This window comes from Anolis carolinensis, chromosome 5 (genome assembly GCF_035594765.1).
Source record: "Anolis carolinensis isolate JA03-04 chromosome 5, rAnoCar3.1.pri, whole genome shotgun sequence".
Taxonomy (NCBI): Eukaryota; Metazoa; Chordata; class Lepidosauria; order Squamata; family Dactyloidae; genus Anolis; species Anolis carolinensis.
In genome coordinates, this window is record NC_085845.1 from 104,457,182 (window position 1) to 104,569,371 (window position 112,190).

Consider the following 112,190-nt stretch of genomic DNA (forward strand, 5'->3'; position numbering starts at 1 on the left):
CAGTGTTCGGCCCCTTCCACACAGCTGAATAAAATCCCACATTATCTGCTTTGAACTGGAATATATGGCAGTATGAACTTAGTGCCCTTCCACATAGCCAAATAACCCAGAATATCAAGGCAGAAAATCTCACAATATCTGCTTTAAACTCCACACTGCTTTTAACTCCACACTGCCATATATCCCAGTTCAAAGCAGAAAATGTGGGGTTTTATTCAGCTGTGTGGAAAGGGCCTCAGATAACCCAGTTCAAAACAGATATCGTGGATTATCTGCCTTGATATTTTTGGAAAGGCATGACCTTTTTAAATACCATAACCTTTTCGGAAAACCAGAATCTCCATAGCCATTTGGAAACATGACCCTTTTTAAAAAGATCAATTAGCATTCATACTATTTGGAACAATCATAACCTTTTTGTAAAGTATGATCTTCCTGAGAAGAGTTAAAAACTTGCTTGAGTGATTCTTCTCCTTAGTGGTAAATATCCACTAGTAGTCAAGCAAGGCAATTTAGGTTTCTCGGTTGTTAGACTGATATCCCTGGTTTTCTCTTTGAATTGTTAGGAACAATGATATGCCAATGCAATAAAATATACAGCAGATCTTCAGAAGTGTTATTTCAGTTGCCCAAAAGAACATCTACTCTCCCATAAAATATATTGCTTTTAAATCATGCTCTCAAGAGACCAAAAAATAAGTAGTCTTCGTTAAAAGTTAACATAGTTGATTTACTTACAAAGCTTCATGTATTCAGCATACAGGTACATTGTTTGTTGGTTCAAAGTTTAAACAGCCTGTCCTTTAAGCATTCTGTTTCAGCCTTCTCTCTGTTGCTTATAGACTAAAACTCTCTTCTGATGCATACTGTACTCAACTACATCCTGTACTGACTGACGCATACTAACTACTGTACTATACACAACTGTACTTCTAATACATACTGACTTCTAAAAATGGAGTCTCAATCTAAATAGTCCCACATTGGTCACATGGTCTGTAGTCCCTCCCACAACCACTAAAAACATAGAGTTAAGGGAAAACTGCATACCAATATCTATATATATAAAATGATAAAGTTGCGGGCGCAGTGACTATAACAGCAAAACTAAACACCCCAGAAATACGAAACTTGGCAACACAATGCAAAAGGCTTGCCTCCAGGTTACAACAACACAACCACACCACAAAACCACAATCCGGACCCACAAAACTCACAACAACACATCATGACTATAACAACACAACTAAACGCCCTAGAAATACAAAACTTGGCAACACAACGCAAAAGCCTTGCCTCCCGGTTGTAACAACACAATCACAACACAAAACCACACTGGACCCACAAAACTCACAACAACGCATCGTGACTATAACAACACAACTAAACACCCCAGAAATATGAAACTTGGCGATACAACGCAAAAGCCTTCCCTCCCGGTTGTAACAACACAACCACACCACAAAACCACAATCCGGACCCATAAAACTCACAACAATGCATTGTGACTATAACAACACAACTAAACGCCCCAGAAATACGAAATTTGGCACACAACTAAACGCCCCAGAAATACAAAACTTGACAACACAATGCAAAAGCCTTGCCTCCTGGTTGTAACAACAGAACCACACCATAAAACCACAATCCGGATGCACAAAACTCACAACAAAGCATTGTGACTATAACAACACAACTAAACGCCCCAGAAATACAAAGCTTGGCACACAACTAAATGCCCCAGAAATACAAAACTTGACAACACAACGCAAAAGGCTTTCCTCCCGGTTGTAACAACACAACCACACCACAAAACCACAATCCGGACCCACAAAACTCACAACAATGAATCGTGACTATAACAACACAACTAAACACCCCAGAAATACGAAACTTGGCGATACAACGCAAAAGCCTTCCCTCCCGGTTGTAACAACACAACTACACCACAAAACCACAATCCGGACCCATAAAACTCACAACAATGCATCGTGACTACAACAACACAACTAAACGCCCCAGAAATACAAGGCCATTCAGTGCTCATCCACCTCCCCAATCCCTACATTCATACTTGGCCTCCAAAAAAACAATTACAATAATAACAATGACAACAACAACAATAAGAATCTACACCATCACAGGCAAAACAAAAAAAAACTATTGTACCACAATAAAAATATAAACCGCACTTAGCAGAATCAGACATTACAATTAACAACAAACCAAAGACAACAGGGATCTCAAGCAATTATCAATCAACACAAAAATTGAAGAAGGTAACAGACTTCAAATTACTAATGTGAGTATAAAGAAGGGTGGAGGTCACAGCATCAATACAACCTAATGTAGACTGACCAACACCACCAGACTCAGCCACAGCAACGCGTGGCCGGGCACAGCTAGTATATATATACAATGTAGTAAGCAATCTCAATTATATACATAACAAATAACTAGTATAGGAGGCTTGTAGAAGGTTGCTATTTCCAGCAGATATTCTGAGTTATATGGCTATGTGAAAGGGCCCTGAGTCCGAACTTCCATATAATCCAGTTCAATGTGGATTTTATACAGCTGTGTGGAAGAGGCCAGTGTCATTGAAAAACCATAACAAAATGGGGTGCAGGATGTCCTACAGTAACAAAGTTTTAGCAGTTTAATAAACTGTTGGAGTGGTCCAGCGTTTCTGTGTTCTCAAATAATATGCTGTGTCCAGGTTGGTTCATCATGTGCTCTGCTATGGCTGACTTCTCTGCTTGAGTTAGTCTGCAATGCCTTTCTGTGTCCTTATAATAGAATGAATTAGGAAATGACTATGAAAATGGCATTGCAGGAAAGTAGGGGCCTTGGGTTAGAATTATGCCACGCTTCAAACACATCAGATGCTGTGGGAAAGAAGTCCAAAACTGTGTTGTCAAAGACTTTCATGGCCGGAATTACTGGGTTGCTGTGTTTCGCGTTCTCTCCTGATGTTTCACCCACATCTATGGCAGGCATCCTTAGAGGTTGTGAGGTCTGTTGGAAACTAGGCAAGCAAAGTTCCTATATCTGTGAAATGTCTAGGGTGGGAGAAAGAACTTGTCTAAAGCAAGTGTGAACGTTGCAATTGGCCACCTTGACCAACATTGACTAGCCTTGCAGCTTCAAAGCCTGGCTGCTTCCTGTTTGGGAATCCTTTGTTGGGAGATGTTAGCTGGCCCTGATTGTTTCCTGCCTGGAATTTCCCTGTTCTTTCTCCCACCCTGGACATTCAACTGATATATAAATTCCACTTGCCTAGTTTCCAACAGACTTCACAACCTCTGAGGATGCCTGCCATAGATGTGGGCGAAACGTCAGGAGAGAATGCTTCTGGAACATGACCACACAGTGCGGAAAATTCACAGCAACCCAAGTCCAAAACTCTTTGGGGGGGATTGCTCCTTTACAGGAAGTCCCTACAGGAAGTGAGCGGTTGCCTAGGAAACGCCCTACCTTTATGAAGCATTTCTATTTCAAAGGGGGACAGTGTGTCAGCAAGAGGCCCCTTCCACACAGCTGTATAAAATCCCACGTTATCTGCTTTAAACTAGGTTACATAGCAATGTGGACTCAGATAACCCAGTTCAAAGCAGATATTGTGGGTGAATTGCCTTGATATTCTGGGTTATATGGCTGTGTGGAAGGGCCCTTAGTGGAGGCGGAACCTTCGGGTGCGGCCCAGTTGCGAGGAGGAAGACTTTTGCGGAAGGACGGGAGCCCAGGAAAGACCCGCCCACCTGCCCGCCTCAGCCCAGCCATGGCCGTGGACATCACGCTGCTGTTCAAAGCCAGCGTGAAGACGGTGAAGACCCGGAACAAGGCGCTCGGGGTCCCTCTGGGCGGTGGAGGAGGCAGCGACTCCTCCCGGGACGATGCCCTCCTCCTCCTCAAGCGTTCTCGGCCGAGGAGCGACTTTTCTAGCCGGGCCCGGGAAGTGGTGAGTCCTCAGGGAGGAAAGAATCAGGGCTGCGACGTGGCTCTGGGCACCTTCCGCTTCCCCGGCCGCAGAGGAGATTATAGGAGAGAGAACATAAAAAGGAGTCTCAATCCTATTGAAAGGAATGTGATTTGGGGATCAGTCGTTGAAGCCAGTGGGATTTCCTTTTTAGAAAGTAAGTTTAAACTCGGCTTAGGTTTTTCGGTTTAGAGCAGGGCTTTTCAAACATTTCATACTTCTTAGACCTGCATCATTTTGCCACACCGTAATTTAATTAACCAGCAAACCAGAGGTTAAATCAGGCATGGCAAACTTCGACCCTCCAGGTGTTTTGGACTCCAACTCCCCAATTCCTAACAGCCTACCAGGTGTTTTAGACTCCAGCTCCCACAATTTCTAACAGCCTACCAGCTGTTTTGTCATACTACACAGAGAAGCCATTGAAATCGTCAAGCATGTGGACAATTTCAACAGAAAGGAGGAAACCATGAAAATGATGAAAACCTGGCTACCAGTATGAAAAAACTGTAAAATCAGAACAGTAAATAAAGAACAGCACTCTGAAAACAGAGAATTCTGAATTCCAGACATGAATCAATCAGGGTCCTCTAACAATTCCCAACAAAGGATTCCCCCAGGCAGGAAGAACCAGGCCTTGAAGCTGGCAAGGCCATTAATGCTAATCAAGGTGATTAATTACAACATTCACACTGGCCTCCAACAGACGAGAATTTTTCGCCCACCCTGACCTTCCAAAGATATATAAACCTCCCTTGCTTAGTTTCCCAATATACCTCACAACCTCTGAGGATGGTCTGTCATAGATGTGTGCGAAACATCGGGAGAAAATGCTTCTGTAACATGGCAACACAGTCTGGAAAATTAACAACAACCCAGCCTACCAGCTGTTAAGAATTGTGGGAGTTGGGAGTCCAGGACACCTGGAGGGCCAAAGTGTGCCCATGCATGGCTTAAACCAGGGGTCCTCAAACTTTTGAAGCAGAGGGCCGTTCCACTATCCTTCAGACTGTTGAGGGGCCGAATTATCATTTGAAAAAAAATACAAATTCCTATGCATACTGCACATGTCTTATTTGTAGTGTAACAACAACAACAATGAAAGAACAATACAATATTTAAAAATGAAAACAATTTTAACCAACATAAACCTATCAGGATTTGAATGAAAGTGTGGGCCTGCTTCTGGCCAGTGATATAGTCAAGTTAATTAAGGTTGTTGTTATGTGCTTTCAAATCATTTGAGACTTTGGGCGAGCCTGAGTCTAAAATTAATTATTTATTTACTGCATTTATTTACTACATTTATATCACACCCTTCTCACCCCGAAGGAGACTCAGAGCAGCTGTATGTACATACAATATATTATATTATTAGCATAGCACAATATTAGCATATATATTACTATATTGAACTATATCACTATAGTATTATATACAGTAGAGTCTCACTTATCCAAGCTTCTGGATAATCCAAGCCATTTTTGCAGTAAATGTTTTCAATATATTGTGATATTTTGGTGCTAAATTCGTAAATATAGTAATTGCAACATAACATTACTGCGTATTGAACTACTTTTTCTGTCAAATTTATTTTATAACATGTTTTGGTGCTTAAAATCATAACCTAATTTGATGTTTAATAGGCTTTTCCTTAATCCCTCTTATTATCCAAGATATTTGCTTATCCAAGCTTCTGCCGGCCCGTTTAGCTTGGATAAGTGAGACTCTACTGTAATATGTAATATATAACATATAATTAATTTTATTATATGGTATTATTATTAGTATTATATTGTATAACATAATATTATTATCAATAGTAGATGTATTACAATATATTATATTATTAAAACTGATATAAAAATATTATATTACAAAACTGAGGGCGGGGGCCAGGTAAATGACGTTGGAGGCCGCATCTGGCCCCCGGGCCTTAGTTTGGGGACCCCTGGCTTAAACCATCCCCTTATAAGGCATCTCCCTCCCCCATATAAACCCCTTTGACCTAAAAACATTGGAACTAAAAAACTTAGCACAGCACTACCATATGTGGTTCTAACTTTAATTAAAGACCTTCTTAAATAGGAAGGTCTTTACCCAACAGAATGTATGGAGACACAATGTATCATGGAGACCTCTTGTTTCTATTTATTTATTTTAAAAAAATCATTTATTGCTTATTTCAGGTAGACTCAGGCTTCACCTACACTGCCAGATAAAATTCAGATGATCTGCTTTGAACCAGATTAAATGGCAGTGTAGACTAAGGTAATCAGTTCAAATCAAATTATGTGGACTATTTGCTTTGATAATCTGGATTATATGGCAGTGTATAAGGAGAATCCAGACTCTTCCAGACAGGCCCTATAATCCAGGTTCTGATCCCAGATTTTATTTATCCCAGATTATCTGGCAGTGTAGGCTCATATAATCCAGTCAAATCAGATAATATGGATTATCTGTTTTGATAATCTGGATTATATGGCAGTGTAGAAGGGACCTCATATAATCCAGTTTCAAAGCAGGTAATGTGGATTATCTGCTTTGATAATCTGGATTATATGGCAGTGCAGAAAAGGCCAGAGACTTGGTGATGGGTCCATAGGTAACTGTAGAGACCTATTCTGGATCCACATGTTCTTTTGCAGTGAGGACATCAATTCCAGATGGAAGACGGTACTGACAAGGGTTGGTTTGATGCGCCTTTCTCTTAACACATTTTTTTCTTTTTCCTCCATTCATGGCCTCCAGCTACAACGCTGGAGAGCCAGTGTTTATGCCATATTTGTTGTATTTATGCCACATTTGTTGGTTTAGCCATCTTTAAACCTCTTTTGTTATCTACAAACATTCCATTTTTCATTCTTCAGTTGAGAATAAAGTAACTGCTTTGAGAGATAGTGATTGGACATTTGGACAATGTGGCCAGTCCACCTACACACTGCAGCCAGCACACTAATGTGTTGGGAAGCTCTGGTCTAGAATCTTAGCTGCACACATTTTGGAATAAACAGATGCAGTTTCAGTCCTATTTCCTCAGGAACAAATAATATGAAATCTGTGATACTTCCTGGCAACTCCAGATACACAGGAACAGAGAGCTGTGGTCTTTATGTCTGTTTGTATGATGGAAAGAATCTGTTATACTACAGTTAGAAAAAGAATTCAGGGGTAAGGAGAAATTTGATATAATAGTGTGAGGCTTTTGTGACTTATAGGGTGAAGATATGTTTGTGATAAGGCTGCGAAACTATGATCCTCAATTGGATATGCTTGGAAGTAAGGCCTGTTGCTGAGCTGCTGACTGAAAGGTTGGTAGTTCAAATCTGGGTGAGCTCCCGCTGTTAGACCCAGTTTCTGCCAACCTACCAGTTGGAAAACATGCAAATGTGAGTAGATCAATAGGTACTGCGAGCAGGTAATGGCATTCCCTATAGTCATGCCAGCCACATGACCTTGGAGGTGTCTACGGACAACGCCGACACTTTCGCTTAGAAATGGAGATGAGCACCAACCCACAGAGTTGGAAACGACTAGACATAATGTCAGGAGAAAACCTTTACCTTTGCCTTAAGTCTGTTGAAAGCCATCCATGTGATTACTGAAGAACTAAGTTTAGAATTAGGATGTCTCTCTAACTTTCAGAATGTTCTGATCCATCAAAGTGGTATTTCAAAATCCCACAATTATAAGCCTGTAGTCAACTTACAATGCAAAGATAATAAAGAGATTGGAGTTCAGTGATTATAGGGCTATTCTTGTGTTTCCAACTGCCATGTGGACTTCTGTTAGGATGCCATGCTCTCTGCATTGAAAAGCCTTTCCCCTTTTCTCAGATGTGCCACTGAATTTGAATTCTCAGTAGTGAAGAAAAAGTGCATGTATGTGTTTGAAATGTAGGTCTGTCATTTATATGTTAACAAAAGAGGAGTTGAAGCTTATTGGGGAAGATGGACCATAGTTCATATATGCATTTCCATATCATATTTCTCTTGGTGTTTTCCACTTCTTCTGTAGCTCTTAGGTCATTTTGAAATTGGCATAGAAGGAAGCAGTGCTGTGAAATGTGGTTTACACTAGATTGTGCTGATGTGCATTAAGGACTTTATTCTAGACTTTCCTCTGATTGTAGTTATCTTGATTTAAAACCTTTAAAGTGCACTGCAGTATGCTTTTGAAGTGTGTGTAGCCTGACCACCACACGCTGAAAAATGGTCAGTATTGATGTGCCCTTAGCCTCATTTGCTATTTGTGTGTGTGTGTGTGGGTGGGTGGGTGGTGGGGATGTCTTTATACCTGGTACTGATAAAGAAAGCATCAGTACAGTTTGAGCAACCCTTACACAAAATGCTTAGAACCAGAAGTATTTTGGATTCTCTCCCCCCCCCCCCCACCAGATTTTGGAATACTTATATTCGCATATCTATATATAATAGCCTATTTTGGAAATAGGACTCAAGTCTAAACATTCAATTTATCCATGTTTCATATACACCTTATATACATATCCTAAAGGTAATTTTGTACACAATATTTTTTATAATTTTGTGTATGGAACCAATTGTGCGTACACTGAATCATCAGAAAGCAACGGTGTCACTATTCCAGCCTCCCATATGGACAATTTTGCATTTTATAATTATAGATAAGGGATTCTCCATCTGTGATAGTTTCCTTCTCTTGCCACAGCTTTGGATAGCATAGGGAAGGGTTAATAGTCTTGTCGTCTGTGCCCCTGTTCAGAAGATTTACCTCACATTCTGTCCCTGTGATAATTGGATTTTGAAAAAAAATTGGCTTGTTGTGGAAACAAGGATCGATAAGAAAGGTTCAGGGGATACCCCTTTTCCCCATCATAACTCTTCCAGGAGTGAATTTTCCTTCCTAGGGGCAGATTTTTCTCACTTCCTGTTGTCTCACCCTGTTCTTAACTGTGAGTCGTTTGTAAGTTAGATGTTTGTAATCTGGGGACTGCCTATATATAGTCAACTCCTTGGTTGCTGGAATAATGTCTTTATGATTAACAAACTGTTGGATTCATGCTTATTCTTGCTTTTTATATTTTAATTTTGTATTGTTTGAAATATGATGCTAGTTATATTGAGTCCCATTATCAGGAAGTGGTATATAAATGAATAAAATTGTCTTCATCATCAGACATTTACAATAAAATGCTTTTTAAAAATAGTGCTATGTTTACATATTTTTGTTTTTATTGAAAGGAATTGCCCCAAAAACAATTTGAAAAGTTACATCTACTATTTGAAACTAATCCAGAAATAAATCAGAAGACTCGTTTAATAGCAGATAAAATTGCAGACTATTTAATAGTCTCTCTAGGCACACTTCTGAAGTCAGCCAAAATAACTGTGACTTGTGAAGGACAAGCTGAGTGGGTTTTGTAACTTTTTTTGTTTTTGTTTAAACACAATCTGGATATAGTAAAGGTGAGATTTGCATAAGCAATGTTGTTATATCCATGACCCATCTCTCTGAAGTAATGTAAAAATAAATTTTCTCATGTTTGTAAGTTGTAATGTCAAATACTGATACGAATATTCTGCATTTTGCCTTTCTAAAACACATGCTGTGTAAGTAGAATTTTCTTGGCTTACTTTATTGTACCCTAAGCTATTGTTTTGTCTGCTACATGTACTATTTTAACTATGTTCACAAGAAACACCATTGATCAATGTATAGGGCTGCCTCCATTAACTCATAGGACCTAAGAGCTACTTTAACAGCTGTTTATCTTGTAAAGTTTGAATGTCACAGTTTTCATGGCACAAATATGAAATACTGTAGTAGAGAACAGTTTATTAACAGTTACTATGTGTGCCATTAGAGATTAGCCAGGTGGCTATAGGAAAGAAGGATTTATTCACCATGTTCCTGTACTATTTCATTCAAAGCTATTTTTCCTATGTGCTACGATGGTGACATAGCAGACTGTCATTTTTATTTTTATGTAGTATTTTAATTTGTTTTTTTTACTGAGCTATGTTCTCTTGGCTTCATGTTTCATTTGCTGTATTAGTTGTTGTATTTTTATATTTTTACAATAATAATGTGTTCTGCACAATATTATGCAGAATAAAAATATTACAAACAAAAATAAACCATCTAGATATGTGTCCTTGCTTTAGAATAAAACTGGCTGTTCTAACTGGGAGAGATGAAGAGTGCATTATCAAGATAAAATGTTTATATGAGAATTGAATACTTCATAGAACAGTTTTAAATCACTTTTACGAATGCTACTGGCTTAGTAGTTCTGTGCTTCTCCACTCCACATCACTTTGCTGCACGAGGTCCGTAGTGTCAGCAGCTTTGCATGTATACTGTGCATAGACACATGTGGGATTTACTCCAAAATAAGGCTTCAGCAATGCATAGCTGGAGGCATGAAAGAAATAAGATGCATGATAGAAGAATGAGAGGGGGAAAGTTACTGTGAATGGAAATGAAGCCTGTGAGGAAGCAAGTTTTTGAGCAGCACACCAGAAAGCGGAACTCTGGGAAGAAAGCTGATTTGTATATTTTCCCAGTAGCCTTTTCTGAAGCTGCCATAAGTGGTTGGGTGAGGATGCAAGATTTTAAGCCAGCCATGTGTGCCTTATAGCGTTTGTAGTTATATTCCAAAGAGTTACTACATGCTTAGGGGAGGGGGAGAATAATTAACTGCAGAAGGATTTGGAGTCATCTGATGCAGAGTTGTTTTGCTGGAAACTCTGACTACACTTATAGCAAGTGCAAATGTGTGGTTCTCTTTGAAGAAAAGGTCAACATACTCAACCAACTGACATTCTCCAGTACATCAGAGAACACAAGGACAAAGAACCAGCAGGTAGAAACTGCCACCTCTTGTCTTTTTCTCTGTGTGATGTTTATTATTTTTTTATTTTATGTTTATTTATACCCCGCTTTTTCTCTCTTCAACAGAGACTCAAAGCAGCTTACAATAACACCAATACAATCTAAATCTAATCTAAATCCATAATAAAAGAAAAAACCCGTATGTGGCACGGATGTCTGCTCACACAGACAGCCTCCGGCCTCCACAAACAAGCTATAGTTCCCAGGGTTAAGAATCTAGCAAGTCACTCTTTTCCACTGACATTGCGGTTACAGCGAGCGACATGAACATGCAGCCCAGCCCCTGCCAATGTCCTTCCCAAACACTACAGCCCACCACCCAGGGAATGCTTTCGTTTGGGGACCATTTCATCCTAGATTTTGCTTTTTTTTCCACCACAGGCAGGCATCCCAGGGTTCTCCATTGCTGTGGAATTTGCATGGCCCCACCCACTGCCCTTTCCAATCTCTCTGCATAACAAACAGAGCACAACTGAGCTGCAACTAAACTTACTGGAGGAGTTTAGGGATTGACTCCACATGGTGGAAGTTGTAGTTCACCCTGCATCAAGTCAGAGTACTGTCACTCCTACTGGGGAATATAGAGGAGTTGTAGTTCACCTACACCCAGAATGCTATTAACCCAAATAATAATGGCTCTCGGCCAAACTTGCCATGCAGACCCAATATGCTCAGATTTGACTACTGGTGGGTTTGGAGGGGAACTGGACTGGAAGTTTAGGAGTGGTAGATACTGGGATTTATAGTTCACCTGCAATGAATGAGCATCACACTTGGCACACAGAACCCCCATAACCAATACAACATATTGGACAAGTTTGGGGAAAAGGGAGTTATAGTTCACCTGCAGCCAGATAAACACTGACCCCCACCGACAATGCACTAGGACCACACTTCACACAGAGAAGCCTCATGACCTACTGAACATACTGCAGGTATTTGTGGGAAGGGGCCTTCATTTTGGGAGTTGTAGTTCACCTACATCCAAAGACCACTGAACCCAGCCAATGACGAATCTAGACCAAACTTGCCACACAGACTGAATATTGCCTACTATGGATACTGATAGATATTTCGGGGCAATTGCCCCGGGAATCTAGAAATTGCAGTAGTTCACCCCCATCCAGACAGTACTGCACCACACCTGGTACACACGCCCAAAATGGCCAACTTATAATACTGGTAGGGTTCGGGAAGGATTCAGCCACTATTCTGGGAATTGTAGTTCACCCATTCCAAACCTTAAAAGACAAATAATACCATTCTCAAATGACCCGGGCATCGCCGGGTCCCCAAGCTAGTAAAATATAAAAACTAAACATATACAAAAATTAAAATAGAATTTAGTTTAGGCTCATGGAAGAAATACAGTAGAGTCTCACTTATCCAACACTCGCTTATCCAACGTTCTGGATTATCCAATGCATTTTTGTAGTCAAGGTTTTCAATACATCGTGATATTTTGGTGCTAAATTCATAAATACAGTAATTATTACATAGCATTACTGCATATTGAACTACTTTTTCTGTCAAATTTGTTCTATAACATGATATTTTGGTGCTTAATTTGTAAAATCATAACCTAATTTGATGTTTAATAGGCTTTTCCTTAATCCCTCCTTATTATCCAACATATTTGCTTATCCAACGTTCTGCCGGCCCATTTATGTTGGATAAGTGAGACTCTACTGTAGTACTAACCCTGCCCCCCTCCATACAAGTAACCTTTGTTATTGCTAGTTGTTGTCTTGCAGAGGGTCCCAAATGCACATTCTCCATCTCTGTTTAGTGAAAGTTTTTAGTTCTCTTTAATAGGGGGGTGAACTTGAACCCTTTTTATCAAGATTGGGATCTAGTGGTGCAATTTCTTGCTGCTCTTCATCTCCCAGAAGCCCTGATTGATTTGGGCTGTCTCACCAAGACCTGTGGAAAAATGAAAAGTTGGCAGAAGATGGTATAGAAGTAAACCAAGGGAGAGTACTCAAAGCAGTGCAAATAGTAGTAGTGAAAGGAACACTCCAAATCTTTGACAAGTGAAATTGTGCTGTACCAAATGTACACCAAATTATACTAATAGTTATATTATTAAAATATTTTTCTAACCGAAAACATTTCGAAATACAATTTCAGGTCTTTAGAAAGAGTGCTCAGATACGAAAAACATCGAAGTGGAGATGTTTGGAACTATGGAAAATATAATCTTTTCATTAAAATTATAAGGACGATTCAAAGAATATGCTGAAGTATGGGAGATTCTGTTTTAAAAGGTACCACAAGAAAATGTAATCCAGTTTGGTACGTGAGATCAATTCTGCACATAAATAAAATATGTGTAGTTCTGTGTTTTGTCCTTCCATTACCTTTCTCCCACCCAAGTTGGAAAAAATACAAGCTACCCTGTCTCACCTTTTTTGACCTGAGCAATGTTTATCGGCACCAAATAATTTGTCGCACCCACCATTTTGGGTACATAAAGTGTAGCAGAGCAATATAGATCCTTTTAGGAGAGCCTAACTTTATAAGCTCTGTCTTCTTTCCATATCGTGTACTTGAAGTGGAACAGAGTAAGTGGCTATTTTAAATAGTGGTTAAAAATGACCACTGCTTCTCCTCTCCATATCAAGCATCCAAAATAGTGGAAAGCACAGAGCATTTTTAGCATTCATCTGTGGATATATTGACCCATTTTTGAGGGACGGGGACACAGTTTTTGGTCAACATTTTCCCACATGGTAGGTATTTGCTGGGGTTCCTCTTTGGCTTCACGTCTTTTTCCTTGTATGTGTGCTATGATAGCTACACTACTCCTCTGTGTTTATTGTGTTTCAACAGCCAAATTTTATAATTATTTCAAAGGCATTCTATGATCAGTCAGTTTCTGCATACCAACAGGATTGAGATTTTCAGGTAGTCCTTTGTGAAATTAATTATATGGGATATTAAGCCTGAGAGGCAAAATTAAAATCAAATGATAAAATCTGTTGTCTGTAACGGTTAGTAAATAGTACTTTCTGGGGCTTTCAGTACATTTTTGAATGAAGTGCATCTGGGTTGTGATGGGAAAAAAATAAACTCATACGATTTTCTTTGTGTTGGACATGAGATTTATGATTCCCTCCTTCATTACTGATCCTTCACATTTGAAGTAATAACAATCCACTGAGGATAGCAATATAATATGAAAGAGAATCATGAAAACAATGTAATGATTCGCAGCAAAACAAATACTTAATTAACATAAAAGCCATGTCTAAAAGTCCTAATGCTGACTTTTGGAAACTGAAGCATGTTGTGGTATTTGGAAACCGCAGTGTCCTGTACAGTAGATATTCCAAATTGCTTGGGAACTGGAGCTTACATTTGCAGACTTGGAATGTCCTGCAGATAATTAAGTTGTGGTCAGGCTTTAGAAAAATACAAAGTTCTCGAACTATGATTTTATAAACATGCTACAATAACATTTCTTTATATTTAACAGTTTCGTATAGAAAGCTGATATTCTCAGAAGGCATTGATTAAAGGTAAAACATCAAGAAAGGAAAAATATTAAATTAAAACTTCAGTTAGGATGTTGACAGTTGGCTTGTAATATTAAACAGATGTGCATGTTCTTGAGATAGTCTTCATTCAAAATTTTGTTGCCAGGATTTTCAACAAAAGACAATTACATGCTTTTTTATTAACATTCCATTCCCTTCAATTTTGGACTTGTTCAAACTGGGTTCCATTAAATATTGAAATTTAAATCCAGTTGTTAGTTCTAATAACAGTATATCGTCTAATTCAATGGGAATTTGGTAAGTCATACTTACATGTTCCACTGGTTTAATGGGTGCTCTTATGTTTAGGCCTGGTGATTGATTTAGGTTAGAGGTGTCAATTAAACCCTTACTGAATTTGTTCAGTGGCATAGTGAACATACCAACTGTCTATGCATCTAGAAGGCAATCTGTATAAATGTAGACTACAGCAGGCCTTCTGTAGCATGTAGTTTGCAAATCCTAGACAATATTCTATCTTCTGCTTTGCATTCTAAATTTTTATTTTGTGTAATTATAGAGAAAAACGTATTGTGGATCTTGCAGTTGATTGATATGGTGATGCTTTTATCTACAGTAATCTCAATTTTAGTAGTGTTGTTAATATTTAAGGTGTTGTGCTGTATATTTTTATATTGAATTTTTTAATATGCAAGATCTATATGGCAGTTATTTTATGTAGTACTTTAGTATTATTGTAGTTTTATGTCATATTGTTTATTTTGTATATGAATTTGACTTACATGGTGCTGTACAGATGATAGTTGGAGAGAGTTCGTAGATCATTAGGTTTTCTCAGTTGTATTTGTAGCATTATAAAGCATCTTTTTTGTAGTCTTGGTGGTGGAGAGATGCAATCAGTAGCCGTTCTTTTGGAACAACTTTTTTTTGTTTTCAGTATTATATTGTTAATATATCACCTTTTGAATAAATATATGAGGAGAGAGAGGCTGAAGTAATATTTGCTGGGTTTTTCCTGGGATGAAAAATGAGTATTTATATATCAAGAAAACTAGTAATTAAATCACTATTTCATCTTCCACATTTCTGTTGATTGTTTGGATGTTTACAAGCCCTTCGCAAATTGTTTCTGTCCTTGGCATGAGTTTTAAAATATTAGTATCTTATTTCACCACTAATAGACCCAGTCCTTGAAGTCAGATTTGCAAAATTATAAAATGTTTGTTCTAAGAGTCTAAGGCTAGTTAGCAGAGGCTGCCATTGGAATTGTGTTAATTTGTAGGTGCCTTATGGAAATCCCATGAATTTCATAGGTTTTTCTTTTGAACAAGAAATAATTAGAGGTAATTCTGCCAGCTCCTTCTTATGAAATTTAGCCCACAGTACCTGGTATTCATTGATGATCTTCCATCCAAGCACTAACTAGAGCTGACCCTGCTTAGCTTTTAAGATCAGATGGGATCTGGTGTTGAATTACTGTCCACTTTTTCTTGAGGGCTGTGTTATGTCAAGCCATGAATTGCTTTTAAGTCCTCCCCTTGGTTTATGAAATAAGAGCTTGTGCAAGTTAGTTTTTTGGGCTATACCTCCCCAAACCCACTAGCTTTCCCAAATTCTAAAAAATGTGCTTGTTGTATTAAAATACAGAGTTAATTTCACATTCTTTTATTTCCTGACCTAAATATGGCAGATGTCGATAATTATAGACAACCAGCCCTCAAGTAGTTGCTTTCCACAATGCATTGGAATTGTGTTAATCTTGTTTGTAGTAAGCTGGTGATCTTGACACACCCTTTTAACCCTCGAAGGCTACAATTATAACGTGTCAATCTATAAAATCTACATTAAGAAAATGATCTTAAATAGCTAGTTGGGCATTATAGTTAGTTCACTTTCCATCACTTCATGCATGTCATCCTAAATTACCACTGCCCTAATTCTTCTGTAAGAATTCTTCTGTAATTCTAAACTTCTGTAAGACCTAATCCTTTAATTTACAATTTTATTTTTTATTTGTGTAGCCATTTCCCTCTCCCAATACTAATTTCAGTTATCTGAAAGAACCTAAGCATAGACAGCCATTGTATTTTCAGTGGTTTGAATGCAATTCCATCTTTCTTTCAAATATCTGTTCTTATATTTGGATGATTTGAACATGTTATGTCCTGCCGTGGTTTAATTACACTATGTAACAAAATTAAAAGAAAAATATGTTCCTGGTTTGAAAATGTTATTTCTGTTTAATCGTGCTGTGCTTACTTTGAAAGTAGTTGTTATACTCCAGAAACTTTGTGGCTACCACAAATTATGTTGAATTGGTTGAGACTTGATGAGATATTAATTGAAATACTATAGCAAAATGTGCTGCAAGATGTCCCACAAAAACAAAGTTTTTGCAGTTTAATAAACTTTTCGCATGTTTTTATGATGGAACCAATTAGGAAATGACATTTATAACCCAGGATCAAAAATTGCATTACATAGGTCTCTTCCACAAAGCTGAATAAAATCCCACATTTCCTGCCTTGAACTGGAATATATGGCAGTGTGGACTCAGATAACCCAGTTCAAAGCAGATATTGTGGGATTTTCTGCCTTGATATTCTGGGTTTTATGGCTATGTGGAAGAGCCCATAGTATTATGGTCAATAAGATTATTTGACCTGGAGGATTGAAGAAGACCTCGTTCTTTCTTGACCTTGGTTTTAGTATAATTGTTTGGAGTGTAAACCACACTTCCTAAAAACTCTGTATCCTATTGATGATTTGTGAAGAATACTGTAAATTATTTTATCTGCATAAGAAGTTTGGCAGTGGTGAATTATAGGCAAGTGTTTTGTAGTTCAAATGAAGGAATAAACTGCAGATATTTAACGTTTGCTCCTAAAGTGATACACAAGTTTTTAGTTTCTTTTTCAATAAACTCATATCTGCTCTCCTTTCTGTTAACCTGACTTCAGTATTATCTAGCAGCACAACTACACTGGTGACTTAATGTGAAATGGGGATTGAAGGTAGCTTGAAAATGCTGTGCTTAAATGATGCGTGGTGGGGACATGCAGCAATGCGAATTAAAGATTTTAAACTTGATAAACAAAGTCAGGGGCAGAGGCGGACCAACGGTGTGGGCAACCTGAAGCGGCCACATATGGCGCACACCAACAGGGGGCACCGCATTCAAGGCGCCCCTGGGTGCCGCTGTGGCCTTCTCGCATCGGCCGCGGCGGCTTCCTCCTCCTTCAGCGCCTCCTCCTCCTTCAGCCCAAACGGGCACAAAGAGGGGAGCCAGGCCGCTGCCAGCCCACATCCATGGATGTGATTCAGGCTCCAGAAGCCCGCGTCGGCCCTTCCAGTGGGCCGGGCGGGCCTTCCAGAGCCTGCGTCGGGCACTCCGGAGCCTGCACTGGCCCTTCCGGTGGGCAGGGTGGGCCTTCTGGAGCCTGCGTCGGCCCTTCAGGTGGGCTGGGAGGGCCTTCTGGAGCCCGTGTCGGCCCTTCCGGCCTTCTGAAAGCCGTCTGTTGGAAGCAAGGCAGGTGGGGTTTATTTGTCTGTGGAATGATGTCCAGGGTGGGAGAAAGAGCTCTTGTCTGTTGGGAGGTAGGTGTGGATGTTGTAATTAATCACCTTGATTAGTATTTAATGGCCCTGTGGTTTCAAGGCCTGGCTTCCTCTTGCCTGGGAGAATCTTTTTTGGGAGGTGTTAGCTGTCCCTGATTGCTTCCTGTCTGGATTTCCCCTGAGTGTTCTTTATTTAGGCTTTTCCTTAATCCCTCCTTATTATTCAACATTTTCGCTTATCCAACGCTTTTATTTTTCAGTTATTGGTTTTTTTTGGGGGGGGGGCGCCAAAATTTCTGTTTGCCTACACTTTAAAATTACCTTGGACCTGCTCTGGTCAGGGGATACTCTGAAATAGAGCCCTAATACACATCAGTACAATTAGGTAAACAACATCACATGGCAAAACTGATTAAGGGACAGGTGCTGCATCAATCCTCACCCCAACTCAAGTGATTTGTGTAGCGGTGGCCTAGGATAAGCAGGAATGCTGCAAGATGACATTCTGTCTTTGGGTTATACATTTACAAGATGTTCGGTTATGTTGCTTGAGAATACAGGTTGATTGGGTACTTCTCTAAACCTAAATAACTAAAAAAATCCCCTAAAATGCTGCGGGTTGGAATCAGATATAGCCTAGAAATATTGCTTTTGTTTCTTCCCATGTCGGAATTTTCTTTCTGCAGCCTGAACTGATGCAGCCTAAATTTACGTTTGCCCATTTATAAAGTGGTCATATGCATACCAAACCAAGGCTTTTAAAAGATTTTAATATATGTAGAGAAACCAATATGTTTTATTTTACATACCTAGTGAAATTTGAGTTAGTGAGAATTTGGGAATTTGGGATCAGTAAAGATCCTTAAAGTTTGTATTTCCAGGCACCTTTTTGAAACAAAGACTTGTAGCATACTTTGGTGCATGGCAATGTTGCATTTGTATCTGTCCCTCCCTCCCCCACGCCTTTCCTGATGAGATAGGATTTTGATCCTAGTTTCTGAATCTGAATTTTGAATCTAGAGGTGCATCTACACTGTAGAATTAATGCAGTTTGGCACCACTGTATCTGTCACATCTCAGTGCTATGGAATCATGGGGATTTGAAATTAAATGGGGCACCATGAGTCATGGCAACTAATGTCAGATCAAGCTGCATAAATCCTACAGTGTAAATGCACCCTTGGTCTCACAAGTCCCTGATACAAGTCCAGTCTTTTGGTCACAGCATCATTCTAGTACAATTTTTTGAAATTGGTTTTGGTGATAATTATAAAAAGCAAAATATCCACTATTTTGATTAATGAGTACTCCTACTATTTTGTCTTGGGCTGTAGTTGGGTCTTCTACATACCAGCACCTTTACACAGTATAATGGTGTTTTATTAGTGATTGTTAGCAAAATATAATTGTTATATTTAATTGTGAAATTAAGTGTGGTAACACCAATTAATTCATAAATACACAGTCCTTGTGATAAAGCAATAGCCCTGTGGGGGAGATTGAAAGGAAGTTTCAGGGGTTTTTATTTAAAAAGCAATTTTGAAAATATGTGAAATGTAGCAATTAACCTACATGTATGTATATAATAGTAAAAAATGGGCAACGTATTACATTCAAAGACAGAATCTGATAGGCTCAAATTGCTTAAAACATCAGTTATTGAAGATCTACCCTGGGGAATGTAAGAAACCATTTAACAGATGAAAGTACATTTTGAAAAGTTTGACCTTTCAGGCAATCATAAAATGAATGCAAACAGTACTTTTCCCCCTGAAATGTATAGAGCCCATCTGTGTCTAATCCAGTAATTACAGACTGAGTTCAATTACCTTTTCAAACTTGGAGCAGACTGGAGACTAAGCAGTGAATGTGCATGGGGTTTTGTCTAGACCTCAGTTGACCACAGTCTAAAACAGGAATTTATATCTAATTTTATTTTATTTTGTTCAGTTTGGTAGCTTTTAAGATTCATTTTATTACTTAGTTATCAGATCTTGAAAGCCTTTACTCATGGGCCCAGTGGGTACATATTGTTGGACCAGTGTGAAATCATAGATTTAAAAAGCAAGTTGCTCAGGATTGTAACAAGAGTTGGCAGAGTAAGGATTTCAGGAAATATTCATCCTTTTCTAAAGAAAACTGTACATCTTTTCAAAGCAACCAATTTCTCATGGGTTTCTACTTTTATTTGGTCATGCTGTGGTCTACAATATGTGTTGTGTAATGAATTATAGTTAGAAAGAATTCTTTCTAATCGTTCTTTTAAACCACAACATACTTTGTTACAATTCCTCTCTACAAGTTATTACATTCAGAGACACATCTGATTTGAGCAGCATATTGAAATGTTGCCAGATACAGTGGTGTTGTTCATGCTTCCTCCTCCTCCTCAAAAGTTTGGTTTTTAGGTGCAAAGTCAGTAGAATGGGTGCAATGTGCCCAGGTTAAGATTGACCCTCTGTAGAGGTAAATACTTCCTTAAGATGTGTTTTCACTTATTGTGAGAAGGGACTCATTTATGCTCCATAAAATGTAGTGCTTAATTTAATTAATTGCTATGGCCCACATATTGTAACATCATAAGGAACATATGGAACATATGTTGATGACACCTTCACCATTTGGAGCCATGGGGAAGAGGAACTCAGTAAGTTCCTGGACCACCTCAACAGCATCCACCCAAATATCCAATTCACCATGGAAAAAGAAAAGGAAGGAAAACTGCTATTTCTAGACGTTCTGGTCATCCGCAAACCCAATCAACAATTGGGCCACACAGTTTACAGAAAGCCTACACACACAGATAGATACCTTCATAAAAACTCCAACCATGTCATGCACCAGGGCAGCGGAGCACCAAGAACCCAACACGGAGGCCAATAAAACTATCTAATATCTTTATTAAGGAAATATATAAGGAGGATAAAAACAAGTAGAGAATATAGTCCAGAAACAGACCTTTCAAAGAAGGCCTAAAATAGTCCAGAAATAGTTTGTCCAATAAATGATATTAGAGTTCAAAGGTAAAATCCAACCGAAACACACACTAATGCCAAGCAATAGTGTGGGGAATAGTCCAAAGTCTTTCAAGGCACAAGGTAAATCCGCAGGGAAGCTGAGAACAAGGCTTGAATCTGGGAAACAAGGTCCGTGGTTCAAAACAAGGCAGGCAGTCCAAAACTTGATTCAAGGAGCATAATCCGTGGCTGAGAATAATGCAAGGCAATACTTGGATATTTGGATAAGCGACGCAAGGAAACTGGATTGCGTACTTGGCAAAGTCCGCACTAGGCTGGAAACATGGAATTCACTCTCGAAGCTGAGCTGTTGTCTCCGCAAAGAATCAACAGAGTTTGATACTTTTATCTGGATCTCGTTTCCCGCCAAATGGGCGTCCAGCGTTCTTTTTCCCTAGAGAACAGGGAACGAAAACCCAGCTTGCAGGTGTAAGACTCCCTGGATTTTCCCAGGGGAAACATGGCTAATCAGTCTTGCTTGGCAGCAATGTGGGCACTCCTCCGAATTCTCTCTCTCGCTCCCCTATCCGCCGAGAAAGATTGCTTTCTAGCAAAGGGAGGCGAGCGTTGATCAAGGTCAGTTTTAATTGGTTCTTGGACAAGAACTTCAGGCAGCTGGAAAAACTCTGGCTCTGGCTGTTGATCCGGAGAAAACCCCATGTTTTCATCCTCATCTGTCACAATGACACTAGGGACAGGACTACAAGGCCCATGAGGCATCACAAACCATCACCCAAGTAAAAAAAAGAAGCCCTGACAGACCGTGCACAAAGAATCTGCGAACTTCACCTCCTCCAAGGTGAACTAAACCACCTAAACTGGGCTCTACGGGCCAATGGATACTCCACCATGGACATCAGAAGAGCTGTAAGGCCAAGAGCAAGCCAGGAGAGTAAAGACAAAGATCCACCCAGAGGAAAGGTGTTCTTACCATACATCAAGGGTTTGCATAGGCAAACTGATGAAGAAGCACAACCTACAAACTTTCTACAGACCCACAAAGAAAATCCAACAAATGCTATAGTCAGCAAAGGACAAGAGGGATCCTCTCACTTCTGCAGGAGTCTACCGTATACCATGCAGCTGTGGACAAGTCTACATAGGGACCACCAAACGCAGCGCCCAAACACGAGTTAAAGAACATGAAAGGCACTGCAGACTAACTCAACCAGAGAAATCAGCCATAGCAGAGCACTTGATGAACCAACCTGGACACAGTATATTATTTGAGAACACAGAAATGCTTGACCACTTCAACAACTATCATGTCAGACTACACAGAGAAGCCATTGAAATTCACAAGCATGTGGACAACTTCAACAGAAAGGAGGAAACCATGAAAATGAACAAAATCTGGCTACCAGTATTAAAAAAACTCCAAAATCGGAACAGTAAATAAGAAGCAACACTCTGAAAACAGAGGAATTCCAGACATGGGAACCAGGGGCAGCTAATGACTCTAAACAAAGGATGCCCCCAGGCAGGAAGAGGCCAGGAGATGAAGCTATTCAATGCTAATTAAGGTGATTAACTACAACATTCACACTGGCTTCCAACTGACAAAGAGTTCTTCTCTCACCCTGGACTTTCCACAGATACATAAACCTTCCTTGCTTAGTTTGTCCATACCTCACAACCTCTGAGGATGCCTGCCATAGATGTGGGCGAAATGTCAGGAGAGAATATTTCTAGAACATGGCCATACAGCCCGGAAAACATACAACAACCCCATAGGGAACATAGTTTGGCTGAAGCGCTGAAGCTCCCTGACTGAGTATTCTCAGTCCCTCCCTAAACTGTCAATCCCAGGCTTCCATGGGATGTTGCCAGGGTAGTTAAAGTGGAATACAGCACTATAATGGTGTACTACGAATGATCACACAACATGGAAGCATTTAAGCAATGCAATAACACAGGAATTTTCATTTATTTATTTTTATTTTTATTTATATTTATTAAACTTATATACCACTACTCCCAGTTTGGCTCGGAGCGGTTTACAAGAATAGATTAAAACAATACACTTGGCTTTAAAATAACAATAAAAACAATAAAAACAACAATAAAAGCAACAATAAAAACAGACATAATTGAGATACATAATCTACCAGATCCAAACAAAAACACTAAACGTGTATGTGTGTGTCAGCTACCCTGTTTCCCCTAAAATAAGACATCCTCAAAAAAATAAGACCTAGTAGAGGTTTTGATGAATTGCTAAATATAAGGCTTCCCCCGAAAGTAAGACCTAGCAAAGTTTTTGTTTGGAAGCATGCTCGGCGCCCACCAAGCAAAACACCATAGCATGCAGGATTGGTAAATGTACATACCAGTTGTATATGGAAATAATAGTAGTAACAAGAAATTCTTGACAGAAGTCACAATTTGTCTGGTTTGGTTATGTTGGTTTGTGATGACAACTACTGTACAGTATAGAATAAATGTTCATTGTTTTGGTCAACAATAAATGTGAATTCTTCTTCATGGAAAAATAAGACATTCCCTGAAAATAAGACCTAGCGCATCTTTGGGAGTAAAAAAATAATATAAGACACTGTCTTATTTTTGGGAAAACATGGTAGAGAGAGAGATCAGAATCAGCCACTTGATATCCTTTATATGCTTGGGCCTATAATTCCCATGTGCAAATGTCAGCAGGAGCAATAGCCAGAGATCATGTAAATTATAATCCTGAATACCTGGAGGACATCAGAAAGCTGACTCTTAACCTTGATAGTCTATTGTAGTTATCTGCTTCAGTATTTTGAAACATAAAGGTTTATTAGCTATAGGTAAGTAACTTCAGCCTTTCTACATGCTTTTCGATTGTGGCTCCAATCAGCATAGCGAATGGTGAAGGAAGATAGGAATTGCAGTTCAGCAACACCCAAAGTGCCACACGTTGCCTGTTCCTAGTATAAATGGGTTAGTGAAGTTTTATCCTCTTGTGCTAGTTTAAGGTAGAGTTCGCATTTTTTTAATAAATAATTTTGAGATTCCATTTATGTCTAATGTTCTAAAGGTACCAGATCCCCTTTGATCTTGAAAGCTAAGTAGCACACACACTGGTTAGTACTTGGATGGCAGGCCACCAATGAACGACGATGAGGAAACTCATAGAGAAAACTCTATGAAGCTCATGAGGTTGCCATTTGTCAACAGGGGTCTTGAAGCCACATATTTATATACTGGTGCACTAGAGCATATTGTTCTTCTTAAATTATCTGTTTCTTGTATTGGTTCGCTATCATTTATTTTATCAGCATCAGTCTTCTGTTGGAATCTGGTAAACATAAAATTAATTTAATGAAAAATATGTTTTATTGGTAATGTATTCCAAAAACATAGTTTTGACATACAAACTATTGTACGCATTGGAGCCCCCGTAGACTTTGGTTGTTGTCATTATTTGACATCATGTTATTCTGACATATAGCAACCCTAAGGCAAACCTTTCATGAAGTTTTCTTGGCAAGATTTATTCATAGAGGCTTGCCTGTGCCATTCTCTGAGGGTGAGAGTTTGACTTGCTTAAGGCCACTCACCGGGTTTCCATTACTGTGCAGGGATTCAAACCCTGATCTCCAGAATCATAGTCCAAAACTCAAACCACAACATCATGCTGGCTCTTATATTGTAAACTTACTTTATTAAAAAAACAAAATGCATGTACAGATAGCAAGATGGCTTGCTAGGAGAAGAAGCCAGTGACATGTGCTTGGGGAAAAGATATAACCTACCAGTTAGGCTGAGCTATGGGGAAGCCCTGAAGGACAAAACAGACAGATAGGGAGACAGAGTGGGCTTTCAGGAGTTTGATAGAGTGATGGTAGTTGTTTGCAAAGACTCCTAGTAAGAATCATTGTTACTAGTTTGCAGTTCCCTGTTCCCATCTTCCTGCCTCACTCATGTGCTCAGGACCAGGGTCGGCCCAAGGAAATTTTCAAGTGTAAGCGAAACAGGATTTTGGTGCCCCCCCCCCCCAAAAAAACCCAATCACCGAGAAATAAAAGGTAGAAGATAGAGGTGAATAGAATGGATAAAAGAGTTTACCTTACAACCAGAAGTTTATTAACAACATTATGTTCATATAGTAACATTACATAGAATTAACACCAATCTTGCAGGGTGAGCTGCGGCCGCGTCCAGTAACTAAGGGAGGATTGGGCGATCTCTGCTGTGTGCATGCACACAGCAGAGATTGCCCAATTCTCCCTTCCTGGACGCGGCCGCAGTTCGCCAGGGCGAGCTGCGGCCGCGTCCAGGAACTAAGGGAGGATTGGGCAATCTCTGCTGTGTGCGTGCACACAGCAGAGATCGCCCAATTCTCCCTTCCTGGACGCGGCCGCAGGTCGCCAGGGCGATCTGCGGCCGCGTCCAGGAACTAAGGGAGAATTGGGCGATCTCTGCTGTGGCGCTATGGGCTGCTGTCGACGCCTCGACAGCGCCCCTAGCGGCCAGCGCCCGAGGCCGCCGCTTCAGCAGTCTCATATGTCTAACCGGCCCTGCTCAGGACCAAACCTGATGTATTATCTCCTTGTGTTTTAGTGGAAGATATATAGAGTCCAAACTCCACCACAGTAGTTGTAATCACACTGACCAAAACTGCTGTGGCCATGAAATGCATGCCACCAGCGTGTGCTGCAGCATGGACTAAAGGGTATACAGGGCATTAAAGAAAGTCACAGGAAAGTCTGAGTTAAGCTCTTTATTGCACAGATCCTAATATATCCCAGATCGTGTGGTAAAATCCGCTTCTCAAAATGTTGAGTGTTATCATAGACACCCTCTTTTGCTGAAGCATTATGTAGAATTCAAAATGTGGAATGAGGGGACTGCTTGTCTGGCTAGCAAAGGGCTAACTGACTCTTTGGGAGGGGTAAGGTGACCTCTCCTAGTTGTCACTTTCCTTCCCCACACCACGGAGCCCAGATATGTATCTCTCCCAGAAATGAAGGGGGAAAAACCCTGCAGAACAGTTTGAGATCAGGTTCCATGTTTGGTGTAATCACTCACTTTGCCTCAAACCAATTGTAACCTGTCAACCTAATCACCCACACAGTAAAACAAGTTTCTTCCATACTGGTTCAAAGCTGTATTATAGTGTCAATGTAGATGTGCCCTAGGACAGAATTGGGAAAGATGATGATGATGATGAAGATGATTGTGATGATAATGATATCCCAATAAGTTTGAGACATCTTGCAAAATATGCATGTATGTAGTGAATGTGCTTAAGAGATGTATGTTGAATGTTATTTGAGTTTTATCTAAATGGCAATCTCCACAATCCTTCTGTCATAGACAGAACGCCACCAAATAGAGTACAACACAGTTTATTGAAGTTACAGAACTGAAAAGTGCCCGTAGAAAACAAAGGACTAGGCAAACACTTGTCTTCAGTGAAAAAGTACACAAAACAGCTCCGTTTGAATTAAAACGGTTCGAAAGAATAAACCGGATTAAACAGGAGTTTAATCCGAACTAACTCAAAAGTGCTTACTTCAGCCTGGCAATTTAAACAAACAAAAGTTAGTAAACAAAGGTCAAAATGAACACAAAAAACTGGCAGCAGATTCCTCTCTGCTACCCAAAAGCTACAGATGAGTAACTCAGGCTGTTACTCCTCCGTGCAACGAGCGAAATCCGGGTCCAGGCACATCAATCAGGATCACGGCGATCAGCGGGGTCCCAGTCCGGTCCGAGGTCGAAAGCCAAGTGCAGGCGTCTAGAGTTCCACGAGTTCACCGATAGCCACAGAAGGGATAGTCCAAGGTCGTAGTCAGTCAGTCAGTCCAGCATCAATCCAGAGTAGGTAATTAATGTCCGTCAAAAAGACGACGGAGGTCCAAGGTATCCAGCAACGAATCACACCCGTCTTCAGGAAGTTCCCCAACAAGAGCCCAAGCGTTCGTCCAGATTACCTTGCCCAACGCAATTAGCCATTGATCCTAAACCCCATTTTATCCCAGTTCATAACTCCTCATCGCTGTCAGCTGCTATCCTAATTCCAGGTGCCTCATCATCATCATCCTCATCAGAGCTAAAACACCTTTGACTACGCCCCACAGCATCCCCAGCTGTGGTTCCCGCTCCATCCCTCCAACCCGTCCATGGGTCTGATCCTGCAACCCGCCAATCGCCTCCCATGCTAACATTGCCGGTGGCACCCAAATCCTCCCTCACACGAGTCCATTCCATGTCATCCTCCTCTGAACTAACCATTTCTTCCTCCATTCCCTCGGTAAAACCCTCAAATGAGTCTTCATCAGTTGGTTCTGCAAATAAGTCCCGGAGCCGTTTCCTTTCTCGCTCCTCAAAAGAGTCTGACTCTCGAGGAGTCTTACGACCCCGTCTCCCAGTACCGGAGCCAGAAGGCTCAACCATAACACTTTGTAATCAAATGTGCAGAAGATACAAAGTTGGTATTTCCAAATGGCAACTAAGCAGTAGGTAGGATTAAATATATGCTTCAATGCAAACTCTACAAAAAAGGAATATCTCCTTTTGGTGTTTATATTCTAAAACTGAAACCCTAAACATGCTTCATTAAATTAAAAAAGATTTACTCCCAGTGTGATTTATCAACACTGAAAAAAAGAAAATGAGGATATTTCAGATCATTAAGGAATGTTTTAAGAAGTATGCCATTTAGTTCCATTGCATGATCTATTTCTTTCCAGTTTGAACCCTTTTAATATGTAATTATATTACATACAACTTGATATTTTTTTACAAAAAAACAAACGAGATTAACTATTTGGATAAAATTAAGTTGTAAGAAATGGGCCATCAACTAAAATTCTGTGGCTGCTTACAAAAAAGACACTGTTCCAGAAAAGAAAGTTAATTTGTGGTAACAAAACTCTGATTTTCATCAAATAATGGTATTTTGTCTGAGCTCCAGATTAATTTCTATGGCTACGGGTGGATATAAATCTCTTGCTTTTAAAAACAATCATGTTGGTTTGTAAGAAGACACAGCCTCCTCATAAGAAAACGATTACCACAAATGCCCCTCTCCTTTAATTGTTTAGACATAGTTGAGCTATGATTCTGAAGGCATGATAATAATATTGCAATTTTTTTCAAATAAAATTATATGAATTACATATTAAAATAATAAGTGGGATTCATAGTGGTAAATTGATGTCTGCTGTTGCAAGAATTTTAGTTTTCTTATATGGATAGGAAGAGAATCAACTCATTTGAAATGTGGTGCTGGAGGGCAGTTGTGTAGATACCACAGAGCAGGGTCTTCAAACTTTTAAAGCAGAGGGCCAGTCCTTCAGACTGTTGAGGGGCTAAATTACCATTTGGAAAAAGAAAAAAAAACAAATTCCTATGCACAATGCACATGTCTTATTTGCAGTGCAAAAACAACAAAAACAATGAAAGAACAGTACAGTATTTAAAAATAAGAACAATTTTAACCAACATAAACCTATCAGGATTTCAATGGGAATTGTGGGCTTGCTTCTGACCAATGAGATACTCAAGTTAATTAGGATTGTTGTTGTGTGCCTTTAAATCATTTCAGGCTTTGGGCGAGCCTAAGTCTAAAACTGAGAGCAAGGGGCAGGTAAATGATCTTGGAGGGCCGCATCCGGCCCATGGGCCTTAGTTTGGGGACCCCTGCTGCAGAGTGTTAAAATGACCAGCAAATGGTTCTAGAGAAGATTAAACCTGAACTTTCCCTAGAAGTTCTAATGACAAAAACTGAGGCTATCATATTTTGACCATATCATGGAAATACATGATTCATTAGCAGCAGCAGCAGCAGCAGCAGCAGAAGAAGAAGAAGAAGAAGATCCTTCTGAGGTGGGCAGCTTATGTGATCCCTGGAGTGACTTGAGCACAAGGAAGTCAATATTGTAACTTGATGCTGGTATATGAAGTAGAAACAAGAGGGTCATGTATTCCTCAGACCTGTTTGCCCTACTCCTGTGAGCTCCCTGAACCAATGCTGGCATGGGACACAGGAGCAGAAGGATCATGAAAAATGCTTGCCTCATGGGATGTGTTCTTCCCCACCAATGTAAGCCCTGTTCCTAAAGCTTTTGTGTGCAGGACATCTGTGCATAGACGTCAGAAGCAAATCCCTTCAGGAAGAGAACACATCTGCCCACTTCACAAGACTAAGAATCATTGCCTAGTTCCCAGGCCTTGTTGCTGCCTCTGCTGTGGCCCTGGGAAGCTTCTCAACCTGCTTACACTAGATTTCAGGTACTGTATTATACTGTATTTTTTTTTAAAAAACAATTTCTTTATATATTCATGGAGGTGGGGTGGACTGAAGAATGCTTCCTCGTGACGTGCCTGATAGCTGGAGCTCTCTTGTTTTTTATTAATAGAGTCGATCATTTCTTGATATCCATTGGGGGAAAAGGTTCTGAATACCGAGAGTCCACTGTAGCTACCATTAAAACCATTTTTATGGACAAGTAGAAGATGAACTCTTGCTGGAATTTGAAATGAAAGAAGAACAAGTGAAAAAATTTATGATAAAATGGACTAGGAACTATGAATATATTATACAAATGGAGCAGTGCAAAAGGATGTGGTCAAATGAGTTGACATTTCCATTGTGATACAATCTTAAAAGAGAATTTTAGTGAAATAATGTATTATTGGTACATGACGTCAGAAAGGTTGTCTAGAATGCAAAAAGACACCCCAAATGTGTGTTGGAAATATCAGCAACAAGGGACGTTTAATCATATGTGATATGAGAGGGAAATCCAGAGCTGTTTCTTTTGGGCTTATGGATAAACAACTGGAAAGGAGCTGTGGAAGAATGTTTCAATATATGATCATGACATATATTAAAACTGAAAGAATTAGCAAAAATGGATAAACTGTTGGGATTGATTAGAGAGAAATAAAGACATTTCTAAAAGATTGGACAGTAGACACCCTTTATAGTCTTTTTGAGGAAAAAGAAAATGATTTTGAGACTTAATATGCATTACTTAATAGAAGAAGTGTATGATCTAGTATGTTCATATATCTTACCATATATGTGTATAGCCACTTAAAAGAAAATCAGACATCATCTATCTAAACTTCCATCTATATCTGTGTATCTTTATTTTTTCTATATGTTATTTCTATCTACTTATTTTTCTATATTTTGGGTTCCTGGGAGTTTCTGCATTTTCTTTTTTCTCCTTTCTTTCTTGATGTTCTGTTTAAATATATGAAACTTTATATGTATTGTACATTATATGGAAAAATTATAAAACTGGAAAATGCCTAAAGGCGGAGTCTTGTATAGGAGCTGAAATTGTAGTCAAGGAAAAGAATCTCATTCTTTGCACTATCACTTTTTAAGGGGAAAAATAGCGCGGGGGGATGTATAATTCAATATTAGTAACAAAACCATTTCCAAATATAAATCTTTGTGCACCGTTTGCATACACACAAATAAAATTTCAACAGGCATATTTTAAGAGGTGCAGAAGTTTGTCATAGTAGGAAATACCTTGAATACAAATGAATAGAGTCCCAGAATCAATCTAGTTTGGACTTGATACATTCATTGGATATAGATTGTTGACTTTTGGGATGAAAGCAGAAACCTAGAAGCCAGGGAAATGTAAGTGGTGATTAGAGGAAGAAAACACAGCTCATTGGTTCGAGTACTAAAGAGTCTCAATCCACACGGCAGCATTTTGTTGCTGTTCCTATTTGTGTCTAACAATATATGTGTTTCCACATGAGTAAGTGAATGAAAAAAGTCATGGGAATTTTTCATCTATGTCAATTTTCTATAATTTATTCTATGCACATGTCTTCTATTTTCTTAGGGGGACTTATATTACAATAGTTTTGTTGAGAAAAGTATGTACATTTTTAGAGGTTTTTGGGCACTTTTACTGAATCTTCCATCTGGAGTGATATATTCATATTGTGAAATATTGAAGAATTGTAGGTATTGCAGAACTGATACTTTGTTGGTTGGATTTGAATGTAAAACCATTAGACATGTTGGAAACCTTAAAGTACATATTAGTAATACTTATATGTTTGTTTTATAAACCCTGTTTTTAATCAAAACTACATTCATTGGAGGTTTTTGGCATTGACTAGTTAAGTTCAGCTGCATATAATTCTACCGCATTTCATTAAGTCTCTTCCAACTAGCCCTTTAGCCATGTAAAATTCTAAAAATTGAAGTGGTTTCTCTAAAGGTGATAGAGAAGAACTGCATTATAGTTGTTCTATTTTTGTGTGCTTAATAAGGATTGAAAATGAATTTGGAGCAAATGGAAAGAAAGAAAGGAGAAGCATATGTATAATCTAAGAGCAAAACATGAAAATTGAAGAAAAAGGTAAAAACCACAAAGTTTAATATCACTAAAAAATTTGGTCAAGGAGTATAATTAGCAAAAGTGAAAGTTAGTTTCTATAAACAGACATAGTGATTTTTTGCTTTTATTTCTAGTTGAAACATTCCTCATAGCTGTTACACATAGTAAGGTTTGAGATAGTTCTGTGAAAATCTAAGAATTTAAAGTAAGTTTTGATTAGACCTGGATAATAAAATGTGGAAAAAATATCTGAAAATCCTATTGAAATCAGATGTTGTAACCCACAGAGAAATGGAGAGGGGGAATATACAGCAGAAGACTTGGAATTGTGTTAGGTTTGGCATGAGACAGCTTCCATTGGTCAGTTGAATAATTGTTTGTTTGTTTCGCCCTTTGTTTTCTGCTCTGCCTGATTTTTTAAAAAAATATCTATTGCTTCAAATTATTAATGTGTATAATGAATTGATTAAGAGAGGAATAAGTTTCATGTTTAGGCAGATGTAAACCTCATAGGACTTATAGTGAGGTAAGTGATATATGAACACAACCTTATCCTATGAAGCTTTTTTATTTAAAAAATCAAGGTATTTGAAATGCTCTCTGCTACTCAAATGCAGCTATTTTTTCATGAATTATTTAATCAATACTACTTCTTTGCTGTAATTATGCAAAACTGCAATGCACTCAGTTTCATATAATAGTTTTATCTATAAAGTTAAGAAAATATTTTTTAAAAAATCTCTGCTGTATCTCCCCACCCCACCCCCCCAAAAAACAAAGACCTTCAGGCTTATTTCAATGTTGGAAAAACGATGATAGGGTTTCTTCAAAGTCCCAGGACAAGTTTTCATGGATACAAAAATCCATTATTCCTCCAACATATGAGCAAAATATATTCCACTTATGCATTGGGGTTTGGGGATCCTAATCGTTATGTTAAATATTAAAGGGGAGCACCAAATCTCATCAAATAATCCCCCTCCCCAAATGTGCATTGATTCCCTGTATTGAGTCATTCTAGCACTTTTCCTTTGTGTATTTGTTATCTTCTAAATCTTAAGAAAAAATAAAGGACGCTATTTAATTACATCTTTTAAACATATGTGAGTGGGGGGAAACGTTCTAGTTTGCTTTTTGATAACTCAATTTATAACTATTTTCATGCCCCCAGAAGGAACATAATTGTAGAAACTGTTTCCCCTTTTCACTTTTAAAAATTGACACTGGGTTTCTAACAAAAGATAGAAAAATGTAATTGAAGAAAAATGGCTTTTCAAGTTGTGACAATCAATAAACATAAGGTTTTATCACTTTTTCCTCATCGATATAGTTGTACAGTATAGACTGACTACCCCTTCTGGTGCTTGGAACCAGAAGTGGAATCAGAATGTTTTGGGAATCTTTGCATATATATAATGCATATATATAATACATAATAACATATCTTGGAGATAGGACCCTAGTCTAAACATGAAATTCATTTGTGCTTTATATATCTTATAAACATAGTATGAGAGTAATTTTTACAAAAATTTTCAAATAATTTTGTGTATGAAACATAGTTTGTCTACATTGAACCATCAGAAAACAAAGGTGTCACTCTCTTAGCCACCCATCTGGCCAGTTTTCAATTTTGGAGCATTTTGGATTTCTAGATAAAGGATATTATTCACCCTGTTTCAATTATTTGAAGGAGTGCCCCTTGTTTCTGAAGGGAAATGTCCTTTATAGCAAACATGTCCCCTATTTCCAAACTTTCATGTACCAATTAATTGAAAATTCACAGAAAAGTTTCCATTAGTTTATTTTAAGTGTCTGAATCGTTTATTAAACTCTGGTTGTTTTGTATCAAAAGGGAGGAAAGGAGAAGTACATTCAATGTGCTAGTAAATTATGGTTTTAATATTGTTTTCCTGCCTAATTGTGTAATTATACAAATGGCTGGATTTAAAACTGTTGATTTTTTTTTCAAATGGTTGACTGTAGTCAATGCTGCCTGATTATTTTTGACTCAGTTGGAGAGACGGGAAGAAAGGAGTATCTTGGCAATAGAACACAATGATGAGTACCGTAATTCAGTTTTAAACCATGGGAGTGAATGTAAAGTTTTCTCTTCACAAAAATTGCTCATCACTGTCTGAGTTTAGTAGAGTAATCTAAGTATTGAAAATAAACTCCTGATGCCTTTTGCTTGCATTTTGATTTTTTAAAATCAGTCTGTCATTGCAGAGTGAAAGACAAGCTTCCCATTAACTAGTTGTTTCTTAAGGCAGTCATGATTACTTTTACTTGAATTCATGTTGTAGAATGCAGCTTGCTGAATCAGCCTAATTCCTTGCCATTCACACAAGTTTGTTTTGTTTTTTATGTATTCCAAAAGCATTAGAAACCCAAAGGCAGTACTCTATAATGTTTTCCCTCTGTTCCTTGGAACAGCATCAGACATATCACAACTCTTCACTAGGAACTTAAAAGAAAAACATGTTTGCTATTTTTATGGATGTTATGGATGTGAAGAACAAGTTTTGAGTAACAAAATGACGTAGAATCCTTCATTTTAAATGTGGGGTTCTTTAAAAAGGACATTAATGTTATTATTCCCTGGCCTTATACTATGGATTTAATTTTTTGAGTTTGCATTTTTTGTGTTTAAATGATAAATAAATGTCGTAACACTTGTTGGGAAAATGTTTCTAAATAAAATGTTTTACTTGATAAAAGCGATACATATGCTTTTTGATTTCATTTTTGTTCTCAATTTGTTGATACAAACCAGAAGCTGGACAAGGCAACCACTTTCATGAGATTAGAGGCAGCCAGGCTGACTGTCTCCTGGCTCTGCTCCCCTCCCCATTTAAAGGCATGCCCACCCCTATCTTCTGTTTAGATATTGCTTGCTTTTCAGAGTTTCACATTACAAGTGCAGTTGATCTAAGTGACCTATCTTAAGAACTTTAACATAGCAGTTGAAATTTAAACCAAATGTATATCCTCAGGAGACAAATCATCTGAAAAACGGGTCATTATGATATACTGTACTTTCTCACTGAAACCTCCGAAGTATATTGCTCAAAGGCATCTGTTGCTTTCTAAGATTTGTGAAAAAAAATCTCACATTAACTCATAAAATTACAGAGTTGGAAAAGAACCCGAGGCCCATTCAGTCCAACCCCTTGCCACGCAGGAATAAACAGTGAAAGCACTCCAAACAGATGGCCATCCAGACTCTGCTTAAAAATCTCCAAAGAAGGAGACTCACATTTGAGGCATCCTGTTCTACCATCAAACAGCTCTTACCATCAGGAAGTTCTTCCTAATGTTTACATCAAATCTTTTCTATAGCTTGGCAATCTTACTTCGTGTCCTGGTTCCTGGAAGAGCAAAAAACAAGCTCGTTCCATCTTCAATATGATGTCATTTCAAATATTGAAACATGCCTATCTTGTCACCTTAACCTTCTCTTCTCCAAGCTTAAGCATACTTTTAAGCTGCTACTCATACAGCTTGGCTTCCAGAACTTTTACAATATTGGTTTCCCTCCCCTGGACACTTTTTAGTTTGTAAATAGCTTTGTGGAGTCCAGAACTGGGCACAATATTTGTGTGTGGTTTGGCAAGAGCGAAACACAGAACAATGAATTTATTACTTTCCTCAGTCCAATGGTTCATGAAAATGAACAAAATCTGGCTACCAGAATTAAAAAACTCAAAAATCAGAACAGTGGATGGGAAGCAACACTCTGAGGGCAGAGGAGCCCCAAGGACAGCTAATGACGCTGAACAAAGGATGCCCCCCAGGCAAGAGACAAACCTTTCCAATGCTAATTAGGTGATTAATTGCAACATTAACGCTGGCTTCCAGCTGACAAAGGACTAATGTCACATCCTGGACTCTCCACAGATATATATTTACCTTCCTTGCCTAGTTTATCCATGACTCACAACCTCTGAGGATGCCTGCCATAGATGTGGGCGAAACGTCAGGAGAGAATACTTCTGGAACATGGCCACACAGCCTGAAAGACATACAACAACCCTTTTTAGAATCAATTTCTGTGGTGAAGCCCCTTAGATCACCCTATGTCTTATAAGTTAATTGTTTTAGGAGTACAGTAGTGTTAATGGGAGATGAGATAGATTGTAAGGGAATGTAAAGTAAAGAGATCTCTAATTGAAATTGTATTTTTAAAACTTTAAAAGTTACCGTAATATCTCAATTTATTCACAACTACCACTAAGACACATGATATTTGCAAAACTTGGCCATACATAATAAAATTTCCAAAGTTCCATAAATCAAACTATTTGCATTACAACACTGCAAAAAAGGACAAATAGCAATGAATGGCCCCTTCTCTCATATAGAATCCCCTCAAACTCCCCTGACAACGTTTCAGGAGCCTACACGATGGACGATACCCGCCTCCGATAAACACCCAAAATCACTGATAACAAGAATCGAGGAACAGTCGAAAATAAATGAGGAGTGCAATCAAGAGCCGATGCCGGAGATGCCTTTAGAATCAGCTCATCACTCTAGCATCATGGGGGAGGAAGGCTCACTAGTCCCTAGGACTAATTCCCGGAAGGTCTCGAAACACGAGGTGCAGGCTAGAGTTCACCTTTCAGAATCCTCCACCCTTGAGCAAAGACCAAGGAAAAGAAAAAGGTTTCTGGGCAAAATGACTAAAGGCTCTAAAGACCCAGGAGATACGGATGCCCTACCGCCCGGAAAGAGGAAAAAGAATCCTAAGGGCCAGATGAAAATCTCTTCTTTTCTAAAAAATGATCAGAGCACAGCCCCCCAAGATGAGATCCAAGAGCCTGATGTATTTTCCCATCAAGTTGACCAAAATAAACAGGGCTCCTCAACCTTAGGGAACTATGCGCCTAACATGACACAAAATCCACGTGAATCTTCTGAGTCCCCAAACAATTATACCTACCTGAGACACTCAAGAACTAATGGCTCCATTTCAAACAATTTATTACCATCTACACAACCATTACAAGAGGCGTGTGCAAACACGAGGAGTAAGACATCTCAAACACGTTCCCACAGATCAGCAAAGGGCTCCAAATCCTGCTCAAGAAATGGTTGTGTAATCATGGATGCAGATGACCAAATACAAACTCTGTGATGACTAGGGAGTTTCAGAATGGTATCATGGAACATAGCGGGATGGAAGAACAAATGTCCCAAGTCAAAATTCGTTGAATTCCTGTCCCAGTTTGGTATTATCACTCTGCAGGAAACTTGTATTACAGAAGAAGAACAAATCTGCCAACTTTCGGGATTTCAAACCTGATCCAAACCAGCCACGAAACTATCAAAATATGGCAGACCTAGTGGGGGCATTGCCACCTTAATTAAGGGTGCTTTAGGTTGGCAGGGTGAAGAAATTCCATTAAAAAGCACTATAAACTGTATTAATATTCTCACAGTCAAATTAACAAATATGTCTGCCCCCCTGGCAAAAAGGGGTCCAACTATGATCCTTCTTAATGTTTACATACAACCTACATCAGCAAAGTCGGGTACACGGGATATATGGCCAATCTTCGAAGGGGCATTGGAGGAAATTACCACCCTGTTCCCTGCAGCACAAATTATCATCCTGGGTGATTTTAATGCGATTCTGTATTGAAGATTGCATCAGCTAGCAGCTAGCATTACAACAGAACTAGAGTACACTGTAATGCAAAAGTAGGCCTAAATTAAGATATAACATATAAATGTTTCGTGAGAAACTTCTTGTTGCATTCTTTTGGATGGTTTTCTTATTTTAGGTTCAATTGATGATAATTGCAGGCGAATGTCTGGTTCTGCATTTTGTTTTGGTACATGTATAGGTGGAGACTTCTGCTTTACAGAGATATGTAATTGAGAAAGGCAGCAATGCAAATTTTGCTTTTTCAGGCAAGAGTTTGAATTCATCTTACAAATGCAGCCAAAACCCCGGTAAACTTTGATTTTGAAATGTGATCTTTAGTTAGCTGTGAGGTGTCAAATCTATGAGGACCTCATATTCTGCTGAGTTTAAGCTGGGTGGCTTTTTGTTCATGCTGAACACATGCAGTACCCATTTAAAGTCATTAAGCACCTTGTCTTTAGGTGTTGGAAAATAGTGTTCAAACAAGTTTTTCAAAGCTTTGAGATGCACCTGAATATTGTTCTGTGTTTTTTTTTCTTGAATCATGATGTTATTTTCTTTCAAGAAGATATTTGTAAGAGGGAAACAATCAATTTCTTCATTTTCCACATACTCCAACCAATACATACTGTAAGTTTCCTCTTAAAAGAAGACACTTTGGTGTTTGCATCAAAAACTGTGGCAGTTTTCCTTGCAATGATAGATTCATTTCATTCACTTTGCTAAAAATGTTGGCCAAATACGCTGGTAAGCACATCCAGTCTTCATAGTTTAAAACCAATATAGTGTTATGGTCCATCAGAAAAGCTGCTACCTCTGCATGCAGTTCCATCAGAAGTGTCAACACTTTGGAGGAACTCATGGTGGCTCCCCATATGTTAGTTTGTAGAGTCTGCTTCGAAGAGGTTGTGATTTTGTATAGTTTATTATTTTATGGCCACATTTAACATCCCATTTTTACAGTTTAGCAAACACTTGGGTTCAACTCACTTTAGTTTGAATTGTTTGAAAATTTAATAGAAATTAAATTAATTTTTAAAAAAAGAAATAAGCGTCCAGTGCTACAAACAATTCTCATGGGAGAGAGTTTAGAAAAGCAGCCTTTTATTATTTTAGCTCTAGTAAAATCATTCACTGTGATCAGAAGTTATAGCTGCCCATCACAAAAGTTACCACTCCTCTTCATCATCCCTCTTCTAACTTTCATATTTTCGTTAAATACAATGGAAAAGAAATGGATCAGTTTTTGGAAACATGTTGGCTATGTCCCTCTCAATTCAAATTGATAATCTTCCAGAAGTAGTCAAATTCTCTTTAAAACATCTCCTAAATCTGTATAATATAGATTGGTTTCATTTAAGATTCATACAAATCTGAAGAACGGCCTACAAATAAATGAATTACTCACCTTAGAGGTCTGTTCAAATATGAAGAAAGTGATCTTAGTTTTCAAATGTTGCAATTCTAATTCACAGTTTTGTTTGTAATGCCAACAACATTTGGAAGGCCCCTGGGGTATAGGATTGCAGCCTAAATTTAAGTGACCTCAGTGGTTTTAAGTAAATATGTCTGGAAACAAGCAGAAAAGTCTAACATTTTAACATTGGAGTGAGTGTTCAAACTATGATGCCATATGCAAAAAAGCCTTATTTTTCATAATTAAAGTATTTATGCTAACAGTTAATATATTTGACTATCGCTGGTGGATTGGACTACAGTTTTCTTGTAGTTGGTAGATCAGAAAAAAGCACATTTGTCAACAAGTGTAATGAATCACATTCACCACCAATGCATCATTTTTAATTTGCATGGGATTGGGAGAAATTGCTACGTAGCCTTAAATGGTGATGTGTTAATAATGTCTGAATTGTGGTTAGCAAAAATTAGTGGTTAAAAGACAATGATCTCTCTGATATCACAAGCAGTAAGCCCTGCTGAACCTTCATTTCTGAGAAATAAATAACAGAAATAGCTTTATTTTAAGACAAATGCTTTGTGACACCACAGACCAGTCTTGTTATTTTCCATGAGGTTAGCCTTCTTTGTCAATCTGTAATTAAGGATAATGAATATTTAATTTCCACATTATGCAACAGCAAACTATATGTTATCTGTGCAATCAACAGAGTTAACTATACAATCTTTTGGCGAGTTTTGATTTTGCAACTGCAGATTATTCATTTGGAAATGTGGTTACACTACAGAATTCCAAGGCTACCTGCTATTGTCTCCTTTCCTGAAGTTCCTTGTCTTCCTTTTCTTAATGAAAGGAAACTTCATCATATAGTAAGCCTCGTGGATTCATTCCAGGACCTGCTGCCGATACCAAAATCTGTTATATACAATGATGTAGTAAAATAGTGTCCCTTATATAAAGTGACAAAATCAAGGTTTACTTTTGGGGGGGGGGGGTGTATTTTCAAGCCATGGATGGTTGAACCTGTAGATGCAGAATTCATGAATACAGAAAAATGACTGTAATTGTTTTGTCATTAGATTTGGAAAAACCATTGGGAGGGAAATGGTATCATGGTTGTTCACTTCAGCACCAGTGCCAAGGAGACTGATGCCATATGTAGAGAGAACCAGTCCATGGAAATTGCGAAAAACTGCCTCCTTGATATGGATGACTTAGAAGCTTCTTAAAATTGTCTAAATCAGGTGTCCCCAAACGAAGGCTTGTAATCCAGATGCGGCCTTCCATGATCTTTCCCTGGCCCCCCATCCAAAACTTTAGACTCCTGACATTAAGTCTAGTCATGTCCCACTCTGGGTGTTGGTGCTCATCTCCATTTCTAAACTGAACAGCCGGCATTTCTAAGCCAAAGAGCCAAGGTCATGTAGCCGGCATGACTGTATGGAGCACTGTTACCTACCCGCCAGAGCGAAACCTATTGATCTACTCACATTTGCATGTTTTTGAACTGCTAGGTTGGCCGAAGTTGGGGCTAATAGTGGGAGCCCACCCACTCTCAGAATTCAAACCATCGACCTTTCAATCAGCAAGTTCAGCAGCTCAGCAGTTTAACCCGCTGCTCCACCAGGGGCTCCTAAACTTTAAGCTTAGGGTTGCCCTAAGCCTGAAACAACTTGAAGGCACACAACAACAATAATCCTAATCAATATGACTATCTCATCAGCCAAAAACAGACCCACACTTTCAATTCAAATACTGGTAATTTTAAATTGATTGAAATTGTTCTTCATTTTAAATATTGTGTTGTTCTTTCATGGTTTTTTGCACTACAGATAAGATCTGTACAGTTTCTTTCATGTATTTTTCAAACTATAATCTCTCCCCCCCCCCCGCCCCCCAAAAAACAGTCTGAGGGACTGTGAACCCTCTGGTTAAAAAGGTTGAGGACCCCTGGTCTGAATTCTAATTCTGGTGGGCCATTTGGGTGAAATCCTGGGAAGCACTTGACAAGACATGTTGATATGTTTTCCAGGAAAATGGCAGCTCAAGCTAAAGGACAGAGAAAGCCATCAATTGATCCCAACCTATCATGGCAATAGATCTAAATTTTAGAAGGGAACAGACAGATGAGAAAATGCTTATGAGGCATGTTTTCAGAGCTGAATTGAAAGATATGATGTAAGCATTGGCAAAGACGTCAACTTATATGGCCCAAATAAATCAGAAATTAGAGACCAAGACTCCAAAATTGGAAAACCTCACTGAAAAGTTCTCAAGACAGAGGTTTGGATGTGATTACTCTCCTGGATATGAAAGAAAAGGGAAAACGTGTTTAAGAGTTCAGGATTTCAACTGGGAATTGGAATTCTTTTGTCTGGGTTTTTGGGTGGCTAGGCAAAGGAATTTCCCCTACTAAATGGCCCCTCCCCCCAGCAACAATATAGTACTATATAATACTAATATTGTGCTATGCTAATAATAAAATATATTGTATATACATATAATAATATTATAATGTAATACAATACTAATAATAAAACAATATAATAATATTAATTATATATTATATATTACATGTAATATTGCTGATTGTCAGGACCATAATTTCTGGGCCTGCACTCTGGCGCCAGTAATCAAGGACGCTGACATCATAATACTGATAAGGCACCTGCAACTCTCAGCCCTGAAGGAAAACGGCTGTGTGCGAGTGGGAAGAATTGCGTGGGGTTTTCTCTGGGCGGGAATTGTTACTTTGAATGTGGGGGATGTGTATATAAAGGAATCTTTCGGGGTTGACCAGCAATCTTGGCTTTATATGTGTGTACGGTATTCTTCAGTAAAGTTTTCGGTGACAACGGAGAGAGTCTCTTGTGTTCATTCGGAGGCGGCTGGAGTGAGCTGACAGCTGATAATATTGCAGTATAGTGGTATAGTACAATATAATAATATATAATGCTAATATTGTGCTATGCTAATAATATAATATACTAGCTGTGCCCGGCCACGCATTGCTGTGGCGAAGTATGGTGGTATGGGAAATAAAGTATTGAGGAATTGGTGGTAGTTAAGGTCAAGGGTAAAGGTTTTCCCCAGACATTAAGTCCAGTTGTGTCTTACTCTGGAGGTTGGTGCTCATCTCCATTTCTAAGCCGAAGAGCCGGCGTTGTCCGTAGACTCCTCCAAGGTCATGTGGGATGACTACATGGAGCGGCGTTACCTTCCCGCCGGAGCAGTACCTATTGATGCACTCACATTTGCATGTTTTTGAACTTCTGGGTTGGCAGAAGCTGGGGCTAACAGTGGGGGCTCTCTCCGCTCCCCCAATTCAAACCTGTGGCCTTTCGGTCCAGAAGTTCAGCAGCTCAGTGCTTTAACACGCTGCGCCATCAGGGGATATTATTTCCTAAAGGTTGTGAATATACAATATTTCTGATTGGTTTTTTTTGTTTGTTGGAGGCAAGTATAAATGCTGCAATTAGGAAAAATGATTAGGATGTAATGGCCTTGCAGCTTTAAAGCCTGGCTGTTTCCTCCCTGAGTGATTTTTTTGTTGGGAGGTGTTAGCTGGCCCTGATTGTTTCCTGTCTGGAATTCCCTTGTTTTCAGAGTGGTGTTGTTTGCAATATTTTATGTGCTTCTACAGTCTGTGGCCCTGAGAAAACAGAGGATTTTCCAGACTTTGATGATGGGAAAACTTTGTTGGGAGGTGTTAGCTGGCCCTGATTGTTTCCTGTCTGGAATTCCCTTGTTTTCAGAGTGGTGTTGTTTGCGATATTTTATGTGCTTCTACTGTCTGTGGCCCTGAGAAAACAGGATTTGCCAGACTTTGATGATGGGAATACTTTGTTGGGAGGTGTTAGCTGGCCCCAATTGTTTCCTGTGTGGAATTCCCCTGTTTATTTACTGTCCTGGTTTTAGAGATTATATTGTTCTGCATTATTCTATCCCAGTAATTATTTCATATTAAAGAAGAATCTCACTTATCCAACTTTCGCTTATACAATGTTCTGGATTATCCAACGTAGTCTGCCTTTTCATAATCAATGTTTTTGTAGTCAGTGTTTTAAATTCATTGTGATATTTTAGTGGTAAATTTGTAAATACAGTACAGTAGAGTCTCACTTATCCAACATAAACGGGCCGGCAGAACATTGGATAAGCGAATATGTTGGATAATGAGGAATTAAGGATAACCCTATTAAACATCAAATTAACTTATGATTTTACAAATTAAGCACCAAAACATCATGTTAGACAACAAATTTGTCAGAAAAAGTAGTTCAGTACACAGTAATGCTATATAGTAATTACTGTATTTATGAATTTAGCACCAAAATATCACGATATATTGAAAGCATTGACTACAAAAATGCGTTGGATAATCCAGAACGTTGGATAAGCGAGTGTTGGATAAGTGAGACTCTACTGTAAATACTACATAGCATTACTGCGCATGGAACTACTTTTTCTGTCAAATTTGTTGTATAACATGATGTTTTTGTGCTTAATTTGTATAACGATTACCTAATTTGATGTTTAATTGGCTTTTCCTGAATCCCTTCTTATTATCCAACATATTCACTTATCCTGCCGGCCTGTTTACGTTGGATAAGTGAGACTCTACTGCATATTGATAATCTTAAATTATCTGCTTAGAACTGAATTATATGAGGCCCCTTCTTCACAGCTGTATAAAATGCACACTGAAGTGGATTATATGGCAGTGTGGAGTCAGGATAATCCAGTGCAAAGCAGATAATATAAGATTATAAATGGGTTATATAGCTGTGTTGAAGGGCCTTGAGTCTACACTGCCATATAATCCAGTGCAAATCTAATAATCTGTGGAAGAAGCCTAAGTGAGGCCTAAATGTGCCTTTCCCCTAACTGAAACCTGGCTGTCCCTTGGTTGCTAGGCAACCAAGTGGGCAGAGATTAGCCCTCTAAACTGGCAGCAATTGGATAAAAAAAATTATTGCTCTCCCTCTAATTAGGACTTTATTTTTCTTTTCTTTTTGTTGTATCAACCTTGAGGATGATGGGTTGTGTTGTCAAATTTTGAGGTTGGGGGGCCTGTACTTTTGTTGTTTTGTGAATTGCCGTGATGCCATCACTCTTTTATATATATAGATTGTATGTACATATAACTTGTATAACTTGTATAGTCCCCTTCGGGGTGAGAAGGGCAAGATATAAACGTAGTAAATAAATAAATAAATACTAAATACAGTAGAGTCTCACTTATCCAACACTCGCTTATCCAACGTTCTGGATTATCCAACGCATTTTTGTAGTCAATGTTTTCAATACATCGTGATATTTTGGTGCTAAATTCGTAAATACAGTAATTACTACATACATTCAATACTGTGTATTGAACTATCTTTTCTGTCAAATTTGTTGTATAACATGATGTTTTGGTGCTTAATTTGTAAAATCATAACCTAATTTAATGTTTAATAGGCTTTTCCTTAATCTCTCCTTATTATCCAACATATTTGCTTATCCAACGTTCTGCTGGCCCGTTTATGTTGGATAAGTGAGACTCTACTGCAGGGGTCCCCAAACTTTTAAAGCAAAGGGCCAGTCCACAATCCTTCAGACTGTGTAGGGGCCAAATTATCATTTGGAAAAAAACCCGAACAAATTCCTATGCACACTGCACATGTTTTATTTGTAGTGCAAAACAACAACAACAACAATGAAAGACCAATGCAATATTTAAAAATGAAAACAATTGTAACCAGCATAAACCTATCAGGATTTCAATGGGAAGTGTGGGCCTGCTTCTGGCCAATGAGATAGTCAAGTGAATTAGGATTGTTGTTGTGTGCCTTCAAGTCATTTCAGACTTTGGGCGAGCCTAAGTCTAAAATTATTTATTTATTCATTTAGTACATTTATTTATTACATTTATATCCTGCCCTTCTCACCCTGAAGGGGACTCAGAGCAGCTGCATGTACATACAATATATTGTATTATTAGTATAGCACAATATTAGCATTATATATTACTATATTGAACTATACCACTATACTGTAATATAGGTAATATACAACATATAATTAATATTATTATATGGTATTATTAATATTATATTGTATAACATTATAATATTATTATCAATATTACATGTATATACAATATATTATATTATTAAAAATGATTTAAAATATTATATTATAAAACTGAGGGCAGGGGCCAGGTAAATGACCTTGGAGGGCCGCATCCGGTCCCCGGGCCTTAGTTTGGGGACCCCTACTCTACTGTAATAGAGAAACTAGATCAAAACCTAAATATGTTTTCCTTGCCACTTATAACTATAGCCAAATCTAAGCATTTCAATCAGCTTGATTTGTGGACATAAAGCAATTGTACTGTTACCCTTAAATAATGGGAAACAATGGTGTTGACTGAAAGATAGGTTTTAAATATTAATAAATAGTGTACACTGATTTAAATAGAAGACACCAACGAAACCGGCTCAATCTCCCAAGAAACTTGCATATTGGCATAATATTAAAATCATTGTTGCCATCTAGTGGCTACTTCTTCTGTATCAGGATGTTACTGAACTGCATTTTAATTTATAAGTGCATTATCTGTGGAATTCATCCCCTTGTGAATAAAAATGTTAATAACAATTAAGATATTAATAATGAATCACAGTAGATATATTTTAGCGTTGCCACACCCTTTTTATTTTCTTTTGTCTCATCGAAACTGACATGCTTTCTATTGAAAGCAGCTATTTTTTCTTAGAAAAAAAGCTGCTGTGTGTTCAATGCTGACTTTGTCAAAGAGCTTCTGAGCTCTGAGACAATTGCCTTTAAAACCCATCAAGGAAAAAGGTGGGTCCTGTTAATTGAAACTGTGGGGCCTGTTTTAATCAATATAACTTGCTTCAAACATTGAACTCCACTGTTATCATTGTCTCTTGTTTTGGTTTGGGAGAGGCTGAAATTTCCACTCACTTCTCAGTTCCCAACATCTGAGCTAAGGCAGGGATGGATCCTTGGAATTTACACTACGAGTCTCTAGATCAGTTTCCCATTGCTGCTCTAGAGTCATTACGGCTTGAAAAACCTTAATAATTGTCAGTTACTACTCAGAACATCACTAAACTAATGGATTTCTTTCCTTCATAAGCTTGAACCAGCACTAGTAGCTTTCACCAAAATTTGATATAAATTAATGATATGCCTTTCTGAAAATTAATGTTGATTGACTTTCAGCTGTTTTTAACATAATATATACCTCTATTAAATGGCATTTCATTATGGGAGATCAGGCTACTCTCACACACCTGAGAATGAAAATTTATGCCTGGAATAGAGACACCTTCATCTTTATCAAATACACAGGATCAGCTAGAACATGCTTGCAGCTAATATCAACAAACTGTGTGGTGAACCTTTGAAATCAGCATTTCTCTGAACTTATCTGCAATCTTCAATTTGACCTCAACCAAGCTGTCACAGAAATAAAGAAACTTTCAAGAATATCAAGTTGCTTTAGTGCAGGGCTCCTCAAATGTTTTAAGCAGAAGGACAGTTCACGGTTCTTCAAACTATTGGGACCAGACTATAGTTTGAAAAAAACACGAATTCCTATGAACATTTCACATACCTCATTTGTAGTGAGAAAAATGAAAGAACAACACAGTATTTAAAATGAAAAACAATTGTAACCAACATAAACTTACCAGTGCTTCAATTAGAAGTGTGGGCCTACTTTTGGCTGATAAGATAGTCAAGTTAATTAAAATTGTCGTCGTTGTGTGCTTTCCAGTTGTTTCAGACCTAGGACAACCGTAAATCTAAAGTTTAGGGCAAGGGCCAGTTAAATGCCCTTGGAGGCCGCATCCAGCCTGTGGATCTTAGTTTGGGGCCACCTGCTTTATTGATTCTTCTTTAGCAGACATGTGGATCCAAGAGCATAGGACACAGATTTGCTCTGTGTCCCTTTTATTGAAAACAGGCCAGCTTTGATAGAAATTGAACAGGCTTAGGAATTCTTGATTGCCCCACACTGGTTTTCACGTCCTATTAAGTTGTAACTGTTCTCAAGTATTATGAGTGCAAGGGTTGTAATTCTGTAAAGAAAACTGCTAAATGATAACTATGTTTTCTTAAGTCAATTGCTTTGGTTGATGAGAGAGAGGCCTAAGCTCATCTGTCTTAGTGGGGTTACCATATATATATGTCCATCTCATGTATAAACCGAGAGCGGCTTTTGAGGCCAAAATGATTTTGATATGATAAGTCATTTACTAGATGTGGAAAGCACCAATACCATCTCAGAGGACTGGCTATCCTTTGCCGCTGCTGTTTTTCCACCCAGGTGTTCAAAAAGGCCAGACACAGCACCATGGTGGAAAGTGTAGAGGAGGTCAGCACTTCTTTTAGGTTTTACCAGGATGGACTAAGGCCTCTTCTACACTGTCCCTATATCCGAGGTTATGGTTCCAGATTATCTGCTTATTACTGATTATCTGGCAGTGGAGATTCATATAATCCAGTTCAAAACAGATAATCTGGGATCAGATCCTGGGATATAGGACAGTGTAGAAGGGGCCTAAGCTCTTGCCTTTCAGCACTTTTCTCAGAGAGTGAAATGGTTTCTTTTCTTTTTTTTTTATAAAAGTACAGCGCTCCATGCAGTCATGCCGGCCACATGACCTTGGAGGTGTCTACGGACAATGCCAGCTCTTCATCTTAGAAATGGAGATGAGCACCAACCCCCAGAGTCAGACATGACTGGACTTAACGTCAGGGGAAACCTTTACCTTTACCTTTTTACAGTGCTCACATTGATTCATGTCAATGTTAACCCGTGTTTTTGGGGTTGACTTTTTGACTAATATTTCTAGACCAGTGGTTCTCAACCTGGATTCTCCAGATGTTTTGGCCTTCAACTCCCAGAAATCTTAACAGCTGGTAAATTGGCTGTAATTTCTGGGAGTTGTTGGCCAAAAACATCTGGGGACCCCAGGTTGAGAACCACTGTTCTAGACTTATACATGAGTGCATATATAGAATAGTTGGAATTGAGTGTGCTTCATAAATAGGGCGAATACTACTTTTCATGCCCAGTTGTGTTATTTTTGTTCATTAATAATTTCATTTACACATATTAACTTGTTTTTGTAGGTCAACAATATCGGGAAACTGAAAGATTTTCTTCTGCAGCACAGGAAAGACTACATTAATACCTACAGGTATGTGTTGTCATAGGAATAACAGAAAATCAGACACCTTGCTGGAAAAGAAAATTGAACATATGGATCTGGAATACATTTGGGTAATCACAGGAGCAGTTGTCCAAAAGTAACTTTTCCAAGCTCTCCAACCTGAGTCTTTAAAAAAACGCCCCCTATGCCATATTTCGAGTCCAGTTATTCAAAATAGTGAATATGTGTTAATGGGATAAGAATACTAACTTGGATAAACAAATGCTCTAGTTTGATTGTTGCATAGTGTTTTCAAATTAGATATATTGTGACAGAACGAGATGTCTATTAATATATGGGTTCGACTTTTAGGCCTCTGCCATTATACTAAAGAGTTACTGCCACCGGGTGTATCTGAACCTCAGAAACCAGAACTCTTAAAATTCTTGGGAAATGACTTAAACTCGTTTCAATAGATTGGGGAACAACTAGTCCAACCCAAGCTCATACACATGCTTCCATCAACTAGCTCCTCACTTTCCCCCCTGTACTTTGCATGCTCCTTCTAAATTTTTCTTTATCACAGACTGTCTTTAAATATCTTTTGTTGCCACAGGGTATCAAGATTTAAAAACTCTAAAGTGCATCAAATATTTACTTAAAATTGCTCATCAGAGGTCTTCAAATTTGCAAAGAAAGGAGCAAAATATTTTTATTAGTATGATTCCTAATAATGATACTTAATAATTTTAATTGATTGATTGATTGATGAGAAGGCTGGTGCTGCAATTCAAATTCAAAATCTCACAAGAAAATGCTTGAAGAGTTCAGTGGTAATACTGCCACCTTTCATGGAATTCTGTCTCTCCCCCCCCTCATTGAGCAAGCCACATGTAAAATTCCTTTTTGCCACCAAGTGGCAGTGTTCATCTAACAGAAATAAATTATATTGCTTCTTTTATTATTTATATTGATCTCTATGAATTACACAGCTGGTTCATAAGAACAAGTTGTGTTAGATTTTATTAGTTTTATCTGGTGGAAGAAAACAAAAGTAATACAATGCCAATTGACTTTAGGCTAGGGCAGTGGTTCTCAGCCTGTGGGTCCCCAGGTGTTTTGTCCTACAATTCCCAGAAATCCCAGCCAGTTTGTTAGGATTTCTGGGAGTTGAAGGCCAAAACATCTAGGGACCCACAGGTTGAGAATCACTGGGCTAGGGGATATTTTAATGAAATTTCCACTTAGCCATGAAGCCCATATAGTGTATTGTGTGACCAATGTTTAATAATATTCAACAGCAACTTAAAATTAAGTGTTAGCTGGTTCTCATTTTGTATTTTCCTTTCGGTTATGTGTTGTAAATATATATATCTACAAAAATGGTTGAATTTGGAATTGTATGAAGGACCTCATAAGGGACAGAGACTGGAAAGTCATTCTTTTAGTTGTAAAATAATGTTCTAGAACTGAGGTAAGTGAGCAGATTTCATTACTATAAATGAACTAAGAGTCCCCTCGGTGAGATAGGGTGGGGTACAAATAAATTATTATTATTATTATTATTATTATTATTATTATTATTATTATTAAGACTATCTAAGAATGAAATCTTCTGCATAGATTTTTAAAATAATAAAATTAACATGTTGTTTTCTTTCAGCCATGCTATGTCTGAATTTGTGCGAATGACTGACACTGAGCGAGATCAAATTGACCAAGATGCCCAAACATTTATGAGAACGTGTGCTGATGCAATTCAGCAACTTAGAACAGAAGGTGGACAGATTTAAATAATACACAATTTTAGCAGCTTACTTAAGGAGGTCTGAGAAGAATAATGTTTTGTATCTGTTTATTTTAGCTCACAAAGATATTCATTCTCCACAAGTGAAGCAACACAGAGAAGCTGTCTTGGATTTCATTGGAGACTATTTAAAAAGTATTCTGTTTTATTTTTCTTTAAATGATAGCCTTTGTGTTTGTAGTGTCTTCCCAGAACTATTTCTGATTTAAATCTCAAAATATGTTACTATTGTCACCATTGTGGTAGAACTTTTAAAAGTGTTTCTATGTTGTGCATATTAAATCAACTGAGTTTCAGGACTTCAATGCAGAAGATTCTGTTACAGTGAAATTTAAGATCATGCCTTAAGTTTCATTGTAACAAAAAGGTCTATCATCCCTCTTAACGTCTCACTAAACCAAACCAGAATATGAAAGAGGGGTGATAACATATAATAAAACTTAAAATTGAAAAGCTACAGCGTAGCTTTAAATTAACTTTAGAAAGGAAAATTAAGAATTGTCTAGGTTCGGGCAACTTGTTGAACCAACATATCTTTGACAAGGCACTAAAAAAAGAGTCTATATTGCTAGAAAACTACAGATGATAGAAGTTTGGATCAAGTAAGTCAATGGATTCAAATGTAACAATATTTTGCTTTTTCTCCAATGATTATATATATATATATATTAGGTATCCTGCTTTCTCTATATTCCACAAAAGTTACTATTAACATGCAGCTAGTAGCAGCAGGGTATTCAATATCCCATAATGTAATTATAAACATTTATATATTTTTGTTCTGCCATCTATATCAAAATATATCTGACTAGAATACAAATAAAACCCGTACAAATAGGTTAAAACAATGTAAAACTATACAAATAATTTTAATAGACTAAAACGTGTTAAAATAAGTTTAAAAGATTAAAATAGTTTTAAACCATGTACGTAGCGCTGGAAGTCAATCAGTAAGGCTTTAATAAGTAGTCATATTTTACTTGATGCCCAAGGCCCCATCTACACTGCTTTGTAATGCAGATTAACAGGCTTATATGGCAGTGTAGACTCATATCATCAATTCAGTTCAATCTGCATTATATGGCGGTGTTGATGGGGCCTAAACAAAATAAGGATTAACACTAACCAGGCCTCAGTGGACATATATTTGGATTGTTGCCAGAAATAGATCAACAGTCAGGGGAGCTGTGGCAGAACAAGGGAGATTTCTTATTATCATTTGTAACAGTAATTAAAGATTGATCTTCCATGTCCATAAGCAGTGTATCTTTAGTTGTCAGTTGCTGTAAGAAACAGCCAAGTGTTCTGGCAAGCTTGTGAGTCAAAATGCTGAACTAGAAGCAGTCTAGTAAGATAGTTTTTATCTTCATGGGTACTGTTTTGTCTTGCTTACATTACTTTTTCACATTTAACAGGAGTGTGTAAGCTGTATTCAGAACAAAGAGCTATTCGAGTTAAGCGAGTTGTTGATAAGAAAAGATTGTAAGTAATACCCCTTATAAATTAAAGACCTTGATCTTGTGTTTGAAGGGCTAATCAAATGTGTAGGCACACTACTGATCTCTCTTCCATTTCTGAAATTATATCAACATATGCCCAGCGTTGGGCCATCTATCTAAACTATGACAGAGATTTTAAACACTCTGCTACTCACTGTGCTACAGAGAGAGAGCAGAAGCAGTTAACCAAACAATCTTAAATTTCTTTGTGTTACTACTTAGCATTTTTCTGGAATAAACACTCTTTTGTTTGAAGTGCTGCTTGGCTGTTTTTACAATACATCTCATGTCCTCTATATCCCTGTCTTTCTGACACTCAGACTCCTATAAAACGATAATAACAAAGACTTTAGGGTGTTTTATGGTTTCCAGGCTGTATGGCCGTGTTCTAGCAGAATTTTCTCCTGATGTTTCACATGCATCTGTGGCCGGCATCTTCAGAGGATCCAGCAGCAGATGCGGGTGAAACGTGAGGGGGAAATGCTGCTAAGAACACGGCCGTGCAGCCCGGAAACCACACAGCACCTCAGTGATTCTGGCTGTGAAAGCCTTTGACAATACAACAAATAAATTATTATAACAGTTGATGAATTTTCAAGCATTCATAATCTATTACAAAATTTAACTGTCCTTTTTATAAAATTACAAGATACTCTGTATATTGATGTTTTGGAATATACTGAGAAAGTTCAAGATGGCAGCATAGCAGTATCTATTATATCGGATTACAGAAAGCAATGTATGCATCATAGCCACACAAAGAAATGGTGTGATTATATTACCGTTGTCTTGCAATATGACATGACAAGTGGACAGTATGTAAACATAGTCAGAAAGTATTGTAAGCAAGGCTATGGGTATCAGTTTGGTGTAGCGACAAGTGATTATCAGTACTTTCTTTGTATATTTTATTCCCTTAGATCCAGGCTTGAGCCTGAACAGAGCAATAAATCCAAAACAAGTTCCTCTGAAACAACTGTCCAAACATCTTCAGATGAACTGGAGGAAAAATCTGTTTGCGAAATCAGCAAAGGTGACATTTCTCTCCAGACTATCTCCAAGTTCCAAGTTTTGGTTTTTTGTATGCATGCAAGCTTCATGTTATATCAAAAACCACAAGTTCCAAGGTTTTTTGTTTTTTGGCATAAAGGAGGGGTACATGGTGGGAAGAGCAGAGCCAAGCTCTATAACAGTGGGAGCAAGTGCTGCTGCTGCTTTTGATAGTGTTTTAGACCCCTAGTAGGTATCTAATCCACTCACACTCACAGTTTTTTTAGCCAATTATGCCATATACTTACTAGACTACAGATCAAAGGAACAAATAATACTTATTTTCCATTTTATTTGGTCCTAAATTATATAACATTCTGCCCTAGAAACTCTAAAAGTACAAATTAAGTTCTAGTTATAAGTTAGTTTTCTATATGTCTTAGACCTGCACTGTTATTTAGGAAATATAAATTGATTTAAATGGCCTTTATCCGTGCCATTTAAAAGCCTTACATTTAAGAGAGTGAAAAATCAAGAAGGCAGAGTGCTAGAGAGGCAGGAAACAGATATAATTAGTGTTTCAGCAGGGAGACTTATTTAAATTTAGGGAACTTAAATCAGGAAGACTTTTGCTGATGCTTTTTACAGCAAAAACATCTCAGCAATGACCTGGGCCCATCCACACTTCCTAATAGTTCTTTTTCCCACTTTCCTTTATCACTCAGCATACATACAGTTGGCCCTCAACTTTAATGGGCTTTATTTCCTTGGATTTGATTACTTTTGTGTTTGTAGCCTCTGCTATCCATCTCCAAGCCTCACCCACTGCATGATGACACTACTGACTAAATCTCCTGCAGCGTCGCCCTCTGTCTCTTGAGGAGAAACAGTGTTTTAACTGTTGCAAATTTTAAGAATTTGTGTTGTTAATCAACCAGCTGTTGTTAATCTCATTAACCTGCATACCTTGTACACCTACGGTGCAATAAGGGTCTTTTGACCATAATAAAATGTTGCTGTTGTTGTTGTTGAGAAGAAAGAGAAGAATGCTAACACTAAAAGAGATTTTTGCATTAGCTGTGGCAGCTTGTCCTCCTCTTCTTCATCTCCTTTCACACCAACAATAATCCACGGTGTGCATGGGATACAACTGAGGTGGTTTCTGTCTGCCACTCACCTTTTAGTTCTCAGTAACCACTCACTTTCTCTCTTGCATTCTGATGTGCTGGGTTAGCCATGCTTAGCACATGTGCCATGCAGGGATCCCCTCCATCCCACACCATTCACTGGGTGCATCAGCCCCCTGCTGCCTCTGCCCTCTCAACATCCAGTGATATGATAAGACAAGGCCAAATCCTGTGCTGTGAAAAATTTAAAAAGCTGCTAAATCCATTTTCTCCATGCCTCCCTCACTTCACTACTGAGTGGGGAAAGAGGAGGCATTTGCAGAAACAAAAGCAGCAGCAATTAGCGGGTAAAGTGACACATCTTGTTTTTCCTTCCGCCAGACAAGGAAAAGCTGCCAGAATGAGGGGGAATCCAGCATGGTTGTGTCTCCCTCTACCCCAGGCATCCTCAAACTGCGGCCTTCCAACTTGCAGAAGTCCTAGCCAGCTTGTTCAGTGGTCAGGAATGCTGGGAGTTGGAAGCCCAAACAGTCAGAGGACCACAATTTGAGGGTGCCTGCCCTAACCAGTCCTTTTATTCACTGGAGGCATCCTTGCACCACTGGGCAACATCCTTATAGACGGCCAATTCTCTCACTCCAGAAGCGACTCAAGTTGCTCATGACACAAAAAAAAAACCACTGTGGAAAATAAAAAGGTTCTAACTTCCTCTCTCCCACACTCTCCACTTGTCCGGCAGAAGGAGCAGCAAGAAGCTGCTGATCATCAAGTCTGCAGATGACATCAAATTGGTAGGGATAGCTAATACTCCCAAAACACAGTAGCAGAATTCAAATGATCTTAACAGATTAGAGTACTGGTTCTCAACCTGTGGGTCCCAGGTGTTTTGGCCTACAACTCCCAGAAATCCCAGCCAGTTTACCAGCTGTTATGATTTCTGGGAGTTGAAGGCCAAAACATCTAGGGACCCTCAGGTTGAGAACCACTGGATTAGAGAGATGGGTCAAAACTAACAAAATGAAGTTCAACAGGGACAAATGCAGAAAAAATGAAATGCAAAGATACAGAATGGGGGATGCCTGGCTCGGCAGCAGTAAGTGGGGAAAAAAATCTTGGAGTCTTCATGGACAACAAGTTAAACATGAGCCAACAATGTCATACGGCAGCTTAAAAAGCCAATGGGATTTTGCTGCATAAATAGGAGTCTGGTGTCTAGATCATGGAAGTCTTGCTACCCCTCTATTCTGCCTTGATCAGACCACACCTGGAATACTGTGTTCAGTTCTGGGCACTGCAGTTTAAGGGAGATGTTGACAAGCTGGAATGTGTCCAGAGGAGGGCACCTAAAATGATCAAGGGTCTGGAGAACATGCCCTATGAGGAGTGACTGAAAGACCTGGGCATGTTTAGCCTGCAGAAGAGAAGTCAAGAAGGTGGAGTTAAAGCTTGTAGACTGGTAAGAGAGGCACCGGAAACTGAGAGCAAGGTGGAGATTTTTGCAGTAGAAGCAAAATTCCTATAGCAAAATTCCTATTTGACTTAAAATGTCTTTCTAGTGGTTTTTCCCCCCACTTTCTTGAGGATCCTGCATCCTCAGCCCTGCAAAAATTGAGACTCGACTACCTGCAGCAGATATCTATATATATAAAAGAGTAATGAAATTTCGGCCTAGGACAAAACAAAACTCCACATCCCAGAAACACTAAACTTGGCAGCACAACCCCTCATCCATCCCTCTACGTTCATACAACAAAAAGAAAAGAAAAATAAAGTCCTAATTAGAGGGAGATGAATAATTGTTTTTATCCAATTGCTGCCAGTTAGAAGGCTAAGCTCCGCTCACTTAGTCTCCTAGCAACCCACTCAGCCCAGGGGACAAGCAGAGTTAGGCCTCACTTAGGCCTCTTCCACACTGCCTATAAAATACAGATTATCTGATTTTAACTGGATTATATGGCAGTGTACACTCAAGGCCCTTCCACACAGCTATATAACCCATTCATAATCTTATATTATCTGCTTTGAACTGGATTATCTTGACTCCACACTGCCAGATAATCCACTTCAGTGTACATTTTATCCAGCTGTGTAGAAGGGGCCTCATATAATCCAGTTCTAAGCAGATAATATAAGATTATAAATATACAGTAGAGTCTCACTTATCCAACATAAACAGGCCGGCAGAACGTTGGATAAGTGAATATGTTGGATAATAAGGGATTCAGGAAAAGCCGATTAAACATCAAATTAGGTAATCATTATACAAATTAAGCACCAAAACATCATGTTATACAACAAATTTGACAGAAAAAGCATTTCCATGTGCTGTAATGCTATGTAGTAATTACTATATTTACAAATTTACCACCAAAATTTTACAATGAATTTAAAACACTGACTACAAAAACATTGACTACTAAAAGAGAGACTGCGTTGGATACTCCAGAACATTGGATAAGCGAATGTTGGATAAGCGAGATTCTACTGTAATATGAAATAATTACTGTGGTAGAATAATACAGAACAATATAATCTCTAAAACCAGGACAGTAAATAAAGAGCAACACTCTGAAAGCAGGGAAATTGAAAGATCACAGGTTTGAATTGGGGGAGCGGAGAGAGCCCCCACTGTTAGCCCCAGCCTCTGCCAACCCTAAAGTTCAAAAACATGCAAACGAGAGTAGATGAATAGGTACTGCTCCGGCATGCAGTCATGCCACATGACCTTGGAGGTGTCTAAGAACAACATCGGCTCTTCGGCTTAGAAATGGAGATGAGCACCAACCCCCAGAGTCAGACACGACTAGACTTAATGTCAGGGGGAAACCTTTACCCTTTACCTTAACTACCACCAATTCCTCAATACTTTATTTCCCATACCACCATACTTCGCCACAGCAATGTGTGGCCGGGCACAGCTAGTTAATTCTAAATGTATTGTCTGCTCATCAAGACAATAAACACATCAAGATAGCCAACACCAGCTTGTGTCAGTCAAAAGAAGTAATCTCTCCAAACACCCACACACAGTCTGATTTTTCAGCTCCCCATACCTAATAGATACTAAGCTTTATGCTCAAACGGAGAGTGCTAACTGCTGTGGTTAGTTGTAAGGTGAATTGTGTCCCCACCTCTGAAACGAAAATAACCAGAAATAGAGATCAGTGCTGTTTATTTATTTGCTGCCTCCCATTAAAGTGAATGAGGATTATTAATTAATACAAGAAAAAGTAAAGAACCCTTGCTTGCCATGTTGGGGCAAAGAATACATATCTTCTTTCTCCTCTGAAGCATCTTCTGTCTGCATCATGTGGGCCCTCTCTTGGGAAGAGCCTAGATAAAAGAACAGGTTAGTCCTCCTGAAATTGCTGACAACCAGAACTGCTTCATTTCTGCAACACAGAACCCGTTTCTACAAACATTAATGCACCCACTGAAATGTTTCATGCTTCAAAATGTTTTTTTCATCTGTATTTCATGCAGAATAAGCGGTGCTATAGCAACAGAAACTGTGTTGGTGCTGAGGGAAACCACTTCTGTGAGCTTTCCTTGCCTCTTCCTAATTTCTCTTGGTTACCTTTCCTAGTGATGAGAGGACTGAATATAAGTGCCATGTGTTATTAGCACTGGTAGGCCTTCAAAATAATTGGTTCCTATGGGATAATAAAAGTGCTATTTGTTATTCCTTTATTATACCTTAAGTTGGCTTTTTTTTCCTATTTCCTGAATATTGTAAAGAACCATAGATGAATTGTCAAAAATTTAAACTTCATAAAGCTTTCTGCATAAAGCAGTGTTATAGCTAAAGCAAAGTTGGATATATCCTACAGTTTAACCAAAATGATCTGATCATTCTGTAATATACTTTTAGGGTTCTATTGCAGTACAGCTCCCCACAGTTTATCTTGCACAGCTTTGGTTTGCAGAATTTTATCACCTTTTTATCCAAGTGAAAGGGAACGATAAGCCTGGGTTATACTCGTAGCATTGGTCCATTCCATACTGAAAAACACTATTAATGTACACACTGGTACCACTTTCCCTTCCCATATTGGTTACAGCATTGAGCATCCAAAAATTAGCTTTTAGTTTATTAAAATATGTGATTGATGACATGTGATAGAGAAGAATAAGTCCTGAAATACCAAAAGACAGCGCGGTAGTGAAAACTAGATATTGATCTTCAGCATCTATTTCCATACTACACGAACTTGTAGCAAATAAAATGCTTCCCCTTTATTTACTTGTCTTTTCCAAAGACTAGGCAATCTTGACTATTTAAGCTTTTCTTGGTATCAATTAAAAAGTATAAATGTGATATAAAGAATTGTCTCATTCTTTAACTTGAGACAAATATATTTACAAGGAGTTATATTTACAGTGAGTTTTTTCCCTTTACAGATAAGAATGTGATAGATGAACATGCTAATTTTGGACTTTGGGGTGATAGCAAAGGAGAAGATGAGCTTTCACCTGAAGAAATTCAAATGGTAATTTTAATTTAAATTACTTACCTTGTTCACTAGTGAACCAGACTTCTGACTATTGAATATATATCGGTAATAGGCACAATGCACACATCGGATCCCATGATTTTTCTGTCAAGAGTTTCCTGCACATGGCACTTCTATTTGCTTTCCCAGTTCTTGCTAATTGTATCAAATAAATACAATTTACTTTTTAAAAATAAATAAAATAGTAGAGTTTCAGAAAACTGGAAAGATTATAGTTGCCTTGGTTTTTGGGGGTTTTTTTCTTTTAAGTGGAATTGGATTTCAGTAGGTGTCAAATCTAGTTGAACCAAAAGGGATTCCTTTTAATCAACATCTAATTATTAGACAAAGAAAGCTAGCGGTTGTATTGCAGGTCTAACATTTCTGCTACATGTGATGCAGGCTTGCTTCTCTTTTTATTGTGCATAAAGAGATTTCTCAGATTGATACATACTGAAAAAAATCACTCAAATTAAAAAGTACTTTCTATTTTGTTTTCATCACATGTATGGAATCTTTCATGCCAGATTAAATATAGATGATATGGTATGTCAATACAATAGTTAATGCTGCTTTTCTGCTAGAGTGTGGGACAAGTTGTGGCAGTCTGTGTTCAAATTTATGTTCGCCCATTAAACCCAATTGATGCCTCACCCCAAACCTGTCTCACAAGGGACAGCATGGGGAAAACCTGAAAGGCAAAATACCATGTGATTGCTATAATGTGATGAAATGTAAACCAATGCGGAACTATTAATAACACTGTGTGCATCACCTTTTGTACCTTTTGCTACAAGGAGGATGTTTACAAACTTGAAAACTTAGATTGTTTTTATTTCTGTTCCCAGTTTGAGCAGGAAAACCAGCGTCTTGTTGGTGAAATGAACAGCCTGTTTGATGAAGTGAGGTATATTTTTTCCTGTGTGCTTCTCCTTTGTATGTTGTTATGAACCTTGAAACACCTTATCAGTTGCTGTCCAATCTATTGTCTTTATGTAGAAGAACAATCTCCATTTCTTTTTGAACATGAATATACCATTAGGTATGGCATTTTATAGTGGAGAACTGTCAAGTGCTCTTTACATGTCTTGCCGTTACACATATCCGGTAATCCTGTCACTGGGTTTTCTTGGCAAGATGTGTTCAGAGCTTTCCTCTGCAGCTGGGAGTGTGTGGCTTGCCTATGGTCACCCATTGGGTTTCCATGACTGGACAGGGATTTGAACCTTGGTCTCCAGAGTTATAGTCCAATGCTCAAACCACTATGCCAGCTCTTAAGTGCCAGTTTATACTGAATTAATTAAATTAGTTCAGTCAACTGTATACACTCCTTTCTCCTGTACTTTCCTTCTCTCCTCCATCTTCCATTTTCCACATCACAATAAAAACCATTTATTGTTGACCTTCTGAATTAAAGCATATTTTAGCTCATCTGTCTTTCTTGATTTGTACATCTTCAGTCTCTAAAAATGTATTGTATGATGTATATACTTTAGTCTACACCACTGCTTCTTAAACTGGGTCCCGACCCCAAATGGGGACCTGGTAGCTCAATGTTGGGGTCAGGAAAAAATTGGCAACAGTAAGAGTTTCCTGAATTTACACAATTCTGCTTGTAACAACATGTACGTAGTATTTACTGTGGACTTTGCAGAAAATGCCTCAAGTATAATCACAAAAAGGAAAATCAGACTTTTTAGCAAGCCTTGCAAATGCTGATTTATTTTCCGTAAATGTTTGATTTTTATACCTATTTTATATGCCTATATACCTGTGGTCATGAAAGAAATTCCTCGGCTAGAAAGGGTTTTTTAAATGGAAAAAAGTTTTAAAATCCCTGATCTATACAATGATGAATTATTGTTCTTGCAAAGTGTGGGTTTTTCTGTTTTTTTTAATAGACAAATTGAAGGGAAAGTCGTTGAAATATCTAGGCTTCAGGAGATATTCACAGAAAAAGTCCTACAGCAGGTAAAAACAACATATTTAATTTTATTCCCTTTCCACTATATGAATATATATAAAAATCACAGTACCATTAAAAACAAAGTTGGAATTTTGGTGAGTGTGGATCAGAGGTAAGTAACCTGAGGCCATATAGTGTTGTCAGACTATACTTGTCAGCATTGATTGATGGACATTTTGGTCCAACAACATATGGGAGACAATAGTTTGCTCACCCTTGTCTAAATGATCGAGTCCAAAGAAACAGGTACCCAAGGCTTGGTTAGAAGGCATAAAGTACTTGTTACATGGCAATTGAGGCTTGACAGCAGCCAGAAAAACTTGCATAATTCACATTCCCTGTGGAAGTACCATTTTCTAAGTCATTGTCAAGAGGAAAAATGACGGCTTCAACATTGTTGAACAAAGATATGCCCAGGTCGTTGTAAAGAACCAAAATGATGGCCAGATTAAGCTATGGGAAGAAGCAACCACAACTCATGATAATTCCCTGACAAAATGTGTTGACTTCCTTCCCCAGTTGAACTGAAGACTCTTTGACTGTTTTATTCTATACAAATGTATGGCATGTTCCAAACTTAATACCATGTATTGTAATGTCATTTGAAACTACAGTATGACCCCTGTATTCCTAAACTTACTGTGCAAACAGGAAACCAAGGATAATAGTGAACCCTATAGAAATGAATGGCTTCTGTCAGAAGCTACAAGAGTCGCCCTGGGACACCTAACAAATTATTAGACATCCAGTGCAACTCTATGATCACTTCTGGCAAAAGCATGCCATAGAATGACTTAGAGAACAGCTGGTTAAAGTATGGGTTAGGACCCCAGATGGGGTTGCCATAACTGTATGTGAAGGCCGCCTTCCTTTTTTTCATGTGCCTTTCTCTGCTTTCCCTTCTCTCATGTGCGTCTCTCTTGCACATGTCTCTCTACCCTTCCCCTCTCCCTCTGTCCTTTATATACTTGGGGTTGCATAAACATTTCTCTGGTAACTAGGGGTCGTGAGTCGAAAAAGCTTAAAAAGCTCTGACTTGGAGGACCTACAGAATTCATAAAGGACATATTTTGTGAGATGCGGGTTGGTGAAACTGCAGGTCCCGGTCCTGTGTGTATTGGGATCGCATGAATTCCTTTGTACTATGTATTTCTGTGCCGTGAGCATGCACATTGGTTTTAAAGTAACATTTGGGGACTGTTAAGTTTCACAGTTAACGTACAGCTCTGCACTGTGGCTTTTTAAATAATAGTGACCTGCACATTTATGAGAAGGCTGAATTGCCCAACTATTGAGGCGCGTGTGTATGACTAATGCAAAGCAGCAGGTTCATGTGCTTTCATTGTCTCTCCTTCCCACTGACTTCTGAGAATACCCATCAGGAGATGAAAGGTCGTGTTGCAACTTACCTCACCTTTCCATTATTTTGTTGGCTTATATTTGTGAGGGAGAGGGGATCTGAATGGAAAGCAGTGAATCAAATGTTGCTGAGGAAACAAAGAGGTGTGAGGCTCCAAGTTACAGTTGCCACTGTATTTGTTTCCTAATTCTGGCCTCTGATTTCATGTTAAAATACATTGACAACACCAATTTCCATAATTACCATATGCCTTCAATAGTAAGCCCCTACCCTAATTTCAGTACCAGTCCCACCAACAAAAATAAGATGCACCTGCGATTTTAAGAGGCACCCCATTTTTAGAAAAAGTGTGTCTTAGATTTGAGGAAATGCTGTACTTTTTGATCTGTCTATTCATCTCCATTACTATAGTTCAGTGTGGTCTGCTTTTCATTGTACATGTGGTAATTTATTTAACAGGACGTTGACATTGACAATATCCACCAGATAGTTGTGGGTGCGACTGAAAACATCAAAGAAGGCAATGAAGACATAAGAGAGGTAATCTCTTGAACACATTTCTTGATTTTTATCGAATTTTTCCTGACTAAAGTATGACATGCTTCACCTTATTCACCTTCCTCCAATCTATTTTGAGAAGCATTATTGGCTGTATTTTCAGTAAAATACATGGTCACTGAATATAGCATCAAATGTCAGTTGATGGTGTGGAGGCAGTTAGGCCAATAAAAAATGCTTGTATTTTCAAAACAGATAAAGTAAAAGAAGGTGAATGAGCAAACAAGAAGGTGAATAAGCAAACATGGTAGGAGTATGATGAGGTCAGGTTCCAAAACCAAGAGAGGCAGTGGTTAGTAATTGAGGCAAATAATGTTTAAATATAAAACTATAACAGTGCTTGCAACCTGTGCAGCAAAACTATAATAGTACATTCTCCAAGATAAAGTTGCTAAAAGCACCTTGTTCTGAGGAAGAACCTTTTTCTCAGATATACAGTAGTTGTGAATTTTTCTCTGCAGTGCTGTTGCTAAATTAGAGATAAAACAAAAACAAATAAACCACCAACAAAAAAGACAGAGGGGGGAAAGAGGAGGTGGGGCATCACAGGCAGTCCTGTGTTCCTGTTATACTGTGAATGGGATTTTGTTAATACAGATACATTCCCACCTTAAAAAAATAAAAAGGGCAACCTGATGACCTCTTTCTCATGCTGCAACAACTTGAGGGGGGTGGGGAAACTGACTGCAGTTTTAGGGAGACAGACGTTTATGCCATTGTATCCCAAGAGGCTTGGTGGAAATGCAGATTATTGACAGATTACTATCCCAAATCAATTGCAGCTCATGGTGATGCTTAAGAGAGTTGCTTTTAAGAATGAATGTAGTTATATTCTGAAGCTATGCATAACTGAACCTTGCCCAGTGATAGTTATTGAGATCAACATGAAGGTCCCCTGATTCGTACCATTTTCATACATCTCCCTGGATGATTTTTTTCTTTTTGACTGGAGCAAATTACAGGGAGCACACCACCCCCCTCCTAAAGCAACTCCATTGGCTACCTGTAACGAGGTGAGGCAGGGAAGGAATCTTTTTGATCCCACCGCTGCCACCAATTGTAACGAGGTGAGGCAGGGAAGGAATCTTTTTGATCCCACCGCTGCCACCAATTGTAACGAGGTGAGGCAGGGAAGGAATCTTTTTGATCCCACCGCTGCCACCAATTGTAACGAGGTGTCTGACAGGAATGGAATCCTTTTGATCTTACCAAACACACAGATACCACCAATTAATAAGATGTCTTATGGAGGATGATGTTAATTAATTATTTATTTGATTATCTTCTTCGCTGCCACCAATGGAGGTGACGTCAGGCAGATGGCACTGGTTCTTTTTTAGCTTTCTCTATTTATTTTACTTCAGATGTTGATGTTGCTTAACTTAATATAAGAGTATGACAGAGGCTTAGTTGGAATAAAATCAAAACAAGTTTATTGCGTGTACGGAGCTTGATGGTTTCTTATAACTTGTTAAAGGCACTTAGCTTAATGGTTACAAACAGATATGAGGTGGTCAAACTTTCAAAATATTTCTTCTTCCAAATTACACTAAAACTTGATCCTCCTGGATCCACTGGGATTAACTTCCCTAATCCACAGACTCTATAAATGACCCTAAACAAGTCCCCTAACTTGCTTAGTCTGGCCTAATAGAGGTCTGTTCTTCCTGGTTCCCTTCACCTGAAACCAGACTGTTCCCTGTGATTTAAAATCACAGTCTGTCTAAAATAATTCTCTTTATTTTAGATCTAACTCAAATTCTTCTATTTGAGCCACGCTGATCCTCTACACAAGAATCAGTTCCTTCACTGTGACTGGAAATCACAGACTGCCAGCTGGGTTTTAAAACCTTCCCCCTTTTCCTTTCCAAGCGGCGGTTGGCTCCGCCCCTGTTGCTATGGTAACCCGCCTTAAGATGGCTACCTTCCCCCATACATCATCCACTCTAATATTCACCATTTTAAACTTAGCCAAACCTGACTGTTTAAACAAAATCAAATAAACGTGTCATCTATAAACAAAATATAATTATACACTTCTTCACACTACCTATATATTACTGGGCCCAATTCAAAGTGCAGGTTATTACCTACAAATGTTTCAGGTCCAGCCTGTTTACACGACTGCATCTCTATGAACCTGTGCGGGCCCTGAGATTGTCTAGGGAGGTCCTTTTCACAGTTCCCCTCTATTGCAATCATGGTTGGTGGGGAGAGAGCCTTCTCAGTAGTGCCCCCCAGCTCTGGATCACCCTTCCCAGGGAAATTAGGCAAGACTCTACACTTTCAATATTCCAGAAGGAATTGAAAATCTGACTTTATAAACAGACCTTTGATAACGGTTAAACATAACAGCACACAACGCCCAGATAACCTAAATGGACTACAATTTCTAAACTGAACCTTGGTCTCACTAACCTGAGCAGTGGTGGAGATGTTTTAATTGTTTTTTACCATATAATTCTGGTTTTAAAGAATTATGTTTGTTGTTAATTTGTTTGGTTCACTTTTTCATATTTTTATGGATTATTTACTTGTGTTGATTCTATTTAAATTGGTTTTATTGGTTTATTGTTTTATTATAATCGTTTTATTTTTATTATTGTTGTGTTATTTATACTGCTGTTAGCTGCTCTGAGTCCCCTTGGGGAGATGGGGCAGAGTATAAATTATTATTATTATTATTATTATTATTTTATTTTCTCCACTTCTCAACATTGGAAAGTATTTTCACATAATTTTCAAACGCCATCAGGCCATGGCCCTGCTAGCAGTTCCCCCTGATCTTATAAGTAGTGTTTTCAAGAGGTTGCCATGATACAAGTGCTGAAAAGTTCACTGTCAGTCCCATCACACGGGAAAAATTGGATACAACCAACGTATAGTGATGTAAGTAAGTTTCTGAAAGTCACGTAGTGGCCATTTTAGACATTTATATGAATCTGTTGTGCAGTGTTTACAGTGAGCTCTTCAGAAGATGCTTCAGCTATACTTCAAATTCAGCCTGTTTATTGAGACTTGCAAATGCTGATTTGCTATCAATAAATGTTTGATTTTCTATACCTATTTCATATACCTATATGCCCGGGGTCACATCAAAATTTCTCCGGCCAAAAAGGGTCACATGTAAAAGAATTTAAGAAGTCCTGCTGTATTGTATCACAAAGGAAACAGAACTTTATAAATTTTGGAGGCAGCTACTTAGGATTAATTCCACTCTCTTCTGTTCATAAAAGTACTACCTTAATCTGTAACAAGAGGTTAGTGGATCTAATTTTAACCATCCTTTCCCCATAAAGATTGGGGCTGACTGAAAGCCTTTTCCTATTTCTGAATAAGGTATTGCAACTCAGCCCGTTTGAAAAAATGCAGTAATAAGACAGTGTTTTCCCCCATTCTGCAGGCTATCAAGAATAATGCTGGATTTCGTGTATGGATCCTCTTCTTCCTTGTGATGTGTTCATTTTCTTTATTATTTTTGGACTGGTATGGGAGTTAACCTTGGCCTTTGAATAACCTTGAGTCAAGGCTTAGAAACCAAACTTTGACCGATATTGGCTGAAGATGTCTTCTTTGCAAAGCCTTGTTGCATTTCATATGTCACCGTGGTGGAATTAACTTCATTCTCGAGGCAAATGTTCTGACCGCATTAACACTACTCAGGAATATGGTAGAACAAGACAAATCTCGAAGCTACTAGCAGATCAAAAAAGTGTAACGCCAGTCTTTATAAGAAGAAGTGATGGTCCAGATTTGGTCAAGTATCTACAATGGAAGCCATTGTATTGCATGAACATAAGTGGCTTTCCAAACATCTTTCCAACATTTATTTTAAATTTATGGACTCTCACTAAATAAAAATCATTTTCTACATAGTGTTTCTTATAATTATGAAGCATTTACTCAGTAATAATGTCAGTGGATCCCACGGAAATTCAGAGCAAGATTATAACTCAACTCACAACCTCTGAGGATGTCTGTCATAGATGTGGGCGAAATGTCAGAAGAGAAGGCTTCTCGAACATGGCCATACAGCCCGGAAAACTCACAGCAATCCAGTGATTCCAGCCATGAAAGCCTTCGCCAACACAATAAAAAGTATTTTTCTGCCCTTTTGTTTAAAATTCAACAGTATAAGAAGAAAGAAATCCAAACTCCTGAATTGCCATGCACCACAGTCATATTCAGTTATGTCTTCAGAAGAAGGATGGGACATACTTGCAAGTGAAATAATCAGAACTCCTTATGCTTGATTGCTATTAAATCTTGAATATGTGCATGTAAACATATTGAGTTTGAGAGATGTGGTCATACTTCTTTTATTTTACATAGAGTGAAAATGTCAAAAGTTACATGTAAATTTACATTCAATAAAGTACTGATTACTAGGAAATACAAACATGGCAAAGTTGAATATGTTTATATGGGATTGAATTAGATTTTTTTTAAATGCAAAGAAAGATTTGGCACATACTTTATTGCTTTTATGTATTCCACACAGCAAGGATGATATTCTAAAAAAGTAAATGTACAACACATAACTATGATCAGTTTTAAAATCTTCTAAATGGAAAAGCAGTTGGCATTTTCTAAGTGAACTTTGACGCTTTTAAATATATTGGAAAGAAATATCACACCGAACCAACCATGTTTGTTCTACTAAAAATGCAGGAGGGAAAGACATCCCTGTTTTTGTGAAATGTGTCTCTACAAAAACAATGAAACTTTTGACATGTCCACTAGGAAGTAGCACATTCAGAATATGAACACAAATGCCAGTTGGAATTAGCTGAACAATACAGTTAAGTGACACTGGCCATTCCAGTGTAGTTTTCCAGACCGGCAACACTTGATGCCGAATGAAGTGCCACTAGTTGAAAAACATTGCTCTAGTGTTGTCACTACAGTACACAGCGCAGCACTGGAAAACTGGGTGAAAATCTAAACCCATGGCTAGATACACCATTATTCTGTTTTCGGTTTATGCTGCTTGCGATTTAGGTTGACCACTGATACCTAATAGCTATGTATAAAACTATGAAGCTAATCATAGAATCAGTAAGTTGGAAGAGACCACAGGGGCCATTCGGTCTAACCTGCAATTCAAAAAATATTTTAAAATATTTGAAGTAATGATTTAGGAATACGTCAATACAATAAAAGCTCAACTACAATTTTAACCCCCATCTACTTCATTTACCTCAAAAAAGGTAGCGTCCAATGCAGTCAAAATACAATGGGGCGAGAAGAGTTAATGCATTCAGTTTTATTCCTTACACAACCAGTTCTTATAAATGTTTATGCGAAAATCCCACTGAATTCAATGAAACTTGCTTCCTGATATGTATGCTTCAGATTGCAGTTTTGCTATTTAAACATTAGAAAATGCCAAAGATGCTGCTAACAAAACAAGCAAGATTTTGCAACATAGAGAAAAGGGGAAACATTTTTAATGTTTTACAAAAAAGAGAAAAATCTAACAAAATGATTCCTTCCATCATCGCACGAATTACACCGTGTTTACGTCTACAGTGAAAGGTTTTCTGTCTGTTTATTCCATAGAGCTGCAGTACTTTCTCAGGATATTTGTCGCTTTACAGTCTCGCATGTTTGTTTACTTACTAGAACATTATTATCAGTCATTAAATTATACAGCTCCCTAGTGTCTATTTTGTGTTTTAGTGCAAGTCCATATACAAGACTCCTTAGACATAGTGGAAACGCAGTGAAATGTCCACAGGTATAACAAATCAACCATCAAGCATGCCATAAAAAAAACTAATGACCTAATTATCTCTTAACATATCTGATATGGTGAGCAAAAACAGGCCAACTTATTTTCTTGATGCTTATTTTGCAGTTGCAAGCCATTTTTAGATACAGCTCATAGCTAGCCAATACCATATTGAGTTATGGTTGTGATTATTTAGTTTACAAAACAGATTCTAAAACAAACAAAACACTAGTACACACTGCAAAATGCAAAACTTTGCCTTGTCACCCCCTCCCCCAAATGGCTCAATGAAATTTCTAGATTGCAACAATGCACCTAAATTTGTTTTATTAAAAGAGAAACTGGTGTTAAAGCTGTAAAGCAAGGCTGATATGCACTTGACCATTAATGGTCGTAGATTTTCATTTTCTCATTTTTCTTTTTTTCTTTTTTTTTGCAAAGCAGCTATCAGCAAACCAAAGCAATTACACCGTAAATATAGGTTTAACCTCTAAATTATCATTAATAATGAGACATCCCATGAAAACCCCCTCGATACCGCCTTCCAATTAACAAGATTAAATTCTTTTAGGCTGACTTCTCAGCTGCTTCCGTCTCCTGCTCCGAAAGTTTCTCTTCTGACAGCACTGTCATCCATGGAGAAACAGACCGTGTGATGGTTTGTTTGGCCAGGTTGTAGTGGTTTATGACCGTATAAAACTTTCCTCTGGCATTAGAGTCTTGTTCAGAGTAGTAGTTCTCTAATCCAGCCGGGATGCATTGATTGTTCTGAAAGATAACACATCATTTAAATACATATAACACATCATTAAACTGCTGGGCGAAGTCATCCAGAATTTTGGAGTTGGGTGCCATTTCTACGCAGATGACATGCAACTCTACTCCTGTCCACCCCATTCCAAGGAAGTTCCCCAGATCCTGGACCGGTGCCTGGCAGCTGTGATGGACTGGATGAAGGCCAGCAAACAGGCTTAATCCAGACAAGACAGAGGTCCTCCTGGTCAGTCGCGAGGCCGATCAAGGTATAGGATGGCAACCTCTGCTTAATGGTGTTACACTCCCCCTGAGGACACAGGTCCACAGTCTGGGGGTTCTGGATTCGTCACTGACGCTTGGAGCTCAGGTGTTGGTGGTGACTGGGAGGGCTTTGCACAGTTAAAACTGTTGCGCCAGCTGCGAACGTACCTTGAAAAGCCTGATTTGGCCATGGTGGTACATGCCTTAGTTACACTTAAAATGGACTACTGTAACACACGCTATGTGGGACTGCTTTTGAAGACAGCTCGGAAACTGCAGTTAGGCTAGACTACTAATTGGGGCTAGCTATAGGGAGCATACCACACCCCTATTAAAGCAGCTCCACTGGCTGCAGACAACTTTCCGAGCCCAATTCAAAGGGCAGGTTATTACCTAAAAAATCCAACATGGTATCTTCAAGATGGCATCTCCTATGAGCCGGCTATCTGCCAGGGAGGTCCTCCTCTCGGTCCCACCACCGTTCCAAGTACGGCTGGTGGGGACAAGGGAGAGAGCCTTCTGGAATGCCCTCCCTAGTGAGATTAGGTTAGCCTCCACTCTCCAAGCTTTTTGGTCTAGACTAAAAACATGGCTTTTTAGACAGGCCTTTGACTTTTAAGTAATTTTTAATGGTTAGACTCAAGGACTTAGTGATTGCTTCACTCTAGCACTTGGATTGCTAATTTAAGACAGCCAGTTTTATCTGCAGGCACCGATGGGTTTTAATGAATTTTTAAAAATGTTATGTGAAATGTATGTTTGCTGTTATAAATTTATGTTGTCATCATCTATATGCTTATGTATTGTTATTTTGTAGTTTGGCACTTCTATGAGCCGCCCCGAGTCCCTCTGGGGAGATGGTGGTGGGGTATAAATAAAGATTATCATCATCATCATCATCATCAGCATCATCATCACTATCATCAAGAATAAAACAGCAATGCTACATAACAAAGAATTTTAAAAAACAGAAATTATGTAAAAGCAAGGCTTAAAAAAAAAAAAACCTTCAAAGCCTTCCGTTTTAAGTTAGATGTGGGAATTCAGTCTCCCTCCAGATGTTGCTGAGCTACAAATACAAGATACTGTTAGTGGCTGCAGCCCGATTTTGGATTATGAAATTTCCTCAAGTTCAAGCGAGCAATTGTGAGTCTTTTCACAATTCACTCAAATACCAACATGCATGTAAAATTTTCATTATCATACAAGCAATAAAACAAGTTCTACAAATTGCAGCCACTTCTTATCTAGCCCTCTTCTTGTAAAAGGTTGATAAACAGGCCACACAGGGAATATTATGCATAGACTGGCCTAGGTTTTCCTTCTTCCTACTTTCATTTGGGGCAAAGATACATTAGATACAGGCTGTATCATGGGAAGTGTGGGCATTTGACCAAGTGTGAGGAAAGCTAATATAAGAGAATCAGAGCCCTGGTTTCATGAGAACAGGAATAAGACTGGACTTTGCAACAAATTGGCCCTGTTTAAATGCATTAATTAAATGAGATCTTTTTGCAGGTTCAGCATCTCTTATTCTGACATCCAAAATCCAACATTGTCCACATGAGTGGTTCAGATAGTGCTGTGTTTGCTTTCTGATGGTTCAGTGTACACAAACTTATTTATTTATTTATTTATTTACAGCATTTATATTCCGCCCTTCTCACCCCGAAGGGGACTCAAGGCGGATCACATTACACATATAGGCAAACATTCAATGGCTTTTTAACATAGGACAAAGACAAACAACATAGCTCCGAGCGGGCCTCGAACTCATGACCTCCTGGTCAGAGTGATTGATTGCAGTTAATTGCAGCTGGTTTGCTCTCCCGTCTGCGCCACAGCCCCGGGCCATGAAACTTGGTTTCATGCACATACAAAAATGCCTTACATCCTTTAGATTATGTGTGTAAGGTATAGAAGATGCATCGGTCCCATCTCCCAAGATATTTCATACGTATTGTATGAAAATTTAGGTGGTCCAAAATCCAAAAAGTCTATACTTTTGATCCAATCATTTCAGTTAAGGGATACTTATCCATAATCAGACCTAAAAGTCTCATATTGTGGTACAGTATGGGGTTTTATTTTTGTTTGAAGATGCAAATTTTATTATTTTTGCGAAGTTAGCTGTTAGTAGCCAGCAGATAAATAATAAATATTAATTTCCTTTTTACTTAATACAAGTTATTGCAATTAGTTTGATTAGTTGTAACCCAGAATAAACACATGGCACATATTGTCTGAAGTTTTTTTTTAAAGGTAATTTAAAAAGTAATCAACTAAGAAGTCTATCTGATTGACAATAATGTGTATATTCATTACAACTAGAGAAAATGAATCACAATGGAGTAGATTCTCTTCTGATGGGAATGAGAGTCTTGTGCCTGCTTTACTCAGTGCAAGACTATAAGAGATTAAATCATTATCTTTGTTTAACTAATGCTGCTTACTGGTTATTTCTCCTGTTCTTATTCGTTTGGGTGTGTTCTATTTTTCTTAGTCCTCATAAACTACCCTGTTTCCCTGAAAATAAGACATCCCCATAAAATAAGACCTAGTAGAGGTTTTGCTGAATTGCTAAATATAAGGCCTCCCCCGAAAGTAAGACCTAGTAAGCTTTTGTTTGGAAGCATGCCCAGCGCCTGCCAAACAAACACAATAGCATGCAGGATTGGTAAATGTACATACCAGTTGTACATGGAAATAATGGTAGTAACAAGAAATTCTTGACAGGAGTTACAGTTTGTCAGGTTTAGTTGTGATGACAACTACTGTACAGTATATAATAAATGTTCACTTTTCTGTTCAACAATAAATGTGAATTCTTCTTCATGGAAAAATAAGACATCCCCTGAAAATAAGACCTAGCGCATCTTTGGGAGTAAAAAATAATATAAGACACTGTCTTATTTTCAGGGAAACACTGTAGTAAAACACGGGGTGTTCAAAAATGATAGTTTTATGACCACTGAAGGTATGCATAACAATTTTTGTTCCTAAAGTAACAACGTGACTATATGTAAAGGATTCCAGTATTAGATTTTAATTTTATTTCCAAAATTCCTATTATTGGAAATACTCATTCTTGGCTTCAAAATTTCTATAAAATTTGTATCTTGACAACTGGGGTTCACCAATCTCCTCCAAACCAATCTGTCACTACTTTGTAGGGTTGCAAGAGTGAAACTAGAGAATTCTTGTATCTTTACTATTTGGAGGAATGTTTACACAATCATGAAAAATTCAAGAATCATCTTCAATTTGGAAATCCCTTAAACAGAATTATGGCAAAACATGTGTAGTTGAACTCTATGCCGCTTGTAATTGTGCAAACGTCCCATATCTCATTTAGTTCTTCATTATTCATCTACTATTATTTTCTTTATTAAGTCCCCCTTTCTGACAAACATAATTTTAAAAAGATATTGTCTACTTTACCTTGAATACGAAGCCTTCTGGACAAGTATGGTCATACTTGTAAACCTTGTACACTACCAGAAATACAATGCACGTGAGGAAGGCAAGGGCAAAAAGGACCAAAACAGTTACCTGGAAACAAACAAACAAACATTAAATGTTCCGTTGGTTATACCCTGCTTGTTACAAATGATCAACACCTTGAGAAAATGCCATTTTGCCAAAACTGAGAAATTTAAGAAGTTTTACCAGGTTGTCACACAAAGGACCAATGAGCATCTATAGTTAATGCAACATTTATTGTTATGTTGTTGTATTATTTTAACTTTGTGTATCTTGTTCTATGTTTTTTATAGTAATTTTTATTGAAAGGTTTTATGTCTAATATACAGGGAAAGAGTGAGAACAAAATTTATAGAAAAGTCCAAAAAAGAATAGAGTAGATAGAGAAAAGAAAAAAAGTCCAAAAAGAGAGAAAAAATAAAAATATACAATTATTTTACATTTGACTTCCTTCTTTTTAATTCTCTTCAGCACTTTGAATTGTATTTTATCTCCCGTTTGTTCAAGTTCTGTTTAAAGTTAACACATTTTCTTTAAAGGTTGTAGTTCTTGTTTATATAATCCTCAAATGTTGCCCGATCAGTTGTACGTTTTTAATAGTGTTTTATCTCATTTTAGTGATGTTGTATTCCGCCTCAAGCTGCAGGGAGAGGCGGGTAATAATAATAATAATAATAATAATAATAATAATAATTATTATTATTATTATTACTACTACTACTACTACTACTATTATCCCATTAATACTGCGACCCAGCTCATAACATTCTTTGACCTCAAACAAAAAATACTGAAAGACACAGTGCCTTGGTGCCTATAGAACCCCGACACCATACTTTAGAAGAGACGAAGGCATATATCTGAATTTTCAGGTGGAACAGTAATACAGTTTCAGGTTAACTCCTGAGATTATGTCATTGCCACAGTAATGTAACATTTGTTGTATTTACATCATTCAGGTGTGGGTAGAAATGTGGCTTTGCAGCCTGCAAAGCTTTTCACTAATGTGACACGAAAATCTGATGTGCAGATTTGATAAATGTGGATTTAATATGAGTGGGTATAAATGGAACTGTATAGAAGGAAGGAAGGAATGAGAGCTAAATTTTGGAGACACCATTCTGAAGATTAAGGCCTGCAATGACTAACTGCCTTGCTTCCTGAATTGTAATTAAAACCTGTTAATGAGCCCCCAGTGGCACAGTGTGTTAAAGCGCTGAGCTGCTGAACTTGCAGACCAAAAGGTCACAGGTTCAAATCCCGGGAGTGGAGTGAGCGCCCGCTGTTAGCTCCAGCTTCTGCCAACCTAGCAGTTCAAAAACATGCAAATGTGAGTAGATCAATAGGTACTGCTCCGGTGGGAAGGTAAGGGCGCTCCATGCAGTCATGCTGGCCACATGACCTAGGAGGTGTCTATGGACAACGCCGGCTCTTTGGCTTAGAAATGGAGATGAGCACCAACCCCCAGAGTCGGACATGACTGGACTTAACGTCAGGGGAAACCTTTACCTTTACCTAATGAGAACTGAAATGGTTGACCTGCCTAGTAAAGAACTGTGATAAGAACTGTGACAGTGACAAGAGAAATGCTTACAATGTTAAGAAGGAAATCAACACAAGGCTTATCTTTACCAACACAAATCAAGAAGAATTAACATCTGGCCAGGAAATTGAGATGGAGCCAGGATATTCCAGGATGGAAGACATCTATCATTCATTTATAGCTTTTTTGGGACACCAGCAAAATATTGCTAGATAAGTGAACATATGACAATCTAAAACTGTGACAAATAGCAGTAATATTTGGATGTATGCATGAGGATGGATGCATGTATTTGTGTATGAATGTTGAGTAAAAATGTAAACCCCCCACTTTGTTTGTTAGCCAATGTAACTGTAGTAGGTTGTTGTGAATTCAGTGTAGTTATATAGAATCTGTATGTCTGTATCTAAGTGTTGTTCTGCAAAGGTTCTGATATACTTTCTCACACTGAAAATTGCAATAAAAAGAACATATGTTTTAAAGTTATTGAAAAGTTATTCATGAAAAGTCCACGAATGCCCTACAACATTCATCCATTTTTTTTAAAAAATGAATTGGCATAATTTTCACACAATGTTTAAAAACAAAGATCTAAAAACATGGATGTTTCACTGTGCCTCTGATTAGAAATTCCCCTAGATTACTCAACCCCAACTAGGACATAAAATCTCATCCTGTACTTTACTACTATTCTCTACTCAAAGATATTATGCTCCACTTTACATTGTTACCCACCCCTAATTTCTGCTTTATCCATCAGCCTTACCTTCAAAATTGATTTGCACCAGCCTGCCCACTCACACCTAGGAACTGAGTTATTTTAACTTTATTGGTTGGTTTGATGGTTGATTTATTTTTGCTACAATGTTCCTGTTCTCCTGTTTTTATGCTATAGTTTATGCACTTACTATGTACTATGTATGTACTTAGTATGTTCATATTTTATATATTAACTATGTTGACTGGGCTCGTTCCCATGTAAGCCACCCCGAGTCCTTTTGGGGAGATGGAGGCGGGGTACAAAAATAAAGTTGTTGTTGTTGTTGTTGTTGTTGTTGTTGTTGTTGTTGTTGTTACCTGGAAACCATACAAAAATTCCCCAAGTGTGTGAAAACAATACAAAAAAAAAATACTCCCACCCATGATCCACCAACACCCCTAAATCATAAGGAGGAGGGGGCAAGCTTGTTTCCTGCTGCCCTGGGGACTTGGATGCGGAACAATGGCTTCAAACTACAGGAAAGATAGGAGATTCCACCTGAATATTAGGAAGAATTTCCTAACTGAGAGACCCATTCAGCAGTGGAACTCTCTTCTTTGGAGGCTTTTAAGCAGAGGCTGGATGGCCATCTGTCGGGGGTGCTTTGAAAGCAATTTCCTTCTTCGCAGGGAGTTGGACTGAATGGCCCATGAGGTCTCTTCCAACTCTATGATTCTATGAATAGTGTCTATTTTTCTTTGACATCCCCTTCAGAATTGTCTAAGGAAGTGATCCAATGCCATTTCCTATTGCTATTTTGTGGAGGAACACAGAAAATGATGGAGGCATTCATTTGGGGGGGGGGGGCGGCGGCTTCCAGGGTGTGTAGAGAAGAGATGATGGGTTCACAGCTCTTTAGTTCCAAGGATTCCACTGAAATATGAAAGCAACTGATCGCTAAATTAGATTTACCCACAAGACCCTGCATTCACCGTGCCAAAAACAGCATTATGACATCAATTCTAGTCATCTGAAACAGATGCACAAATATTTGGACAACTCAAATAGAATATTGTTCTCCAGCACATCTATACACATAATAAAAATGAAAATATGTATGTGTGTATGTGGCTAGGGTCTCCACGTGCACAAACTCCTACCTCCACAAACAGATATAGCTCCCACTACTCAGACACCAATGGCCCTCCCTCCAATGACATTGCAGGTTATAGTTAGCGCCATGAACATGTACAAGAGCCCTGCTAGTGCCCTCCACAAACGCCATATTGCCCACCGACCAAGTGAAGGCTTTCATATGGGGACAATGTTTTTGGCCTTCAATGCCCAGAAATCCTAACAGCTGCTAAACTAGCTAGGATTTCTGGGAGTTGTAGAGCAAAAACATATAGGGACCCCAGGTTGAGAACCACAGTACTAAAGAGGTTTGGGGAGAATTCACCATGATTTATAGTTGTAGGTACTGGGATGTATAGTTCATCTGCAACCTAAGAGCACTCTGAACTCCACCAACAATGGACCTGGAACTAACTTGGCACACAGAACCCCCATGACCAAAAAAAATACTGGAGGTCTTTGGAGGGATTTATAGGAGTTGTAGTTCACCTACATCCAGAGCACACTATGAACCCAAACAATGATGGATCTGGACCAAACTTGGCATGCAAACCTGATACCCAAATTTGAATACTGGTGGGTTTTGAGGGGAATTGGCCTGGACCTTTTGGAGTTGTAGGTACTAGGATTTATAGTTCACCTGCAACAATCAATGAGTACTCTGAGCTCCATCAAAGATGGAATTGGACCCAACTTGTCACACAGAGGCCTCATGACCAGCAAAAAAATACTGGAGGTCTTCGGGGAAAACTCACCTTGATTTGGGGGAGTTGTAGTTCACCTACATCGAGAGAGCACTGTGAACCCAAACACTGATGGATCTGGACCAAACTTGGCACAGAGAACTCCCATGACTAATTCAACCTACTGGAGGCGTTTGAGGGGACTGACTCACCATAGTGGGAATTGTAGTTAACCCTACAGGCAGAGAGCACACTGAACCCCATCAATGATGCTTCTAGAGCAAACTTCCTCAACATAACAAACTGTAAGTACTAATGGAGTTTTTCAGGGTTAACCTGGCATGATGTCAGTTGTACTTCACCCACAGCTTTATGCATTTTGTACAATTAAAATTGATTTTTTAAATGACCTAGGCAACTCTGGGTGCCCAAGCTAGTACAAAATAATCATAAATAACAAGAATGGAAATGTAAACGAATTGATTTCTTAAACACCCCCATGAATGCTTTACCTGAAAGCGTTTATGTAAGGATAGGTGCTATAAGAAACATGAGTGCCATCACTGTAATAATGCATTGGCCGGACAGCCAGAAGGCATAGATCAATAATAACATAAAAATAGATCAAAATCTCCTGGAACAGGTTAGCAGAAACCTCAGATGTGCAAGCCATTGTACAATGGTGGTGTTTCTGAGTCTGATATCTACTAAAATAGAGCATTCAATATGTTTTGTTACACAGCTTGCTGATAATTCCATCTCTCAGAAGGTTTGAAATGGACTAACTGGTAAGCTTGTGCATTTTGGGTGAATCCCTATCTGTCTCTGCTTGCCAGATACCAGAAGCCCCCCCCCCCCCCATATCCATTTTCCAGCACCTCCCAAAAATGGGTGCACTGCCAAACGGGCATTTCTGTTCCTCATCCAAAAAAAGCAGTTCTTTTCAGCCCATTGGCAACAGTGGGAACTTACAAGGCTCCCCTTTCCCCTGGGAGCCTTTCCTTTCTTCCCTTCAAAAAAGCCTGGGTGTCAGCAACGGGATTAATATAGCACCCTATATTCAGCCCATTATGGGGGGGACTTCCTACAGGTTTCCCTTTCATATCTTTCAATAAAACATGATTTTTTAAAAAAGCATCAGAGTTACCAGTCTTAAGTGTCTGAATCCTTTCCCTTCTGTTTGTAGAGGAGAAGAGACCAGCGTGCACACTCTTCTCTCCAAGGGTCAGCAGCAGCAGCAGCATGCCACATGCAACTTTCCAAGGCATTTTAAGGAGGCCCAGGGGAAGAGTGATGACCTGGGAGCTCAGTGAAGCTGTATCTTCCCTAGACTACCTTTAAAATCCTGTCTTGACTGCAAGGCTGCAAACTTTTTTCTTCTTGAGGTTTTGCTTCCCTTAGCTGTTTCTGCTTTCTACTCTAGAGGAGAGGTATGCTTCTCTTTTTGTTTTCTGGTATTACTTACTATTATTAATATTTATTATGATTTTAGAAATATTTTCTGAAGGAGAGGAAGGGAAGGAGAAAAAGGAGCTAAAGTAAAAAGGTGACTCTCAAAGCCCCCAAACACATGTGTGTGCACCCCACCCACCGTTCTTCAGATTCCCAACTCCCAGTCAGTTTCACTAAACTAAAAGAATCAGGAAAATAAAGGAAAATGGAAAAAATCGCCTTTGATGAAGAATAGTGGAGGAGGAGCCGAGATCAACTCCCGCTTGCTTTTGTGTCGGGCAGGTTTTCATACCAGGAAGGCCCTTACCATTACATTCTCCCAAAGTACCAAAGGTACCAATGAAATGGAGGAAACGGAACAAACTAATTCCATCCACAAGCCTATTAAACAGCTTCACTATCCATAAATTAATTGTGACCAAACAGGAAAGATAAAATGTAAATGGTAGGAACCCTGTAAAGCAGTAACGCAGTCATAGTTTGCCAATCATTTTGCAGTAAGGGCCATAAAAACTAGTCAGTTTACCCTGGATTATAAAAAAGATGGATAGTACCCATGCTAAGCATTCTGAAAGGAGACAATTCATGTGGGAAGGTGGATCTTGAAAACAAAAGTGCTGACAGCACAACGATATTTTTATAAGGAAAAAAATGGAGCATCTAAAGAAACCGGGATTGGTACTTAAAATAGAAATGTATAAGAAATGCAAAAAGAGACATAAGCAGGAGGAGTATTATATAATATCCCAAACCCATATGGATGTTGTCAGGAAAGGGAAGGCTAGAATAGGGATTAGCAACCTTCCAGGTGTTCTCTATTATTGTAGTTACTGCAACACTCCTAATACACACAGCCATGAAACGTAACATGAAATCCTCCAGACAGACAGGGATATTTTTGCACACTCATATTTTTATACAATTAAAAACTCTGGGCCACCTGCAATTTTGCTGGGAGGGATGTCCACGAAGTCAGCAAATTTGTAAAGCATGTCCTCTATTTCATCATAGAAGGGCCCTATATCTCAGGATCTGATCCTAGGTTTTCTGCTTTAAACTGGATTATATGAGTTTACACGATCAGCAAATCTGGGATAAGCAGAAAACCTGGGATATAGGGCCTGTCTAGAAGAGCCCTAAGTCCTTTGTAAAGGTATTGAATAGCACTGGGTCCAGGAAAAAACCCTATTAGTCACCTTTCTCCATGATGAAGAGGAGCCATTGGTAAGCATCATTTGTGTTTGACCAGTCAACCAATTACAAATTATATTGTGTCTGGCCCACACAACATAACAATAAGATAAATGTGAAGACGTGACAGAGAGAATGCAGTATTACTTGACTCAGTGTTCTGGCACAGATAAGTTGTGTTCAATCTGGGGCAAGCAAAAATGACATACAAGGAGAGACTTTAATCCCAGAACACCTATCTATTTTAAACTAATTTGACAGCTGAAAGCACATGAGAACATATTTTCGGTGCTGCTGGCCATCTCTTTGAGAATTCTTTATGAATTGCATGGTGCTGGCAGACTGGACATAAGCAGCCGTTATCACCATCTTCAAAAAGTATCTCCCTTTGAAGATTGATTTTATTTATCATGCCAGAAGCAAATTGGGAATACAGCTATAATGTATGCAAAACCACAACGTTAAAAACTTGGCATTATGCTAAATTTCCTTTGCCCAGAAGCTGGCCACTTTAAGTGCCTCTGCTGTTGCTGTAAGGAGGTCCTCCGTTGTGCATGCGGCAGGACTCAGACTGCATTGTAGTAAGTGGTCTGTGGTTTGCTCTTCTCCACACTCGCATGTTGTGGACTCCACTTTGTAGCCCTATTTCTTAACGTTGGCTCTGCAACCCATGGTGCCAGAGCGCAGTCTGTTCAGTGCCTTCCAAGTCGCCCAGTCATCTGTGTGCCCAGGGGGAAGTTTCCCATCCGGTCTCAGCCACTGATTGAAGTTCCGGGTTTTTACCTGCCACTTTTGAACTCTCACTTGCTGAGGTGTTCCTGCAAGTGTCTCTGTAGACCTTAGGAAGCTGTTTCTTGATTTAAGGCATTGGCTTGCTGGGTGATATCTGAACAGAGAATGGGTCGGAAATGTCAATGCTTTGGTCCTTTCATTTTTGACTGTTACTTTCCGACTCATGTCAGGTGGCGCAATACCAGCTAAGCAGTATTATTTCTGCAGTGGTGTAGAGCGCAGGCATCCTTTGATAATGGAGCATGTCTCATTAAGAGGCACATTCACTGTTTTGATGTGGTGAGATGCATTCCACAATGGGACATGAGAACAGCCTCCCTGCAAGATAGTAAAACATCCAGGTGTCCCCTGGGCAAAATCTTTGTAGACGGCTAATTCTATCACACCAGAATCAATTTGCAGTGTGAATTGCATGGTGCTGGCAGACTGGACATAAGCAGCCGTTATCACCATCTCCAAAAAGTGCCCCCTTGATCAGCCCCTCCCTCCTGTCCTTCAGAAAGATGGTAAAGACCTGGCTGTGGGACCAAGCCTTTGGAGCAGTGCAATGAGGCAATAATAGGAAACCTACTCCACTGACCAGAGCCAGCATTTCTATTTGTTTCATAAAGATCAAGTAGACAGAACATATTGTAAAGAACAAAAATAACTTTCTGGTCTTGCATCACACATTTTAGTGCAAATATTAAGACACAAATAGTGTTCAATTCAGCAAGTATTGCAGAATGTCATGCCACAGTCCACTTCAAAAAGGGTCATGACATGCAGCTGTTAATAAAATCCTGGTTTGAGTTGGCTTAAACAGCTGATTTTAAAGTAGATATAACTGATTTTAATGTTTGTGTATATTTATTGTTATTTTATGTCCCAGCATGGAATGCTTGCCATATATATGTTGTGCTCTGCCCTGAGTCTCCTTCAGGGTAAAAAGGATGGAATATAAATGTTTTAAATAAATAATAAAATAAATGAAGATAACACTTGCTATTTAACATTCAAGAAATAACACACCAGTCAGCCTGCCTCACATTTCTGTGCTCATGCACTCTCTAGTTAACCCTATGCTCTCACCACCCCTCTCTATTAGCGGCTTTCCCTTCTCCATTGTCACCAGCCATGCACATTCTGATTTTATTTTTTAAAATGTGGATGCCACAATATATATTTACATACTCTATATGAGATCCCTAGGATCATACTAAATGCAAAAAAAATAATAATCTGTTAATAACTCATTCTTGAACTACCCTCCTTAAACATCAAATTGCCCTGCTGCGGGGCATGTGCCCCATGTTGGGGACCAGGGCCTTAGTTAATGAAAATATCTCCTCCTGGGCATTATTTCTTTAACATTTGGTGTCAGAGACAGAAATAACAATAAGGATAGTTTCCTACTCTTACAAAAAAAAAAAAAAACAGCAGCTCAACATGTTTCAACAACCTTTTATATTAAAAATTAACATGCACATTTATAATAAAACAACCAAGTCTGATGAACCTTGCAAAAATATCTTGAACCTTGCTAGAGGCAATCTGAAAGCTTCTTCAAAAATGCACTTTTTTTTTTCTTTCACCCCCTTACGATTTCTAATTTGGTGAACAAAGCATGTGCATTCAGGGATGCCTTTCCATTCATGCATCTCCTACTTATGATTCCTTTTTTTTGGTGGACAATACTACCGTAGATTTATATTGGTATGTTGTTGTTGTTGTTTTAACATGCGGACGCTGATGGGGCAGAGTTCGCTGCTCTCCCCTAATCTCTCTGTATTACTGTTCATACATGCCCAGGAAGAGATCTTGGAGGCAGCTGCTGTTTACCTTGCCTTTTGCAGACAGTGTTTATCCAGCTCTTATTCACAATTCTCCCAATGCCAGTGCCATTAAAAACAAGACAAAGGAGGAGAAAAGAAAAGGAGGACTATGCATTGTCGAAGGCTTTCATGGCTGGAATCACTGGGTTGCTGTCTTTCAGGCTGTATGGCCATGTTCCAGAAGCTTTCTCTCCTGACGTTTCACCCACATCTGTGGCAGGCATCCTCAGAGGTTGTGAGACCTCAATATTATATTATATTGTATTATTATTATTATTATTATTATTATTATTATTATTATTGCTAAACCTGGAAGCCCAGGTGTCGCCCGTGGTCAGTAGGGCCTTTGCACAACTCAAACTTGTGCACCAGCTGTGCCACTACCTTGAGAAACCTGACCCGTCCTTGGTGATCCATGCCATGGTTACATCTAATTTAGACTACTGTAACATGCTCTACATGGGGCTTCCCCTGAAGAGTGCTTGGAAACTTCAACCAGTCAAAAGAGCCAGACTGCTTACAGGTAATGGACATAGGGAGCATATCACCCCCACCCCACCCCCTCCACCCCCCCGCTACAGCACCTCCTCTGGCTACCAGTTTCTTTCCGAGCCCGATTTAAGGTGCTGATTCTGACCTTTAAAGCCCTAAACCAGTGGTTCCCAAACTTATTTGGCCTACCACCCCCTTTTCCAGAAAAAATATTACTCAGCGTCCCCTGGAAATTAATTTTTTTAAAATTTTAATAGCAATTAAACTGAAAGATATATGTATTAATGTTTCTACCTTTTTTGTAAAATATAGTAAAGAAAGGTGTAAATTAGAAACATTGAAGTTTGAAATTATGAAACTGTTTTTTGAACTCAGAATAGAAAGGTAATATAGTTATTCAACGCCTCCAAATGCACCTGTGGCCATCACCACCCCCCTGGATCACTGCAGCGCCCACTAGGGGCTGTAGCGCCCACTTTGGAAATCACTGCCCTAAATGGTTCAGGTCTAACTTACTTATCTGACCGCATCTCTTCATACCAGCCTGCCCAAACTCTAGCTTCCGCCACCATCCCAAGTACGGTTGGTGATGAGAGAGAGTGCCTTCTCAGTGCCTGCTCTGGAATACTCTCCCCAGTGAGATTAAAATGGCATTCTCCCTTTCATCCTTTAAACAACAGCTGAAAACTTTTTTATTCAGACAAGCCTTCAGAGAAGAAACTGTATGCTGGAGAGATAAGAAACTTCAACCTTCACTGGGTGGAGCTAAAGGAAATATGACAGGACAGGACAGTACAATAATGTATATTGTTTTTAATTATTTATTTATGTTTTGCTTGATTGTCACAGTGTTTTATTTTTATATGTTGACTGTTTGATGGCATTGAATGTTTGCCAATGTTATATTCTATGTTTGAAAGCCGCCCTGAGTCTCTTCGGGGAGAGAAGGCCGTGGTTCGAATCCGGGTGGCGGGGTGAGCTCCCGCTGTTAATCCCAGCTTCTGTCAACCTAGCAGTTTGAAAACATGCACATGTGAGTAGATCAATAGGTACCACTTCGGCAGGAAGGTAACGGCGCTCCATGCATTCATGCTGGCTACATGACCTAGGAGGCATCTACGGACAACGCAGGTTCTTCGACTTAGAAATGGAGATGAGCACCAACCCCCAGAGTCGGACACGACTAGATTTAATGTCAGGGGAAAACCTTTACCTTTACCTATTATTAGACTTTGTATTGTATTTTAACATGTTGGAAGCCGCTTTGTGTCCCCATTGTGGGAGAAAAGAGACATATAAATAGAGATTTTATTATTATTGTAATTGTTATTATTCTATAAACCTGAAGATCTGTATGTGTTAAGAGTGAAAAAGCCTTGGGTGTAATGAAAGTGCAAGTTTCTTTCCCTCCCTCTTCCCTTTGGGACTCATATCAAAACCTATATTCATCTGCATTTCCCTTGAGGTACAAAGTCCTACAGGAAGCTCTCTCCAAAGGATCCATTACTTGGCAGCAAAAAATAATAACCCAAGAGCCTGAAAGTCATCCCTGTGTGATAATAAAGTAATACTAAATGACGTTTTGTTTCTCCAACAACATGTACCAATGCAAACATTTCATCAGTCCTCTCATATGATTGCTCTGGTAGTTTATTTCTTTTTTTGTGCCTACACAAAATGGCTCATCCCTGCCTTTGCTTTCATCTTGATCTGCTTTTAGATTACCTTTCGCAGCTGACCCTAGAAGTATAATCCACAAATTATTTTCATACTCATTAAAAACGTTGTCTGAGCACCTTTACTGTAGTATTATAATGTCCCCCCCCCTCCGCAAGAATCTGAAAGCATTCTAAGAAACCCTGCCACTCAATTCTTTAATGGCTGTGAATATTCATTAATTCAGATTTTATGCCTAAACCATGATTTGAGATTTTGAACACACAATACCAAACTATAGTTCAGCCCATTGAAGGTTTTTATTTTATTTTGATATTTTATTTTTATCCTGCCTTCCTCCTAAAATGGGACTTACAATATCATAAACTTCGTTTATGGCCTCATAATTTATCTTTTTGTATTTATGGTAGTAGAATCATGGTTAACTTAGAGGCGCTTGACATGTCATCTTTCCTTTGGTTAGTGCTTGGCTTTAAAGGTGGGTTTGCAGGGGGGGGGGGGTCAGATCAAGAAATGTATCATACATCAAATGTCTCCCATGCAGACCTCACCCTAGATGTACAAAAAGTAAATAACTTCTTTTAAATAACACCTCTTTTAAAGGCAACCTTCACTAATCTTTGGCGGTGGTGTTTTAATGTGAATATTGAGCTCTGCAACTTGTTTGTGTCTCTTGCCAAACACCATCTTCAGGCACTGAAACACAACTGCAGGACAATCTATACTATTATAATTATAGTATACATTTTCTGCAAAACTGGGTTCAAAATATCTTACAAATTCAAATGAGTATGATATGGGCCCCTTCTACATTGCCATATAATCCAGATTATGAAAGCAGATAGTGTATATACTCGAGTATAAGCCTAGTTTTTTTAGCCCTTTTTTTAAGACTGAAAAAGCCCCCCTTGGCTTATACTCAGGTGAGGGTCCTGGTTGGCTTATATTTGGGTCAGCTTATACTCGAGAATATATGGTATTCATCGTCCAGAGGAGGGCGACTAAAATGATTAAGGGTCTGGAGAACAAGCTCTATGAGGAGCGGCTTAAAGAGCTGGGCATGTTTAGCCTGCAGAAGAGAAGGCTGAGAGGAGACATGATAGCCATGTACAAATACGTGAAGGGAAGTCATAGGGAGGAGGAAGCAAGCTTGTTTTCTGCTGCCCTGCAGACTAGGACACGGAACAATGGCTTCAATGGAAAGGAGATTCCACCCGAACATCAGGAAGAACTTCCTCACTGTGAGAGCTGTTCGACAGTGGAACTCTCTCCCCCGGACTGTGGTGGAGGCTCCTTCTTTGGAGGCTTTTAAGTAGAGGCTGGATAGCCATCTGTCGGGGGTGCTTTGAATGCGATTTCCTGCTTCTTGGCAGGGGGTTGGACTGGATGGCCCATGAGGTCTCTTCCAATTCTACTATTCTATGATTCTATGGTACATTCATTATTTTTCTCTATTATTGGTATTATTACATTTATTATTTTTCTCTATTATTGTTGCTACTATTACATTTATTTTACTCTACTTTTATTATTATTATTAATACATTTATTATTTCACTCTGATATTCTTATTATTATTGCATTTATTATTTTACTCTATTTATTATTACATGTATTATTTTCCTGTAATAATAATAATAATAATAATAATTATTATTATTATTATTATTACATGTATTATTTTACTCTGTTATTATTAAAAGGAAACATAAGGGCATTTACATTGAAGAAGATGAGAATAATGATTTGATCAGAGTTGGACAGTCTTATCTTAAATCTGAGCTTAATGTACATATTCAAAAACATTTAACCTACTGATGCCTCAATCAATGTAATTTTATTGGTATCTATTTTTATTTCTGAAATTTACCACCCTCGGCTTATACTGGAGTCAATGTTTTCCCAGGTTTTTTGTGGTAAAATTAGGTGCCTCGGCTTATATTCAGGTCGGCTTATACTTGAGTATATACAGTAATCTACATTATCTGCTTTGAACTAGGGTTGTGCATTTGTATGAAATTACTTACCGTTTCTGTTTGTTCCATTCGTATGGACCCATTTCAGTTTCTGTCTGAAGCTTACAGAAATGGGCACCTATACAAATGGGCTTTTCCATCCAAGGTCCAAAAAAAAAAAACATTTCAGGCCTTGGGTGGCAAAGGGCCAGGCCCTGGCAGCCGGGCCTACGAGCATGGAGCACCCTGTGACTAGTAGTCCCTGCCTGCCAGGCCTATGGTCGCGCGTGTGACCGTGGGCCCAGCAGCCAGGGCCTAGAAGCACTGAGCGCTCAATGTCTCCTAGGCCCAGCTTGCAGGGCCTACAGGCAAGTGACAAGCGCTCAATGCTCGTAGGCCCTGCGAGCTGGGCCTAAGAGCATCAAGTGTTCAACGCTCGACTGTAGGCCCTGCTAGCCAGGCCTACAAGCCATCGAGCGCTTGATGGCTCATAGGCCTGGCTTGCAGGGCCTACAATAGAGGGTTCAGTGCTTAACTGTAGGCCCTGCAAGCCGAGCCTACAAGACATCAATCGCTCGATGCTCATAGGCCTGGCAGGCAGGGCCTATGAGCATCGAATGCCCAGTGCTTGGCTGAAGGCCCTGTGAGCCAGGGCCTACAGCCAAGCCACAAAAATCAGCTGACCAAACGGCTACTGTTCCCCTCTGCCTTTCACTTTTTCTTTTGTTCCCTTGAGGTTGTACCATTCCGTGCAATCCAAATGGACGAAAAGGTACAACACCACAAAAGAAACAGATGAAACAGTATTTGAGCCCAACCTTACTTTGAACTGGATTATATGAGTCTACACTGCCAGATAATCCAGTTCAAAACAGATAATCTGGATTTTATATGGCAGTGCAGAGGGGGGCATATTTAAAAGAATGCAAAAGATCAAGATTTCCATGGGGTTAAGCTATTAACAGTATTAGGACTCCGTTTACACTGACCATTTAATGCAGTTTGAAGATAGCTTCAGATTGCAGTGGCCAAACAACAAACTCCCACAAAGGAAAAGGCACGCAAAACAAAACACTTAATCTGCATCAGTGCTCTGTGCAATCACCATCCAAGCTTCAAACAGATTCCAGGATTTCCTATGTAATCATCTGCACAGAGAAACCCCTTTTTTCAGTACTGATTTGAAACTGCATTAAATGGTCAGTGTAGACAGGCTCTAAAACAATGTAAAGCGAACACTTAAAATAGTAAGGGTAGATTAAACAAAACAGAACTGCAGGACCAGTATGGAGGGGCTTGGTTTCAGCTGATGGAGGGTGCGACTGGCAGATGCACCACACAGGTTTTGTAGGAAGTGGCCACAACTTTATTGTTTCAACTGGATACTTTAATATAGGTTATTTTATTTTGTATAGTGGTAGTTCTATACTTTAGCATAGTATGAGGTACGTACATATCCAATGACCAGGTAACCAAATGTGAACTGGACTCTTGGTCCAAGTAGGAGTCACAGGGGGATTAGTTAGGCTTAAAGCAAATGTGTTATTGTCCACCATCTGAGGGACAGGTAGATCCACTATGTGTGGGTGTTACTTGTAAGCCTCCTCTATAAAGCCCCTTAACAGGACACCCTATGGCCTGATTCCTGATGGGCTACAAGACCTGACTTCCCCAGGACACAGATATTTCCCTAGGCCACACTGCCCCCAAGTTGGGTGCCTGGGAAGCACCTGCCCCTGCCATGCAGATTGGATGCCTCTTTCGATGAGTATGCAAGGAACTCTAAGAAGAAGACACCAAGATGGATTGGGAAAATTGCAATTTCACCATGCCTGCTTCTTCACCATAACCTGCAAATCCCCGTCCCCATGCAAAGTAGGTCTGAGAACAATCCTTTGAACGAATAGAACAGTACTGTTCCTTTGAATAAGGCTCCTAAGAAGATATTTGGTCTGTCAGATAGTTCAGATCTAAGACAGGTAGAACTTTACAGTTCATAACCAGGAGTTTGACTTGTTCCAAGAACTAGACCAGTAGCCAGCGGAGCTCTTGTAGCAGAGGAATTGTATGGTTAACCAAACCAGCCAATGGTCTGGTTAAAGCTCTTTGTACCATTTGAAGGGGATGAACATTTTTAAGGGCAGTCTCCTCAAGAAGGCACGACTATAATCCAAACAGCATACCATCATTTGTGCCACTGCACAGCTGAAAACCTGTTTGTTTGTTTTTTTGAATGATGATAATGGCAAACATGCTTTGAGCCCTGCCATGGTTACTCTCAATTTTTTAATGTAAGATGCTTGTATTGGCTATGTATTATGTGCACTGGATGATGACCTTTACCATGCACGTAACCATGCTTGAATTTATTTGCAAAGTGGTGCTGATGGGAAATGTCACTTTCTCTCATTAACTGGGAATTGTTTATCTCGGCCTGGTAGATTGATGACTTGCTGCAAAGGGAGTTTATAACCAACAGAAGTGTAAGGCCATTCTCGTGAGAGACTTGGAATGGAAGGGCAAAATGGGTATTTGTTAGTTTGTTTTTCCTTTAAGAAGGATAGAGTGCATGAGGAGCATGTGCTTTGTTCTCGAAGCAGAATCACACTACTAAAAGCACGTTTCTGCTTGCTACTAAATAAAAATATGGCCTTTTAGCAAGCTGCATGGCAGTCATCGGGGCCGTGATGGCGCAGCGGGTTAAACCGCTGAGCTGCTGAACTTGCTGACTGGAAGATTGGCGGTTAGAATCCACAGGGCAGGGTGAGCTCTTGTGTTAGCCCCAGCTTCTGCCAACCTAGCAGTTTGAAAACATACAGATCTGAGTAGATCAATAGGTACTGCTCTGGTGAGAAGGTAATGGAGCCCCGGTGGCGAAGTGTGTTAAAGCATTGAGCTGCTGAACTTGCAGACCGAAAGGCGCCAGGTTCAAACTCCAGGAGTGGCGTGAGCGGCCGCTGTTAGCTCCAGCTTCTGCCAACCTAGCAGTTCGAAAACATGCCAATGTGAGTAGATCAATAGGTACCGCTCCGGCGGGAAGTTAACGGCGCTCCATGCAGTCATGCCGGCCACATGACCTTGGAGGTGTCTACGGACAATGCCGGCTCTTTGGCTTAGAAATGGAGATGAGCAGAAACCCCCAGAGTCAGACATGACTGGACTTAACGTCAGGAGAAACCTTGACCTTTACTTTTAAAAATGGGAAAAACTCATTGTGGTACATGCGTGTGGCCTTTGGTGAATTGCTTCTGCCCCATGGAAGAGCCCCCCCTTCAACAAGATGCGGAACCTATTCCTGGCAACGTGAAGTTGTAAATTTAACAGCAATAGTGAATCTCAGAAAATATTTCAGTCATAAAATAGGAGGGGAACGTTACTGGGTTTTCATTCATTTTTAACTCACTCCAAATAAACAATTGTTCATGGGGGGGGGGGGGGGTTGGGTGAAACTTAGATGTGACATTCTTCTCTGTTTTCTGCTGTGCTGTGCAGATTTCTAAATGTCATAGCTCGAAGCAAAACACACAGAGAGGAAGGAGATGCGTACATGTGCACATTGCATCGATCAATTCCCTGAGTTCCTCAGACTGGGGTTGCCAACTGCTTAAGTCCTTGAATCACTCGTGAGAGCGGTTTTTATCTTCTGTCCACTAGGGAAGCCCCTGAGGAGGGGAAAGAGCCATAGCTTTCTTATTTGTGTTTCCAGAGGTCCCATAAATGCATTGTGTTCCCAGAGGTCCCATCTGAATTATTGTAGCACCACTTCAGTTATAGCACATGCTGAACGTAGACAACCCTTTGGGGAAGAACCAGGTTGCAGCTGTGAGATCTACAGCAACACTGCTATAATTCCTGATCAGAACCCATATTCACAGTTAAAATTTCTTCACTCGAATTTATTTATACACTAAAACTGACAAACCCAAATTAATAGCCTATAACCAGCGAGGCTGTGGCACAGGCTGGTTAGCAGCCAGCTGCAACAAATCCCTCTGACCAAGAGGTCATGGTTTTGAGGCCAGCCTGCGTCTGTCTCTGTCTCTGTTCTATGTTATGGCATTGAATGTTTGCCTTATACGTGTAATGTGATCCGCCCTGAGTCCCCTTCAGGGTGAGAAGGGGGGAATATAAATACTGTAAATAAATAAATAAATACATACATTGTTGTGATTTCTGATTATGGCAGACCTAAGACTGAACCCATAACAGGGATTTCTTGGCAAGATTTGTCCAAAAGACGTTTGCCAATGCATTCCTTTGAGAATGAGAGATTGCGATTAGCCCAAGGTCATCTCTGGCTGGCGCAGTGGGTTAAACCCTTGTACTGGCAGGACTGCTGACCAAAAGGTCAGCGGTTCAAATCTGAGGAGTGAGTTTCCATCTGTCAGCTCTAGCTTCCCAGGTGAGGACAAGAGAGAAGCCTCCCATAGGATGGTAAAATATTCAAATGTTCCCCAGGCAACGTCCTTGCAGACGACTAATTCTCTCACACTAGAAATGACTTGCAGTTTCTCAAGTTGCTTCTAACATGAAAAAAAGCCAGGCTGAGTGAGGATTTGAACCCAGTCTCTGGGGTCCCAGTGCCAACAAAAACTACTGAACCACACAGGCTCATAAGATATAAGTTCAATACAATTTACAATACAATAACACTGACTTCTGCTGTTCTAGAAAAGGCATGTACAACCTGTGGCCCTTCAGGTGTTTGGGACTCCAACTACCAGAAGCCCTAGTCAGCTTGTCCAATGGTCAGGAATTCTGCAAGGTCACAGGTTGTGCACGCCTTTCGAGACAATGAGGTGTGATATTGCTTACCTTAAACCGTTCTGAGACACTTTCAGTGATGCTTACTGTGAACTCAGCTATTTTGGGTGTACGGAATTTCCCTTTCTTCCGGTCAGGTTCATATTCTGTTTTCGTCTTGACCACCACCTAAGCACAAAACATTAACAAGTTGCCATTTATAAGTTCAGTCAGTGCAGAACACAGCACACTTTCCGTTTGTAGATTTACGAACTAAGGAATGCAATGTAGTCAAATACCACAAAGCAAGCCTGATTGGCCTGATTCAATTGGCTCGTCTAAATAGACCAGTGGTTCTTGGCCTGTGAGTCACGGCCCAGCAATGAGCCACGAGAACGAAAATCTGGTCTGTGGAGCTCCTTCCTCTTTGTTTATTTATTTAATTTATTTTATTTCCGCTCCTTTCTACAGAGCTGACCATCGCATTGGATAGACACATCAGCTCTAGATTATTAAATATAGTTTTCTGCAGGCGAGCAGATGGTGACTACTGGATGGCATATGTTCTGTATCAGAAACTAGAGCTGATGTGGTCTATCCAATGCAATTTCCTGAATCAGCACCCCAAATAACCAAACCCAATCTAAAGTTGACCAAAAGTTTATTCAGAACCCTTTTGGTACTGATGTTAGAGATTGTTCCCTTGTTAAAGTGGTCCTTGGTCAAGTGGTTTCTGGTCAAGTGTTCCCTGGTAAAGTGGTCCTTGGTCAAAGTGGGCCCTGGTCAAGTAGGCCCTGGTCAAAAAAAGGTTGGGAACCACTGAAGTAGACTCACTGTGAAGTCACTTCTGTCTGCCTTTATGACTTTCACAGATTTCTGGTCCTTGCAGTATGAGCGGGTTAATCCAATTTAATTCCATATCAAGGAAATTTTGGAACAACACTTTAGTTTGGGCACAGTATGGTCCACATGCCACCATTGCCTTTTCCCTGAGTTCACCTGTAGAGGGAAAGCAGAATGGATCATGCATGACACCAGTGTTGCCAGGTGGCTACAGAGTCCCATGAAGGCTCTTTGTTGGTTGTTGTGAACCCTCTGAGTCAACCAGGGAGAAGAACAGGGGTGGTTCCCTTCTTCTGCTTTGTTATAAGGGGCCTTTGATTATGTCCTTTGATGATGTCCACACAAGATGCCCACAATGGCCAAGAGCTGTCATGGAGCTCTGTGACCACCTAGCATCACTTTTGGCAAAGGCAAGGTAAGCTGAGAATCCAGCTGGGCTGAACCCAGTTAGCCCATGTTAGCCCATATAGATTTTGTCCCACTACTGTCACAGATTGGGGACATAGTGTGTGGCCCAGACTGGTTACAACTTAAGCAGCCACTGCAGATGAGCTCTATGTCTCTTATCAATTCACATATCACAACATCTAAGAAGTTACCTGTACCACAATTCCTCATTCAAACCTTTCCTGCACACACCCTTCTCAGATTAATAGGAAATGCACAAGAGGAAGATTCCTACACATTTTAGCTGAGCAAGAGATATTCCTCTGAATTTTGGTGATTTTTATTTCTTAAACTGATGATGATGATGATGATGATGATGATGATGATGATGATGATGATGGTGATAAATAACTTGTCACCAGTGTTTCGCAAGGCAGCTTAAAAACAATCCCAACAAAAAAAATCACAGTATGTAAAAACCTTACAACAGGAATGCAAAATAACCCATGTACTTTCTTAAGCAGTAAGTATATTTTTAAAATTATGTAAGGTTTTCTTGTACTATATCTTACATTCACACAGGCTGTACTTCAGACAATCAGAAAAGGTCTAAGTGAGCCTATTCCCAATGTCTCTGAAGTTCATAAGGTATCTTACTTTTCTCGTGCCATTTAATGCCTGTGCCAAGCACATTCCTCTCATTTTTTTGGTTATCTAAAACTGTGGAATTGCATTATAGCATTGTTCATGAAATCTCAGTGTACATTGGCAGTGTAGAATTAATGCAGTTTGAAAGCACTTTAACTTCCATGGCTCAATGGTATGGAATCAGGGGAGTTATAGTCTTTCTTCTGCCAAAGAAAGCTTGGGTCTCACCAAACTAAAACTCCCATGATTACACAGCATTGAGCCATGGAAGTTAAAATGCTGTCAAACTGTATTAATTTTACAGTTTCAATACACCCACAAACTTATACAGACATGCAAATCCACATTTCTGGTTTGAGCAATTTCATGAACAATCAACATTTTTGGATATTGTGAGTAACACATTTCAACTACCCACTTCCTCCAGAAAGAGTCCAGAAAACAATGGGACTCTGAGCAGATGCATAAATAATTGCGCTAACATTGATTTCAGTAGCACCCACTTCATCAAAATATGCTCAAGGTGAAAGGTCATACTTAAATGTGGAGTTTGTTTCCAAAATATATTAAATCAAAGGAAACTGGAAAATGAATTATAGGTTAGGTTGCTGTAAGTTTTCCAGGCTGTATGGCCATGTTCCAGAAGCATTCTCTCCTGACATTTCACCCATATTTATGGCAGGCATCCTCAAAGGTTGTGAGGGCTGTTGGAAACTAGGCAAGTGGGATTTATACATCTGTGGAATGTCCAAGGTGGGAGACAAAACAAGCATGTGGACAATTTCAACAGAAAGGAGGAAACCAAGAAAATGAACAAAATTTGGCTACCAGCATTAAAAAAAACTCTAGAATCATATCAATAAATAAAGAGCAACATTCAAACAAGGGGATTCCAGACAGGAAACAATCAGGGGCAGCTAACACCTCCCAACAAAAGATTACCCCCAAGGCAAGAAATAGCCAGGCTTTGAAGCTACAAGGCTATTCAATGCTAATCAAGGTGGCCAATTGCAACATTCGTACTTGCCTCGAGCAGACAAGCGTTATTTCTCCCAACCTGTACCTTCCACAGATATATCAACCCTATTTACCTAGTTTCCAACAGACTTCACAACCTCTGAGGATGCCTGCCACAGATGTGGACGAAACGCCAGGAGAAAATGCTTCTGGAACACAGCCATATGCCCGGAAAACTCACAGCAATTCCGGCCATGAAAGCCTGCCACAACCCATTGAATTATAAGTTGCAGTATATTGTTGAGTATGAACAGAACATTATGTACAGATCAAAACTATCAAAATGTATCCAATTGCTTTGGTTCAGAGCTTGTAAAATCGCATTTTATAGAAAAAAAGCATATAGCATACCCTCAGCACATTTTATTTTATTTTTGTTGTTGTTGTCCAGATGGATTTGCTATCCTTTGGAAACAAGCTCCACAAATACATTAGATGTTGCATTGAAAAGTTCAGGAAAGTGGTGCTGAAGACGACAATTAGAAAGGAGGGTGGTGGTTCAGGGTATCTTATGAGAAAATGTAGATGCTGACTAAGATGCTAAACTTTAATCTGTAAATGCAAATTGGAGATTGATGGCTAGCCCAAGAAGGGCTCAGAGGCTATTTATTATAGTGGGTGGTTCCCTGTGTGAACAGGGAACAGAAATTATACCAAAGGAGATTGGGACATGAACACCCACATGTGTGTATATTTAATTTATTACTTGCACTACTAGGGTCATTTAAAACGCTTTCAATTCTTGGGTTTGACATTTAGAATCATTTTTGGTCAAGTCTGATGAGAAAAAATCCAAGAAAATGAAAAAACGAACTATAGGTTGCAGCACTTGATTTGAAATCACGAGTTCTCTGCAACCACAATGAATGATACTCTTACCCTTTGAAAGGGTGGGGCATAGTTTTTCAAAAAATTACCGCTAGATGCCTCTCCCAGCACACAAACATCCCACACCCTCAGTCATTCGCAAGATGTAGACCCCACAACGTAAGGCCTAATGAAGTATTCTCCATTTCTAGAGTTATTTTTAGCTTTGTTTCTGGCTCAGAATGGTTAGTAAAATGAGATAACTTCATAACCCATTTAACAGTTGGTAACGTTTTGTGCAATTATAGCACGCTGCCATTGTGAAATATACAGCTTTGAAATTGGGTCCATCATTTTGAAACACCCTGTATTTTGAAATATTAAGCTCAGACTATGGCTACTAGAATGTAGCTGAAGTCCCTTTGCCAGTACAAATATTTAGTTATTTTTAGTGAGAGAGAGAAAGAGAGGATGGTAGTTATTAAAAACAACAGATTTCTGCAAGCCTTTACAAACTACTCAGGGCCCTTCCAAGGAGTCATATAACCCAGACTATAAAGGCAGAAAATCCCACAATATCTGGTTTGAACTTGGTTTTCTGAGTCCACACTGCCATATATTCCAGTACAAAGCAGAAAATGTGGGATTTTAATCAGCTGTGTGGAAGGAACCTCTGACACAAAAGGAACAAGGCAACTTATTTCTTATTTGACAAGGCTCTTGATAGAATTTGGAGGCTCTTGCCTTCCTCATTCTGCAGCAGCAACTAGCTAGCTGGTCTTAGAAAGCACATGCATGAAAAGTAGGGGTCTGGTGGAGAAAAGCCACACCCATCTGTGAACAAAAGCATGGAGAGCTTCTGCAACAAAGACATGGTTTATCCCTATGTTAGAAGAGCTGTTCAGACATATCATTTAGACATTTCAGCCCCTTCTCTTCGCCCAGGCCTTGGTAAAGCTTTCTATTAATTCCTTTACAAAATTCTCATTTGAGGATAGCACTAGAAATTCACGATAGTTGTCCTTCCACCCAATCTGCTGAATAAGCTGCAGTTCCTAGGGGAGAGGGAATGAATACGCAACCAGGTCATGCCAGTAAGGCACATACACTGATAAGGATGCTCTAAAAACACCTTTCCGCGGCACATACACACATAAGGATGCTCTAAAAAACATCTGATCCGGGAACATGCACACATAAGGATGCTCTAAAAACATCTTCTGATCCAGGCACATACATGCGTAAGGATGCTCTAAAAACACCTTTCCGATCCGGCTCCAAAGTACAGCTTGGGCACGTTGGAAACGAAGCATTGGAAATAAATCCCTACACAGCAATCAGTGCTGTTCGTCATCCCTTTCAGAGACACACAGGTTGCATCATTTGTGAAAGAAGGTCCCAAGCCAGAGAGGGTGGAAGTCCCTTGTGGGGTTGTTCTTCGCTCTATGCTCTTTGCACTGGGGAAATCAAAGGAGGGACTGAGAGAAGGGCTTTCTTTGTTCCAAGGAGAGCAAAGAGAAGTGCAACCTCATCATTCAGAGCTACCTCCTTGAGATAAACTGAGGGCTGGGCCTGACTGCATGCAGGCCATGGCACATTGGAGACAAAGGGTCCAGCTATATACATGTCTTATTTGATTGTTTACTGTGTCTTATTGGATTGTTACTATATCTTGTTGGATTGTTTTTTATTATTTTCACCTTGATGCTTAATTTTTTGATGTAAGTTTACTGTTGTGCATTATCTTGCATTATTTTAATGTGTTTGTACTCATTTGAGGCATTGAATGTTTGTCTTTCTGTTTTGTGTCTGTAAACCGCCCTTAATCCCTTTGGGGAGAGAGGGCGGTCTAGAAATCAAGTAGTATTATTATGATTATTATTATAAACAGGCAGAAAAACCAAGCATGCAAGACCCCTTCCAGACAGTCCCTATATCCCAGAATCTGATCCCAGGTTTTCTAATTTAAATTGTATCATATGTGTCCCCACTGCCAGTTAATATGGGATAAACAGAAAACTTGGGATCAGATTCTGGGATGTAAGGCCTGTCTGGAAGGGCTCCAACACAAATATCTCAGTTATCCTGTTTTGCAGAAGAACTGGTCCACAGTGAATAGACATGAACCCAGTTATCTGTGACAATCACGATACGTGCAAGTGTTTTTTTCAGTCCATGACAAGCAGCATGCCTGATCTCGGCATGTCAAAAGTTGCTTTGTCTCCTTGTGGAGAGAAAAAGCGGAGTATAAATAAACATCATAATCGTCCTAGTCATCCACAAACCCAATCAACCATTGCACCACACAGTTTACAGAAAACCTACATAAAAACTTCAGCTATCACCCAAGTCAAAAATGAAGCACAATCACCTGGCAGACAGTACAAAAAGAATCTGCAAAGCCCACCTCCTCCAAGGTGAAATAAACCACGTAAACTGGGCTCACTAGGCCAATGGAGACTCTTCCGCAGACCTTGGAAGAGAGGCAAGGCCAAGAACAAGCCATAAGAGTCAAGACAAAGATCCACCCAGAGGAAAAGTGTTCTTACCATACATCAAGAGAACCACTGACCGCATTGAGAAGCTGATGAAGAAACACAACCTACAGATCCACTAAGAAAATCCAACAAATGCTACATTCAGCACACAAGGGATCTCTCACTTCTGCAGGAGTCTACTGGACATAATGCAGCTGTGGACAAGTCTACATAGGGACCACCAAACGCACCAGTATTGCCCAAACACAAATCAGAGAACATGAAAAGCAATGCAGACTAAGTCAACCAGAGAAGTCCACCATAGCAGAGCACTTGATGAACCAATCTGGACACAGCATATTATCTGAGATCACAGAAATGCTGGACCACTCTAACAACCACCATGTCAGACTACACAGAGAAGCCATTGAAATCCACAAGCAGGTGGACAATTTCAACAGAAAGGAGAAAACCATGAAAATGAACACAATCTGGCCATCAGTATTTAAAAATTCTAAAATCAGAACAACACTAAAAAAGGGGGGGGGGATTCCAGACATGAAACAATCAGGGCCAGCTAACACCTTCCAACAAAGGGCTCCCCATGCTGGCAGCAGCCAGTCTTTGAAGCTGCTAGGCTATTCAATGCTAATCAAGGTGGACAATTGAAACATTAACACTGGCCTCAGGCAGACAAGAGTTCTTTCTCAAACCTTGGACCTTCCACAGATATAAAACCCCACTTGACTGGTTTCCAAAAAGAGAAACGTCAGGAGAGAATACTTCTGGAACATGGCCCTACATCCCGGAAAATTCACAGCAACCCAAACACCATAAGAATCAGAATAAGCCTACCTTCTCCGGGGGAGGGAACTGGAGCTGGTTGACGTCCAGCGGCGTGATCAAGGGGATGGTGTCGAAGCCATCCTCCAGGAGGGGCTGCTTGCTGCTCTTCTCGCCCAAATTGTTCCCCAGCTTCACCATTTTGTCTTGCTTTCAGATCACAAGCAGGGAGCTCTGGGGAAACAAAAGGAAAAAAAGAGAAAGGGGGGAAGGGGGGCACACTCTAAAAAAAACCCCTCCCAACCTGGGATGCTACATGGCATCAGTGAAGGGTGGATGGACAGTGCCAGGTGATCTGCTTTGAAATGGATTATTATCTGAGCCCAAGCTGCTCAGATAAAGCTGGATGTGGTAGAGGAGATGAGGTCCGCAGAGGGCCCCTTGGCTAGCCCTGCTCCCCTCCTCTTCTCCATCCTTTTGTCTCCCTCCCCCTCCTCCCCTTCCTCTTGCCCTGCCGGCTTCTCCGGACCCACCTCCTCCTCCTCCACCACCACCACCCAAGCCTTCCTCGGAAAGGACCTGGGCCGGGAAGAGAGCGGGCGAGGCTTGGGAGGCGAGCACACAGAGGCACAGCAGCAGCAGCAGCCGCCGCAGCAGCAGCAACTCCTCGGCGTGACGCAGCCTCCGCGCCGCCCCCTCCCTCCCTTTCCTCCCCTTCCCTCCCTTTCTGCCTCCAGAAGGGTCCCCTGACACCACGCAGGTCCAGCTTCAAGGGTGCCTGCGCTGCGTGGGGCCGTGAAAGCACTCCTGCTTGCTCACATCACTTGGCCTCTTCCACACTAGCTCTGTTAGCCCTTCCTGCGTGCTTTTGCTTTATCACACGAGAGCTGAAAGAATAGGCGAAGAGCATTGATCCACTTGGAGTCAGAATCATAGATTCTTGGGCCATCCAGTCCACCCCCCTGCCAAGAAGCAGGAAAATCGCATTCAAAGTACCCCCGACAAATGGCCATCCAGCTTCTGCTTCCCCCCCCCCCCCCCCCGTGTCAGGAGCATTCTGGAGTGAGAGAATTGGCCGGCTGCAAGGACGTTGCCCAGGGGACGCCCGGATATTTTGATGTTTTTACCATGCTTGAGGAAGTCTTCTCTTATGTCTCCGCATGGAGCTGATAGGGGGAGCTCATCCGCTCTCTCCCCAGGTGGGATTCGAACCTGGCAGCCTTCAGGTCAGCAACCCAACCTTCAAGTCACTTAGTCCACTACGCCTAGGGGATAAAGGCCTTGTGACTTGAAGGTTGGGTTGCTGACCTGAAGGCTGCCAGGTTCAAATCCCACCCGGGGAGAGCGCGGATGAGCTCCCTCTATCCGCTCCAGCTCCATGCGGGGACATGAGAGAAGCCTCCCACAAGGATGGTAAAACATCAAAACATCCGGGTGTCCCCTGGGCAATCTCCTTGCAGACGGCCAATTCCCTCACTCCAGAAGCAACTCCGGTTGCTCCTGACATGAAAAAAAAAGGTTCTGCTTGAAAGCCTCCAAAGAAGGAGCCTCCACCACACTCCGCTGCAGAGAGTTCCATTGCCGAACAGCTCTCTCAGTGAGGAAGTTCTTCCTAATGTTCAGGTGGAATCTCCTTTCCTGTAGTTTAAAGCCGGGCTGTGGCGCAGGCTGTTGAGCAGCTGCAATAAATCACTCTGACCATGAGGTCATGAGTTTGAGGCCAGCCCGTGGCGGGGTGAGCACCCGTCAATTAAAAATAAAAAAAAATAGCCCTTGCTCGTTGCTGACCTAGCAACCCGAAAGATAGTTGCATCTATCAAGTAGGAAATAAGGTACCACTTATAAAGTGGGGAGGCAAGTTTAACTAATTTATGACCTGGAATGAGGAAGTGCCGTCAGAGTGGATGATGAAGCAGCTGCTCCCCCTGTGGCCAGAATCGAACATCCCCTCAGAAGAAGGTTAAATTGCCTCTGCATCTGTCTGTCTCGGTCTCTGTTTCATGTGTTTATGGGCATTGAATGTTTGCCCTATGTGTGTATAATGTGATCCGTCCTGAGTCCCCTTCGGGGTGAGAAGGGCGGAATATAAATACTGTAAATAAATAAATAAGTTGTTCCACATCCTAGTCTCCAGGGCAGCAGGAAGCAAGCTTGCTCCCTCCTCCCTATGACTCCCCCTCACATATTTATACATGGCCATCATGTCTCCTCTCAGCCTTCGCTTCTGCAGGCTAAACGTGCCCAGCACTTTCAGCCACTCATCATAGGCCTTGTTCTCCAGACCCTTGATCATTTTAGTCACCCACCTCTGGACACCTTGCAGCGTGTCAACATCTTTCAATTGCGGTGCCCAGAATTGGACACAGTGTGATTCCAGGTGTGGTCTAACCAAGGCAGAATAGGGGGTAGCATGATGTCCCTGGATCTAGATACTATTCTCCCATTTATGCAGGCCAAAATCCCATTGGCTTTTTTAGCTGCTACATCACATTGTTGGCTCATGTTTCACTTGTTGTCCACAAGGACTCAAAGATCCTTTTCACACGCACTGCTGTCAAGCCAGGTATTCCCCATTCTGTATTTCAATTTTTCTGCCTAAGTAGAGTTTCTTGCATTTGTCTCTGTTGAACTTCATTTTATTAGTTTTAGCCCATCTTTCTAATCTGTTAAGATTATTTTGAATTCTGCTCCTGTCTTCTGGAGTATTCTATATGTATGTTAATTTGCCAATTTGATTGAGCATGTTCAGTCTCAGGACTCCATTCAGTTTGCTTTACACCTCAGTGGAGGTGGATGCCTGTTTGCATCATACCTCAGTGGAGGAGGATGCATGTTGCTGTTTGGACTTCTATAAAGAAGTATGACTTATGGACTTTAGTGAGTACAACTAAACCTAAAGACTATGGACTATTATTTATTTTTATTTATCATGTCAGAAACAGGAGCCCGGATGGCGAAGTGTGTTAAAGCACTGAGCTGCTGAACTTGCAGACCAAAAGGTCCCAGGTTCAAACCCTGGGAGTGGCCTGAGCGGCCGCTGTTAGCTCCAGCTTCTGCCAACCTAGCAGTTCGAAAACATGCCAATGTGAGTAGATCAATAGGTACCGCTCTGGCGGGAAGGTAACGGCACTCCATGCAGTCATGCTGGCCACATGACCTTGGAGGTGTCTATGGACAACGCCAGCTCTTCGGCTTAGAAATGGAGATCAGCACCAACCCCCCAGAGTCAGACATGAGTGGACTTAACATCAGGGGAAACCTTTACCTTTACCTACATGTCAGAAGCGAACCGAGGGTACAAGTTGTAATGTATTTTAAAACACTTAAAAAAAAAACCCAACAACTTAGCATTATACTAAATGTCCTTTGACCAGTAGCAGGCAACCTGCAGTTCCTCTGGTGTTGCTATAAGAAGGTCCTCCATTGTGCATGTGGCAGGGCTCAGGCTGCATTGCAGTAGGTGGTCTGTGATTTGCTCTTCTCCGCACTCGCATGTCGTAGACTCCACTTTGTGGCCCCCCACTTTGTAGCCCCATTTCTTAAGGTTGGCTCTGCATCTCGTGGTGCCAGACTGCAATCTGTTCAGCGCCTTCCAACTTGCCCAGTCTTCTGTGCACCCAGGAGGGAGTCTCTCATTAGCCACTGATTGAGGTTCCGGGTTTTAGCCTGCCACTTTTGGACTCTTCATTGCTGAGATGTTCCTGCAAGTATCTCTGTAGATCTTAGAAAGCTGTTTCTTTATTTAAGGCATTGGCGTGCTGGCTGATATCTGAACAGGGGATGGGCCGGAGATGTCAATGCCTTGGTCCTTTTATTATTGGCTGCTACTGTCAGGTGGTGCAACACCAGCTAAACAGTATAATTTTTCCAGTGGTGTGGGGTGTCGACATCCTATGATAATGTGGCTTTCATTAAGAGCCACATCTACTGTTTTAATGTGGTGAGATATGTTCCACACTGGACATACGTATTCAGCAGCAGAGTAGCAAAGCGCAAGGGCAGATGTCTTCACTGTATCTGGTTGTGATCCCCAGGTTGTGCTTCCTTTCATATTATATTATTTCTAGCACCCACCTTTTCCTCACTGCCATATAATCCAATTCAATGTGGATTTTATACAACTGTGTGGAAGGGACCTCAGATTTATGCAGGAAGAAGGCAGCTGCAGAACATCAGGGGGGATGCATACACTTCGATTTCTCTATCAGCAATAGTGTAAGACAGTAGGTGACTGAATGATCCATCCCCTATCCGGAACTACAAATCATAAAGTAGCCCCTAGATCAAAGTGCTCTAAAGCCCCTTCCAAACTGCCCTATATCCCAGGATCTGATCCCAGATTATTTGCTTATGTCAGATTATCTGGCAATGGAGACTCATATAATCCACTTTAAAGCAGATAATCTGAGTTCAGATCCTGGGATATAGGGCAGTGTAGAGGGGTCTAAGGCTCCTACGCTGTGATGTAATCCAGGTTATCAAGGCAGATAATCCACATTATCTGCTTTGAACTTGATTATATGAGTCTGCACTGCCATATAATCCAATTGAAAGCAGATAACCTTTCTGCTTTGTACCTCTTTTGGCCTGAGAAATGTTTATGTGATCTCCAGTATACATGCAGTCTCAGAGTTACAAGCATCTGACTCCTAGTTAAGAGCGGGGGTGAGATAACAGAAAGTGAGAGAAATCTACCCCTTGGAAGGGAAATTCACTCCTGGAAGAGTTATCATGGGGAAAGGGGTCTCAACAGAAGCTTTCTCACTAAGCCTCGTTTCCACAACAAGCCAATTTTGTTCAAAATCCAATTCTCACTGGGAAAGAAAGTGGGGCGAAATCTTCTGATCAGGGACACATAGACTGCAAAACAAACACCGCAGAGTTTGTCTCTCTGTGTGTATATCTGGCATTACACTTGAAACATGTATCTGTTCCGACTTACAAACAAATTCATTTTAAGGACAAACCTACAAAACCTATCTTGTTTGTAATTTGGGGACTGCCTGTATATAAAATGGGTATGAAACCAAATATTATTTACTTATTTACTGATTTACTGATAACAAATCAGCATTTGCAAGGTTTGCTAAAGAAGCCAATTTCCCTGTTTCATGAAGCACGGCTGAAACATTTTCTGCAGTATCTGCTGAATACATAAGTTTTACTAACATATTGGTTTAAATGTCTAAAACAACCACTAGATGGAGTTCTGAATTTTGTGTTTAATAAATTTTTATTAGTGCTTTCAACATACAATAAAAATAAATTTGGAATAGAACAAAATGGGGAGAGGGGAAGAGTAATAACAGTGGAGAAGACGAACAAACCCGAAAAAAGAAAAAAGAAAGGAAATCGAAAGAAAAGGAAAGAAAAAAGTAAAAATAAGGAAATATATGTGTGTGTGTGTGTATATATATATATATATATATATATATATATATATATATATATATGTAAAAACAAAAACAGCAAAGAGCAAACATACTCTATCTTAAAAGTTGACTTCCATCTTAGCACAGTGTCATATACCACCATAATTTAACAAAAAAAATTTTTTTGTTCTTTAAACCATCTCTATCCGGTGTCTTTATTTTGTGTGATTCCATTAGTGTATACTCTCGATTGTTTTGTGAATCTTATTTTCCATATATATTAAATTATCACCCTATGTTCTTCCTCTTTCAAATAAATTTTAATCATTTCCCAGTTTGTCTGTCTTTTTGGTCTGCCTTCATTATTTTGTAGTAAATATGTTAATTTGTCCATATTCATTACTTCCCAGATCTTTGTTAACCAACATCTTACATCCGGCATTTCTCTATCTTTCCAGAATTTAGCAAAGTTCATTCTAGCTGCAGTGGTAAGATAATTAAATAGAATTTCCTTGTTTCTGTCTTTTTCTATATTTAACATCCCCAAAAGGAAATATTTTGGGTTCAGCTCAACTCTAATCTGCAACATCTTTTGTATTCTTTGGTGTATATCTTTCCAATAGGACTTTGCCTTTTTGCATGTCCACCAGCAATGAAAGAAGGTCCCCACTTCTTCCTCGCATTTCCAACACTTGTTAGATGTCTTGTTATTAAATTTAGCAATTTTTTGTGGCGTCCAATGCCATCTGTAAAACATTTTTACCCAATTTTCTTTCATGTCCATTGCATATGTGAATTTGAGTCTAGTATTCCAACTCTTTTCCCATTCCGCTAATTGAATTGTTTCCCCAAATTTTTCGCCCATTCTATCATGCAATCTTTGATTGGTTCCGTTTCTGTTTCCCATTCTAATAATTTTTTGTAAATATTAGATATCATCTTTTTTTCCAATTGCATTATCTTATCCCAAAATCTTTCTTTGTCTTCAAATCCAAGTTCTTTGTCTTTGATAAATACATCTCTTATCTGAAAATATTGAAACCATCCTATGTTTGGAAATTGTTTATTCAGTTCATCCTGACTTTTCAAATTGTAGGTGTTATTCTTTCTAATTAGTATATCTTTATATCTTGGCCAATTTTCACTGCTCGTTTCCCTTCTTTGGCATGCTTCTAGCGGGGAGATCCACAATGGTGTTTTCAGATGGAATCTTTTCTTGTATTTTTCCCATATATTCAACAGCGAGGATCGTATGAAATGATTCCCGAAGTTTTTTTCCACTAATTTTTTATTATACCATAGGTATGCATGCCACCCTGTTCTTAAGTCAGCTCCTTCTAGTGTTAGAATTTTTGTTTTTTGGAGTGTGGCCCAGTCTTTTACCCACGTTAACCCGCAAGCATCATGGTAAAGTTGAAGGTTTGGTAGACCTAATCCCCCTCTTTTTTTATCATCCATCAAATAAATTCTTTTAATTCTAGGTTTCTTCCCCATCCAGATGAATTTACTTAAATCTTTGTTCCAATTTTTAAATCTTTGGGAATTTCTTATGATTGGGATGTTTTGAAAAAGAAATATCATTTTCGGTAATATGGTCATTTTTACTGCAGCAACTCTTCCTAGGAGTGATAGTTTTAGGTACTTCCATTTTTCTAATTCTTTTTTAATCTCCTTCCATTTGGTGTCATAGTTATTTTCTAAGAGTTGGGAATTTTTGGCGGTTAATATTATTCCCAAATATTTAATCTTTTTTTTAATTTGGATACCTGATATTTTTGTCAATTCTTTTTGTTTGGTATTCGTCATATTCTTTGTTAGTATCATAGTTTTATCTATATTAATTTTTAATCCTGATATTTCTTCAAAGTCTTTAAATTTAGTTAGCCAATGATTTATTGTCTTTAATGGATCTTCTATTATACAAATTAAATCATCCGCAAATGCTCTAATTTTATAATTGTATTTCCTAATATTAGCACCTTTTAGCTGGGGGTCCTTTCTAATACTGTTTAATAGTAGCTCTATTGAAAAAATAAATAGGAGAGGGGACAGAGGGCAGCCTTGTCTAGTTCCTTTCTGGATTTTGAAATTTTTGGATTCAAGCGAATTTATTTTTATTTTGGCTTCTTGTTGGTTATAAATTTGGTTAATCGCGTTAGAAAATTTGTATCCCATATCCAGTTCTTTTATCATTAATTTGAAGAGGTCCCAATTAAGGTTATCAAAGGCTTTTTCCATGTCTATTGTTAGAAGAGCCAATTCCTCTTTTTTGGTTGTTTCATAGTGTTCAATTATGTCTATAATTTCTCTCACATTATCCCTCATTTGTCTTTTGGGTAGAAAGCCTGTTTGTTCTTCCCCTATCCAATCTATCAGAAATTCCTTCATTCTCTCTGCTAAAATATTTGTAAAAATTTTATAGTCCGAATTTAGTAAGGATATGGGTCGATAGTTTTTAACATTTTTTGGGTCCTGTCCTTCTTTTGGGATTACAGTTATTGTGGCATAACGCCATGAATCTGGTATTTTCTTATTTTCTAAGATATCATTCATGATTTTTTTTTAGAAAAGGGATCGTTTCTTCCGCGAAAGTCTTGTAATATAATCCACTCAGTCCATCGGGACCTGGTGCTTTGTTGCCCTCCATATTTTGGATTGCCTTTTGGATTTCTTTTTCCGTTATTTCTTTGTTTAATAGCTCTCTTTGGTTTTCTGATATTTTAGACATATTTTGGTTACAAAGAAATTTAAATATCATATCTTTGTTGATGTGGTCTTTGGAATACAATTTACTGTAAAATTTATTGAATTGGGCCGCTATCTCCTGTTCTGTTGTATATCTTTTCCCATCTGTGTTTATTTCTGATATTGTTTTGGCCTGTTTTTTCTTTTTAATTTTCCACGCTAGCCACTTTCCCGGTTTGTTTGCATTTTGAAAATATTGTTGTTTTAGAAATTTAAGTTTTTTGGCTGTCTCCTCTAAATCTATAGAAACTCTTTGTTTTTGCAAAATTTCCAATTCCTGTTTTACTTTCCTATTTGTTGGTTCTTGTTTCAGTTTGTTTTCATTTATATGGATTTCTTCATTTATCTTGTTTCTTAACTTATTTTTGATTTTATTTTTCTGGGCACTCTGTTGGATAAAGTGTCCCCGCATAAATGCTTTACTTGTGTCCCAAATTACTTGTGGAGGGACATCAGTTGTGTTATTTATTTCGAAAAATTCCTTGAGAATATTCTTATTTCTTATAATATCCTCTTCTGATTTAATTAAGTTTCCATTAAGTTTCCAACTGAAATTTCTTTGTGTCTTATTAATTGTAAATTCTATTGGACAGTGGTCCGAAATGTACCGGGGAAGAATTTTTATTTTTGTGACTTTGGGAATCATTGGGAATGTCATCCAGACCATATCTATTCTTGTCCAGCTATTGTGACTATTGGAAAAATAGGTGAAATCTCTTTCCTTGTCGTGGTGGGCCCTCCATACATCTTTTAATCCCCAATCTTGCAGTGCCTTCACAAATTTTGCTGGTAATTTGCCTGATCGTGTTTTCTTTCTTTTTTGGCTTGGGGAACCTCCCGTTTTATCAAAATCTGGGTCAATTATTCCATTGAAATCCCCCAAGATTACTAATTCTTCGAAGTCTTGTTCATCTATTTTCTTTTTTAAATTTTCTAAAAAGGTTATTTTTGACCCATTGGGTGCATAGATATTGCAAATTAGAGTTGTCTGGTTCCCTATCTTGATCTTTACACCTATCCATCTACCTTCCTCGTCTTTAAATGCTAATTCTGGGTTCAATTTCTCATTTATGTATAATACTACTCCCCTTTTTTTTTCCTTTGCTGAGGCGGAAAATTCAATACCTAAACTTTTGTTTGATAATAATGCAGTGTGTCTGTGGGAGATGTGTGTTTCTTGAAGGGCGATTAAATCAAATTTCGACTTCTTTAAGTGGTTAAATAATCTAATTCTTTTATTTGGTATATTTAGTCCATTAATGTTGTTTGAGTGACATTTTATTTCCATGTTTTATTCTTAGTCTTCTTTTTCCTCTCTTTCTTCTAAGTCTATCAAATTTTGTGTTTGTGCGGTGAGTTTGGTAGAGTATTTTTCTGGGGAAATAGCTCTGGCTCTTTTCTTTTCCCTTTCCACTTCTTCTTCTGGAGGGCTGATGTTCGGGTTAGGTTTGGTTTTTTCCTTCATTAATTTTTTGTAGAAATCCTTAGCTTTGTCTTCTGTAGTGATCCAGTGTTGTTCTTGCTTATAGGTGACCATAATTCCTTCTCGTCTTTCCCACCTAAATCTAATTTGACGCTTTTTAAGTTCTTCCGTAAGGAAGAGATATTTTTTCCTTTTTATCATTGTACTTGTTGGGTGTTCCTTGAGGATTGTCACTTTTAGTACTTTAAATCGTATGGTGTTTTTCTTACTTAGTCTCAACACTTCCTCTCTGGTTTTCCTTCTCTCAAAATGGACCACTACATCTCTTGCTACCTTGTTTTTCCTTGAAAAATTTGTTGTTACTCTGAAAGCTTTTTCTATGCTATCTTCCATTTCTTCATCTTGTATTTGTAGCAAGTCCGCTAGAATTTGAGTTACAATTTGCTTTACATTTTCTTTCGGTTCTTCTACTATATTTCTTATTCTTATTTGGTACTCTAATTCTTTCATTTCCAGTCTTTCCTGTCTTTCCTCTAACTTAGCGCTTTTTAGTTCTAATTTTTCTAACTTGGTTTTAAAGTTTTCTTGTGATTTTTCTAGTTTTTTGTTGTCTTCTTTTATTTCTTTGATATCTTCCTGCAAGTCTTTCATTTCCTTTTTCATTTCTGTAAATTCTTCTGTTAAGTCTTTTTTCATCGATGTCATCTGGTCCTGGAACGTTTTTTCCATCGATGTCATCTGGTCCTGGAACATTTTTTGGTTATCAACAATCCTCTGGAGTTCCTTCATGATATCTTTCAGGTTCACCTCCTCCGGAATTGATCCTCTTCTTGAGGTGATTTTCTTGTCATCCATCTTCGCCTTTGGAGTTGCCATCTCAATAAACTAGATTTAAGTGTAAAGTCGTTAACAATATTTCTTATTACTGCAATTAAGGATATTATCCAAGTCTCTCGTGAAGGGGTTAATGCTTTAATACTTTAATGCTTTAAGCCTCTTTCTCCAATTTCCTCAACTGTTCTTCTGGGGGAGATATACTTAATAAATTTAGTAGTCGGGTTAGTCAACAATAGTCAATAGTCAATAGTCAATATAACATGCAAAAATCTTCATAACAATCAATAGTACTAGTCAATAGCCTTTGTAACTCTTACTTCTCCAACGTTTCTCCCTTATTTCTTAATTTTTTGTATAAATTTATTTCTATGCCCAAAACTCATCGCCTCTTGAGTATTAATATTTTTATTTTAGATAAATTAAATTTTGAGCCCTCCCTTCCTCCTGTCCTTTTATCTTTTCTACCCTTTGTTAATTTTTCTTTTAAACTCCCCAAGTTTCTTTCCAATTATCTCTTTTTCTCCCTCCTTTCCTCAATTACGACTCTCACCGCAGTTTCCTCTCTATTTCCCCCTTTCCGTCACCCCATATAGTTGTCCTCCTCGTTCCCTTTTCTCTCCTCCCTCTGCCGCCCCGTTCGTTTCTCTTCCTCGTCTGACCCTTCTTCTCTCGCTGTCACCCGTCTTCTTCTCGTCCACGTCTACTCCTTCTTCCTTACTCCTCCACTCCTCCACTCCGTCTGCTTCTCGTCCTCGTCTCCCCGCTCACCCTGGCGTGCTCTCTCGATCTCTCCGTCCGATTTTCGTCCTCCTTCTCCTCCTTCTCCGCCTCGTCTGCTTCTCATCCTCGTCGCCTGTTCACCACCAAGACCTTCTTTTCTTCTTTCACTGCTCTCTTTTCTTCTTTTCACTGCTCTCTCGTCTTTCCGTCCTCAGCTTCCGTACCTTCCTATTTACCCTTTGTCCTCCCGAGACTCTATGGAATGCTGGCCCCGCCGCCCTTCTTGCTTCCTCTCTTTACTACTTCTTCCGCTGAGTTCCTTCCCCCTCCTTCCTGCATCCGGGTTCTGAATTTTTTTAGGAACTAAAGGGACCCCATTTGGGGCCAGGACCCACAGTTTAAGAAGCATTACTCCAAGTCTGTAACGTGAAAGGGCCTGTCGTCTGGAGCAGAGCATTCCATATGCATCAATATGCATTAACGCTTTCAACCAACCAACTGCCTCCCAGAGATGAGAAATATAACTAAGGTTGCCATATCACCTGGATCATTGGGTTTTACCAAGATTCTAGTGCCCACTTTGGCCAGATTATAAATTGTTGTTGTTTAGCTTTGTATAAGACGAGATATGGGATATAGGACAGATGCACTGTTCAGTCAGTCTTAAAAAATGAGTCATTCACAGACATTCCCACATGAACAAATTGAAAGTGAGCAGGCAGTGTGCAACAAGCAATCGTGGGGTGCACTGCAGGCAAGACAAGTAGCAAGAGAGCTAGCAGTATGAGTAGCAAGAGTGCAAGAAGCAAGCGAGATGTACACTGTGAGGGCAAAATGTTACCACAATTGCAGGGTTTGGATTCCCGGCATGCCTGGCTTCCCAAATGTAAGCCGACCCGAGTCCCTGTGGGGAGATGGTGGGGGGTATAAGATGATGGTGATGATGATGATGATGATGATGATGATGTTTCCAAGGAACAGATTTTTATTCACTGATGGCCAAAACAGATATTGGGTCAAGGTGATCCCAAATCTGACATGCCCTAGCACTCCCAGTACAGACATTTCATAAGAATTTACAGACACTGAACGTGATGAAAAACAATGGTGTGGATCCATAGCACTATTGGTTTAAAGCAGTGGTTCTCAACCTGTGGGCCATGGCCCAGCAGTGGATCGCGAGAACAAAAATATGGTTCGCGAACCTCCTTCCTCTATTTTATTTTATTAATTTTATTTCCGCTTCTTTCCGCAGAGCTAACCACATCAACTCTAGATTATTAAATGTGGTTTTCTGCGGGCAAGCAGATGGTGACTACTGGATGGCATATGTTCTGTATCAGAAACTAGAGCTGATACCAGTGCAATTTTCTGAATTAGCACCCCAAATAACCAAACCCAATCTAAAGTTGACCAAAATCTGATTCGGAATTCTTTTGGTACTAATGCTGGAGAGTGGTCCCTGGACAAAGTGGTTCCTGGTCAAAAAAAGTTGGGAACCACTGGTTTAAGGGAATATCAATTCCTTGCTGCTGAAAGTTTAAAGGTCCATTCACTTTGGACGCTGGTTGGCGGAGAGGTCTCATGGGGATTTCAATAAACTGTCATTGGCTGAACTTAAAGCCATTTGCCATCTGGTGTGTATGCCCACTCTGGGGGGTGAACATATTGGGAAAGAAATGCATATGGCCAGGTTTTGGCTGAGTGCTTTTTGAACAATGTGGCTTCCCTGATGAGTTAAACTACCATCTGAATGAGCCACCCAACTGATTCAAGGAATGCTTTTGAGATCTGATAACTCTGACTGTAATTTGTTGTTTTCTTAGTTTTGTTACTCTCATTAAATTGATTGCATTGATCTTTAATCCATACTTTACCATACTTATTGACTCTAATGCTCTTGCTAATTTTATATGTCTGGTTTTAAATGTGTTATTGGTTTTAATGTTGATATACTGAATTTTATATGTTGTGTGGCACCATTGTGTGCTATTTGTAAGCCGCCCGAGTCCCTATGGGAGATGGTGATGCGGTATAAATAACAGTGTATTATTATTATTATTATTATTATTATTATTATTATTATTAATGAATTTTCTAGAAAAATTAATATGCTTTATTGAAAAAAATGAAAGGAGTTACATTTCGACTAGGGCTAGTTATAGGACACAAACAACTCCCCCGATATAACACTATCACTGAACCTTTTTCAGGTCGAACTCAGACCCCTTCTACACTGCCATATACAATCCAGATTATCCGCTTTGAACTGTATTTTATGGCAGTGTAGACTCATATAAACCAGTTCAACGCAGATAATGTGGACGATTGACACATTCAACATAGATATCATTCTGCCTGGGAATTCAGAGGAACATTTGACATTAATTTTTAGTCTCTTAAATAAAAGTGCTCCCCTTTGGCTGCAGTCATGGCTCACCTTTGTAAATGTCTGATTAAGAAAGAAAAAAATGAATTTCTGTTCTCATAAATGTAATTCGAAATACATTAAGCCCCATATCTCCTGGGCTTGGCTAAAAGCCTCTTCTGGGAAGAGGGACCCTTTCTGGTCTAAAATAAAGTGGCTTTAAATAACCAGGGCTAAATAAGAGCACACATTCTCTAATGTAGGTAGGAGGGTACTGTGATTGATTATCTGGGGGAGGGTCCCACAATTTCCCAGGCCAGTGTTGCTTTATATTGATGGTTCTCAACCTGTGGGTCCCCAGATGTTTTGGCCTTCAACTCCCAGAAATCCCAACAGCTGGTAAACTGGCTGGGATTTCTGGGAGTTGTAGGCCAAAACATCTGGGGAACCACAGGTTGAGAACCACTGCTTTCTAGGCTAGAAGTAGCATGATGGCCTAGGTCTTTTGCCGCTCTTTGTCCCATCCTCATAAGCATTCTTCTACTCCTAGCATGTAAAAAGTTTCACTGACAGATAATAAATCATTTTGTTTAATATTCCTTGAATGCTATATCACTAAAAACGTGCAAAATTTGTCATTTCTAAACCTTCCTTAAATTCATGGTTGAAAGTCAGTGACCCTTGGATTTTCCATAGTTACCTACCCCAGTGTATCCCATCTTGTCATGAGGCAAGAATAACAACAACCTCATTGTCGAAAGCTTTCATGGATGGAATCATAAGCTTGTTGTGTTTCTTCCGGGCTGTATGTGGGTGAAACATCAGGAGAGAATGCTTCTGGAACATGGCCATACAGCCCAGAAAACACACAACAACCCCAACAACAACTTCATTAGGACTACTTCTTCCCATCCCCACTGCTGTAATACAAACAGGAGTAAGATTGTGAGAATATACTTTAAAGCAGTGGTTCCCAAACTTATTTGGCCTACTGCCCGCTTTCCAGAAAAAATATTACTCAGCGCCCCTTGGAAATTATTTTTAAAAAATTTGAATAGCAATTAAACAGAAAGATATATGTATTAATGCATATGGCAAATGCACCTGTGGCCATCACCGCCCCCCTGGATCGCTGCAGCGCCCACTAGGGGGCGGTAGCGCCCACTTTGGGAATCACTGCTTTAATCCTAGCACTCACCTTTTAAACTGGATTGTATCACCCAATGAAGTCAGGATGAAAATAAAATATTTACCCCATTTCACCTACTACTACTCGAATGTTTGACAGCTCTTCTTGCAGCCCAGTGTGGAAAGAAAAACTTTAGAACAGTGGTTCTCAACCTGTGGGTCCCCAGATGTTTTGGCCTTCAACTCCCAGAAATCCCAGGGATCCTAGCTGTTAGGATTTCTGGGAGTTGAAGGCCAAAACATCTGGGGGCCCATAGGCTGAGAACCACTGCCTTAGAAAGAAAGATGCTGAAACATGTTTCTTTCTCAACGCTTTGGCTTCTTCCTTTAATACATAGGGACTGGCATTCTGTTAGTGGCACATGCAAGTGGTAAATCTACCTTACATCTCTGTGAGTCTTTGTTTGGGCTGTTAGGAAACTTGTATTCTTTTCCTTTACATTGTTAAAACCCATCAGAACTTACTGCTAACTCACTGTACTGTTGACCCTCTATTTTGAAGCTGGTGGAGAATAAATTAGGAAAATCAAGAGGATTCATGGCTTTCCTAAAAGATTAAAAAATCTTGGCAGGACATAGTTTATCAGTACCTTAAGTGCACTTTAGAGGCTGATCCTTTTGTCCTCTTGTGTCTGTGCAAGTGGGTTGGGAATTTGGAGAAAAGTCAGAAATTGCCATTATCAACCCAAATCTAATGGACACCTTTTTGGCCAAATTACATTGCAAAAATCAGGGTGCATATTAGATTCGATGGCACATTAGGGTCGAACATGTGGAAACCCATGGACTACATGTTGCACCATCTACCTTTTGCATTAGATTCTGCTCTTCTTCCTCCGTCCTCTGTCCACCCGAGTGCAAGGTCATGGCTGTAGC

At 39.3% G+C, this 112,190-nt stretch overlaps 2 protein-coding genes and 1 long non-coding RNA gene across 4 annotated transcripts; 1 reads left to right on the forward strand and 2 right to left on the reverse strand.

Annotated features, from left to right (window-relative positions):
- Positions 1–3,583: 3,583 nt before the first annotated feature.
- Positions 3,584–65,162, forward strand: stx18 (syntaxin 18). The gene is made up of 11 exons (XM_003224147.4): positions 3,584–3,961; positions 47,470–47,537; positions 49,153–49,268; positions 49,354–49,431; positions 50,712–50,778; positions 51,716–51,828; positions 57,314–57,402; positions 58,254–58,312; positions 59,307–59,376; positions 61,191–61,271; positions 64,693–65,162. Exons 1-11 carry the CDS (start codon positions 3,782–3,784, stop codon positions 64,786–64,788), a joined length of 1,017 nt encoding a protein of 338 aa, XP_003224195.1. The 5' UTR covers positions 3,584–3,781; the 3' UTR covers positions 64,789–65,162.
- LOC107983190 (uncharacterized) lies at positions 61,738–63,969 on the reverse strand. Its single transcript, XR_001730624.2, has 2 exons — positions 63,340–63,969; positions 61,738–62,292 (listed from the first exon to the last, which is right to left on the reverse strand). It is a non-coding gene; the product is annotated as an uncharacterized LOC107983190 (long non-coding RNA).
- A 430-nt stretch (positions 65,163–65,592) lies between the features above and the next one.
- On the reverse strand, positions 65,593–97,353 carry nsg1 (neuronal vesicle trafficking associated 1). Of its 2 annotated transcripts, none has more exons than XM_003224146.4 (5): positions 97,195–97,353; positions 96,734–96,895; positions 89,808–89,888; positions 71,482–71,592; positions 65,593–67,791 (listed from the first exon to the last, which is right to left on the reverse strand). In XM_003224146.4, exons 2-5 carry the CDS (start codon positions 96,860–96,862, stop codon positions 67,591–67,593), a joined length of 522 nt encoding a protein of 173 aa, XP_003224194.1. In that variant the 5' UTR covers positions 96,863–96,895; positions 97,195–97,353; the 3' UTR covers positions 65,593–67,590. The 2 variants fall into 2 exon arrangements, with proteins under 2 accessions (XP_003224194.1, XP_003224193.1); XM_003224145.4 differs by having other exon boundaries at positions 89,772–89,888.
- Positions 97,354–112,190: the final 14,837 nt, after the last annotated feature.

What these genes read in the sequence shown, in the direction of transcription:
- stx18 (XM_003224147.4), top strand. Translation starts at nt 3,782, where the DNA reads ATGGCCGTGGACATCACGCTGCTGTTCAAAGCCAGCGTGAAGACGGTG. An exon ending in TCAGCAACTTAGAACAGAAG is followed by an intron (nt 49,269 to 49,353) that starts GTGGACAGATTT and finishes TGTTTATTTTAG; the next exon opens with CTCACAAAGATATTCATTCT. An exon ending in GCAATGAAGACATAAGAGAG is followed by an intron (nt 61,272 to 64,692) that starts GTAATCTCTTGA and finishes CCCATTCTGCAG; the next exon opens with GCTATCAAGAATAATGCTGG.
- nsg1 (XM_003224145.4), bottom strand. Translation starts at nt 96,862, where the DNA reads ATGGTGAAGCTGGGGAACAATTTGGGCGAGAAGAGCAGCAAGCAGCCC. An exon ending in AGTTCCCTCCCCCGGAGAAG is followed by an intron (nt 89,889 to 96,733) that starts GTAGGCTTATTC and finishes TTTTGTGCTTAG; the next exon opens with GTGGTGGTCAAGACGAAAAC. An exon ending in GTGTCTCAGAACGGTTTAAG is followed by an intron (nt 71,593 to 89,771) that starts GTAAGCAATATC and finishes GTTTGTTTCCAG; the next exon opens with GTAACTGTTTTGGTCCTTTT.